Source organism: Antechinus flavipes, chromosome 2 (assembly GCF_016432865.1).
Source record: "Antechinus flavipes isolate AdamAnt ecotype Samford, QLD, Australia chromosome 2, AdamAnt_v2, whole genome shotgun sequence".
Lineage (NCBI taxonomy): Eukaryota > Metazoa > Chordata > Mammalia > Dasyuromorphia > Dasyuridae > Antechinus > Antechinus flavipes.
The window spans coordinates 539,526,175-539,670,353 of NC_067399.1; the positions used below are offsets into that span (position 1 = coordinate 539,526,175).

Sequence of the window (144,179 nt, forward strand, 5' to 3'; positions counted from 1 at the left end):
CAGTAAGCAATGACCTAGTTTGGGATTTCTACTAGGATTGTTGATAACACAATATGGTGTCAAAAAATTCATAAGAAGCACCAAAAGAAGTTTTTAGGAGACCAACTATAACTGATACATGAACTTAATAAACTTTTAAAGATGGTTTGTCAAGATAGCTAGGTAGCACAGTGGATAGAGCATTGATCTGGAGTCTGGAAGCCTTGAGTTCAAATCCAACCTCACAGCTTACTAGCTGTGTGATCCTGAGCAAGTCACTTAACCCTGACTTCTCCTTCCCCACAAAAAAGAGAGTTTGTTAACATCTGTTCAGGAAAGCAGTCAGCACAAAGATGTAGCATATCTGTCTCAAGAATACAATACAAATTTATTGGGTAGGGGAAGTATATATGGTGATGAGGAAAAAGTTGTGAAAGTGAAGGGGGGAAAGCAGAAGAGAGAAGAAAGCAAATAACATCAATGAAACATTTAAAATCTATGCTAAGGAGAACAGAGGAAATTATATAGCAGGGCACAGTCAGTGCAAGACAATGTAGGTGTTATCATATTGAATGGAAAGTATATATGAATAAGCTATATGAAATGGATTTAAGGTTTCATGTCCAGTTCCCACTTTCTGACTCTTATGTAAATTGAATTGTTCATATCTATACATGATTTCTGACATAATTTTTAAAAATTGCAAAGTAGAAACAGCCGTGGATTTTAGACATTCAAAAAGAGGTTCAATCATTTTTTTTTTGATAAGGTTACTGGACTTGAAGATCATGATAATATATGGCCCCTGAATACCTGAATTTCAGTAAAGCATTTGACAGTCTTTATTGCTAAATTTTCAGAGATGAAGAAAGGAATTGTTTTCCCTTTTTTGGTCCTTATATCCTAAGCACCAGCACAGAGCCTGTAACAGAGCCACTGCTTAACAAATCCTAGGTTGATTGATAACTGATAGTAGAGCCAGCTTTATTTGGAACTGGTTAATGACAAGGCTAAAAGAGTAGTCATTGTTCAGTCCTTTCTAGTTATGTCTGACTTTTCAGGACCCTATTCAGGATTTTCTTGGCAAAGATATCAAAATGGTTTGCCATTTCCTTCTCTAGATCATTTTACTGATGAAGAACTGAGGCAAACAGAGTTAAGTAACTTGCCCAGGTTTGGTCTTGCCCTATTAAGTGACTGTCTGTCACTGGTTGTGACTCCAGGCCTGGCATTCTACCCACTATGTCATCTACCTCTCCAAAGAGTAGTCATTGATGTGTAAAGATCAACTTTGAAGGATATCTTTAGTGGAGAGTCCCAGGGATCTATTCGTGGGCTCATTCTATTTAATATTTTTATCAATGAATTAGAGGAAAGCATAAAATGTGTAAATGTCATAAAACTAAGAGGAATAGCCAACACATTAAATAACAATCAAGATTCAAAAAGATCTTGATATCCTAGATATTACAGAGCAAACTATGGCTCATGAGACAAATCCAGTTCGCTGCCTATTTTTGTACAATTAGTAAGCTAAGAATGATTTTGAGGTTTTAAAATAAAGTTTTGTTGTATGCAACATTGCATGTTTGCAATGCAATGCAAAATGCAAAATGCAAAAATGCAAAAAAAACATTCATGGATCATAATTTGCTTATGCCTAGCCCTAGAATAATAGCTACAGTATAATTAACAATGAAATTTAATGGTGATAAATGTAAAGTGCCACAATTGGATTCAAAAAATCAAGTATATAGGGGATATATGGTGAAGAGCTCTTATGAAACATAACTGAAGATTTTTAGCAAGCTACAAGTTTAACGTAAATCAAATCTATGACATTTCAGTAAAAAAAAAAAAAAAAAGACAATGCAATCTTAGCTTATAGTAGGGGGAAAATAGGCTGGAACAAAGGATGTGATTGCAATCTTCCCTTGTCAGTCCACATCTAGAGTCCAAGCACACAAAAGAATTCGTTTCCAGTCACCTCACTTCAGGAGGACTACTGACAAACTAGTGCCCAGAAGAGAATAGTCAGGATGATGGACTGCCAGAGGTTCAGCTAGAGATATTTAATCTGAATAGACTTATGGGAAAAATGATAGCTGTCATGCAAAAATGAGGTTAGATATCCTCTTTTGACCACAAAGGGCAGAGTTAGAAACGATTGGAAGTTGGAAAGAAGTAGATTTTGGGTTGATATACGGGAAAATCGTCCTAATAATTAGTATTGTCTCTAAGTGGAATATATTGTTTCGGAAGAGGGTTAGTTCATCACCACCTCCACTCGTAGAAGTCTTCACTCAAAATCTAAATGTTGACTTATCAGCTAAATGTTCCAGTTCAGAATTGAAAAACCTTTGAGCACCCTCCTAATTCTGAAATCTATGACTTTTGTGATCAAGACAGTAACAACTCAATCTCTGGAGCTGGAAGGGACAACAGATATCAAGCATTTCAATGCTTCATTTTACAAATAATGAAATTGAACAAAAAAGGACTACAGCCTGTATAACTTCAGTGGAGAAATTGGAAAAATGCACAGCCTTTCCCCATACCGTTATCTCTTTGCTGATTTTTGATACTTAAGTTTCGTTGAAAAGGGAAAACATTTTACCCAGGAGGAACCTATCATCATCTAAGAATGAGTGCTTAGGACAAAATCAATTTCCTAAGTCAAGAAAACAGATACCCAAATTGATGTCACGGTACTTTTTTCACATATACATATACAACACACAGTACATAGACATACATATACCTCATATATGCATGTGTATCTACATGTTTTTTTTTTACTTTGTTTTTTGTGTATCTACAGTTTAAAAAAAAAAAGGCTAACATTTATATAGTGCCTACTATGTTCCAGGCACTATGCTAAGCACTTTATAATTATTATCTCATTTAACTCTCATCATAACTCTGGGAGATAGTTATTATCATCATCCATCTTTTTTTGCAGATGAGGAATATTTAGTGTTCCAGATTCCAGGCAGCATTCTATACACTGAATCATAATATATACTCACACATATGTACATAGTTGTAATATACATATATATGTATAAATTTATATGTGCTCCATCTCTCTGTATTTGCTTCTCTTCTTGTCTTCCCCTACCATTTATCAATTATTTCTTTCCTTCCTCAATAAATTGTGAGTTTGGATTTCCAAGGATTGTTTTTGTTCACCACCTAGAATCCAGTGGATTCTAGAACATTACAATAATAAAACATTAAAAACTGGAGGAGAAAGTAGGAAATTTGAGTGGGCAGGATAAACATCTAGAGCATACTAGAGAAACAAAAATCTAGATTCACTCTTTCAACTCTTAAGACTTTTGAAGTCATCTGTGTTAATCGTCCAATTGTCACAGGAATTTGCATGTTATTTGATAACCAGACTGCTTTACCAGGGAAAGAGCTTGGAGCTATGATTTTATTTGGTACCAAGAACTCCCAGGTGAGGAAACTCCCAATGCAGGTCAACACCTTTAACTTATAGTATTGAGCCTTTGCTTTAATACTTGCAGTAATGATTAACTGAAGAAAAAAATGGTAAACCACTTCAGTATCTGTTCCAAGAAAACATCAAATGGAGTCATCAGATAATGACTGAAAAATGACTGAACCAAAAAAATGACATGATCACTATGCAATGCAGCCATTGCTGAAAAGCTCTAATTTATATATATATATATAAATCTTCCCTTCTTTGAGCTATGATCTGCCTTTTAAAATTCCAAACAAAACCACAGGACAGTCATTTTTCAGTTGTAATTAATACTTTGTGACTCCATTTGGAGTTTTCTTGGCAAAGGCACTGGGATAGGCTGCTGTGACTTACCTAGGATCACACAGCTAGTTGGACAGTGGGAATAAATTTGAACTCAGAAAGATAAATCTTCCTAACTCCAGGTCCGGCGCTGTATCCATCATCCAACTTAGCTGCCCCAAAAGATGCTGTGGTCTTCCAATTTAAGCTGCAAATCCCAAACCAAGTGCTTCCCCTTCTTGCCAGCAACTTTACATCGGCCTTCCTTGGAAGCAAAATACAAGACTGAATACCAGGCATGTGGACAAAAAGCTACTCAGAGGAAGTTGCGGTGACTTCCCCAAAGCAAGTAAAGGTGTGACTATTGCCTAAGGCCTCCCCTCATTTAGCTAAAACTCTGGTTGACTAAACAAGAAGCAGACATGATGAATGCATTCATGCTGATCTCAATTGGCTTTCTCTAAGGCACAGTCCATAAGAACAGACTGTAGGGTGGCAATAAATACTCCAGGATGTAGCTGAATCCTGTTCCTTCCTTTGCCTTTGCAGGAAATGGAAGCAATGACTGGCAGATTGGACAAGATCACTGCTATAATCTTTCCCACATCCCAGGTTTTAAAGCATTTTATTTGATGTTTGACATCTACAATCTTAGTATCAGTGTAAATTAGCAAATTTATATGTGCTTCATCATTCAGCTAAATTGGTGATCTAGGCTTTGACACTTGCCAGTTATTCTTTACAGGTTATATTTTCTACTATTTGGGAAAATAAAAGAAATTAAGATGTAGAGAATAGATCCAGAGAGAGTACCTGGAACCAGAATACTCAAAATGCCCATAGCAGCTTTTCATTCCTATGACCAACTCATATCACTCCACATTCCGATCTTGCTTTGCATCCTAAAAGTCCTGAGAGGTAAAGAGGCAAGGAAGGCACGACTCAGTTATCCATTCACTTCATGGTGAGGGAAGATTCAGGAATGGATTACCCTGGCTCCCAGATTAGCATTTATCTTTCTGCTGATGACAATGTTGCCTGATGGGAAAATATAGGACAACTGATTCCAGTCAAAACTATTCTTAGATTTGATCCACAGAAGTTTACTATCTTGTTTTGGGGGGTCCCTAAGCCATCCCTATTATATCCTTTCTAATAAAGAGAAGCTCACATACTCTGATACCCAAGAAATTACAATGGATGAAAAGTAGCTTCAGTCTGATCTGAGAGTCAGTCTGTGTCTTTTTGCTGTAGATGTCAAGAATAAGTCCCAGAGAAACCAGGTGTTTCCACAACTATCTACAGATTAAGCGAATGTTATTTATCAGTTCATTCTGTATTCGATAGATGGTTAGCTCTCTGAGGACAAATACCATGTTTTTTTCTCCATCCCATACCCTTAATGAGGAGGAAACTCAAGAATCTCCTTTGTTCTAGTCTGACTTTAAGTGTTATTATTCTCCTCAGAGGAGGAGGATTAGTGGATAGAGTGTTAGATCTGAAGTCAATAAATCCTGAGTTCAAATCTAACTTCAGACACTAGCTGTGTACTTGGGTAAAGTAACTGAATTCCTGTCTGCCTCATCACTTTTCTCAACTGCAAAATGGGAATAATAATAGCAGAGCTGTTTTAAAGATCAAATGAGAAAATTTTAAATTGCTCTGTAAACTTAATGTGCATATAAATAAGTGTATATCATCATTATTAATTTTTATCCCCCTATTTAAAAAATGAATGGAAGCTTCCAAATTCATGTTTTCACTGAATTGATCAGAATCCTATTGATATTGTAAAATTTAGAGTTGATAGGGACCCTTCAAAATTATCTAATGCAAATTTCTCATTTAACAATAGAGGAAAAAAGATCCAGAAAAATTATATGACTTGTTAAGAATGGATTTTATATCCACGGGTTCTCATCCTTTAAGTTCAGTCCCATTACCTCTCAACTTTTGTCCTTCCTTCTTAAGAAAAAAAAAGACAGAAAATTTATAATGCGAATACTTTATTATCAATGAGTGACTGGTATTAGCTTTTTGTCTGGGTATTAATAATATTTCAAAAACCATACACCAAACCCAGGTTTTTTACCTAGTTCTGCTGTATCATTTTTTAAAAAAATCTGTATTGAAAGAATTATATATAAGCCAAAGTGCGTTTTCATTTCTTTGTCCATATACACATTGCACCATACATAAATAATTACATTGTAAAATGACTCCATCATTACAAGTATAATATATATTTCCATATAATATATAAAACTTTATATTAAATCTAGGTAGATGATATTTGGGGTAGTCTGTGGGATTTTTGTCTTTTTTTCTCTGTCTCCCTCCCAGGGGCTCTTCCTGGACTTAGCTTTTCCTGCTGGAGGCCAGTTGTTATCTGTTGTTGCTGAGTAAAATCTCAAGCCAACAAGGGCAAGAGGTGATGAACTGTCTGGAGTAGCAGGGGCCCCAGCCCTTGGCAAAGCTGATCCGCACGCTGTTAGGATCGTAGGGACCGTCAGCGTAATCCAGTTCTGTGGCGTGCTGCTGCAGGAGGCAAGACTTCTCGAAGTCAAACACTTTGATGGAGTACCCCGGCATCACCTTGCGCACAATCAGGGTCCGACAGCTGGGAATGTCCAGTGTTGGGGAGTTGACAAAGATGGGGTGCTCGCCCCGGTTGTACGCCCACACGCCGTCGGGCTCCTTGCTGAGGAAGATGCCATAGCCAATCTTGTTGCGGGTCCTCCTGACTGTCTCGCTCCGGTGCTCCAGGTTGAGCTGTCCCAGGCAGAAGCCATTTCCTTGAGGTAGGTCATAGAAGATGCTGACGGACTGTTCATACACCGTATAGAGGCGGCCCACTCGGGTCCGATGCTCCCAGTAAGCGACATTACACCAATGGCTCTGCTTCATGGTATCAGGAGACATGCTGGCATCTGCGAGGAGAAAAGTAAGTAACGTCACTCACGGACCGGGAAATCAACCCGACCAGTTTTTTTTTTTTTTCTCTTAGCTGAGGCAATAGGGGTTAAGAGAGCTGCCCAGGGTCCCACAGCCAGGAAGTGTTAAGTGTCTGAGACCAGATTTGAACACGGTCGTCCTCCTGACTTCAGGGCTGGGGCTCTATCCACTGCGCCACCCGGCTGCCCCCCAACTGGTCCTTTTTTAGTGTATGCACCTTATAGGGCCTCCTGACCACCTACATATATGCCCCAGGGACATAAGGAAACATAAGACAACATCTGCTCCGTGGCTCAGCTGAGGACAAGAGTGCCAGGATGGTGAGAGTTGGTTCTTGGTTACAAGGACTATTGTTCCAAGGTCAATTTAGAGAGTTTTTTTCCTCACAGTTTCTGTGATCCTTCTGAAGGACAGATATTAAAGGTAGTAAGAAGGTTCATAGAGCATGGTTCTAGGATCTGCTACTGACATGGATACTAGACCCTTTCTTAGGAAAACCAGCAATGAAGGAGTCCTCATCTGCTTTCCAAAAGGCTAGTAAGGACTAGTCTACCCAAGGTTTGTATTATCACATCCTCTCTCTGGGTCTCAGTTTCCTCATTGGAAAAATGAAGGTGTTGGACTAAACAATCTCTAAGGTCCCTTCCAATTTAAAGAATTTGTTCCGTGTACCTATTACCTAATGAATGATACCAATTTAATGATGATCAACTTTCAAAAAGGCAATTATCGCCCTTCCCAACCTGACTCTAAGATACAATTTAAGGTGTTCTCTCTGTTTCTGTTCCCTTTCCTCCATCCATGATGGACCTCTTTCTATCCATTATGCTACATACACATCCTCTCAATATTTTATATCTACTTTGCATTTACTAAAAATGCTGAAGATGCCATATTCCTCCCTTCCCCCTTTAGAATAACTCCTTGAAGATAGGAAGCATTTAACTGTTGCCTTAATACACCTCCTCCTTATGTATTGTTGCATAAATGCTTGATAAAAAATGTTCATTGAACCGAATTGAAATAAACTGACTTAGAGAAAGTTCCGAACTCAGGTTAACTAACTGAGGCATTCTTTGATTCTAACAATTGGGGAGAGCTACTCATCCTATCTAAGTCCTAGGAAAAGTGAAGGATTATTTAATACCCATTCCAAAACGTATGATGCCCTTCTTCATCACAGTCATGAGAACTCAGGTTTATTAATAGTGGGTAGTCCTATACCTTTGAATAGGGCAGAAGCTTAAGCAAAAGGACTCTCTAGGAGACGTGAGTCAATTTCAAAAATACAGTGTATCTAAACATTGTATGTATTGAAATGTAACTTTAACACTGAACTGGAAAAAGATATTGTTAAAATAAATGTATGAAACTCTAAATGTGCCACAATTTTTTTTAATGACCTAGGAGGCTTAATTAAACAAATTCTCTTCTTTCCTGCACATTCAGTGCGGGTCTTTGAACATAATATTAACTCCTTAATAAATATAACCTGTCCAACTCTTTTACAGGGCACTGTGCATGAATACAAGACAAGCCAAGGCACACTTGTGTTAAGGAGTTTCACTCTAGGTGGTGAGAATAAACAAGAAATAACATAATGTAAGACAGTATAATGTTTATTTTTGTGATATGAATATTAGAATAGTTTCAGAGAAGAAACATCAATTAGCTTAGCATGACATGTCCATGGAAGGCATCATCATGAATGAAATGAGAATCGATATAAGGCATTATTTTTTTAAGTGATAGAAGAAGCAGAAAAGGCATTTTTATGTAAAAGAAAAGTTTATCAGCTAGTAAAGGATTTAAAACATTGCCTCTGTCAGAGTAGAACATTTTGATGTCAGAAAGAAATAAGAAAAGAACTTTGGTTTCATAAAAACCTTAAATATATATATATATATGAAAGAAACAGGGTTTTCAAATGGAATTTGAGCAGGTTTGGATAGAAAAAGAATTATGATAACGATATACATTTTGATTAGTAGATGAATATATATGTACACACATATGTGTCTGTATACACATATACATTATACACACAAAGACTTAAATCATTTTGGTAATGCTATAGGGAGATGCCTCACTTCTGTGTGAATAGTTTGATGGTTTAAAGGAATAAAGATAGACCTTTTATTTGTTAAAAACTGGGAAAACGTGAGTATGAAAAATAGTTTCAGTGATACAAACCAGAATATTTAGAGGACCAAACAATTTCACAGAATCATAAGCATTCATCTTGTCTATATATAATTATTTCACAACTTAAGAGTGTAAAACTTTTGAAAATGAGATATTACATAATTAACAGCTAAGGTATAGTTTTTAAAAGTTTTTTTTTTGTTTTACTGGAAAAATTTAACAGGTTTTTGTTTTTTTTGTTTGTTTGTTTTGTTATCATTTAGATAAAAGGTAAGCCACTGAATGCCAGGAGACTGATTTATGCTAATGAAAAATATGCAAGATAGAAGGCTGAGAAATTAAGAGGTTGGAGATTGAAAAACCTAGCCAGAGAAGTGGATTTGACAGGTGGTGAAAAGCTACTGCCTGACGAGACCAGAAGCAGGAAGTTAGTTGAGAGAAGGATTTGACTAGATGACTACTGACTGGTTGGAAAAACTCCATCTTTCTGGACAAAAGCTTCAGTTCCAGATACTGTTACTTAGTATCTATAGGAGCTTAGGTTTCTGAAGTCTCTCAGATATATCTGTAGTCTATTTTCTGCTACACACACACACACACACACACACACACACACACACACACAATGGGAAAAGAGAGAAAATCCATTTTCATTACTGCTATACTGCTATACAGGAAAAGTTTCAAGGATGTAAATGGATGTTTCAGAATCTTGATAAATAAAGAGTGGGCTAAATTTGTTTGTCTTGTTTTGGCCAATCTGAACTATTTTGCTATAATCTGACTGGACAAGACCACATCCTGATAAGTGAATAGCTGGTGACAGCTAAGCTATATTGGCCAGAGACAGCCTACTTACCAGATGCCTTTTGTAGTTTTCTGGCTTCAAGGGAACTGTTATCCAAATTAAGAGTTGAACACTTTCTAAAGGTTCTTTTAAGAAAGATTGTAAATTGAAGAGAGTTTGTAAATGCTGATGAGAATAAGGGAGGAGAGAAGAGGAAAAGGAAGGGAAAGGAAGAGAAAGGAAATTTGTTTAGTTGGAAAACAGTGAAGACCACAAAACAAGCAGGAAGCAGAGGAAACAGCTTTGTATGACTATGTTCCTAAATGTATGTATGACATCAAAACCTAAAGTCCAGAGCTGTGAGTTAAGCTAAGAACGTATCTGTTCCTTCCTCAGTTAAACTCTGCCCCACAGCAACTGAGTACACTGGTAAGAGAATGGTCCAGGTTTATAGGTAGTTTGTGATTATTGATTCACTTTACCTATGACTCTTTTTTTCTTGGTTATATTTGCAATTTGAAAGTATCATTATTGTGAACTGCTGGTTTGTATGTACATAGAAACACATCAGAAGGGGCTCAAAAGCTAAAGTTATGAGTTTGTATGAGAGTGTATGTGAGGGTGCATCCCTCCTCAACGGAATTTAGCCCTAGATCCCTAAAGAGAATTTGAGGGTGACAGCACAGTATTTTTGGGGACCTTGGACCAGCTGGTATATGAGCAGCTTAACCCAGAGAATGAACAGGTGTCCACATACATATGTGAAGAATTTGGTGGCACAGTGGATATAGACATCTTTTTCCTGGTGTTACACATGCCTTAAAATTTGACATTAGAAGCTCTGAGGAAGACAACCCCAATATAATGTAAGGCATGAGAGCAGGAGCATAGGATGATGAAAAGCATCCCTCAGAACTGCCATTCAAATGATACCCCAAATCTGTGGAGAGAACTTTGCTTTAGGTTCCCTTTGAAACCAGGTCATGGCTCAAACAAGGGCATGTGCTATAGAGTTTGCTACTTTTTTTTTTTTTTTGGCCCAAACAGTCAAAACCATTATTTTATGTGGAATGAGTGCTCCAGGTGGAGAGAACCTGGCACAGCAGCTGGGAGTAGGGACAGAGAATTTGGTGTGGCCAACAACAGAAATGAAGAAATTTCATGGGTGCTGCAAAATAAAAATCCACTTCTTAAATCATTCTGTTCCTTTGGTCCATATGCTGTCCACCAGCTTTCAAGTCCATGCCTGGATAGGGATTGATTACATTTCTATTGTCAACTCTAATCATTCTTTGAATAATAGTGAATAAGCTTAAGTTCAAACAGTCTTTATTGCCTGTCATAAATGATACACGTGAAATTCAAACACATTCAAGTTTAAATTTCAGGAACAGCAGGGACCTAGGCTCAGTCAATATTTTCATATACTGACCTCTTCTAAGCAAAGATTGGGTCTTAAACTAACAAAATCAATATCCTTCACAAAAGAAATACAAACGGGGCCTTCGTTAATGAAACTGCTAACTGTCCTTCCCTAGGTTGAAAACAGAAAGTTAGGGCAAGTGCAGAATGCCAAAGACTAATCTCCTTGCTGGCTGACCTCGATGGGCTCTCAAACCCTAGCCAGCATCAAAAAGACTGCTTTATTTGTGCACATTGTTATACAAAAGAGGATTATACCGGCAGAAGCCTTGACTGCTAAGTTACATTTTAACATGGATCCCTCACCTTTCAAGCCTGAAATCAAGATGGAAAGAGATTTCTGCTCCATTTTGGCTAATGAGAGAATACTCTACTCAGACAGTATGGATTGCAAATCCTTTCTCCAAATATGTAAAGGAATTCTAGGGGGTACCAAGCCAACATTTAAACCTCCCAAAGTGGTCTGGAATATGTGAGAACAGGAAGTAATCACTCCCTATTCCTTCCTCTTTCTGCCCTCCCATCCCCACAGCCATGAGGCCTTCCTGCCAAGGGACCTGGTCTTCCATCACACAGCCTGGTTTTCTGCTCCCTAATTCTAAATACATATCATTCCTCTTTGGGGGAGGAAGAAGAGAGAAAGAAATAAGCATTTATGTGGCACCCACTGGATTCCAGGTACTTATTAAACACTTTTATAAATATTATCTCATTTGAATCTCATGATAATCTTGGAAGGTATGTGCTAGTATTATTCCCATTTTACAGATGAGGAACTTGAGGCAAGCAGAAATTAAGTGAATTGCCCAGAGTCAAATAGTAAGGGATTTGGACTCCCGATGTTCTAGAGCTCCAGGCCAAGGACAGACCACTAGCTATCTCTTTGTGAGAGATGCTCAAGCTGAGGGTGATCTTCTGTATCTCTTCACACATAGTACAATTATTTGTTGACAAAACCAGAATTCAGCTTCCACAAGTGCCCATGATTAAATGAACAACCAAAAATTTAACAGGGAAAAGGCTCCCAATGACTTCATTCATGACCTAAGAAGGGGGGGGCTGTTCCTCTTTTCTCCTCGGCAGGCCCCTCCTCCACACAAAATGCGCCTGACATTCTTGTTCTGGCCAGGCGTCCGGGGGTTACAAAGACTCCGCAAGGGAGCTTGGCATCTGAGCAAAGCTTGTGCTCGGCCTGGCATGAAGGTCCCTGACAACAGATCACCAGACTCTGTCCTGTTGACCTCCATGCCTTCATGCCATCAAGTCTGATTAACTCACCCACCGGGTGATGCTATTATTTTGCTTCAGAGACTCTATTGCCGGATTTAAACCTCCGGCTGACAGCTCCAAGGCTTTTCTTTCTGAAATGGCGCTGGAGGGGAAAAAGCCCACCCACTCCCCCTTCTTCTTTTCCTCCTCCTCCATTATGGAAGGACCGAATTGAGTTACACTGTGGGAGTGTTTAAAAAGAGCTTGTACAGTTGCAGCTCCTGTTAAAAGTTTGGGTAATTAGACTATGAGAATACTATGCCAAGAGCAAATGTGTGGGTGGCTGGGGAACACCCCAACCTCAAGCCCCAGACTATGGAAGACCAAGTAGCTATTGTTTCCGGTCAGGACCAACCACATGGTACCCACACTAGAAGCCTTACCACTGGGAAACTGTTCCTCATCTCTTCAGAGTAATCTACTGGGGGCTGGGGGCACTGGGAAAGGACATCTCAGTGATCAACACAGTCAAGGATCGTGCCATACCAAAACACCTATGGCTCGGTCTCTAGTTCAATAAGCAAGTATTGTGGTAAAAGCTTGGAGATACACGCAAAAATACAAAACTAGAGGACAAGAAAGCAGTTTCTCCATAATCAGGCAGGAGCTTAGAAATCCAGATGGAAAAGGAGGAGATGCAATAAAGGAAATCAATATAAAATAATTTCTCCCTCAGGAAAAAAAATGCTTTGTAGAGATGATTTAGTCTTGCAGGTATGTGTATTCCCATTTTACAGATGAGTAAACTAACACATATAAAAGTTAAACAGAGTAGACCATGGTCATACAGAGCTGGCAGTAGTAAACATAAGGGTCAGATTAGTGGGACAGACGGTGAAAGCTGGTCAGAAGGTCAAGAGTCCTTTAGCTCTAAAGGGTATATGTGGGAAAGAAGACTTTATGGATCACAGATTCACAGTTCTGGAGCCGAAAGAGACCTAAGAAGCCATTTAATCCAATCCTCTCATTTTACAGATGAGTAACTGTGGTTCAGAAAAGATCACATGATTGATGTCACAGGTAAGATTTGAATCCAGCTCTGGTCATTCAACACTAGAACCCAGATTTCCTGACTTCCCACTCAGCACCCTGGTATGGAGAAAAGGGTCTAAATGTGGGTCAAAGGATGTAGCTCAATGAGATAACCATTCCAGATCAAATCAACTTAAAAAGCATTTATTAAGCACTTACTATATGCCTAACTATGTGCTAAGTGCTGGAATAAAGACAAGGAAAAAAAGCAAGGTAGTCCCTACTTTCAAGAAGCTTACAGTCTAATGGAAGAAGACAACACATAAGGTAGAACTTATCCCACCTTTTACAGAGGAGGAAGGTATAGGGAGGCTGCTCGTGGTCTTCATGACTCCAAGGTCACTGAGGCTATAACCTTAGCCCCATGGTTCTGAATTCATAATAGTGTTTTATCCATCTGTCCCCAGGGGCAGTGAGGTGATACAGTGAATAAAGCAGAGAGCGTCATGTCATGTCTCATGTCACGCAAGTCATGAGGACTCAGTTTCATAAGGTCAAATCTCTGAGACTATCTGTATGACCCTGAGCCAAATCACTGCAGCCTGTTTGCCTCGGTTCCCTCAGAAATAACAAGCCACTCAGTATTCGTGCCAAGAAAACCCCCAAATGGGGTCACAAAGAGTTGGATGAGACTGAACAAGAAGATGAAAAATGGGGATTGTGAAATGGTGTGGAAGATTTGTGGGGACTGTCTCATTTCCAGTTCAGCATGGCTTCCTTTGCTGGAAGCTGAGCCTAAAGTCTGGATGTTTATCGGAGGCACAAAGAGAGTATGGCTAGCTGGTTGTGCCCCTCCGGCCTGAAGCCCTACCCAGTAGGCAGTATTGATTGCTTCAGGAGAAGAGGCCTTGGGGGGGATCACCCCTGTGATACAAGGGCCCAGCAATGAAACACTGGATTTTTCAGGCATCATAACCTTCAAACTTCCTAGATAGGCCCAAAGAATGACTTAACCAAGATCACCTAGTTCAACAGCATTGGCAAGTCTGGGACCCATGAAGCCTGTGCTTTGTGTCTGCAGAAAGGCAAGTGAGTAGATGCTGAGAAAGGGCTGACTGCCAAAGATCTTTGTCCCTAAGTGGCTCCCCAGTTGCCCTTCTTGTGGGACTAGCCATCTCCCACAGCCATCAACCTAATTAAGAACTAGCTACTTAACAGCAAATAAATCCTGCCGAGTCAGACCTGAGTGAGCAACATCAAAGGTGACCAAAATCCGACCGAAAACTCCCAGTCACCAACCACTGACCACAGCCTGGCCCTGTTTCCTTATCTAATTCTGAGTCCTGGCTCCAGTCTTCCAGGGTCCTAAGAGACCCGCCATCGTTCCAGTCCCTGAGATTTGCAGTGTTGGAAATCATTCCCACCACCCCATATTCAAGTAATTGCCAAAACTTAAGGATTCTAACCCCAAATATCTCTAGAAGCACTTGGCTGTTCTAGTTCAGGCTCTAGTCACCTCTCACTTGGACTTGTATATACAAGGCTTTCTCCTAGGTCCATGGAGTTTCCCTCCTTCAGGCTTATTCCTTTCCTAACTCATTATCCTTATAGCAGCCAAGATGATATACACAGAATAGAGCTGATTATGTCTCTCCCTTGCTCTAGAGCTCTGATGGCTCACTAGGGCCTCCAGGATCAAGAGCCCTCGAAACTGCCTCCAATCTACCTTTCCAGGCTTATTATACATGATTCCTCCTCACAGACTCTATGTCCCAGACAACATGACCTGTCTACCTGCTATTCTTTGGACTGGATAATCCTCCTCCTTTCTGGTGTCTCTCTTGTGCTGGCTGTCTTGCGTGCCTAAAAATGTCTTCCTCGCCTTCATTTCTTAGAATCCTGCTTTGCATTTGGAAGTTTATGACTCTCGGCAAATGACTTCCTACTTCTTAGTTTCCTCATCTGGACAATGGGGGGGGGGAGGGGAGAGGAGGGGGAGAAGGAGAGATGAGATAGATGGCTTCTGAGGCTCCGCTGAGCTCTAAATGGACGGTCCTAGGAGCGACCTTTGTTTGTCTCAGACTCCGGACTGCAATCAGAACCATATGACTAAGGAAATCTACAAAGAGACCCTGGAGATGATTGAATTTGCCCCTTTCCATTTACAGCTCAAGAACCTGAAGCCCAAATCAGCCAAAGTCGCACAGCAAGCAAGCAAGAGAGCACTAAACTCCTGACTCTTAATCTAGGATTTTGTTAACGCACCACTCCTGTTTGGTGGTGGCTGAGACGATAATGAAGGCCCTCGTTCCAGGTTAGAATTCAAGGAATTCTACAGAGCTGGTGATTTTAAACTTCAAGGAGAGAAGGGAAGGAAAGTCGTTCCTGCTCTTAGCAGGCAGCCCCTCCTTCCAAAGGGCCTTTCAGTGCCCGGGACCCAGAAGAGGAATGAAGTCTCATTCCTTCCAGGAGAGGGCAGTCGGGCAAAAGCACCAGGACCCCCTCTTTCCCTTACCAAGCAACCATTCTGGCATGGCTGGGGATGAAGGGGAAAGAAACAGCCCAAACAATAGCACTGTGCGCCCGGGAACAATCCGGTCTCTAATTGTTGGAATTCTTTCCTCTGGGTGCTCTTGGTCTTTTGAAAATGATCAGAAAAATGGTAGAGAATGTATAATTTTGTGGGAGACCAGATAACAAAAAGGCAGCTAACTTGTGAGGAGGAAAGGTGAGAGAGAAAAAGATAAATAGGCTTCCTGAGTCAGCAACTTTCTGTTTAAAAAAAACAAGAAAGGAAGAAAGAAAGAAAGAAAAGAACAGAATCCCCTTCTTCTCCCACAGCCCCCAATGAGTTCCCCCTCCCTAAGCGTTAAAAGAGGCTTTGGAGAGGGGTTAGTGCTAAGCATTTCTTAGCCTTTTTTTCTCCTCTTTAGCCAAACTGCTCTGGCTTTAATGCATCCCCTGGTATGAACCACAAGTCTGCTCCAATTAAAAGTCTCCTCCAGTCCAGCATTCAGAGGAAGCGGCATTATAATTTTTCCTTGTCTCTGGGTGTCCAGTTGGACTCACTTTCTGTTCCACATTAGAGACATCTTCTCCTCTGACTTGCAAACCCAGATGCCGAGGAGACAGGAATGGGTTAAGTTTTGATTCACCTGTAGAGCCTGGCTGCTCATGAGGAAGCCATTCCAGTTCCAGGAGACCCATGGAGACCCACCCGAGCTTTCTGCTTATGAACAATGGCCATGGGAAATGGATCTGGTCCTTTTCAAGGGTACAGGGTTAGGATGGGTGAGTATATCTATTCCCCTTTGCAACAGAGGTTAATATAAAGGAGAAAAATCACAAAATCATACTACGTTAGATTTAGAAGTTGTCTCAGGGTCACCAGCCCTTCATTTCCCAGTGGAAGAATCTGGGGCCCCAAGATAATGAGTGTCTTGTCCGAGGACACATGGTCTGTTAGTGGCTGAGCAAAGAGTTGACCTCCGGGGCCTACTTTCCAGCTCACGCCTGTCAGGAGGCCACGTTCTAGGCTTTCCCCATCCTATATAAAGCTCTGTTTAATACCCAAAGGAGCCTGTCCCTTGTGCTTACAGATTCGAGTTCCAGGAGATTTCGGCAAGTTTTTCATCTGAAGCCTGGTAGTAATTATGAGGTCCTGCATCAGTTTAACCCAACATCCCTATAAAAGCCCTTTTTGCCCATTAGATAAGTAGTTTTTGTTATCATTCTTTAAAGAGGGGGGGAAAAAAAAAACAAGGAAAGGAATTACCATTTAACCCTATATTATCTTTATACATAATCTAGAAAATCAGCTTTAGATCTTGCAGCAAGAAAAATTCAGGTCCGGTGATGGGACGCCAAGCCTGGGCTGCTCTCCCCACCTCCGCCCCCTTTTTAAAGGGGGAAGGGAAGCCAGTTCTTTATTCTCCCTTGCTCATTAAGCTCAGTAAAACCAAAGGAATGCAGGGGTGGGGTGGGGGGTGGAGAGAAGGCCCGAGAAATGTGTATGGACACAAGTTAGGAACTCTCCAGAATTCTTTCCCTCCAGAGCTTGGAACAACCCTGACAAGGGTTTCCCCCTGTTCTCCCCCGCCCCACTTCCCCCTTTTCACCACCCCCTCCCCTTCTCCCCAGCACCTTTGGCTCAGGGAGGAAGATCAGATTCCAAGCGGAAGTTCCTAATCAGTCATTATATCACAGATGGGGCCACCAGATTAGCTGACTTCAAGAGGGTGAACTCAATTCCATTTCTGCCATGGGTCTCAGGAGTCCATAGGTTGGAACCCGCCTCTGCCTCTCTATGAAAACAATTCATGCTGTAGGTGAGAGTGCCCCCTTTTTTCAAGTACATCCAGAAAGAAATAGGGGTTCAGGCATTGTACATAAAGAAAAGAGAGGCAAAGAGCCAAACTGGGATGATTCCAAAGACTTGTGCTGGAGAAGATCTATGTGATCATCTATCCCACTCATTAACAAAAGAGGAAATTGATAGGTCAGAGGTGAAATCACTTAACCAAGGTCACAGTATTAATCAATTGCGAAGCCAGGATTAAAACTCTGATTCTAATTCCCAGTTTAGAGCTTTTTCTAATACTAGTAGTGCCAACGGTTTAACATCCAGAACAGCCTTTCATATTGTCTATTAATTTTACTTGATTAAAACATCCTCATCCTACTCCAACCAATCCTTCACACAGTTGCCAAAAATCATTTTCCAAATGTACAAATCTAACCATGTCATTCCCTAAATTCAAAGAGCTACTTATTAAATTATATCATTTATACAAAGTGCATTGTGACTACACAATGTGTAGTTACAGATTCACTCTTATCACCAATAGTACAAAAATGCAAACTCCTTAATCAACTCAAATCAACATTTAAGCTATATTTCACTCTCCTCCTCTCTTCAGGTTTTGTACCTGTCAGACTAAATTATTTAGCAGTTCCATAACCTTGTCAGTTTTTCAGTTCCCCTCTCTGATGGCTGGAGGTCATCCTTCTAGAAGTAGCTTAAGTGAATTCTCCCCATAATACCTCCCTGATCCCCCTTCTGCTCCACTCCCTTTACCCCAAAAATTTCCCCTTAGCGATATACTCCATCATATTCTATATCAGCATTGCACTTATCTGTGTAACCAAATGCTCCTTAATAAGAGCTAGAATGTATATAGTACTTTACTGGTTTGCAAAGTGCTTTACAAATATTCACTTAACCTAGGAAGATTTATTATCCCCGTTTTACAGATGAGGAAACAGAGGCAGACTAGGGTTAAGTACTTGCCTACAATCATACAACTGGAAAGTGTCCTGAAGCAAGATTATAACTCTTCCCTGACTCCAAGTTTAATCAATTTTTATCCAAGATAATGCTTATTATTATTATTATTATTATTATATTATTATTATTATTATTATTATTTTTGGCTAGCCCATCCAGCACCTAGCAAACTCCTTATACATAGAATAAATGCACTGGATAAAACATTTAAATATTTAAAATAAAGATAGACCAGGTGGAGGCTGGACAAACTATAGAGATTTATTGGAGGTTCTCAAAGTATAGGTCTCAGTTGTCTGGAAGCAAATTCTGGATTTAAATGTTACTTTAGCTACTTTTTTAAAAAAAAAATAGTAGCTATGTTGCTTTATGAAAGTTAACTTTTTCTGTGATTCAGTTTCCTCATCCTTGACCCCAGATCTGAGATTCTTAACCTTTTTTGTGTCATTTAGCAATCTGGTGAAGTTTAGGAACTTGACTTATTGGAATAATGTCTATATTTAATTGAAGGAAATTTCACTTGGAAGGTTAAATTTCGTTTAAAGGTTAGTGAAAATAAATATCTATCCAAGTTCACAGACTCTGAAATTTCTGGATCATAAATCTTAGTTTAAGAACTGCTTATACATAATCTCATGTTTAAGTACAAAAAGACACAAAGGATACATGTATTTAAATATGTAGCCACATATGGAGGCAAGTTTTTTGTTTGTTTTGAGGGAGGGGGGATGGCAGGACCAAGAGAAGGGAACTAGAGGGAGGGATGAGAAACTGAGTAAAAAATGTAGTCCAGTCTGTGGTCCAAAAGGAAATCAAGGCAGGCAGCTTTTTAAAGAGCGATGCGGGGCCCTCTGGAAAAGTTCTCGATAGAGTACGCAGGAAGGAGCCTTGCTTGCTTCTCAGAACACAGCCCCACTTTTCCCAATCTCCCAGCCAATCAAAGTAACTGCCTGAAACGTAGGTGGGTTCGGTTTCCATTCTTTTATCTCCCAGCGTATTCAAACAAATCCTGAAAAGATGAACTCATCTTGCAAGCCTGACATAAAACAAGCGCTCTCTCCAGCCTCTAATACAGAGGGCCTGCTCAGTGTCTCATCCAAAGCCAAGTATTAGTTTCGCCCGGAGCTATTAGGCTCTACCACTCAGTAGACAGCGGGGGTGATCCTGCAGAAAGCAAGCCTGTCTACACATTGGGACTCAAGATCCTCGCCCTTCTCCTCCTGCCCCAAACGCAGGAACTTCCCAGGCTCGGTCGGTTACATTTCACTAGCAGGGGATGAGGTTTCTTTCTCCCACGGAGCCAGGGCCGTACCATTTTCCCTTGCAGAAAGAAGGTCGTTCTCCTCCCCCAGACCTCAGCCCCCCGTGGTACGGGCCACCTTTTTAACAACTCTCTCTCCACAGGCAGCTACAACTTATGACAGCCACATTTAGCCTGGCGTCAGAGCTATCTCCTCCATCAAAGCCAACTTTATCGATCAGCCTCTACACCAGAAACTCTGGCTCGTGTTTACTTGTGGCTCGCTCCTTGCAAGTCCCCATTTCCTCTGTTTTCAGAACTGCCTCTCGGCAGGCACATCCAAAAGGAAACTCAAACAATTTTAAGATTAAAAAACGAGATAGGAAGCAAGACAGAGAATTCAAACCAGATCCTGGAAAGAAATCAGTGCCGTGGAGTGTGGGCGATATTGATATGAGGGCTGGGGCGGAGGTGAGGAGTGAAAGGAGGTGATCAAACCCAGGCCATTTGAGGAAGATTCAAGTAATGCTAAGTAGCTTATAAAACCTGCCCCCATTTTAGAGAGGGAACCCGTTAATAAAAACAAAAGTCTTTGAACTTTGCTCCTATTTGACATTATGTTTTATAACTGAGTCAAACTCCTAAATTTTATACTCCCATCCCCAAAGGTTTAAAAATAATATTTCTACAAAATAATACCTGTCATGGTAGTAACTAGCATTGCTTTACAAGGAGGGAAACTAAAATCTGTCTAAGTTTCCAAACACATTATAAGTGACACTTGGTCAATTTCCAAGAGTTGAAGATGCTTTCTCTCTTTCCCTCCCTCTCTCTCTTGTGTCTCTTTCTTTCTTCCCCCTTTCCTATCTCCCCACCCCCACTCTCACACACGACTACCATCTTTTCATTCATTCAAACATTCATTGAGAACGGACTGTATGTGAAATGGTAGCCTTACCGAAGACACAAAATTTCGTATGGGTCACTTTCCTTATGAGAGGTTAAAAGCCCAGGAAAAGAAAGACATATTATAATACATACAACATTACATGAAAAGCGCATTAAGTGCAAAAGGAAACATTCACAGAAGACAGATTTTTTTTTTTAATGGGAAAGATGATTTCTTTTTAAAGCAAAGCCCTTGACACTCTCCACCACTAATCCTCACAGTTCTTACTTATAAAATAGTCAGATGCTAACCTCAGAGTGTCAGTGAGCACCAGTATACTTTTAAAATTATTTTACATAGTTTGCATGCTCATCATTATAAATATCCATTTTTAAAGCTCTGACTTCCTAGGTAAATCCAAACTACCAGTCATTCCACCCCAACACTACTCACTACACAGTGATTTAAAACAGTCCCTTTTTTAGGACTCTGATAAAAGCCATTTTTGCCTGTGTGTATGTTTTTTTTTTTTTTCCTTTTGAGGTGCAGAGATACTGATTTGTGGCAGATGGCAGTATCTTGCAAAGAAAACACTTAACTCAGACAGACTCTGGGCATATGAAAAACTCCAGACTCCCAGGGCCAAGATAATTCATGGCACTTCAGTCAAGTTTTTACCAGGAGGCAGCTTGGTTTAATGGAAAGAATGCCGGACCTGGAGTCAATGAGCCTGGGATCAAATCCCTAGCGTGACTTGAGGCCTATCCATTCGACTCTCCTGATATCAGCATCTACGTCTGTAAAATGGGGATAGTAATACAGTTATCTTGAGGAAAGCAATTATATCTTTGTTTGGTTTTTTTTTTTTTTTCCAGAGCAGCTTAGAGAACTCTCAGTGAAGAAACTCCACTACCTCCAAGAAGGGCACTTGATTAGTTTTAAGAGTACCCTGGAGATGACCCAGAAGTTAAATGACTTGCCCAGGATCACACAGCTAGTAAATGTCTGAGGACAAATCTGAACTTAAGAAGATAAGGCTTCCCAATTCTAGGTACTGCAGCATCTGGCTAGGTAAAGCAGGGGGCAGTGTTAAAGTTGAAATTAGTGAGACTTGAATTCAAATCTTGCCTCAGATGTTTACTATCTATGTGACCCTAGACTAACACACCTCAGCTTTCTCATCCATAAAATAAGAAATAATAATAAAATAAGAATGCCTGGACTCTTGTGAGGATCAAATGAAGTAACATGTAACGCGCTTTGCAAACTTTAAGGCACTATAATAAATGCTAGATATTTTTACTCCCATGGCTGTTGAGAAGATCAGCTAACAGAATATGGACAGCAATCAGTAAAGTATCCAGCGCATAGCAGACTATAATAATTAATAAATGCTTATTCCCTTCTCCCATCATTAACCATATAGATGTGCCTTGCTTTACAATAAGTAGTAGTCACACATTCAGGGAAATATTTTTATATAAAGAGTTTTACAAAGGGGGGGAGGGGGAGAGATTATGTAAGGGATTTAATCAATGAATAATCCTTCTCTCATTTGATTAATCTTGGGCAGTTAGGGGGTGCCATAGTGCACAAAGCACTGGGCCTGCATTCAGGAAGACTAGTCTGCCTTAGTTCAAAGATGGCTGTGTGATCCTGGGCACAAATCACTTGGCCCTGCTTGCCTCAGTTTCCTCATCTGGAAAATGAGCAGAAGAAGGAACTGGCAAACCACTCCAGTATCTTTGCCAAGAAAACTCCAAAATAGAGTCATGAAAAGTTGTACATGACAGGACAACAACAATATGAATAATCAGTCTCTCTTAGTATAAATCTGACATTTCTAAACACTGAGTTTTCTGCCTATACAGATATAATAGTAACAATTCTGAAACAAACACTTATAACTTATTATAATAAGTACAGAGCTAATATTTACTGGAGAGATCAGTGTAATCCAAGATTTAAAGCTAATATTTGCTGGGGGGAGATCACTGTAATGTAAAATTAAACCCTTCCCTACAAAAACACTGCAAATTATAATAAAAATGGATAGTATCTCACCCAGATGTTATAAACACAGGTAGGCTGTTTCATGACTTTCCTGTGAGATATACATTCCATGGCACTTTAACCTCAGTGACCATTTCAGTTAGCTATTCTGATTGGAGGGAGAGGTGGTAAAGGAAAGATGGAAAAGGATTAAATCAATAGGGCTCCTGAATTAGGCAGGCCATGCACTCTGTCTCTGGCTAAGACCCTAACAAACTTTTGGAAATGCACCAATGACCCTGGATGACACACCTCAACCCTATTTAAGAGATTCTGGCTCCTGGGGTGGAAGGAAGCCTGGTTTGGTTCCCAGTCTATTCGCTCACATGTCAGGAAAAGGTCTCTAAGAAACTCTCATCTAGACCAAGCATCAGAAGAATCACATGAAACACAAAGGAACCCAGCACTGAGTTTAATAGTTATATGCATATTAAAAGAACTACTTAGTAAACGACTAATTAGCCCACACAGAGCCACACACACATGATGGATCTTTATCCATGAATGTTGGTTAATGTCCACAGCACAGGAAGAAGAGTTTGATTTGTCAATTAGGTTTCTAGTTAGATTGTCTTTCCAAGGCTAATTATTTAAGGAAGGAGACTTAGCCTCATCAACCCAGAAGAAAATCAATTTGCTGAAACCATTCTCAATCTCTTACAAATTCTGGAAAACAAAGGAACCAAACCTCATCATGGTCCAATATTACAAGAACCTTGATTATAGCCATAGGTCCCATCCCTTACATAGGACCAATGAGAGAATGTCAACTAGTTGTGCTACATCCTTGCACCCTATATCTCAATCACAGAACATTTAGTAAGCTCCTACTATGTGCTGGGTATCCTGCCAGGCAGAGTAAACACAATAATAGTTGCTTAAAATTACTCTGAGAGAAGCTAGGCTACAGAGCCTAGCAAATTACACCCGTATAAAAGGTTTTTTGTTTTTATTTTTGCTGGAGAATGTATTTGCTGCATTCAATTAATAGATTCATCAAGCAACTGCCATCCTGTTCTGTTTTACCTTGTATGGCCTCAGCCCAGAGCTTAAAGGACTCATCTTAGCATATTCTACTTCTGCAAGGATGCTGCTCTCTGAGTGCTGGAGGAGCGGGTGCGGGGGACAAGCAGGGGAAGGGACTCAAGGTGAGGATCAATGTAAATGTTTAAAGCCTAGGCTTCATTCAGAGAGTTAGAAAACTCCTTTCTCACTGCTCCCAAGGGTGTGACTAACTTGCAGCTCCTCCACTAAGACTGGCGCCTGAGATTCCCTGCCCCTCCATAGCCCTGCCAGCACAAATCAGCTGGGGACTAAAGCTCTTGCCCTCCGAAAGTCAGTATGTCCGCATTCCTTGAGCATATGCCCAAGACAGAATACACCGAGGATCCAGGATAATTCAAGCTAATAAATCATTTCCATTGTGAATTTCCCTTTTAGCCCCAGCAAAGTCAAACTTTTCCTTCCCCTCACTGTTAACCATTCTTTGTTCACTTTATCTCTGGACTGCTTCAGGTGGCATGGAGCCAGCTCTCAATTATTAATTAATCTGGGAGGCGCAGGTTGCATTCCTGGCCACCCTAACCACTTCCTACTTGGGCTGGGAACTTCTTCTGCCAAGTCTTTTTAGTTACATCAAGCATGTTACAATATCTCGGCTCTATCTTGTGGCCACAAAGGACATTTAAAATAAAATGTTAAAAACAACAACAAAAAATCCAAATACCTCAAAGATCCCCACTGCCTCCAGTGTCACAATAAAGACTAGATACATGAAAGCAAAGTTAATTAATGCAGCACCCACTTTGTATATTGGAGAGAGGAGAAAGAAATTGGCATGTGTAAGTGTAACTAATGAGGGTCAGGAAGTCCTTGGGATGTCTTTAGATGTCTCTGGCTGGTGACTTGAGGAAGGTACTTGCCTATTTTTTTTTTTTTTAAAGAATACTTACTACAAATAAGGGAGCCCAAGAAATTTAATTAGAGACTCTGGGGAAGGGTTGTAAGGTAAAAGCACAGTTTCCAGGTCAAAACTAAGAAAGACTATTTGTAAAACTGCCTTTGGAACAGAAGGAATGAGTTGTATCCTGTGGATACTTCAGCACTAGGCTGAACATTCATCTGGAGTCATACACAAATCCTCAATAGGTAATAATAACTAAATCTACTCAGGTGTGTGTGTGAGAGAGTGAGAAGAAAACCAAGATTTAGGCTGAGCATCTCAAAAAAAGAAAAAAAGCATGTTGAGCAAACCAATAAGCTGCTGATGGGCTGAGCTAAGAGCTTTTTTGCATCTTAGAGTATATGTATATACATGTATATGATAGTATTGTTATATGTCAGCTAATTATCTGGGGGCAGGGGAGAAGGGAAGATATAACTGTGATGAACAAACTTATTAAATTTGTCCCTAGTTTAAAAAAGGGTTTCTGACTCTTCAACTCTGAAAGTGAATTCACTGAATCTAGCTCCCTGGTGTGAAATGAAAAGAAGTGGGAAATTCAATCACACTTGTGAAATCAGAGTACACGTTTACTTATTAAGGATTACAATCAAGGCAAAAACCTTGACTTAATTAGAAGTCTAACTAAAAACATAATTCTTGAATTTTTTATGTGTTAACCCCTCTCCAATTTTATAATAGCATACTAAAAGCAACACAACTTAACCCCCCCCACCCCGCCCCGGCTCATGTTGATATTAGATTAATCATCTCCATCTCAACCAATAAGCCCACCTATAGGCTCACATACAACAGCTGGGGGAGGGGAGGTGGTGAGTGGTAGGGCTGAAGGAGAAGAGAGTTGATGAACACATTAAAGTAGTCACCCAGATCAATGAAAAGCAACTTAAGTGCCCAACCAAAGGAGGCAGTGTATATATGGTCCTATTACTCTAATATGCCATCCAAATGACTTTTCATCTGCCTTAAAGCAGAAGAGTTTCTTCTTCAGGGCATTTAGCCAGGTGCAAGTTGAGGCTGCCAATTCTGATGTTTCCTTAGGAAAAAAAAAAAAAAAACTCCAAAAAACAAGTAGATGCTCTGTACCCACGTGTGAAATTACCTTACGCATCAACCACAAGAGGTGAGCTGACCTGACTGGGTTGAATACTGTTTCTGACAGTTACAAATCAGCCGAATTCCATGCTGTCTTTTCTAACAGAGGCTGTGCACTCTCAATACTGGGGAAGCTCGTGTATATACTGTTGTTCAGTTGTGCATCTGACCCCGAGCAAAGATCTGGAGAGGTTTGCCATCTCCTTCTTCAGCTTGTTTTCTGGATGAGGAAACTAAGGCAAAGTGAAGTGACACGACTAATATGCGTCTGAAGCCAAATCTGAACTCGGGAAGGCTTGTCTTTCTGACTTCAGGGGTTGGCACTCCATCTATAGGGCCACCCAGCTGCCTCATGCTACGAATATGTCCGGAGGGCAAGGTGAGTGAGTCGAAGATAGGGTGCTAAATTTTGTGGGTTATGGGTGGACCAGGTGCAAAAAGGTGTGTCATGAAGAGACTTAGAAACTGGTCCTCTCTACCTTAAAATATAAAGGTGGTTTAAGGAGGGATTTTGATGCTAGGATGCAAAAAAATTAGATTGCACAAGATCCCAGAGTTAGGCAGGAGGTCCAACATTTCAGAAATAGTGCTAAAAAGGCTCTAGGTGAACAATCCTAACAAGCTAGGAAAACAGTTTCAGTGGAAGAAGTTCCAGTTAGGGTATGGAAAGGGAGAGTTCAAGGTCCAGTTAAAGAAACACTGAAAAGGCAAAAAGTGACAGACATGGAGCAGGGAAACTCGGGGACACATCCCAGTTCTAACTACTGACCCTAAGCATACACTGCACCTCATTTTTCTCTTCTGTAAAATGGTTGCTGTTTGTCCTTCGTTCTCGAAAGAGGGCCATGGCATGAGGGAGGTGACCTATGACATGCAAGTGAATTGGATTTAAGTGAAGGAGGGCTGGGCAAAGTCACCTGCCTCACTTTCTCCAGATGTCTCATCTGGGTTCGGTGGCCAGACACAGATCAGAAAGACTGGAGATGGTCCTGGATGCAGGGGAGAGACCTTGGCCTTCTTAAGCTAAGGACTTCAACAGGTCTCACTTTGACTGAGGCTGCATCCATGTAAAATGGGAATAAATATTTGCCTACCCCACTCTGCAGAGCTGCAGTAAGAAAGTGGACATGAGATCCATGCCCTAGGCCATTCTCTTAAGACTTAGAGCAGCACAGCATCAGTATGGGCAGTTTCCTTAATAAAAGCTCTATATCTGCCTTCTCAGCCCACTCCCCCAAAGCTGCTTGTTTGGGGGTGGGGAAGAGGGCTCCATCAGTACCACGGTGCTAATGAGGCTTCCTATAATGATGATTAGTCTATGCTTTGTCACCTCAGATATGGGCTTCCAAGGGACTCCTAGAATGGGCCAGAGTTTTCAGGATCATATTGTTCCGAACTTAGCCTCCAAACCCCTCTTTCCAGAGCTAGAAGGATTTTTATTATCTCTGTCCACCTTTGTCATCCTGGTTTTGAAAGACCAGTCATCAGGGCCTCTGAGGTCCATATGCCAGCAGAGAGGTCCTGCCCCAACAGAGGCCTGGGTCTAGTTCTAGTTCTTTCTTCCCCTTGGATAGTTGGACATTTTCTGGATGAGAGAGATACTGACAATACCCAATGGGTGATGGAAATTGCCCTGGAGGCAGATTCAAGACGCTGAATAAGGACCCCTATTCCTTTTGCTTTGAACTGTTTTTCTTCAGATGGCTTATCTTTTTTTCCCACATGGAGGCCTTCCCTGGAATGAGGAGAAAGAGCAGGGGGAGAAATTCTCTCCTTGCCCCAGAATTGCTTTCATCCCCTTCTTTAAGTAATCGATTGTTATGGCCTCAGCCTCTGAAATTAAATACCAAATTGGGAAGCAAAAAAAGAAAGTGGGGGGAGGAAATGGGGGAAGTTTAAAACTACAAAAAAGTGAGGGAGAAAACCATAAATGTCCTCACAAAGGAATAGGACTGCCTGGGGCAGTTTCCCTAAACTGAGGAAGTGTTGGAATGAAATGCTTTTTTAGATTCCCCCCCTATCTTAGAATCTTCTAAGATCTTCTATCGGGTACCTCCAAAAGCCAAGTAATTCATTTCTTCATTTCTAGGTGATGTGTTCAGTCATGTATGATGCTACATAATCCCATTTGGGGTTTTCTTGGCAGAGATACTGGAGTCTCTCTCCTACTCCAGCTTGCTTTATAGATGAGGAAACTGAGGTAAGCAGGATGAAGTGACTTGCCCAAGGTCACACAGATAATAAGTATCTGGGAACGATTTGCAGTCAGGAAGAATCAGTTATCACAAGAAAGTGAAATATAATAAAGAGGAAGAATCAGTTGTCACAAAGTTGTATAAAAACACTGAATTGAGCTGGAGGGTGGGGTGGGTGGGGGGCGGAGAGGATGAAAGAGATCATCTATTCCATGTGCTAAGAAAGGATGAGTATGAGGGATACAGAGATGCATGGGAACTATTTATACAAAATGTAAGCAATTCCACGAAAATAGTATAACACTGTCAAGGGGCAGAACAAACCAACTGTTAACTGAATTCTGTGAAATTATAATGACCATGCTTGGCCCAAGAGAGATACTCAAAGGCATCCCTCCCCCAATTCTTAGCAGAAGTGGGGGACTATGGGTGTGAAACAATACATGTTATCAGGCTTTTTTGGTGTTGGTTTAGTTTTGCTAAATTGCCCCCCCCCCTTTTTTTTTTTTAACAAGAGATGGCTCTTTGGTAAGGAGGTAGGAGGAAGAATTCACTGGAAAATGTAAATTACATAAGAACAAAAGATAGCAATAGAAATATAGTTTTAAAAATAAGTCAAAATGAATTTTTTTTGTCTAGAAGTTTCACTATGAGGGGATTTTAAATGGGGCTTTGGGGGTATATTATTAAATTTTGCAACAAAATGTCCCATTTCCCTTTTTGTATGCTTACAAATTTAGGCGGATTGGGGCCCGAGTGTGTAGTGGGGCTTTTCTTGAATGAATATCAGAGTAGCTTTCTGCTTCTCCTAAGTCCTGACAAAGAGCACTGACCCTCCCAAGCCCTCCTGTTGCTGTCTCTCAGGCAAAGGATGTGCGTTGTAAAATGGGGCAAAGTTTCCTATTTTGAAGATAACATTGTAAGACACAGGAAGTCCGAGAGTTGAGAGGCTGTGTTTCCAGAAGGCCCCTGCACACCCATTTGTAATAACTTCCATTGTACAAACTCTCTAAAGGTTCCTATGTAAAAATGGAGAGGGGGAAACAAAAGGGGGGGGGGGACTTCTGTTCAGGGGGAGTGGCTCACTTAGCAAAGGGGCTTGGTATGTTAGTGCAGCAGAGAGCAGTGGAGACAGAAAGCCTGAGATGCAGTCCCTGCTCTGCATGTGATTTGTTCCTAGGCAAGCCCTTTCCTCCACTGGTGCAATGTCTACCACATGATAAATCTTCAGTAAACAATTGTTGCTAGAATGAATGAAAAGGGATGCACCTAATGATGTCTGAGATCCTCTCAGCTCAGAAACATGCATTCCATGACTAGCAATGATAAATCTGATTTTCTAATGGAGAAGATGGTAAACTGGAGCATTTTCCTTCTTCCCCTCATCCAGAGTTTTCTAGCACACCCAAAGTATATGCAAGAGAGGCCAAGAGTCTTTAAGGTGTAACAGGCAGTGTTAGCTCTTAAGTCTTGATCAACGTTTAGTCAAGAAAAAGGCAGAAGGGCTAGAGCTTTGAGAGACTTCAGGCCCGGTGCCAGAAGGCCTTGGTCTGCGGGGTGCACCCATAGGCAGAACTGTGGGCACGTGTCATCAGGACCAGAGGATTTAAAGCTGGAATGCCCGCAGACAGAAGCAGTGGGGCCTGATGGACAGAGAGTCAGGAAGGTCTGGGGGCTCATTTCCTTCTTCTGACACACACAAGACACGGGCTGCATAATCCAGGCAGGAGGGGTCACTCACAGCTACGCGGAGCCCACGATGCTCCTGAGGGCTACTTGAACCAGATGAAAATGTGATTGGGAAATATTTAATAAGATGAATAAAAACATAATAAAACACAGCCAATACCATTGAGTTTGACCACACAGCTCTATACAAACCTCTAAGATTAAATTGCTGAGATGGAGCTGACTTGCTTTAGTAGAAGGTCCATTACAGCAATTAAGAATAGTACTTTTTCAGTTGTCACCCCATTTGGGGTTTTCTTGACAGAGGTATTACAACTAGAGCTGTAATACATTCCCCTCATTTTACAGATGGGGAAACTGAGACAGAGTTAAGTGACTTGCCCAGGATTACACAGTCAGTGAGTGTCTGAAGCCACATTTGAACTCAGGTCTTTCTGGCTCGGAAGCCCACCTACTGCACCACCTAGCTGCCCCTAGCAATGAAATTATTGGTCTAGTTATTCCTGTCTCTATTTCTGGATAAGTCACTTTCTCTTCCAGTGTCCTCATTCTTCCCACTGATATTGTGCCTAGGACACAATAATTCAATAAACATTTAATTGATAGAATAAAAAGGGAGGTACACCAAAGGAAAAGGGGATTCATTTCTGTACTATTCCAATTTCTATGTATAGACTATAGAAACTTATGCCTTATCTTCTAATAAAGCCTTTTTTCCTCCAAAGATTGGGGAGGGGAAGGGTAACCTCTTCTCAGGCCTTTGTAGCTCCTAACAAGGTATGTGATTGGAGATAGACTATGTGTCCATCCTCTGAAAGGGATTAAGTTCTGTCACACCGATGAAATCAGTGATCATTCAAAATACCAAAGAAACCAAACTATTTCTTCTATAATGTTCTTCCCTTTCCTCAATGTTCTCTTCCAGTTCCACTGCAAAACCAAGGTTAAGTCTCACTGCATTCCCTCCAACACCAATCTCTTCTCTCAACTCCCACAGCAAAAACTGTTTTCTGTCACAAAATTTAGGTTTCATTTTATATAGTTCTGGATTCATTTTACAAATGAGGACACTGAGGCACCAAGAGTGTATGCCCAAGGTCATAGTGGTAATAGGCTGTGGTGGGTGTTCCTGATCCCAAGTACAGATAAGTTACCTACTATACCATCCTTGAGTGCCAGAGTTCTGTCTTTGTAAACTCAATAAAACAGCAACTGCACTAAGCTCGAAGAAAGTGCTCAGGAAGGCTTCACTGTTTACTTTGAGCGGCTTCTATCTATACAAAATAAGATAATATTTGTGAGGTGCTTGATGCTGACATGCAGTGGAGGCTTAATAAAAGATCGTTCCTTTTCTCCTTCCTTTCTCTTGTCTTTCTGTAACCCTACAGTTAAGGAGACCTGGGTTCTTGGAGTGTCTTTTCTTTACCATTTCCAACTATTTAACTTGGAGCCATGTTTTTTCACTCTAGGGACCTCAGATCTATGGAATAGGGACCAGAATTCCTCACTTGTCTAAAAGGAATCAGCTGGATCTGATAGCTTTAGGATTCTATGGTATGTGTGCATGTGCGTGTGTGAGAGAGAACTCATCATCTCGAAACCCTTCATGTAATACATTGACTTTATTCACTGCAAGGGAATGTATGTTACATGGCTTTTCCTACTCTGCCCAAACTCAACACCTCCCCTCCCCCTGTTTTAATTTGTTTCTTTTTCATCCCAGAACTGCCTGCCATCTACCTCTAAATGGATTCAAAAAGAAGACACTGATTAAAACAGATCTGTACCTTCAATAATCAAAATTCTACTGGCATTTTTCATACAAATGTACCTCATTTTGCACTGTGCACATGTAATAATCATCATCATGATGATGAGTGATAATGATACTAACTAACATATATATAGCACTCACTATGTACCAGACACCGTGCTAAGGGCTTTACAAATATTGCCTTATTTGATCCTCACAACAACCTTTGAGAGGTAGGTGCTATTATCCCCATTTTAAAGATGAAAAAAACTGGTGAGCTTTTAGTGATTTGCCAAAAGTCACACTCATCTATGGATATATGGATGGATGAAGAGATTTAGAAATTGGTCCTCTCTACCTTAAATATAAAAGTAGGATAGGAGGGATTTTGATCCTGAGATGCGAAAAAATAGACTACATGCGATCCCAGAGTTAGGCAGTAGATCCAACTAGTCAGAAATAATGCTAAAAAGGCTGCAGGTAACATACTTAACATATAAAGGACTGCTTGCCATCTTGGAGGGGGGGGAGGGGGGTGGAGGGAGGGAGGGGAAAAAAACGAAACATAAGCGAGTGCAAGAGATAATGTTGTAAAAAATTACCCTGGCATGGATTCTGTCAATACAAAGTTATTATTAAATAAAATAAAATTTAAATTAAAAAAAATAAAAATAAAAACACTAAAAAAAAAAAAAAAAAGGCTGCAGGTGAACAATCTGGGGAGAAGCTCCAGTTTGGGTATAGAAAGGGTATATACACACATTCATTGAAACAGGGTGTTCCAGAATTTTTACAGAAGTTTAAGTTATTAAGCTTCTATTTTCCTACATATGTAACTTTTTATTTCTAAACTATAATTTTATATACACAAATACACACACACATACACACATACACACACACCACACACAAACATGCACACCGACTACCTCTAGATTCAAATGATTTCAAATTCCACTTTGGCATTCAAGACCCTTCCTAAGCTAAGGCCCACCTACCTTTCAGGCCTTATTAGGCAGAGTTAAGTCTCTGGGGTCCAGCCCAGCTGACCTTCCCATTCCCAGGACAACTATCTCTCCACACTTCTCATATAGGCTGATCACCCCAGCTAATCAACATTTTATTAAAACACCAACTGACATATATCAAAATCAGGTTTGCTTTAAGCAAGGGCCCACCTACCTACATCCTCTAAGACTAATCAGCAGCAACCTCCCATTGCCTTTCCCCAATCCAAAGCCCTAACACGCAAGCAAAACAGCTCTTCCAGGTAACTAAGCATTTCTAATTCGATCCAACTGGCTGCCCACCCCCAGCCCTTCCTCAGGCCTACAACTTCTCTTTTAAAAAAGCCTACTCCCCAATGCCCAGACTGAGCTCTGCAGCCCTGCCAAGCCTCCCTTCATCTGCACTCCGAGAACATTCCTACAATGAGGGTGGGTGTGTATACAGAATGCAAGGCTGAGGCTGGTCATTAGGAAACCTCTGGCCAAGCGTTCGACCGAAGGGACTCTCTCACTAGGAAAGGCCTCTTTCTGGCTCAAACTCTCTTCTCTCCCTCCCTCCTCCAGGAAGAATTTCCTATACCCTCAGGAGCAGGACCCGGCTCCTCAGCAGAAGAAATGTCCCCTTAAGAGTAGGGTGCTGCGGCTCCTGCATATTTGTTCCTTCACTTCCTTCCCCTCGAAATGGTAGAAGTATCAGCCGAGCAATATATAAAATCCCAGATTTGTAACCAGAAGGGACCACCACCACCCCTGCTTTTTTATTCTTCTTTAAACCATCGAGGAAGCTGGAGCTCTGACACTTGAACCCAGGGACTCAAGGGCCCGGGGGAATGGGTATTCCCTTATAATCTAGGCTGAGGCTCAGGAGGCTGTGAATTGGACTGCAGGGCTCCCCCTAGATAGACATAGCATCTATTTAAGGTACAAAGTTCTCTGGCCTGAGAGTGGCTACTGTAAGTTTCCTCCAAAATGGAGGAGGGCCAAGAAAGCTATCAGAAACACACTAAGAATTGGGGTGGAGAACCCAAAATCTAAATTTCCACCGTCTTCATATTCCCGTGTCTTGCTGCAAACATTACACTCCCACAGGGACGTAAGCAGAAGACCCTGGATCTACTCTTTCCGAAGCATTCCGGCCATGTCCCTGCCACTATGAAGCAAGCTGAGCACATCATTTTGTCTCTGATGGACCTCAGCTTATCTTCTTTAAGGGAAATCAGACTAGATGTGGGATAAAGTCCCTTCCAGTGCCAATGTCCTGAGCCTCTAGCAGTGTCTAAGCCTTTGGTGAGTCTCAATTCTAAAATTTTTTGTTATTTCTTTTTTAAAGGAGAGGGGGAAGGGAAAAGAGCTGAGAACAAATATTTCCAGGGGATGGGAGTAAACAATGCTGTTGGCATGACTGAGCCGCCAGTTACTGAACGAGAATCCGGAGACTGTTAAAAATAGGAGAAGAAAAAGCACAGTCCACATATTTTGCAAAGCTAAGTTAAATCAACATCTGCAAAAAATATCCCCATTAAACGGAATAGCAGGATTTCATTAAGTAAATTGCAAGTTGGCAAAAATTCTGAAAGAAAGGGAAAAAAAGCCACAGGCTGGCCTGTAATTTAAACCTTATTTTAACTGTGACAGCCTGACTGCAAAGGACTGCAATTCCAAGCTAAAGGAAAAAAAAAAATCTAAAAAACTGCCTCTCCACACTCCCAGCTACCCCCACCCCAAACTTCGGAAGACCCACAATATTTTCAGTAATTACAATGTTACCTAGAGTTTTCCCATGGACATAACAACGCACCAAAAAAATAAAAGGAGAGGAAAAAGTGAACATTCAGACAAAGTCACCATTGTCACCTCTAATTAGGCTTTTACCAAAATGGCTTAAAGCATAGAACTCTGGGAATATTTTCCTTCCTCCTGGAGGCCCCACTACTTTACCCAACCGCGGGTTCCCCTGGCCCTCTGCCCAAAGGGAAGGGCCCAGGGTCTGGCTTCATTGAGGCAGAGAGATTACACCTGACTTGCTATATAATCAATGAAGATTCTTTCTGGCTTTAGGGCATCCCTTATCTAAGTCCTTTTCACCTTTCATCTGAAGAACCAGAGGAAGCTCTGTGCTAGCATCTTTGTTCCCATTTTATAGATGAAAAAAGCTCACCATTTTTTTCAGAGAGAAGGGACCTCTTTGAACTCCAGATGTGCCCAAAATGCCCCTACCAAAAAACAAGGGACTTGAAGGAGACCTTGTAGATCATCTTAATTATCTCTCTCTCTCCCCATCCCTCCCCATACCAGCCAAACTGGCCTTTTTTTTTTTTTTAAACTATTCTCCACATATAATACCCCATCTCTAATCTCCATACCTTTGCACTACTCATTGCAGTGTCTGGAATGCAGTTCTTATTCATCAGTAAGACTCGAGGTCTCTGTGAAACCTATAATGATTCTACCAGTTCCTAATTTAATGCTCTCTTCTCTCCTTGGGGAATTTACCCTAAATTTACTGTGCATCTATTTTGTCTATGCTATTTAAAAGCATGTAGTTTCCCAATATAAGCATCCTGAGGACAGGAGCTGTTTCTGTTGTCATTAGGCCCCTAGCAACAAAGCCATGTCTGAAACCCAGTAGTAGCTTAATAAAAGCTTATTGACTGGTTGATAAAGAAACCAAGGGCCAGAAAGCTTTTCTCAAGAGAACAGCTCCATCATCAACACACAACTCTGTTATCTTCTAAATTTATAGCCAAATTCTAGCAAACGTCTATAAGCAAATAAAAGGGCCACAAGTCATTGGAAAATAGTGGAAAGCTGATTTCAGTATCCTTGGGTTATATTTCTTAGATTGGCCAAGATGCAGTGAAAGATCAAGGAAGTTAATGCACAGCCATGGAAGATGCTCATACCCTTCTACCCTGCTCCACACATTTCATGAACAAACAAGGAGCTTCAACATAAGCAGTGACCCTCAGAGAGCTTCTGTGCCCTCAGCACACCCCAAAAGACCCCTGGGGAAGGTCCTTTGACAGCTAACATAGCACCAGAATCCAGTACACAAACAGCTCTTCCGTTTTCTACCAGCGAGCAGATGAGCCACTCCCCTTTCGTAGTGCCCCTATACACCAGGACCCCCACACTAATACATTCTACATCGTGGAGAGATTCAAAAGCAAGCTGTGAAGCTATTTATGGGGGCAGGACTTGCACAATCTACAAAGACTTGGGAGCCTTCACAAAGAACCTTCCCAAAATCCACAATATATGACCCTGTCAGCTTTGCGGCTGTGGAGATGATAGCTAGAAGCTCAAAAAGATAATCCATGTAAAAGTTCTTTAGAAATGTCAGCTATTGTTATTGAGGGTGTGAGAGTAATATCATCATCACCAAGGAAAACTTCCTGGAGGAGGTGAGCTGAATAACAGCTGGACAAAAATAAATGGTTCCAAAATTGAATTCCTTTGTGCTATAAAGGGTCTTTCTGTAGCAGGAGAGGAATAATAAACTTTGGGGTCAGAAAAACTAACAAGGTCATGTTAGTGAACTGAAAAGAAATAAAGAGCTCTAAGAAATGGCAAACGATTCAGAGGAACTTAGGAGAAGACTCATATGGACCAATATCAGATGAAATAAATAGAACCAGGAGAACAATTTATATAATTACTATAACAATACTATAAAAGAAAGAAATTGTGAACGACCTAAGAGTTCTGATCAATGAAAAGATCACAATTATGACTCCAGAAGATTGATCTTGTCTCCTGCTTCTTGGCAGAGAAGAAACAGACTGCAAAGATGCAGAATGAGAAATACATTTTTAAGACATGGCTAATTACCCATGCCTAAAAATGTATGGATCTTTTTCTTAATTATGCTTATCTGTAACAGGGGAGGAGCTTTAAAATATTTTAAATATGTACATACACATATATTTTATTCTCCTCAATTAAATATTAAAACAAAAGTTTTGAATTCCAAATTCTAACCCTTCCTTCCTCTGTCTTCCCTCCCTGAGATGATAAGCAACTAGATATAGTTGTACATGTGTGATCATTTAAAACATTTTCATATTAGTCATTTTGTACACGAAGATTCAAATAAAAGAAAAAGAATGAAAAAAGTGAAAAAATAGCATGTTTCAGTCTTCAAACAATATCAGTTCTTTCTCTGGAGGCATAGTAGTCCTTTGGGATTTTCTTAAATAATTGCACTGCTGAGAATAGCGAAGTTATTCTTCAATGAATACTGCTATTACTGTGTACAATGTTCCCCTGGTTCTGTTCATTTCACTTTGCATCATTTCATGTAAGTCTTTCCAGGTTTTTTTGAAATCATCCTTCTTGTAATTTCACAATAGTATTCCACTACAATTCTACACCATAGCTTCTTTAGCCATTCCCCAAGTGATAGGCATTCTTTGATTTCCAATTCTTAGCCCCACAAAAAGAGCTGGTATAAATATTTTTGTACAAATAGGTCTTCCCCTCCGTTTTTATGCCTTTGAGATATAGACCTAGCACTGATATTGCTGGATCAAAGTATATACACGGTTTTATAGCCCTTTGAGCACAGGTCCAAACTGCTTTCTAAAATGGTTGGATGAGTTCATAACTCTATCTACAATGCATTAGTGTGTCACAATTTTCCCACATATCCTCCAACATTTAGCAATTTCTTTTTCTGTTATATTACCCAATCTGATAAGTACATTAGAGTTGTTTTAATTTGCGTTAAGCTAATCAAGAGTACTTTAGAGAATTTTTTCATATGATTATAGCTAGCCTTGATTTCTTTGTCTGAAAATTGCCTGTTCAGATCATCTGATCATTTATCAATTAAAGAATTACTTGTATTTTCATAAATTAGACTCAATTCTCTATATATTTAAGAAAGAAGGTCATTATGAGAGATACATGTTACAAAAAGTTACCCAGTTTTCTACTTTCCTTATGATTTTGTTTGTGCAAAAACTTTTAATTTTATATAATCAAAATTAATTATTTTACATTTTGTAATGCTCTTTATCTCTTGTTTGCTAATACATTCTTCTGTTATCCATAGATCTGAGAGATAAGCTATTCTATGATCTCCTAATTTCTCTATGGTATCATACTTTCTTTATGTATAAGTCACGTACCCATTTTGGCCTTTTTTTGGTATACTGTGTGAGATGTTTTCCCAGCAGTTTTTGTGAAATAATGAGTTGTTATTTCAAAAGTTTGGTATTTGAATTTATCGTAACCATATTACTAAGGTAATTTACTACAATATAATTTGTACCAAATCTATTCCAATGATCCACCACCATTCTATGTCTTAGCCAGTACCAGATTGTTTGATAATTACTGCTTTATAAGTTTATGATCTGGTATGGTGTGAGAAACTCTTAGAAATATTTTGTTGGGGGACTGTTAGGGGAGAGATCAAAGAAAAGGAAGTAGAATAGCAATGAAACATTTAAAAATATAATAGTAGGAAGATTAGAAGGAGACAGAGAAATAGACAAATAAGAGAATGCTAGAACTATTGCGTCAAATTTTTTTAAGCTATACATACATTCAATTTCATATATCATACTCTTTTTTGGTCCTCATATAAGGAAACATTTGGATTTACTGATGTTTGTCAGCTTCATCTCTGTCTGTTGCTTTCTCTCAAAGAAAGCAAGACAAAAATTATCATCAAATGGGGGAAGGGAGGATCATGTCGGAATTTAGCCTCCTTACTACTTGGTTATTAAAAGGCCTTTCAAGTTAGATGGGGTGAGAGAACAAAGGAATCACTTTATATGCCAAACAGGGTGAAAAAAAAGTATTCCTTCTTTTTAAACAATGTCATGAATCCTAAGAGCAGACAATCTTGCCTATGAGGGAAAGGACTGAACCCCAATTAGACATTTTAAAGGTCTTATTTTGAGGAAAACTTCTTGGTCTGCCACCACCAATATCGCAATACCCTCCACAAATAAAAGCTCTTCAATTAAAAGGGAGTCTTGTTTGTGGAAGAGACTATGAGTTAGGAACTGCATCCTGTGTCACTTAACCTCAAACATAGCTGGGTTAAGGATGTTACGGACTGCCCTCAGTTTAGAACAGGGAGTCTCAGTCAAATAATTAATTTCTAGAATTGCTACCCCTGGGACCAAGGGAAGGTAAGTCATTTGTCCCAAATTATATGGTATCGGTGGCAATATATTTGAATCTAGATCTTCTGACTTCCCGAGTGAGTACTTCTCTAGATCATGAAATGCCTTATTTGTTGATTCAAAAACTAGTTATTAAATGCCTACTATACACAGGGTCCCAAAAGTCTTAGTGCAGTTCTTAGCTATTAAAGCTTATAATTGGATTCAGATTTTTTAGAATATATCCTATATCATATTCACATATTTAGTTAAGCAATAGAAAGCTATATGGCATAGTGGACAGAGTACTGGAATCTGGAGGAGCTGAGTTCAAATCCAGCTTAGATATTTAGTAGTTGTGATCCTGTTTAATTTAATTTAATTCTGTTTGCCTCATTTTCTTCAATTGTAAAATGAAGATCCTGGAAAAGGAAATACAAACTACTAGAACCTTTGCCAAGAAAACCCCAAATGCAGTCATGAAGAGTTACCAGCACAAAAGCTAGGCAATAAAGGTAAGAAAAACAATTTGGAAAAGATTACAGGGGCAACTAGGTGGTGCAGTGGGTAGAGCACCAGCCCTGAACTCAGTAAGACTTAAGTTCAAATCTAGCCTCAGACACTTACACTTCCTGGCTGTGTGATTCTAGGCAAGTCATTTAACCCCAAATGCCTTGGGGGGGGGGGGGAAGGATTACCCCTTTTATAGGTTTAAGAGAAATTATAAGTCATGCAATGTAATATAAAATAACTATACTACTATAATGCAAAAATAGAACACAATTTTAAAAAGGTACAAGATTCTACCAACATTCAGAGGAGCAAGAGATCATTTCCAATTGGGCAGTGGGAATTGTGAGGAGGGAGATTAGAGGAAGTTTCACAGAAAGTGAAAAGATTCCCCAATGTGGAATTAGCAAGAAGATAGCCAAGTTCTGGACGTGTCGTTCAGTTTGGATGGAGGTTGGTGGATATGGAGAGGAAAAACGTGAGAAAAGAAAACAGATTGTGAAGCCCTTAGATATCACATTAGGAAATTCTGATTTTATTTCCTAAGCAATCAGGTACCAATAAAAGTGTTTTTTTTTTTTTTTTTTTTTTTTTTTGCAAAGAGAAGCAATACAATCCAGTGTGTGTGTGAAGAAAGAATGAATCTAGCTGTACTAAAAAGGATGGTTTGAAAGGAGACAGGCTGAGTTAGTTAAGAGGTTATTGCAATGTGCAAATTAAAATTATTCTGAGATTCCACCTGACACCCATCAGATTGGTAGCTTTGACCCCCCCCCAAAAAAAAAAAAGAAAGAAAGAAATGGCAAATCCAAGAAGGGCTGAGGAAGGAAAAACGGCATCTTGACAAACTCTCGATGGAGCTGTGAATTGGTACAGTCATTCAGGCAACAATCTGGAACTCAGTCCCCAAAAGTTGAGTATTGGGAATACTCGGTGACCAAGGATACCACTACCAAGATTTCTACCCAAAAATGAAAAGGTCCTTTATTTAAAAAGATGTATTAGCTCTTTTTGATTAGTTTCTTTCTCCCAAATGTAATTGCAATACCATATCATCTAAGACTGAGATCACAGACAAGTCAAATAACAACTCTTTTTGTAATGGCAAAGAACTGTCCAATCTTCATGTTCTTCACACCTCCCTTCCCTCCACATGCTTTACAATCCAGTGGTAATGCTCTCCCTGCTGCTCCTCATCCCAGAGAGTCCATCTCCTGACTTGAGAATTTCAATCTGCCTTCATCTTCCATGCCCAGAACTTTCTCTCCTCATCCCTATCTCCTAATTCTTTTGGCTCACAGGAAATCCTACCTTCTAGAGGAAGCCTTCCCCAATCATGCTTTGTGCCCTTCTGCCACTGATTATTTCCAATTTATCCTGTAAACAACTTATGTATATAAAATTGCTTGCCTGCTATCTCCCCCATTAATCTATAAGATCTTTCAGAAAAGGGATTGTTCCTTTGCTTTTCTATCTCCTGCTCCTTGGCACAATCTCTGGCACATAATAGATGCTTAATAAATACTTTGGATGTAAAAAAATTGTACACCAAGAGGGGGTCCATCAATTGGGCTTCAAAGGTTGAACAAATCAATGATATATCAATATAATACAATATTAGTGTGCTATAAGGAATGTTGAAAGAGACACTTTAGGAAAACTTGGGAAAAACTGTATAAACTGATGGAGAATAAACAGAACCAGGAAAAGCAATTTAGATTAATTTAAACACTTTTGTAAAAGTGAGCCATTTTAAAAAACAATCTATAAAAGTAATAATGATCAACCATGACTCCAAAGGACCAAATCCTTTCGAGAAGTTATTTCCTTTCTCCATGCCTCAGTATCCTAAGCCTTAAAACAAGACAGCTCTACTAATGGTTTGCTTATTGGTCCCTTCTTAGGGACCAACATCTACATTCCTTAACACCTTGGACAGCCTCAGCACACTCAAAAGAACGCAAACAAGGGAAACAATAAGAATTAACTTATAAAGCCTTTTGATACTAATGAACGTTTTCTGTACAGGTCAAGGAAATTGGAAATAATGTCCTATATTCCTCGTTTGGCACCTGCGTACCTATTTCTCTTGTCATTTTTTACTTGTGATTTATTTTTATTATTCTTCCATTGTCTTCTTATTTTGTGTTTTAACTTTTCCCCAGATCTCAAGAGTTGGAAGTAACCTGAGAGAGCACCTGGTGGAAATCTTCCATTGTACAGAAATGTGAAATGATTTGCTCGAAGTAAAGAGACTGCAGAAGAGCTAATGGGTTGTTCTTCATTCACCTTACTAAATTTTAACTACAAGTTTCTTGAGGACAAGACTAAGTTTCTCTCTACATCAATCACCATGTCTTAGACAAGGAAGGACAGGGTCTTGGCATTTGTTGAGAAAATGGTTTTTAAGAATAGGCTAAAGAGTAAAATGAGTGTTAGGGTGTGTGTGTGTGTGTGTGTGTGTGTGTGTGTGTGTGTGTGCATACACACTTCCCACGTGTAAATATTGACTTCGACGGACAGAACCTGCCTAAACTTCCAAAATGTACTACAGACACATGGTTTTTTCTCTCTTTGCTTTAGAAGCCAAACCAATTTGTCAGCAGGCACTCGCCAGAGTTTGGGAATCCCTGTGACTTTTTTCAACTCTGTGCAGGCACAAATAGAAACACACCAAAGCAGGCGCAATTCCAGTTTACTTAAGGAATTTGCTCCATCTAGGCTAGGTCCCCAAGTGGTGGGCGAAAAGCCCATTCTAATTTCTTAAAGGGCAATTACAGAATTAGCAGGCTCTTCTAGAATTCTTTTCGTTCGATTCCAATTCCTTATTTTTTAAAGAGAAGACCCATTCTTGCTCAAAGGCACATAGCTAACACTAAGTCCCAGAGGGAAAAAATGCTTAGAGCTCTTCCCTATGAGTCCTCAATGGAAAAGCCCAGCAACAGAGAGAATCAGGACACAAGATGCTCATATGAGCCAAGTTATTGTAGAGGGCAAATGTCCTCACCCACTGTGTGAGCAGAGATTTTCCTGGATATAAGGATCTCCTCACCCAGAAGTCTTTCCTCTTACAAACTAATCAATCAGCTTCCCCCATGAACTTCCTAACCCACCATCTGTACTGTGCTCCCCCTGACACAGTCTTTTTTTTGTGATCCAGAATTGCCAGGTCCAAACTGGGAAACTTGGTCTGGGGGTGGGGGCGGGGAAGGAAACATCCAGCCCCTAAAGGATAGCTTTGTATTTTGAATGATGAAGTGAAGAGAAAGAAGGGAAAGACTCAGGTGGCAGTTCAAAAGCTAATGTTTTAAAGATGAAAGCATACAATTCAATTAAATGTTTAAATAATGTTTTCTCATACTAAATCATTTGAACGTTTTTGCATTCCTCAAATTTCTAGGGGCAATGTTCATTTTTATTTATTGTTGTAACCCAATGCCCGAAGCAGTGTAAATGGTGCTATCCGAGGGAAACTTGTTTTGCAAAGGGGAAAGCTGTCCCAGGTCTCTTAAAAGGTTCATTATGCAATGGTAACTCAGCTCTATTAATAATCCAATTCTCTATAAGTCCCGTTTTATTTTCCATTCAGCATTATATTTTCCAAATTTCTGTAAACAGCTCTTCCACTCAAACTCTTTTGATATTTTATCCTTTCCCTTCTTTTTGTTTTCATGACTACTCTTCTCCCAGGGACTACTTCTTTTTAAAAAGGAAAGAAAGAAATCATCAAGCATACACATTTTTTCAATTAGGTCATGCTTTGTGCCAAAATGTATGGATCCCACTAATAGCCATAAGTAATCTGAAGGTCTTTGCCCTAAATATTTTGATTATTTTACAAATCCCTCAAGGAATGTGTTCTGGAAAGATGATTTACTGAGTACAAGCTGGAATTGCTCTTTGAAGGACTATGGATTCATTCTCTTATGGTCCTTCTTCATGGCTTACAATGTTTGGGAATGTTGATGATTTCTAAATTTGCTATTAAAAAAAAACAATTTTAAAGTAAAGAAAAAGGACTGCAAATGGGCCTGTCTGGCTAGAATGATCTAGAATGGCGGGTATTCATTTTGGGATGACCCATTGGTTTGAAGATCTGTAAGACTGAAAGTTGGAGGGGATGTTGGTGATTGATCAACTAAGTCTATCCTATGGGTATAAAAACATGAAGAGATCAAAAGAATTATTCATGATATATATTGATACCTGGACCCCAAGAACTTGGGTTCAAAAGCTGTCTTTGATCTATCTACCCCCTCGGGGAAGTAACTTAAACTTTCTAAGACTTCAATTAAATGAGATAATGCTGTCCAATCATCATCACCTCAAAGGTCCCTCTAATATTTTAAGACCCAAAATTCAAATTTACTGAGTCAAAATTTCAGTGACATGTCCTCCAAAAAGAATATACATAATACACAGGCATATAGATTTAGATCGAGAAGGAACCTTAGAAGACATTGAGCCTAACCTGCTCATGTTACAGATGAAGAAACTGAGGTATGGAAAGGCTAAGGAATTTGTTCAGTTACACACTCAGTTCTTCCCGACTATTAAGTCCAACACACAACAGACTTTCACATCCAACACTGTGTCACCTACTTTCCCACAATGAGTTTAAATGGTTAAAGGTACAAAAGAACTGGGGCAATTAGGTGGCACAGTGGATAGAAGCCTGGGTCTGGAGTCAGGAAGACTCATCTTCATGAGTTCAAATCCAACATCACACAACTGTATGATCCTGAGCAAGTCACTTCACCCCAGTTGCCTCAATTTTATTATTTGTAAAATGAGCTGGAGAAGGATATGGCAAACCACTCCACATGAGATCACAAAGAAGTGGATAAGACTAAAAAAACAACAAAAGAATCAATCTTTTTACAATCCATGCTATACCTTTACTCACACTATCCTGGATACCTAGAATGATCTCCATTTGCAAAGGTCCTCCATTAAACAATCTTTGATTATCTCCAGGTTGAAATTTTTCCTTTATTTGATCCCATGGTATGTATAAAAGCACTATATTATTTTAATTTGCAGCCACTTTAATCTCTGTATATTTTACAGACCCCTACCCCAATTAGTCTGCAACTTCACTAAAGATAAGGAGTGTCTTATTTATTTTGGTATTTTCCAAAAGTAAGTATCTAGGAACATAAAATAGCATATAATAGTCGATACTGCAAAAATGGTTGTTGGATCTTCCATTCTCCATGGTAACTGTTTTAGCATGTTAACTAGAAACTAATTTTTAAACTAGATAGAATCCACAAACAATGACCAATCCAAAAATCAGCATTGAATCTAATGTTAACTGGAAACACAGAACAATTTTTCAGAGGAGGAAGCCTTTAGTCTCAAGAGAGTCAGATCTGGGGAATTCTGATTCCCTCTCTTCAAAGTTAAGTGAAGCTCCGATGCCAACCAATGAACAGTACATGACAATTGGTCTCTAGCAACGGCAAGCATGGTACTCTGATCATATGGTTCTAGGAGTAGGTCCCTTTTTTCCCTTCACAAGGGCATTTAAGTACTTACAGAGGCAAAATTGGATCTTGGGCAACTAGATATTGCAGTGGATAAACCACCAGCCCTGTAATCAGGAAGACCTGAATTCAAATCTTATCTGAGTCACTTACTAGGAGTGTGACTCTGGACAGATCACTTACTCCTGCTCCTCACCCCCAAAAGGAATTTGAGTTCAGGTGCCCTACCTTCAAATTTAATACTGTTTTCCCTGAATTGTAAACAGACAGGGAGAAAGCAAAGCTTTCATTGTTGATGTTCATGAGCTAGCCTGAAACAATATATATGTCTCTTTAGCAATCAGGGTATTGAAACCTAGGGGGCCCTCCTCTGAAGAATGTTTTTAAATGCATAACTTAAAATACATAGGATTACAAATGAAAACAATTATACTAAAATGCAGTTATCAAAATGTTTTAAAAAAACACCAACACAACAAACTCCTGTTCCCCAGGTTAAATAATCCCAATGTCGAGTACTGAACTGGGAGTTAGGAATATCTAAGTTCAAATACTGGCTTATTATATTTGCTGTAGTTAAGGGATCCTGAGAAAATCATTTAACTTTTCTAAGTCTCAGTTTATTCATTTGTGATATGGGGACAATAATATGTGTACATACCTTAACCTAATATAGTAGTTGTGAGGCCGAGGTAAGATTTTATATACAAAAGAACTTTACAACCTTGAAAGTCATAGACTAGTGATCACTCTTATCATTATTATACACTGTATTGCAGAACTTTAAACTTTATTTTATATATTTTTCCCAATAATAGCTTTTTTTTACTTCTCAAAATATATGCAAAGATATTTTTCAACATTCACCTTTGCAAAACCTTGTATTCCAGATTTTTCTCCCTCCCTCCCCCATCTACCTCCTCCTCTAGACAGCAAGTAATCCAATATAGATTAAACATATGCAATTCTTCTAAACATATTTCCACATTTATCATGCTGCACAAAAAAAAATCAAATCAAAAAAAAAATGAGAAAGAAAAAAACAAGCAAGCAAACAGCAACAACAAAAGGTGAAAACACTATTTTATGATCAACACTCAGGCTCCAGAGTCCTCTTTCTGGATGCAGACGGCTCTATCATAAGTCTATTGAAATTGGCCTGAATCACCTTATTGTTGAAAAGAGCAACGTCCATCAGAATTAATTGTCACATAATTTTTTGTTGTCATGTACAATGATCTCCTGGTCCTGCTCATTTCACTCAGCATAATTTCATCATCTCTCCGAAATCATCCTCCTGATCACTTCTTATAGAACAATAATATTCTAAAACATTCATACCACAATTTATTCAACCATTCTCCAATTGATGGGCATCAACTCAGTTTCCAGTTTTTTGCCATTACAAAGAGGGCTGCCACAAACATTTTTGCACATATGGGTTTTTTTTTCCCTTTTTTATAATCTCTCTGAAATATAGGTCCAACAGAGACACTGCTGGACCACAGGGTATTTGCGGTTTGACAGCCCTCCGAGCGTAGTTCCAAATCGCTCTCCAGAACAGTTGGAGCAAGAACTTTAAATTTTAAAAGATTGTCTAGTCCAACCCCGATATTTTACAGAAACTGAGGCCTGGAAAAGAAGCCGCACAGTGAGTGAACTGGAGTGGCAGAATTTGAACTCTGATGTTCAGGCTCTGGAGCCCGTGTGCCCCCCACTCCTGTGGGCCACTTTCTCCTGGGCATCTGATCCTTTATGTTTGTGAATGTATTTGCCCTCATATTACATCGGTCTGGGGGGCCCGATGTGCCACCATATTGAGCTGTATGAGTTCTTGGGTAAAGAGCACATCCAAGAGGGAGACAGGGAGACAGAGAAAGAGACTGTGATTAAGTGGGAGTTCAAGGTCACTGACAGCTGCATCCTTGCGAGTCACAACCTTCTGAGTCAGTTTCTTTCCCTCGGGGTGTGTCAAGGTGAAGGCCACACGATCTTTGAGCCATGGATCACTGAATCCTGACAATGAGAAAGTCTTCTCGGTTTGTGGTCTGCCAGGCGGGCTTACCTTGTCCAAATGCTGGGCTCCAAGGCATGTTCAAATGGGGCAGCATTACCTGGACACACATACTCACACTCGTACTCTCACACACACACACACACACACACACACACACACATTCTCTCACATTCTCACACACACACATTCTCACACACACACACACACACACACACACATATTCTCACACACACTCACATTCACACACACACACATTCTCTCACATTCTCTCACACACACACACACACACACACACGCGCGCGCTCTCTGGGACAGTGCTGATAGGGAAAAGCCAGGCCGGGATTAAAAGTGGCCTGGTTAACCTCAACCACATTCGGGCGGGGGCAACGATTACCCACCACTGCAAGGTCACTGTACCTGTGTGGTACGGTGGGGGGCGGATCAGGAGGAGCCTCCTCCCGACTCCAGAGCTCTCCAGGGAGAAAGGTGAGCCAGAAATCTGCCAGAGTTTCCCAAAGGGAAGCTGTAGGGCTGCCCGGGTCCATTAGCTCCAGCCACCAGGGGGCCCCAAAATGGAACTCCTCCAACACCCATCAAAGAATTAAGAATCAAAATTGGTTCATTCATAGTCAGAATCAGTGAACGATCGGAATCGCAGGGAAACAGAAAACACCTACTTAATAAAAGACAAATAAAAGCTCTGCCTACTCCTCATAACTTAGCATCTTCATCTGACACTTAGAATCAGCACCATTTAATTTACTGGACAACTACAGACACAAGGACAACCTGTGCTGGGATGGGAATGGATCAGTTGGTCTAGAAAATTTCTGAATAAGCAAATACTTTCTTCCAATGCGTGAGGGCACCTTCTGTGAACTTAACTGCCTGGAGACTCATACTAAGGTGACTTGCCTCACATCAAAAGATAAAAGGATATGAAACCGTTTCTTGCTACTTTAAAGGCAGTTCTTTATGTTGGTTCTCAATGTGCAAAAATAATATCATCTAGCACTTTTAGTTTGCAAAGCACTTTGCATGTTATTACATCATTTGATTTTTGCAACAACTGGAGGCAGATGCTTCATTATTCCCATTTTATAGAAGACTGAGGCTGACAGGTAAAATGACTTCCCTAGGGTCACACAGCTAGTTAAATGTCTGAGACTGGATCTGAACTCAAGTGTTCCCAACTCCAAATCCACTTAACTGCCACTAGTAGATAGAACTTTGTTTAAAAAACAAAAAACAAAAACCAGCTTATTCTCATAAACTGCATAAACATGCCGATTATTTGAATGTTCTTTGTTTGCTTAGACGAATCCTTTTTTCACAATGAGTGCAAAGGTAAACCTCAGTCCAGCTTCTGTCTGAATTACCACAAAATCCAAATTAGTGGAGCCCAAATTAACAAGCTTTGGCTGTACTTGCTATCCTTAGGATTAGTGGATAAGGATTTCCCAACTGGTAATCACATCATTTTAAATTCGTTAGCGAAACCTCACTTCATTAACTCTGTTAGCTACCCACAAATTGGATCATTCTCTTGACTGGCTCCATGTAGTATTTTAATTATCATGTCAACCATGTCGATAGCTTTATGCAGTTAAAAAAAAAAAATCCTGCACCCTCCTAGATACAACCACAAACAGGTGTGCCTCAATCTGGAATGAAAAAATGAGACATACAAAAATATGACCCTACAAAACAGATGTAAGGGAGTGTTTATTCATTTTGCAAAAGGGCTCACCTCACTTTATAAAAGGAATTGACCTGGGATGGCATTTACCCCAAACATATGAATTGTTTTAAATATATGAATTGCCTGCCCATTATCATGAACCCCTTCTTCCCCCTCCTCCCCCAATTAAAAAGCCGAGAGGAACTGGGGCCTCCATCTGCAGGCTGTGTCAACAGAGCAAACAATGGATTGAGGTCAGGTGTCCTTGAGGATATGGAACAAATAACTGGGTTCACATGGCAGACCTTTAACTTTCAAGAATCCCACATGTCCTATCCAGGAGGCATTTAAAGGAAAAGGCCAGAGTCCAACAGTCTTAATTGGTCACGTGGGCATTTGAAGGTCTCTGGTTTTGTCCTGTCCCAAAAAGCTACAGGTTCCAAGACATTTATGAATTCCAAAAGCCCCGGGGCCACCAAGCCTCCCCATCCACACCCCACATTTATTTAAAAAAAAAAAAAAGACAAATCTATAAAGAGCACTTTTAGAAACATTCAGAGATGACATTGGGCTGGGCTGACTACCCCCTCCCAGCTTGAGCCCCTCCCGGGCTGATTCATGACTTTACTGGTGGATGGACATACTCTTATCTGTGCCAGCCACTGTGGCAACATAACCCTCACCCAAGCAGGTTTGTTTGTTTTCCACCCCCTTCCTGGCCAGGAAAAGGGCTGAGGAGAGAGAATGAGAGAAGAAGAAAAAGGAGAGGGAAGGAGAGAAGGGAAGAAAAAGGATGGAGAGGGAAAGAGGAAGGAGACAGGAAGACAGAAGAGATAGAGAAAAAGAAAGAAAGCAATAGAGAAAGGGAGGGAGGGAGACAGGAAGAGACAGAAAGAGAAAGAAGGGACCCACTTGTGGATTTGGGAGGAGGACTTTCCCAAAAGCTTTTGGAGTCAGTTGGGACCATGTGATCTAGTCAAAGCTAAACCTTAGAAATCATACAATCTGGCCCAAGATGTCAATTCCTGCAGGTCACCAGCTCTGGGGACTTTGCTGTGGCACTGGAAGCTTGGTTATGGCGATGCCCGAATGTTTCCTCCCCTCTCTCTCTCTCTCAGATCACTGGCATATGGATTTGCTACTGCTTAGTTTATATTTAGGGGCATAGCAGGCTTGTAGAGATGAACTTTTGGGGGTAGGGGATGGGAAGCAGAAGCCCAGAATAAGTTACCTGCCCTAAAAACAATAACCCACTTTCACAGATGTGCTTCCTAGAAAAGCAGCCTGTGTGCAGTAAGGAAGGGAGAGAAAAACTGAAGCAGGAATCAGGAGATCTGAGGGTTTGTCTCAGTTTCTGCTTCAGTCAAATGGGAACCACAATGTCCGCCCAGTGTGAGGATCAGAGAGTTAAAGGATGCAGAAGTGCATTGGCAAGGGTACAAAGTACCACAGAAATATAGGGGAGCCTTATCTCTGGGGCTTAGTCAGAGGGTAGATCTGGAGAAATAAAAAAAAGAGACGGAAACTCTCTCCCCTTTTATTGCTCCAGCTCAGAAAGGGTGGGGACTGTGGAGGGGCTGCTCCCAGGCAGTTTCTCCTGCTGAAGAGTACCCAGCCCTCCCTCGTGGAAGAGAGATGGGGGCCCGCCTTAGCTGGAACTAGCAAAGCTGGGATTTTAAAAAGCAGGATGTTTGGCTGGGGCCTCTCTTCTCTCAAATAAACAATCCACAACCTTATTCAAAACAGAGAGGCACCACTGGGGAAGTACTAGAGTCACTTTATTTCCATATCCCGAGCCCTGATTTATTCTCCTCCCTGGGGGAGTGCCACCGGGCTACAAAGTACCCTGGAAACTGAACCTGGGCCAAGGCATCCCAACACCAGTGTAGGAGAGGCAGGCCGGAGGCAAGGTCCACACGGGGACCGACCGCCTCCTGCCCACTGCCCAGCCACTGTGTGAGAGGGAAGCCTTAGCAAAGGAAGCGTTTCTCTTTGGGCACCCACCGAAGCATTAAAAAGGCCCAGCCTCCCATAGGTGTCAGGGTGTCCTGGGCAGTCTAAGGCCTCTCATCTGAGCCCGTTATAAGCGTTTTAACTCATCAGAGCTGACCATGAGGGAACCTGCAATGTCAGAGGTGGAAGGGCCTTCATTTGGCCTATGGGGGCTTTGGACTTAGCTCAGGGCCTGGCACAGAGCAGGCACTTAATACACGCTTACTGATGGCTGACTAAGTAGAGCCCAGATGAGATTGTAAGGCATGGGGTGTGTTGGAAGGAACATAGAACTAGGACTAGAGAGAACTTGGGTTTGGATCCCAGCATTCATTAGCTGTGTGTGTATTGGACTATATAATGGTGGGTTTCAGAGTCCTGTTTCTTTGTCTATGAAATGGGGAAAATAATTCTCAGAGGTTTTTGAGTGTCTTAAAACTTGTTTTTAAGTGTGAGCTTTTGGAGGAAGGAAGCTTTTAAGTATTTTCAAATAAGCCAAGCCCAGAGAAGAGAATTTCTCCTTTCTGATCCTCAAAGCTGGAACACCTCTGGGAGAACCTTGCCTAGCCCATTCATCTGACAGATGAAGGAAATGAGGCTCAGGGAGAAGTGACCTGTCCAATGTCACACAAACAGTAAATCACTGGGCTAGAATTTGAATCCAAGCACTGGGGACTAGACATTCAGAGTTCCTCAGTGTTGGCCCAGTGCCCCAGTGATTAACATGCTACTTGGTATATTGTAAGTGCTTAACAAGTGTTTATTGAGCGAGTGATTTTCTTCTAAAGATGAACAAGTAATATCTTAAGAAAAAATATGTAAGAAAAGCAGATGCCAGGTCATTGAATATTTCTCTGTGCTACCCCAAGAAATGGAATTTCCTAATAATATCAACATACCTGTTGTCCTTCTAGTCCAATCTTTAAAAAAAAAAAAAAAAAAAACTTAAAACAAAAAGAATATTCTTCCCCTTCATTCTAGGGATTCTGGATTAATGCTTTGTGTCAGAAAAAACAATAGAGAAATTTCTTAAGAAGTCTTCTCTCCTCAAAGTTATCATAACCTTACTCTACCTCTCTTAAGCAGTTATGCGCTTTATGCCTGTTAGGCAGCACAATGTAGCAGCTTCCTGATCAGACAGACTAGGTTCAAATACTTCCTTTAAAACATTCTGGCTCTTTGAACAGATGAATCCCTGAATCTCTTGGCTTAGTACCCCCAGGCAACTCTCTAAGGCCTTCACTCTGCAGCCCCTCCAAGAGTGGGCCCTCACTGCTGCCAGGCAACCCCACTATACTTCTCTTTCCAATTCACTACCTCTCTCTTCAGTCACTCTTCCAAATTTCTCATGGTTCCCTCCTCCCCCATCCTCTCAGCTGAAAACCTTGACTCATATTTGTACAGAAAAATAAAAACACCACCATAGCTCATTCTGTATGAGCTCCTTCTTCTTCCTCCTCTTCTTCCACTCGGATACTTTCTGCCCATCTTTTCCTTCACCGTCTCACATGAAGTGGCCTTATTCCTTGTCAAGGCTAAGCCCTCTGCTTGTTCAACTGATCCGACGGCATCCAGTCTCTCTGGATGCCCTTTAAGGGCATCCCACCTCTGTCTCCTGACTTATTTCTGACTGTCTAGAAACAAATCTATGTCTCCCCATCGTCAAAATATCTCCGTGTGCTCCTTCCATCCCCACTGTCATCCTATGTTTCTTCCACCCTTTGTAGCACAGATGCCTCTGCTTTCTCTCCTCACACTCTTTTTAACCCTCTAAAATCTGGCTTCCCCTCTTATCATCCCAGGGAAACCGCTCTCTCTAGCGTTACTAAGGAGCTCGGTTGCCAAATCCAAGGACCTTTCCTCCATCCTCATTCTCTTTGCCCTCTCTGCAGTCTTGAACACTGTTGCTCCCCACCTTCTCTTGTGCTCTCTTCTCTCTAGTTCTCCTCCCAGTCTCTCCCGTTCTCCTCCTGCCTGCCTGACTCCTTTGCTGCATCCTCACGCACATCACACCCTCTAACCATGGGTGTCCCTTGAGGCTCCGTCCTGAGTGCTCCTCTCTTCTGCTTCTTCACTTCACTTGCGGCAGCTCCCATGATTCACCTGCCATCTCTAAACTGGCGATTCTCAAGTCCACCAACCCTGCCCCAATCCTTCATCTCCAACTGCCTTTCAGACATCTTAAACCGGATGTCCAGCAGACATCTTAAAATCAACATGTTCAAAATAGAACCATTATCTCTTCTCCAAACTCTCACAAACGCACACCCTCTCCTGCCAACTCCGGGCACACAAACTAGGAGTCATTCTGGATTCTTCGCTGTCTCCCAGCCACTATCACCAATCTTTCACCTTTTCGATATATCTCCCACATGCTCCTTCTCTCCTCTGACACTGGCACCTTTCTGGTGGCTCAGCTCTCACATCTGGACTTGCAATAGCTACCCAGTGGGTCCCCACCTGCCTCAAATTTCTCACTGCTCCCATCTATTCTCCATTCAGCACACGAAGTGTATTTCCTAAAGCACAGGCCCTACAATATCATCCCCTTATCGAACAAACCCCAGTGGCTTCCTATGACCTCCAGGAACAAATACATAATTCTCTGTTTGGAATTCACAATCTAGTCCCCTCCCACCTTTCCAGTCTTCTTATGCCATACAAGTACCCTTTGATCCAGTGACTGGCCTCCTGGATGTTCCAAGAACAAGACACTCATCTCTCAGTTCTGGGCATTCTCTCCGAAGGTCGACCATGCTTGGAATGCTCCCTCTCCAACCACTCTGCCCACTGACCTTTCAGGTTTCCTTAAAGTCTCAACTAAAATCCCACCTGTCACAGGAAGCTTCTTCTAATCCCTCCTCATTCTAGTGACTGCCCTATATTATTTCTTATTTATCCTCTTATAATGTATAGATTCGGTTGCCATCTCTCTCCCATCAGATTGTAAGCTCTGGAAGGGCAGGGACCGCCTTTTGAATCTTTTGCATCTCCAGTGCTTTGCTTAACACAGTAAGCACTTAATAAACATTTACCGATTGACCAAAGCAACTACTAGTGGGTGGTTCACACAGTGAGAGCCCAAGAAATACTACTGCTTAGCAAACACTTACTAAAAGCCTTTCCTTGGTTTCCTGGAGCCTACAAAAAGTTATCTCTCAGAACAGTGATTTGCGAACTCTTTCTGGGCTTTATTCCATGTGCCCCTGGGAACCTAAACACAGGTGTGGTATTGGAGCCAAGCCTGTACACTTGGAGAGGGGGCATGATGTAGCAGAAGGAAAGACTACTACTGGCTTGGGAATCCAGGCAGAAATGGAGGTAAATCCTGCCTTTGATGCCTATCATTTGGGTGACTAAAATCAAGGCAATTCACCTTAACTCCCCAAATTTTCTAATCTGTAAAATGAGGCTAGTGTGAGGATCACATTAGAAAATAATGTACATAAAGCACTTTATAAACTTAACAGTGGTATAAGAACACCGATGATTATAAAATCAGGATTTTTCCAGGACTTCTATCCTAACCCCAAGAACACAAGCTCACATGATTAGAAGGAATATTATCCTACAATATTCTTTATTCCAGAACCAAGAATCAGTTTAGAAAAAGTAAACCCACAAATCCTTCAATTACCAAGTATAATATATATACCAAGAATACCAAGTATAATATAATAAATACCAAATATATATATATATATATATAATATATATATGGCACTGAATTAGGTCCTATGGGGGGTTAAATCATGAAATCAAGACATTTTCAAACAGAAATGTTTTTAGGAAATACATCATCCAACTTTCTCATCACATAAATATGAGAAATAAGGTAGAGAATTTTAGGTAATTTGTGTGCCTGAAAAAGACAAGTCAATTAAATACTAACTCATGATATCCAGGAATCTATAATCTATTTAGGGAAGCAAGACCATAATATGTTATAATGTTTAAATCACTCATGTGGTCCTTATCATAGGGGAATTCATAGGAGTGAGAGACCACTATTGTTACCATAATAAGGAGGGTAGGCAGTTGGTCTATGGAGGTAGGAAGGCCCTAACTGTGGCCAATAGCCTCATTCCTCCATTAGGCCAGCAGACAAAAACAGGGACAGAAGAATTCTAAATTGGCATACTAATCACTATAGTTACAGAGCTAATTATCCTTGAGAGAGAGAGAGAGAGATCATGAATGTGTACAGCCAAATGGGAACTTCTCTCAATGGAGAATTGCAGCTCTGGTGGTCTGGTGTCCCTAGGGACTTTTCCTCTATAACTCAGGGATTCCTCTTGTTTTGCTTGTCCCTGAGTAAGGCTTGAGTGTTATTACACTGTGCTATGAGTGGCCTGAAGTCTTAATCAATCTAAATGAATGAAGTCTTAATCAGATAAAACCAAAGGGTCTGTCAATGACAGATCAGCCACACCTGGGTCCTCAATAACAAATGCTTGGGTATTGGCTACTTTCTTGGGCATTTATGTGTCAGGGATTGAAGTTCCCTAAGAATGTCCAGTTAGAATGATCAGAGAAGGTTTGGCTGTAAAGGATCTCGAAAGGCAGAGATATCCCAGAAAGAGGGAAAAGAAATATTTTCATTCTAAGTCAATCAAAGGCAACAGGAAGACACGTTTAAGAAACATTAATAGGAAAAGGACATAAAGATTCTGATGTGTGTGAGGAGGTTCCATATTTCAAACCACTGAAAGTTTAGGGAAGGAAATCCCAATCCCTTAGAAGGGATGCACTGGAAAATCAACCATGTTCTACGGCCCAACTAGTTGTAGAGTCATAAAATTTATAAATGAATAAGATCCTAGGAGAACATTTTACCTTATTATAAGATCTAATTTTTCCCTATTACAAGAAAGAGAAAAAGAGAGAAGAGGGGATAAAGCAGGAGGCTGAGAGACAGAGCGACAGAGAGTGCTTAGTGTCATACTGTGTTTTCCATTTCTATAGGGCTGAAAGCAACATATGTTTACATGGCCTCATCCTAGAGCCAAGAAACCAAAAAAAAGAAAAAAGGGAGAAATCCCACATGCCCAATGTGGAAATACAGTGCATTTCCAAAGCAAAAGACCTAGGAGCAAAGCATTTTAAAGGCTCTGCACGCTGAAAGGGAGCCAGACAGCACGGAGAAACAAGTAATGAACACACACTGGCATTCTCCGATGCCAAGTCCAACCTTGCCAGGCCCCTACAACACAGCCCGCATCTGCCTTCAAGGGAAAAATTCATTTTCAGAGCCAGCTGTTTCTGATTGTATATTTTTTCACAGCTGGCTTAACTAATTTTCGGGGGAGGGGGAGGGGAAGGGAGCACTAGCTTTAAAACCCCCTTCTTTCTGCCCGAAGCCCCCCGCAGTAGAAGAGTGCTGAAGGCCCGAAAGCCCTGAGGACTAAAAGCTCGATGGCCCATGCGAAGGCACCTCCGTGGATCTCTCCCACTTGGGAGTGGGCCGAGAGGATGTAAGATCCATCACCTGCCTGACAATGACCTTGACAGCATTTTGGAAGGGGGAGATAGAGACAAGCATAAAACAAGGAGAGGAAGGAAGAGGATTCCAAAGTTTGTTGCCTCTACCAATCAAAGTGGCGCACAGATTTAATGGAATGAAGACTAAGGAAATAACAGCCCAAAAGCCAAGTCTCCAGACAAAATTCAATGAAAAGGGCCAAGGTGGATCAGACAACTGGCTCATCCAGCTCCATTATCTAGCTTCTTGCCTGGTGATTCAGAACAGGAAAAACGACCCAGTGTGCCTGATATATTGGGCAACATTGCCGTCTCCCCCTCCAAAAATCCTCCTTTGTGACCAGTCCCTTTGGACGGCCACCATCTTTCCCCATGTAGTCAAAACTGGTCTTGTTAGAAAACTAAGACTGACTCATCTAATCTTCTCATAATCTGACTGATTAATGGGGGGAACAAGTCAACCAAAGGGGCACTGTGCTCATTGATCAATTATAAACATTTATTAAGCACCATCTGTATACCAGAAACCATCCTAAACCCTAGGGCCACAAAGATAGCACTGAAATTAGTTCCTCCCTCAGAGAGCTCCCATTCTACTCAAGGCATCATCATATCCATTAAGTATATAATCCATCAGGAATTTACCACTGAACTAGAGGAGACAAAGCTTACATGGCAGGGAGGATTTGTTGGGAACCCCTTGAGTGCCCTATAACTCAGAAAAAAGAAGATTAATGTATTCTGTGGTAGGAGGGAAGTGAGCCTCAAACTGGTCTGAACCAGATCAGTCTTCACATTCTACAGGAATTTCCCGACTTCCTTTAGACCAAGGGCAAGACACTATTTGAGAACAAGAGAGGCAGTGGCTTCTGGGAAAATGAATGCCCCAGAGTCTTCCACTTTGGACACTTACTGCCTTTTTGTAACTTCTATTATTTCTTTCCACGAGGGATCTTGCAGAGCAGGGAGAAGCAGGAAGCCAGACCCAGGAAGGCTCTGCTGAAATATCAATCCACATCCAACTGTAGCAACGTCCCAAAGTCTCTGCAATGTGATCCAGATGGATTCTAGATCAACCCAAGTTACAACCCAGCGCATCTTGTTCTGGTACCGATTGGGGGTTTAAGAGTGACTTCTTTTGTTTGTGGCTGCCTACTCCTGGAGATGAGACTCTGGACCCATCATTTGTCTAAGGAAGGATAAAGACCCAAGAAACAAGGAAATTGAAAGTGGGAAAAGCGGAGATTATAAATGTAATTGGGCTTCTCTGGAAGAGGGGAGAATACACCGGCCCGTCCCCAGGAAAGTTCCATGTAGAGGGGAGTAGAGGAGCTGGGACTAATGTAGCCGGGGACAGGTGGGGTTTCATTAGGTGGAGAAGAGAGCACAGGGCAATCAAGACAGGAATAATGTCATGAGGATCCAAAGAGATCCAGGGAACAGAGAGGGTCCACCAGTCTGGCTTCTAAGTTTGGCTAACAAGGATCTTCCAATAATTCAAAGCCAAACTGCGTAATTGCCATTTTGCTTAGACCACTTGTATCCCGATTATAGGGATAGGTGAGTTTGGTCCCCAACTACAAGGCTATATGGTAAGCCAATGGTGTCAAACTCAAATAGAAGGGGGAAAGACAGAGGATTAAACCATCACTAACAGTCCTTGCAGGCCCTTATTGACTTAGAAAACCACATATTAATAATTATTCAAAATATATGAAAGTTACTCTCAACGAGCAGAAAAATCTCAATAAGCACTGGTATGGCCTCAAAGTGGAATGGGTCGGCCTGTGGAGGCAGTTAAATCTCTGTCAGTGGAAGGCTTCAAACAGAGGCTAGATGGACACTTGTCAGAAATGTTCTGGAAAAAGTCCCTTCCTGCTCTAAGTCACTCTCTGCCCTCCTAAGATGTAGGTTTTGGGGATGGTTTTTAGTGAAGGAAAGCAGAAATTTTGGAAATTAACTCTTTCAGATGCACAGCAAAGCAAGACCATTTTTAAAAGCTATGGGCTGAGTTTAATATATCGTTAAAATGAAAAGTAAACAGAGTCTGCGATAGAAATCTGAAGTTTTATGTAGATTTTTCTAATCTATGAAGTATATAGGAAAGCCTGGTTTGTTTAGGGTTTGTTGAGTTAGGATTTAAAAAATTAACTCTTAATCCATAAAAGATGGTATTGCATACCTGCTGTAATGGGGTGAGGAAGAACAGGGATATGCTTTTAGATTAGGAGGAGGCAAGGAGGCAGCTTGAGAGTAAGTATGAAAACTTCAGATGGAACCAAATAAAAACACCAAACCTAAAAATAAAGCCAGGCCTTAGCCAAGGGAATCCACCCCAGTAGAGAAAAACAAAACAAAACCCCAGGACTACTCCATTCGAAGAATCTGCTCCCCTTGTCAACGAAGGCAGCCCCACATGGCGGAGGCTTAAGGGGCAACACGCATGGACAATATATGAAAAATTCCAAGTGTCAGGGGGCCTTTGAAGCCAAGCCCTTCCTTCAAAGAAGGGACATGTCAGTGGCCCAGGACGACTCAGCACAAACCAATTCAGCATGGTGAGGGCACAGCTAATTTATGAACCAGAGTTCTTTACTGGGAAAAATTCAGAAGGCCCGGCCTCTTCTCGCACAGCTGAATTTAATTCTTGAAGCTTCAGATTTGTAGCATGGGGATGAGCCCAAGAATTCAGAAGATTTGACTGTTCACAATAATTACCTAACCTAAGTTGGGTGAGGATGGGAGAGAGCCAGAGTGAGGAGAAAAGAAATCCCTTTCTGCTACACACACACACACACACACACACACACACACACACACACACACACACACACACTAATGGCCTTCTAAAAGAGACTCAGCAGTTCACACTTCTATAAAAGTGTCCCTTTCATGAAACCTTCAGAGGGCCTGAAAATAACTAACTTTCAGGGAAGAGAATGCTAATAGTTCTCACAAAGGAATTCTCATGTCATTAGGGAGTGGAAGTTTCCATGCATTCAGGTTGCCAAGGTGTGTAATTCACTTAGAAAAGGCCATCAGAGAATCGCAAAGCCTTCGGGGGGATGAACATGAGTAGATTGGGAGACTGAGCAAAGTCTTGCAGGGATAGGAGTGAGACTTTGTGGGCTCTCAGCTTTTTCATCAGCAAAATGAGGAAAGAGGATTCGGTCCCAGAAGATCCTTTCCAAAGCCTACATTTTATGTAGTGTGAGCTATTCAGGGGACTCACAGGAGCACAGGCTTTAGCTCTGAATGGGGACCTCAGACGGCGTGAAACCCAACTTTTCATCTTACAGATGAGGAAACGGAGTCACAGAGTTAAGCGACTCACCCTGCATTATACAGTATTTGAGGCTAAATGTGAACTAATATTTCCTATATCATGCAGCCTTTCAACCCATTGGATGAATTAGTGGAAAAGAAAGGTGACTATGATGATGAAGCATCAAAGTTTGAGTTGAGGGAAGATTCAGCTGATCGGTCTCTGAATCAATCACCATTACATGCATTAATAGCAGAAAAGACACACTCTTCTCCACTCTTCACAATACTGGTTGAGATATCCCTGGGAAATATTAGGAGAAAGAATATTTATAACCGAGGTAAGACCCTACCTAGAACACTAGATACAGTCTGAGAGAAATTCAACGGAAGACTCTCATGTGGATGTCTGAACTTTGGGCTTGATGTTCTACCATGTTTAACAATTATTGAGTGAGCGTTCAGTTTATATACATTTCTACACCAGATTTTTGTATATTTTGGGAGTAGGGGTAGGGAAAGGGAGGTATGAAAGAAAAAAATGCATGATTCCTAATCTGAAGAAGTTCACAATTTTCCTAGGGAAGAGTATTTGTAAGAAATGTATTCTAACAAGAAAACCAGCCAACTTTTACTAAGACGGTGAGTTCCCCAGAAGCTGGGGTTCAGCTGAATCCTATTTTCTCACAAGCTTCATTTCAGATTGATATTAAATTGGCGAGGCTCTGAAAGCTTTGCCTATTCAAATCTCATCTACTCTATCCTCAATTTACTACAATTACTAAACAACTCAATTGTTGTTTTCCAGTTGTGTCCAACTCTCCATTGACTTTTCTGGGCAACGTGGTTTGTCATTTCCTTCTCCAGCTCATTTTATAGAAAAGGAAACTGAGACAAACAGGCTTAAGTGACTTGCCTGGGGTCACCCAGCTAGTAAATGTGTGAGACTGGATTTGAACTCAGGAAAATGAGTCTAATTAACTTTAGGCACAGGACTCCTCCCACTACAGTACTTATGCTTCTCTAAAATTAAAAAAAAAAAAAAAACATTTTAGACCTCAAAAATCATCTTTTGGGTTTACCAAATGTGCATGTGAATAGTTATCCAGACCTACAGCTGAATGGATACACAGCGGAAGTGAGATTGGGGTCACCAGGTTTATCCAAGGGAAGTTGGCTGATCACTTAAGTGTTTAAAGAGGGCAGAGGAATGGAGATCCTGACCTCACCATAAGAAAGAAGAGTGACTTCTATAGAAAGAAGGGTGGAGCCCATGGTCAACATATAGAAGAATAAGGCTATTTGCAGTCTTTCCCACCTAATTTGGGCCTGTGAAATTGCATCAGTCCTCACACTGGCTAGCAGGAAAGGGTATAAACAACTATCCCTTGCTTTATTTATTTGTTTGTTTGTGGCAGAGGCAGAAGGGGTAAATTAAGTTCCAAAGAAGAAAAAGAATAGGAGGGGAAGGAAAGAAGTCAATGAGGGCCCTCACTAATCTCTCCACTCAGCACCAGAGAAACCCAAGAGCTGGTAGAGTTAGCTTTTTTTTTTTAATTGTTATTTTTAAAATACGAATTATTTCCAGCCGGAAGGCAGGAGGATGCAAGCCATTGGACCCGGCCTGCCCGGCACCCAGCCAGTCTCGTAAATGTCTGGCAGCTGGCAGGCAAGTCAGCCCATTGCTATTGAAATGAGCTCGTTACCACTAATTTCACTGGCTTCCCAACTGATTTATAAAGTGTTTTCCAGCATCTCTAAAGATGCTTCCTATATCACCACAAAATCCCAGCTAGAGTCACAGGAGTCAAAAGTGAAGCAAAACTTTAATGACAGCCTCAGTTTCCCCAACAGAAGGAAGGAAAAGAAGGGGGAAAAGAATATTCTCTTTATTTCAAATCAACCAATATGTGCAAAACAATTAACCTTGTGGGGAAAAGAGATGAAGATGAGATCATTTCTGCCTTCAGTGTTAATGATCTCCTAAAGGAATAAGACATTCACACATGAAAACAGACAAAGCAAGATAGCATTTACAGAGTCTCAGAGATATAATGGACTTCAAAAATCATCTAGCCCCCCCACCCAAACTCTACCTAAATCAGGAATCCATACAAAAATATTCTTAGCATGTGTTCACCCAGCTTCTGTTTCATGACTATGTATGGGGAACTCACTACCTACAAAAGCAAATCATTGCACGTTGGTACTAGTCTAATTATTATCTCTCCCTGGGATAGTTCAACAGCCTCCCTACCTCAAAGCCTGCTCGATTTCAATCCCTTCTCCATAAAGAATTGACAAAATGGTTTTCCTCAAGGATAGTTCTCACTATTTGCTCCTGTCGTTCAGTGGTTTTTCAGTCACATCTGACTCTTTATGACCTTGGGGTTTTTTCTTGGCAAAAATGCTGAAATGGTTTGCTATTTCCATCTCCAGTGCATTTTACAAAGGAGGAAATTGAGGCAAACAGCATCAAATGACTTTTTCAGGGTCATATAGCTAATATAAACTTCTAAGGCCATATCTGATCTCATGCAGATGAGTCTTCAAGCCAATGTTCTATCCACTGCACCAAATTTTGACTGACTCCTTCCAATACTTTAACTGTTCTCTCTCCTAGAATCCCTAGCTCCTTCCATATTAAGCTCAAAGACTACTTTTTATTTACAGGATCACCATCTTTCTCCTCCTCTAAGCTGCTATTGTCTCAACTCCCAAATCACCTTGTATCTATTTCATATATGCCTAATTGAACATTTGTTGTCTCCCCTGATAGTAAGCATCTCAAGGGCAGGATCATTTCACTTATTGTCTTTGTAACCTCATCATCTAGCAAAGTGCCTGAAAGGCTTTTCATAAATGCTTGTTGATTAGTTTGTGAGTTTTTCTTCATATTTAACCAAAATTTCACATATTAATCAACAATTATTTTGATGATCTACAATATGTAAGGGATTGTGTTGGCTACTGGAGAGAGTAGTCTATGTTAAGGTTCTAAAACTTTATAGTCTTAGGATACCCCTATACTCTTAAAATTGTAGAACCCTCCCCTCAATAGCTTTTGTTTATATGGGTGGATAGAACATAGATAGATAGATAGACAGACAGACAGACAGACAGACAGATAGATAGTAGATAATTTACTATATTTTAATTACATTATTATTATGTAAATATTATCTCACAGATGACCTGAAAGGATTTCAGGGAGTCCCTTGGAGTCCCTCCACATTTTAAGAACCATTCAACTAGATAATTTCTAAGATTCTTTCCAGATCTAATTCTTATGGTTCCCAACTGTTTCAAGTCTCTTGCTGCACAGTACTAGCTGACAGACAAATCTTCCTAAATAATTTATTACTTTCATCATATCATTCCCCGGTTCCCAGAGCTTCAAGGGTTATTCCTTCCCACACCAAATTTAAAGTTTTTTTGTTTGTCTTCACCATAACAAAGGTCCACCTCATCTTACCTCCCAACCAACTCCCAACTTACCTCCCAACACTCCAGTGCCATTAGCCTGGCCTCCTAAGAACTCCCAGGAATACTTAATCATCTACAACCTCTTTTTTTCCAGTCAGAATCATGGTGGTTATAGAAGAAAATAAGCTACCATCTGTTTTATACCAAAAGCAAAAGGTCTTTACAATACTGAAGGCAAATGTCTAAAGAAGTTGGCTATAAAAAGGCTTTCTTAAGATCTAGAGAAAGGTTATCTGTGAAAAAGCCTACCATAAGGAATATAAGCAGATGTTCATAAGTGAAATTTGACAGACTGGAAAACCATGGAAATCTGGCAACCGGTATGTACCTGCTTAATTCAAATTAGCATTTGTAATAGAAATCGGAGGTAGCAATGGCATTAGCCCAAAATCTGTAAAAATATCATAGTTCCTTTGTCTTCACAGAATGATCAACACACTTGTGTTAACCTTAACAAGACTTCAATTAATATGTGGAAGATTGGGAACTTATACATTGCATGGGGTTCCAAACCTAAAGTCTGTGACTTTCTTGATTTACAAATACAGTTATGGCAAGAACAAGAAACAGATAATTTTGCTGAAACAGATAATGTGCTTAATGCAAAAATCTATTGATAAATATGGAATTACCCACAAAGAAGACTTAATCCATGAGATCTATACTGCTGACAAGCACTTAAAAGTTGCCATTACCTTTCTGTGGCCCTCATGAGGTGGAATAGGAAAAAAAATTACAGTTTGTACAATGCATGGAGATGTTGGTGAAACATATTAATCAACAATTATTTTCACTAATTTAATAGGAGAATGGACCAAAGTTCACTATAATGATGAATTTTCTAATGCCTGTGATTAAAAACTAATAATCATTTATCCCACATAAATCAAGTGATTCCAAATCATTCCAGATTTTTCCTAGTTTAATCCATGTCGTGTTTAACCCATGTAATATAATGTTTTCCTTTCTAGTTCTGAAGTAATAATTCTATATACTTGAGAGCATCTCTATTTCTAGAATCAAAGGACTTAGTTCTCAATCTACCAGATCACTAGATCTTGAATTTAAAACAAAGATTTCAATGAATGAAAACAGGTACATACCAGTTGCCAGATTTCCATGGTTTTCTAGTCTGTCAAATTTCATTTATGAACATCTGCTTATATTCTTTATGGTAGGCTTTTTCATAGGTAACCTTCTCTAGATCTTAAGAAAGCCTTTTTAATGTCACTTTCTTTAGACATTAAGCCTTCAGTATTGCAAAGACCTTTTGCTTTTGGTACAAAACAAAGGGTAGCTTATTTTCTTCTATAACCACTATGATTCTGGCTGGAAATAAAAGAGGTTGTAGATGATTAAATCCGAGAGGTTACCTAATTTAATTCCCATTTTTTAGTTGAGACATTAGAGACTCAGGAAGCATTAAGAGTTAAAGGATGTGCAAGGTCCTGTACATGGGCAGTGACAGAGCTTACCCTGGTTCCCTGATTCCAAACTCCATCCTTTTTGTTGCCTGAGGAATTAAAATCCAAGAGTGTTGTAGAGGACTGAACCAGCCCAGGTTTGTCATCTGGGGGAATTGCCATACAATTCAAATGGCAGCAATGATGCTTTAAAAAATCAGCAGACACCAAGCCAAGTGAGAACTAGCTCAGTCACAGGGATATTTCCAACTCTCTACCGCTCCTTTTTACTATTCCTTGACTTTAAGAGGCTACATGGGCACAAAAGAATAATGTTTTTGTTCTGAGAAGGTGAATCACAGAATTACTGAAAGCTAAAGTAAAGGTAAAAGGAGATTTAGATTATCTAGGACCTAAATCTGAAGGCTAGGAAGAACTTCAATGGATATCTAGTCCCAAAACATACCTGAAAAAGCATACTCATTATAACATTCTCTACAGGAAGGTCAAGTTTCTGGTTAAAGACCTTCAATGAGGCAGAACCCATTCCCTCTGACACAGTCCAATTCCCACATTTCATTGATGACGAAATAGATGTTCAAAGATGGAAAGGGAATGTCCATGTCAATGAATTCACATAAGTTTGAGTATGAAATGTTACACAACAATGCTGACTTAAGGGATGACATTTGAAAAGTAAAGGAAATCCCCAGTGTGAGGCTTTTCAGATGGGGTATACCATATCCTTTCCACCTAATTATCACTTTTTTTTTTTTTTTTTTTTTGAGGAGAGCTGGGAAGCAGGAGGTGGTGAGACTCAAGTGGCAGGAGAATTTGAGAATGCCAGAGAGGAGAAGGGTAATAAGGACCTGGTGTGCCACAAAGATGTTTTAAGGACCTACTATGTGCAACACATGGCTAAGTTCTAAGGCAAAGGCAGGTATACTAGGACAAACAAAACATAATCCCTACTGTTTGGGGCAGTTTGTGGGAAACAAAAGGTAGGACATTTGAATGGAAATCACAGAAGAGAAGGAGGATGTGGGCTGAACTGGGAAAAGGATGACTCAAAAAAAAAAGAGACGTGGACAATCCACAGATGAGTTGGTCCAGGCTGTTTTGCATTACAATGGGGTAAACCAGAAAAAAACCTGCCAGCTCAGTGGGTAAGGCACACAATCTGTTCAGAATGTCTGTTTCTTTTCCTCAAGGACTTTTTCCCCCTTTGTTTTTTAAGAGCAATCTCAAATCTTCTTTAAAAACCTACTATTATTACCTCCCTTCCTTTACTCCATCCCCAACCACATACTGTGATTTACAGGGGGAAAAAAATCCCAGTGTTTCCTGACTTTAATTAATGAGAACAATAATAATAAATACCTTCCCTGAATATTGAAAAGGAAAGCTATTTCCAGAAGAAAAGTCTGACTTTCAAATCTGGCCCCAGCATACTCATCTATTCCCCTCTCTGCTTCCTCCCCACCTCCTCCTTTACCCTCCCTCCCCCTTCCATCACCACCAAACTCCACCATGCAGCCCAAAACCGATTTCAACTGGAACCCAAATTAGGGATGTTTTTGCTAACTTCCTTGTTTGTGCCGGAGCAGAGTTCTGGGAAACGGGACTGTAAGTTAACCGCTAGATGCAATTTGGCTTTGAGGTCCCTAGGTTTGCCATAGTGGCTGTTTTCCATCTACACCATCCCGGAGCTGGCACACAGCTACTTCCTGACTTGTTTCGTGTGTGTGTGTGTGTGTGTGTGTGTGTGTGTGTGTGTGTGTGTGTGTGTGTGTGTGTATTTTTTCCTCAAATCATCACAATAATGTTTATCTTTAGGCTAGATGGGCCTGGTCTCCGAGAAACACCCATCAGGTACTAGTTGTGAGTAGGTACGGAAAGAGAGCAAAAAGAAAGATTATATGAGAGAGAGAAAGAGAGAGAGAAAGAGAGAGAGAGAGAGAGAGAGAGAGAGAGAGAGAGAGAGAGAGAGAGAAGGAGGGAAGGAGGGAGAGAGGAAGAGAGAGAGACACACACACATAGAGAGAGACAGAGAAAGACAGAGAGACAGAGGGGTGGGGTGGGGGGATGTAGAGATGTGGGAGAAGGGATTGACCCCATAAGCAGATCTTTTATTTTCATTGTTTCCTACAAGTGGAAGGGACCTGTAAGGAAGCCTGTGTGAGGCATGCTGGGAGCACAAAGTGAACCTTTTTGCCAACATCAGAGATGCTGGGGAATTGCATGTGGCCTTTGGGTGATTTTTTTGAGAGCTGAAATAATCCCTAATTTCTTCCATTCAGAGAACTTTGGAGATCACCCAAACATTTGATTTGTAGCAAGAAGGGGTATGGAGTGCATCTAGTCCGGCTCTCTCATTTTACAGGTTAAGAGTCCGAAAGACTTATCCAAGGTCACACACCTCATTCTTAGCAGGGTTTTGGTAAGAGAGAACCTCTGAATCTCTTTCTCAGTCCAGTTTCCTTTTCATTCAGCTGTGTTTTTTCTGCTTTGGCCCTGGCTTCTGTATCACTGGGATGCCAGGACCCACTTTCCAGCGGAAGCGACCAAAGACAGAAGCTGTGACCCAAACCTGCACCTTCTGGCCCTGGGTCCAGTCTGGTTTGGGCCCTCATCTCTGTTTCCTTCTGCGAGGGGAGGACACTGAATGCCAGGGGTTAAGCACCCCCGGCGGAGGGGCTGGCGAGCTGAGGCTAAGCCGGCGGGCCCCGGGCCGTCTGCCCTGGCTCTTGCCCAGTCCTGGATGGTGGCAGCGATCTGGTGGCCAGCGTACGAGGGTTGCCCTTGTGTTTCATTGTGTTCGAAGAGAGCCCTGGTATATACTCCCACTTCCTCCCCAGATGCCCCCCAGGGACCTCCCAATGTCTGTGCAGAGGGGAGGCTCAGAGAGCCCAGCTCCCACCCCCCAGGCCGCCAGGTCTTGGAATTCAATCCCCGCTTTGCCTGGCCCCTGGGCAGCCTGGCAAGGGAGCCATGATGCCCATTCCCCGAGACTGCTCCGACCATGGAAGCTCTCTAAAACAGCAAACAAGGATCTTCCCCTGGAAAAGGAATTCTCCCTAGCTGACTGTGACCAGCGTGCTTGGGGTTTCCCCTCATCCTCTCTCATCCCCTCCTCCCTCCCAGAACTCACACTCCCAGATCCCTCTAGGACTGGCAGAAAGGGAGGTCTGCTTCCATGTTGAGGAACACAAACCAAAAACACGTGGGAGAAGCCAGCAGAACAGGAAGCCGACGGATTGTGTTGTTTTTTTCATGCCCAAAGCCCCATTTCAAATCAAAGGGCCTTGAAAACTCAGCACTCGGTACTTTGGGAAGCACTCAGCCAAAAAATATTTTTTTATGTGTTTGTATGTCCATATACACACACATGTACATATGTTTGTGTGTCTGCATACAAACATGTTATATATACTCCGTATGAATATACATACTGTGTGTATATATGTATATATACATACATACAATTTTATATTTACATAACAAGTCAGATGGAGACAGTGCTTCTATGGGGATGCAAGATAAATCCAACCTTCAAAGATCTGTAGGAGGGAAGGAGAGAGGAAAGGAAGGAAGAAGGCAAAGGGAGAGAAGGAAGAGAAAAAAGGAAAGAAAGGAAGGAGTGGAGGAAGGAAAGAGAAGGAGGGAAAGAGGGAAGAAAGAAGGGAGAGAAGAAGAGAGGAAGGGAAAAAGGGAGGAAGGAAGGAAGGAAATGCTAAGTACCTTCTATGTGCCAGACAGTCCTAAGAGAGCTTTACTAACATCTCTTTTGATGTTCACAATTCTGAAAGGTATAAATATTTTACAGACGAAGGAAATTAGGCAATCAAAGAGTAAGTGACTTGCATTTAAGTCATGCAGCTAGCGATTGTCCAAAGTCAAATTTAAACTCAGATCTTCCTGACTCTAGGACTGGCGCTCTATCTCCTGGACCACCCAGCCAGCTGGCTCTACTACATGAATGAATTGCACTAATACTTCATCTTAGCCATCATCCTACCATGTAGCATCTTCACTGTATAACCAAGGACAAAACACTGTGGTACAGGAGAGATGTTGATGGATGTGAAATCAGAGAACCAAGATTCAGTCCCCAGCTCTGCTACTTACATTCCATCCTCGAGCCATACAACAATACATGATCTCTTAGGGGCTGTGCAGCTCTCAGGATGTCTGCTTCTATGCGAAATAACCTCTAGATTCATAGAAATCTACATTTGGAGGGGACTTGAGAGATTTTCTGGTCTATCCACTGAGGTTAGAGATGAGGAAAGAAGTCTAGAAGTTAAGGGACTTGCTCAATATTTCCTAAAACGCCTAGCTAGATAGGATGTTTAGTTACCATTAAAAAAGTCATGATGTGATGCAGTGAAACAATGTTGGAATCATTCTAATCAGGATCAGGACAGAGAGATCGCAACTACTTCCTACTTTTTCTTTTTCTCTCTCATGAAACCAGACATCAAACTCAAGAACCAATTTCAACATTGGTTAACTAGAATTACAATTTCATCTCAAGGTAATCTCTCCCCATCTAAGTTCTATTCCCCTTACTGTTAGTTCAGGGCTCTTTTCATTCCCCCCACAAAACCAAGTAGCAGGTGAAGTCCCTGGTAAATAGTCAACAAATATTTGGTAACTGATTGAGGAAGTGGGAAATAGGATGGTTCTGCCCAAAGAGCAAAACAACTACTTGTATATGAAGGAGCAAGATCTAAACTGGATATGGCTGGTTATTGATGCTCATAAATCTTAGAAAGGAAATGCTATCAATCAATCCTTCATCAGGTATTTACTAAGCAGTTGCTTTCATATGCCAAGGCTTTTGATGCTGATGAGGGAATATAGATGCTGAAATAATAAATAAAACAAATAGGAGACCCTCAAGGATGTTATACACATCAAGGTCTCTATTAGTGCAAATAATGAATCCCCCTGACATAGTCACATTATTTGAATCAGCACTGCATATTCCCATTGGGCTAGAATCAATTACGATATTTTGTATAATTATAACTTCAAGGAGGGCAAATTCAAATACAAGCAACCACTTCAGGGATTCACTGTTCACATTAATCAAGACCTAGCTGTACAGTTGAGCTGGTGACAAAATATTAACACATATGAAAAAGTAATCAACAACCTATCTGTATTTTTTAAAATTTCCTAACATTACATGCAATGAGTACATATATACATATACACATACACACATGCCAAACAATCAGAAAAAAACTTGAACTATGGAGTATGGAATAGTGGTGCATTATTAGGAAATGATAAATAAGAAATTCAGAGAGCCATGGAAAGACTTGGATGAAATGATGCAGAGTAAAGAATCAAAAAAAAAAAAAAATGACTACAACAACATAGAATCAAGACCAGTCTAAGAGGAAACAAAATTCAAGACAAATATGACCCTCTGAGTAAAACACTATCAAAGATAAAGCATACAGCCTTTCCAACAACAAGAAATAATAAAATCAAGCAAAAAAAATTTAAAAGGGACCAGTATTATTAACTATTTTCAGGGAAAAGATAATGATGAAAAGATAATGGAGGGGATATGGGAAAAGTGGAGAGCAGTTTGGAACTATGCTCAAAAAGTTATCACCCTGTGCATACCCTTTGATCCAGCAGTGTTTCTACTTATATCCCAAAGAGATCTTAAAGAAAGGAAAATGATCTGTATGTGCAAGAATGTTTGTGGCAGCCCTCTTTGTAGTGGCCAGAAACTGGAAACTGAGTGGATGCCCATCACTTGGAGAATGACTGAATAAATTGTGGTATATAAATATTATGGAATATTATTGTTCTGTAAGAAATGACCAACAGGATGATTTCAGAAATGCCTGGAGAGACTTACATGAACTGATGCTGAGTGAAACGAGCAGGACCAGATCATTATATACTTCAACACTGATACTATATGATGATCAATACTGATGGACCTGGCCATCTTCAGCAATGAGATGAACCAAATCAGTTCTAATTGTTCAATGATGAGGAGAGCCATCTACACCCAGAGAGAGGACAGTGGGAACTGAGCAAGGTTTACAGCATAGCATTTTCACACTTTTTGTTGTTTGCTTCATTTTATTTTGCTTCTCTTTTTTTTTCTTGTGTAGCACAATAATTGTATAAGTATGAATGCCTATATTGGATTTAACATATATTTCTACCATGTTTAACATATATTGGACTACTTGCCATTTAGGGGAGGGCGTGAGGGAAGGGGGAAAAATTGGAACACAGGGTTTTTGCAAGGGCTGATGTTGAAGAATTGTCCATGCATGTTTTGAAAAATAAAAAGCTTTAATTTAAAAAACACAAAAACTATTTTCAGGAGACACACTTTGCATACAGGAATCCATCTAGATATTTGTTAAAAAGTGTCTGTGATATCAAAACAAAGTGTAATTATGTTTTTTTTAAAGATAAGTAACAACATAGGGTATTTTGTGTCCTAGGTGCCAATCTGGAATAAACAATAACTGTTGTAGGTGTTCAGGGAAAACAGTTAGCCAGATGACACAGGAGATAAAAAGTGGACTTGAAAATAAGAAAGCCTGTGTTCCATTTCTGACCCAGACACTTATTGGCTCTCTGACTCTCAATAAATCACTCATTATCTCCATTCCTTAGTTTCTAATTGGTAAACTGAGGAGGCTGGACCCTCTGGCCTCCAAGGACTCTTCCAGCTAGGTAGCAAAGTGAAAAGAATGTTGATTCTGTAGACAGGAAGACTCTCTGGGAGTTCCAAACCATCCTCAGACATTTACTGGCTGTATGACTCTGGACAAGCCATTTTTTCCCGTTTGCCTCAGTTTACTCATCTATAAAATGACTTAGAGAAAGAAATGGCTCTGGAGTGGTTAGTCCAGCATCTTTGTCAAGAAAACCATATAGGATCACAAAGAGTTGGAAATGAGTAAACTAAGGGGCCGGACCATAAGTCCATGATCCTATTGGAGTAAAGATGTTCAGAGACAAGCATCTAGAGATTAACTAGATCTAGATATTTAGGATGGGCACTGAAGCATGATGGATAATTTGCTTCAAAGATAAAAACACTTGGGTTCAAATGTTTTTTCTGAAACACAGCATACTGTTACCTATGTGACCATGAGCGAGCGAGTTAACCTTCTCAGTGCTCAGCACCTCTCTAAGACTGTAAACTGCAGAGAAGACATAGACCTTTGATTGAGAGCATTTGTTTCTGAAATAATAGGCCTAAATCTAATCAAGGTAATCAAAAATTCTGCTTGTCATCAATATGTCGCCACTAATTCTGCTTTCTTCTCCCCAATCTTCCAGTTCACCCCCGGGTTGCTTATTAATTTAAGAAAAAGTACATCTTGGTGATTTCTGTTCAAGGAGAAGGTAAGGAGAGGTAAAGAAAGGCAAGGCCATACAAGGGCCACGTGAATACGACAACTACATGCATATGCTCTACACATCTGGATAGATGGGCAAAAACAAATAGGCTCCTTTTCTTCCTCTCTCTTTTAAAAAGAAAAAGGGGGGATTAAAAAAAACAAATTTAAATTTGTTTGAAGAATGTTTTCTTAATAAAACATTTTTTCCACCCCTCCTTCTTCCTTCTTCCCTCCATCCCTGCCTCCCTCCCCACATTTACTCTTGTGCAATAGACCAGAGTAAAATGCTGAGTTAGCTCTGGGCATCCTGCAAAGGAGCTGCCTTTGATGAATACCAAAGCCTTCAGACTTCAATCCCGCTGGTGTGCACGACACCTTTAATAAGTTATTTCCGTGGAAAACCTTAGTAACTCAGTTATGAATCAAGCCTATAAACACCTCTCAGTCATCAAAGCACCCAAAAAAAGAAAGAAAATCTATTACTGTAACTCAGAATACTAACATCTCTCAACAGGTTCCCCCAAACAACCCAGATTCTGGCTGCAGAAACATTCGAGCTTTTCAAAGGCCCGGTGTCAGCTCTGTCCGGTGCTTAGAAAACCCACTGAAAAAATTAATTGCCCCAGAGACTGTATGCAGACTTAAAGAGATGAGGAACATAGGCTGTCCTGTGTCTTCCCTGGTAGGATGCTGAAGAGGTCCAAGTAAACCCCAGCCACCTTTACTACCTGTGAAGTCCAATCCTGTGGCTCCCAGCTGACAAGCATGTAACATTTTGGCTCCCGAGATGAGCCCAGTTTTTGGAAAAGCACCACTCCTTTTCCAATGTGTGTTTTCCTCTCACTCGTCTCTTTTGTTCAGAGCATACGGCCTGGCGCCTTAGAGAAGAAAGGAGAACCAAAAGTATACCCTGCCACTGTGGGCCAGAACCCGACTTTCCCTGAGAGATGGAATGGAAACTAACTAAATCAACACAGGAAATATTTAGAAGTCGAGGAGTGGGTGTGGTGGATGGGAAGAGGCAGTGGATGGGGAATCTGGAGGACTTGGATTCTAATCCCAACTCCACTAATTACTACCTATATTCCTCAAAGGAAATTAAGCCTCAGTTTCCTCCATTTTAAATTAAGAGAGTCGGGAGTCATCGTCTCCAACCTCCCTTCCAGCCCTGGAGCTTACAATCCTATGATTCTGACAAATACAGCTCTGCTTTAAGTTAATATCAATCCAATAATCAACTCACAAATGCCATAGTGTTCTGAATACTCTTTAACGAAATCTGGTTTGTCCAAGTCCTTAATAAAAGAATGACAAAAATAACAAAGATGAGGAAGAGAATAAGGATGACAATGTATAAAAACATCTTTATCTGAACAGAGAGATATAAAAAGTTAAATGAATTCCATAATAAATACAATAAATATGTTTTAATTTAGTGCTTTTTTGTGATGTTTTTTCATTATAAATTTACATATATATATATATATATATTTTTTTTTTTTTTTCTTTTCAAAAACATCTCATTCGGGGTTTACCCTATATTTGGACCAATAGACTTAAGTTTGTTCAAGCTGCTGAGAAATAACATATGTAGCCCCTGCCCCTGTCCAGGAAGGTAAAGGATTACAGCCAAACAGAAGAGAGAAGACATCTAAAAGTTATATCAATATTACAGCACAATTGATAACAGAATCCAAAACCACAAGATTTTGTAAGGGTCAATATTGAAAAATTATTCATGCATGTTTTGAAAATAAAAAAGCTTTAATTAAAAAAAAGATAATAGAATCCAACTAGAAATTGATCAGACACCTAATATGTGTAAGGAAAGATATCAGTGCAAAAAGTTGGGGTTTTTTGTTCCTGTCCTCAAAGAACTTCTATTTTGCTAAAAATTGAGTATTTATCTTGATAATATAAACCAAAGGCTGGTGTAGTTTGGAGAAGAGACTCCACACAAAGGGGCAAAGTACACAAAGGGGCGCCCACTATTTTAGATGAAAATATCTGGCTACTCTCAGACTCCAACTGAAGTTCAAGGGCCTTCCTCACTTGATTCTTAGACACCAAGAAACAAGACTCACTGATGGGAAGGTGAGCCCCTGGAGCTGAATCCCACAGAAAGTACAACTTCCCTTGCAATCCTGCAATATAAAAGTCTGCTTCCTACTGAACTTCTAAGTCTGGTGTTCAAAGTCCTCCACAATCTCTTCCAAACCTGCCTCTGTAGTAGTAGTAATAATAATAATGATGATGATGATGATAATGATAGCTAGCATTTATGTAGTGATAATTTAAAGTAAGTATTTATTAAGTTCTTCTAAGAGTCAGGCACTGCGCTAAGCACTTTACAAACATCTGATTTGATCCTCACAACAACCATGGGAAGCAGGTGTAATTATTACCCCTTTTACAGATAAGAGAACTGAAGCAGAGAAAGATTAAGATCCAGGTTTCACAGCAAGCTAATAAACAGTTAAAGGCCAAATTTGAACTCAGGTTCTCCTGACTTCAAGTTCAACAATATCCACTACACCACCAAACTGTATCCCACATAATGATGTCCTTCAAGAATTCAGAATTATTGATCAGTGCAGAGTATGTGGTGACATGGTGGGAACTGCGCCAACACGGCATGCAAAATTGCCAAAATGTCTCATCCAGCAAACAGCTATCAAAAAGACACAATCTTAGGGGCTAGAATTATATGTCAGAAATGCCTTAGCTTTCACAAACTAACAGATGACAACATCTCACACTGCAAATATAGACCTTAAAATATCCCTGAAAACTTCCCAAATGAAGCTGTATTAAAGCCACAGCATCATCACAGTCTCAAAACATTGGCCACAATTACCTAGAGACAACACTGATCCAAAAAAATTCAGAAAAACTTTATAAAATAAATGTCACCATACCAAATGCTCCTAAATCTCCAAGCTACGTGAATGAAAAACTTTTGAAATGCAGACACCTTTCAGAAGAAGTCAAAATTACATGAGAAGAAGATGGGATATATATACATATATTATCCTTATTATTTGCTGGCTCAAAGACGCTCAAAGAGCCTACAACAGATGAGCTTATATTCCCTTCTTCTTATTTAATTATTATGATTATACCATATTTGAAAAGCCATAGAACATTCAATATAAAAGCATTAAATATATATTATATATTATATATAATATATATCACATACAATATATATAACATAATAATATATATAATAAATATAAAAGAATAGGCTAGCAATTGTACCAAGACCATTTCTTTGTGAATATAAATTTCTTTGTGAAAATAAAGTTGAGACCAGGATAAAAAAGTGTCATTTATATATCATTTATCATTCGATCCTCACGGGGGAATTTGCTATCATTATTCCCGTTTAACAGATGAGGAAACTGAGACTCACAAAGTTCAATGGCTTGTCCAAGTTTGTATAAAGCTCATGACAGAGATGACATTTGAGCCTAGGTCTTTTTGTCTTCAAGTCTAGTACTCTATCCATTACATTCAATCTGCTAATAATGACTGCTTGCTTAATTAATTATGAATTAATTAATCAACAGACCAGCTTAGCATTTCACCCATCCAAAATAGGATTTATCCTACCATTCCATGCTCAATACAAGGCTCCTAGGTATTAAGCCAGGCAGAAAATAGTTAAAAAGATATTAGGTACAAATTGTAAGGAGGGTAGCATGAATGATTAAAAGGGTAGCAATAAGAGTTTGGAGACTTGTAGAAAGAAAATTATGGAAATATCCGGGTGCCTGGAAAAGAGAGGAAAACCAATTTTATTTGGGAGAAATTGGTTGGACCTGACATACTCTACTAGATGTGAATGCCTATGTTTAGGGCTTACTAAGCAGCAGAGATGCCCCAATCTCGCCCTACACACCTGCAAATCCTGGCTTTGAATGAGCCAGATTAAGATCAGGCCTTTGGAAACACCCAAGGGCTCTGGAAGTCTTCCCCAACTGCAGCAGTCAATCTGCCTGGCAGGCAGGTGGGTGGGTAGGCAGGCAGCAGGTGAATGGGTGGGTAAGCAGACAGACAGACTGACTGACACTGAGCAGCAAGGGGAAGTGAACGAGGTAAGACAGTAAGACAAGGCATTCTACTTCTCCTGTCCTTTCTCTTTCTTACAGACCCATAAAATAGGAGCAGAGTCACAGGTGGCTCTATCCATTCCTCCTGGCCTTCTCCTCCACCTCCCAGATGGAAGAGAAGACTCTTCCAAGATCTGTCAGTCAATCTACTAGTGTTTATTAAAGGCCTACTATGTGCCAGACACTGTGCTAAGCTCTGGGGGGATCTAAGAAAGACAAAAGGAAATCCCTGTTCTTTAGGAATTTATAGTCCTAGTGGGAGTTAACATGAAATGACCATGCACAAACTACACACTGGATAATTTGGAGAAAAGTGTATGGTAGATGATTCCGGGCAAAAGCCAATTTTAGGAAAGACATTCGTGGGTTGTTCCCCTTAATTGTTTTAAACTAGAATCATCATACATATGCAGCTGGTGTACTCCAGAATGCAAATTAGGAAAAATTAGCAAAATAAATAAAAATAGACAATATTAATAATTAATTATGTTAATATTAATAACAATTAATATTAATATAGATAATATTAATAGGTGGTTTTCTAAGTCAATAAATATGTAGCCCTTGAGTATCCTGATGCATGATTTAATGGGCCCTGTTTCTATCTGAGTTTGACACTATTTAAAACATCTGATAGGCCTTCCTTCTCTCATTTCTTTCTGGGAGTTTGAAGGCAATTATGCAGGTGACATGAGCTTGTGTTATACACCTCAGGGGTATGTAGATTTTAAAGTCAGAAGGAATCTCAGCTATCACTCTGAGCTCATTTTACAGATGAGCAAACTGAGGCCCAGATAATTGAAGTGGTTTTCTTGAGTGTATATTAACAGAGATAACACCTAAATTCACATTTTATGATCCCAAATGTTGTGCTTGAGCTTTTGAAAAAACTGAATAGGTACGTTTAGTAGCCAACTGTCTAAGAATCCAACATTTTAATATCCACTATCTCCTGTCTCTTTACTTTAGAAAGTATTTTCCTTCAATAACCCAAGAGAGCTAACTGATATCACTCATCAATGTTTAGAAGCAAGAAAAATAGAAAACAAAGAAGAAAGGGGAAGAATATAGGAGGAAACCTATTTCATAACAGAGCCCTGGGACTTCTTGGTATGAGGAAGATCTGGATTTTAATCCTGCCTTGGACATTTACAAGCTTGATCTCTCTATCTTCAGTTTCCTTATCTATAAAACAAATACTTATGCCATCTGTAGTATTTGCCTCTCCGGTGTGTTCTGAGGCACAAATAAAATAACATGATTAGTTGTACCAAAAGTCTTAGCGCAGCAAAGGCTTTCTGCAAGTGTGAAAGCGCCAGGCCGATGAGGGCGATCATTCCTAAGACTCTGCATTTGGGGTCCCCCTAACGCACCCCAATGCACGCATTCCTCCACGCATCCCCCACCACAGGCCCTTTTTTCTCCTCTGAATATTAACCACAGCTGCCTCTGCTCCAAGCACCCTGAATGTGTAACAACCAAGATCTCTCAGCTGCCGCTTCCTGCACCAAGGGGGCAAGAAGTATCTGTACCAAGGGGGCAAGAAGTGTCTGTGCCAAGGGGGCAAGAAGTATCTGTCTGCACCAAGGGGGTAAGAAGTATCTGTCTGCACCAAGGGGGCAAAAAGTATCTGTCTGCACCAAGGGGGCAAGAAGTATCTGTCTGCACCAAGGGGGTAAGAAGTATCTGTCTGCACCAAGGGGGCAAAAAGTATCTGTCTGCGCCAAGGGGGCAAGAAGTGTCTGTCTGCGCCAAGGGGGCAAGAAGTATCTGTCTGCGCCAAGGGGGCAAGAAGTATCTGTCTGCGCCAAGGGGGCAAGAAGTATCTGTCTGCGCCAAGGGGGCAAGAAGTATCTGTCTGCGCCAAGGGGGCAAGAAGTATCTGTCTGCGCCAAGGGGGCAAGAAGTGTCTGCACCAAGGGGGCAAGAAGTATCTGTCTGCACCAAGGGGGCAAGAAGTATCTGTCTGCACCAAGGGGGCAAGAAATGTCTGCTCCAAGGGGGCAAGAAGTGTCTGCGCCAAGGGGGAAAGAAGTGTCTGCACCAAGGGGGCAAGAAATGTCTGCGCCAAGGGGGCAAGAAGTATCTGCGCCAAGGGGGCAAGAAGTGTCTGCACCAAGGGGGCAAGAAATGTCTGCGCCAAGGGGGCAAGAAGTGTCTGTGCCAAGGGGGCAAGAAGTGTCTGCGCCAAGGGGGCAAGAAGTGTCTGCGCCAAGGGGGCAAGAAGTGTGACTGCTATTAAACACTGACAGTGATCGGTAAGCAGTCTGACTTGGCGCGGCCCACATCATCTGCTGGCCGGGTCTACAGGAGGCCTGGGCCTTCCTACAACTCCGGCCCTGCCCCGGGGTTCAACGTCTACCCCAGCATGTCAGCCCCCGAGATCCCGAGCAGGAGAGATGTGGAAGCTCTGGCTCCAGCACCTGCGCCTTTCTCCACATTAAGCACTCCAGGGCCCAGTGTCTCCCCAGGCTCTTCAGCGTGACCCCCTCGCCCTGAGGTTGGCGCTGACCCATCCCCCAGAACATCCTGAGAGATTAAAATTAGTTAGAGTCCCATCGCGCAGCTTCTCTAACTCGCCTTTTAAAGATTAATTAGTTGTTTGAGCAGTGATTCACCTTGTAGTCTGGGAGGGTGGCTTTGATGTCTGCTCCAGACACGGTTACTTTGTTTTTATTAACACAGAGACTTTTAAGATGGGCCGAGGGGGGCCTGGCCGCTGCTGCCCGGCATTCTCTGGCCCCGTGGTTTTGCTCCGTCTGGCTCACCAGGTCTAATTTAAAGCTTTACTGGAGTGCTGTGGGTCTCTGGGGCAGGGGAGGCTGGGGGAACATCCCACGAATATCGAGAATTATTTTCAAAAAGTAAACTGGAAAATAGATGTGTGCTCGCTTCCCTTTGGCAGGCGAAGGCTATAGAGGGAAAATGTTTAATATAAAAACATCTGACAAAGTACCTTCAGGATGTATTTTCTGCATCAAGGAAGTAGCTCTTGGCAACAGACTCTCGAACTTGACAAGAAAACTTTCTAGCGAAGCCCTGATTGTTATAGACTGCTCTGAGCAAAGCATGCCAGAAAATCTGAAGTCAGAATGGGAGAGAAGGAAAGGAGCAAGGCAAGTCCGCAGGGACAGATGGTTATGATTAGCCTGGATGCAACCAACTGCATCTTCTGAAATTTCGGGCATCCTAACAAACAAACACACACCGCCGTCCTTGATAACTCATGCAGCAAGCTGGTGAGGAGTGATGGGGATCCAGACAGGTAAGTCGCTAGTTCTCTCTCCCAACACGGAATGAAGTAAATGCCAGCAGAAATAGGGGCAGGCAGCTCTCTGCAATTAGGATAGGAAGCTCCAATTTTACACTGGGAAGGAGCTCTTCAGCTTTATCACTGCAGCCTTCACTTTTCAAAGGGGCAGGGACACCCATCTACTAGTTTCCATCCCTTCCTTTCCCCTGCAAATATTTGTGTCTGTCTCTGGTGAGTTAATGGTGCGCCATAAACCATATTCTCAATATTGTGTGCTTTATCCCATGGGTGAAGGGATGGAGACAGGGAGACAGAAAGAGACAGAGAGGAGACAGAGACACACAGAGACACACAGAGAGAAGCAGGCAGAGAAACACAAACACAGCCACAGACAGAGATGAAAAGGGGAGACAGAAGAGACAGAAAGACACACACAGACAGACAGAGAGGAGAGACAGAGGAACACTGTGACACACAGAGAGGAGCAGGCAGAGAAACACAAACATATACAGAGACAGAGGTGAAAAGGGGAGAAACAGAGAGAGAAGAGATACAGAGATAGAGAGAAAGACACAGACAGACAGACAGACAGAGAGGAGAGACAGAGAAACAGACAGAGAAACACTGTGACACACAGAGAGGAGCAGGCAGAGAAGCACAAACACATACAGAGACAGAGACGAAAAGGGGAGAAACAGAGAGAGAAGAGACACAGAGATAGAGAGAAAGACACAGACAGACAGACAGACAGAGAGGAGAGACAGAGGAACACTGTGACACACAGAGAGGAGCAGGCAGAGAAACACAAACATATACAGAGACAGAGGCGAAAAGGGGAGAAACAAGAGAGAGAAGAGACACAGAGATAGAGAGAAAGACACAGACAGACAGACAGACAGACAGACAGAGAGGAGAGACAGAGGAACACTGTGACACACAGAGAGGAGCAGGCAGAGAAACACAAACACATACAGAGACAGAGACGAAAAGGGGAGAAACAGAGAGAGAAGAGACACAGAGATAGAGAGAAAGACACAGACAGACAGACAGACAGACAGAGAGGAGAGACAGAGAAACACTGTGACACACAGAGAGAAACAGAGAAACACAAACACATACAGAGACAGAGACGAAAAGGGGAGAAACAGAGAGAGAGACAGAGAGAAAGACACAGAGACAGAGAGAAAGACACAGACAGACAGACAGACAGACAGAGAGGAGAGACAGAGAGAAACACTGTGACACACAGAGAGAAACAGAGAAACACAAACACATACAGAGATAGAGACGAAAAGGGGAGAGACAGAGAAAAGACACAGAGACAGAGAGAAAGACACAGACAGACAGAGAGAAGAGACAGAAAAGCAGAAACAGAGACAAAAATACAGAGACATACAGAGAGAAGCAGACACAGAAACAACACAGAGACACAGAGATAGGAGAAACAGACATAGAAGAGAGACAGAGACAGAGAGATCGAGACAAAAAGGAGAAGAGAAATAGAGAGCAGACAGAGAGACAGAGACAGAGAGAAATGGAGAAAGATTTGGAGAGATGGAAGGAATCAGGAATGACTCCAGAAGCCATTCCTTTGGAAAATGATCTTCTCTCCAGTATCTGAGCTGGAAACCTGAGAGTCAAGTTTATACCTGAATTTTTTAAAAAGGGTCTGGTTCTTACTAGACCCTTTCAGAAACGAGAAAGTGAGTCCCACTGCATCCTCTCAAGAGGCAACCACTTATGACATCTTCCCATCCTGTTCCAGACTCAGTCACCTTTCTGAAATCAAAGGGCTAAACAGCAGGATCAGCACCACCATCACAACAACTAACATTCTCTTTGGCTACCTGCTAGGCAATTATTATGTTATTCATTTGTCAAGAGATCAAATAATGTTTATTTCTCTCTCATATTCTGGGCCTTAGTGAAAACTGGAAGAAGACTTAAACCAAATGATCTTGGAAGTCCTTTCCAAATCTAAGAGTCTATGAACCTATTTAAATCTGCAAAGACTTGGCATAAAATCGAAAATCATTAGACCTAAAAGGGACCCTGGAATTTATACAGTCCAGTTAAAGAAACCAGGAGGCATAGAAAGATGGCAATTTGTAAAGTGAGCAAACTCAAAGGGTAATCAGGTGCAGCAGGATGGACGATGTCCTTGACAAGGCTATAATGCAGAACCCAATCAGGAATCAGGAACAAAGAAATGTCTCATAAAAACATGGGGGCTGATCACCTAGAGAGAGATAACCAGTGGATAGTAGACATCCCATGTGTTTCATTGAGTATCCTCAGAATATCAAGAGAAATTAAGGAAGGGTACTAGCACACCGGTGGATTCCTTCTGGTGAACTCTTGGGAGGACATGGACAAGTCTCTTACATTCACAGGATCCTTGGAAGAGGATATGTTATGATATGTTATGAACACAGGGAACATTCATATGGATTCTATTTCAAGAATCATATCTATAGATGTAAATTATCTCTAAGCTTCATTCTTTTTAGCTATATTTCTTACATCCATCCCTAACTTTCCCTCTGTCTCTTTCTAGAACTGTGGGAGCCTCTCTCACCTGCACAGGGCTTACCACTGCACCAACTAAGAAATGTTAAATATCGCATACTTGAGAATCCCCAAGGCCTAACATTGTGTCTTACAAATAATGGACACTACACACCTGTCAGACTGGCCAAGATGACAGGAAAAGACAAGAACATATGTTGGAGGGGATGTGGGAAAACAGGGACACTAATACATTATTGGTGAACTGTGAACAGATCCAACCATTCTGGAGAGTGATTTGGAACTATGCTCAAAAAGTTATCCAACTGTGCATACCCTTTGATCCAGCAGTGTTACTACTGGGCTTATACCCCAAAGAGATACTAAAGAAGGGAAAGGGACCTGTATGTGCCAAAATGTTTGTGGCAGCCCTGTTTGTAGTGGCTAGAAACTGGAAATTGAATGGATGCCCATCAATTGGAGAATGGCTGAATAAATTGTGGTATATGAATGTTATGGAATATTATTGTTCTGTAAGAAATGACCAGCAGGATGATTTCAAAAAAGCCTGGACAGACTTACATGAACTGATGCTGAGTGAAATGAGCAAAACCAGGAGATTATTATCCACAGTAACAACAAGATTATGCAATGATCAGGTCTGATGGATGTGGTTCTTTCCAACAATTAGATGCACAATGATTTTGTGATGAAGAGAGCCAGAGAGAGGACTGTGGGGACTAAATGTGGATCAAAGGACAACATTCTCATTCTTTTTGTTGTTGTCTGCTTGCATTTTATTTTCTTACTCATTTTTTATCTGATTTTTCTTGTGCCACAAGAGAATTATATAAATATGCTCATACATATTGGATTTGACATATATTTTAACATATATTGTATTGCTTGCCATAGGGAGGGAGGAGGAGAAAATCTGAAACACAAGGCTATGCAAGGATCAATATTGTCAAATTGTCTATGCATATGTTCTGAAAATAAAGAAACTTTATAAAAAAAACAAATAATGGGTACTTAATAAATGCTTTTTTGAATGGGGAGCCAAAAAAGGAACAGCCAAGTATGTGATCTCTATCCATTTCTCTCTCCCTTTGCCCCACACCCTTTCATTTCCAAAGATATCTATCTCCGATATGGAATTTCCAGTAGTCTGGATTAAGAAATATGTAAGAAGCAGGAATAAGAATGCAAGCCATGTTTCAAGTGACACAATGCTCCTTATAGACCACAAGACCCCCCCAACAGACAACCTCCCTCATTCAGCCTAAGTCTGCCTACCCTTCAGACTGAAAGAGCACTGGGCTTAAAATCCAGAGAACTGAGCGCTAACACTGGCTCTATCACCAAGGAAACAGCCATAAGCAAGTTTTAGCTCTTATCTATAAATGGGAGAGAAAGGGGGCTTTAGACTAAATGACCTCTAAGGACCTTTCCAGCACTGACATTCTAGACCTAAGATGCAAAGCTATGACATTCAGCCCTGCCCTCCCATGTACCCAGGTGACTTTCAAAAAGGCTACTTTATCACATTTTAGGCTTATGTGTCCGCAGTTCAGGCCCCCATGTTTCAAACACTCTCAGCCCTGGCAAAGCTAAACACTCAAGTCTCAGCCAAGAAAAGCAACCCACAGACCCAAAGAAGGCAGATGACAGACAAATGCAAAACCGAATAAAAGGAAAACCCTGCCCTAACATACGTCTTTCAGGAATGTGAGATTCACTATTTTGAAGGCACTAGGAAGGAGAGGAGGGAGGAGGAGGGACAAAAGAGGTTTTTTCAAATCTCGAGTTGCTTCATATTATTGGTTAGGTCAGGGATTAAGACTACCAAGGGACTAAGGTCAGACTGTCTGCTGTTGGCAACATCGGGGACTCCTGCCTTGGGGTTACTCTCAGGAAAGGCTCATCTGAACACAGAAACTAAGGGAAGAAATTACTTGACTAAGGCATTCATTGACTAAGGCAACTAATAATAACAACCGTAATAATAATCATTACAATAATAGCATTTATGCTTTGAGGTTTACAAAGTGCTTTACACAACAACAACATTGGGAGGTAGGTACTATTATTATCCTCATTTTCCAGATAAAGCCACTGAAAAGCACAGAGAGGTTATATAACTTGTCAGGGGTCATACAGCTCCTGTCTAAAGCAGGATCTGAACTCAAGTCTTTTTGTCTCTAAGTCTTCTGATCCAACTTAAAGTCACCATCTTTTCATTCCTCAACACTGCTTTGTCAACTTCTATAAGCTTAGACAGAAACCCAAGAGAAAAGGAGTCCCCTGGAACTGTGGAAGCTTCCTGGATGAGGAAATACGACAGTTAAGGTACTGGCCAGAGAATCTTGGAGGCCATCTAATCCAACTCCCTCAGATTAGAGATGAGAAAGCTGAGGTGCAAAAAAAGATTAAGCAATTTGCCTCAAAGGGCCCAGGCAATAAATGGAAGAAGTAGAACTGGAAATCAGGTGTCCTGTCCCTAAGTCTAGCCCTATTTCCATTATCCCACAAAGGAGGCAGCAAGAACTGTCTCATCATTAGAACCAAGTATTTCAAATAAGAGATCATGCTTGAATGAATAAACACCAACAAAACAGTCCTATCAATAGAAAGACAAGTACAGCTTTTAATAATTTTCCCCCTGTGCTTCATACCTTGCCTTCTCAGAAACAGGGGAGTGCTTCCTCTGAGCCCTCCCCTGATTGCAGAGACCCCTCTCCAATTACAAAGGCTGGCAGCCTAGGGCATGCACGCCCTCACAGGGCATGAAGGCTGTCAGACAATCGTTAATCCTTCCTCCATATTGCTGTGACTCTCGCCCACCCTCTGCCCCCCAAGGTAAGTTGAAGATGCTCATCCCTGGCACATTCAAGAGAACAGAGCCACCACATCTGAAGTATTCACCTCCACAAAGGAGCTTCAACAAATGGAAAAGTTCCAAAAGGGAATGAGATGAATGGTGAAGCAGCAAGTTGAATTCCCATTACACATCATGAGAGGTATTTGAACAAAAGCTGGCTGATCTCAGGTAAGGAACACCAAAGAGCAGATTCACCCATTGGGAAGTGAACCTAAAGTCATCTTTTCATTCCTCAACACTGCTTTGTCAACTTCCTATAAGCTTGGAAGCTATAGGAACTTAATATATAAGTTTGGAATATATGAGTTTGGAATCTAGAATCCTGGAATAATAAAATCACAGATTCGATGAATTCTGAATGGATAGACTGCATTGCTCAGCTAACTTAAACCAAACCCAAACCATGAATCATCAGCATCAGTTCAATCATCAATCAGTTCAAAATACAAGGAGTAAATTAGCAATCTCCTAGCCAAGTTTTTTTCATTCCTATATTAATATAGGACATTTCTGAGTGTCATAAAGTCTTTATATTTTAGTAAATAAATGAGTGAAACACTGATTTTAAATGTACAACTTATTTTCTACTTCATTACCGAGGTCAGTCATTATTTCTCTCCTGAGACCCTTCATTTGAAGGCTGTTGAACTCTGCTCTAACCAGTGACTGAGAATCTACATTCTGGATCGTTAAGGAAAAATTTTTCAAAGGGCAAACCCCATCACCCACCCCTGTCTCTAGCACATTGTGTTTTCTAGAAAAACCCTGCGTTTGGGGAAATCAGAGAAGGAAAGAATGTCTGGGGGCTGTTTGGATGGCCCCATTACACCCTTAATTCAAAATGTCTTTTTCTAGGCCCATGAAATCTGAATGAATAAGGTTCTACTTTGTTGGATACTGGCTCTGTGAAAAATCTAATGAAACCCTGGACAAAGAAGGCCAACCGAAAACAAAGCCACCAATAGCATGAAGTCCCATTTCCATCCATTTGCAGCATCTGCTAGCTGGTTCATTAGAAGCCTTTCCCCCAGTGAGCCCAGCAAAGTCTGCATTCCAAGATCATGGAGATAACCTTTGCCTCTCCCTCTCCCCTCACCAACCCCCCACCCCCATCTCTTCGTTCCTGGCCTTTCTAACTTCCTAGCTACAGAAACACCAACTAAACTAGCAATGTGTGAAGAATGGATCTCTTTGTTAGCCAGGAATTGCAATTTTGTGGTTTTAAGAAGGGAAAGTTTTTTTTTCCTCCTTGATCAAAGCAAAAGTAAAAAATAGCAGAAGCTGCTTCAAGATCCAAAATTCGTCTTATTTTTGGAACAGGAGACAATTTCTCACATACACAGGAGGAGAGGAGACAGTGAAGCCCACATTTTATGTCCTATACCTATCACACTATCAGGAGAGATTAGGCCCCAGATCAAAAGTGGAAATAGGAAAGCCGGCATAGGCCCCATCAAAGAATTCTAACTTGGCCCAGGAACTCAGGGTCCACCCCTTATCTGAGGTAACTCCTGTGGGAACTCCGCCTAGATCTTTAACTCTGAATATTAGAGAAATATTTAAAGGACTCAGCTCTATTTCTGAAAGAGGTTGCAAGAAGGAGAAAAAGCTTTTTTCAGTCTACATTTAATCACCTATTGTCACTCTATACTCCAAGCTCAAATTTCTCTTTCTGTCTCGGTCTACCTCCATTGGGGTGTGTGTGTGTGTGTGTGTGTGTGTGTGTGTGTGTGTGTGTGTGTGTGTAGATAGATAGACAAGATAGACAAGCAATTTTTTAAAAATCAGTTTCTCCTAAGGAAACTCAACCAAAAGATCTCCTTTCATCAGGCCACTATGAGGAGCCAAACAGACTCCCCTGGCCAGAGAAAACTGTCTTTCTCAATCTGATCCTCCCCCACTCCTCCATCAATGGATACACACCCACCCCCTCCTTAAATAAGAATTAACAAGCATCAATAAAGTTGTGCAGACCTCAGGGAAACTGTTGAGCCACCTTGCCCTACCAATTTTATTGCCATTTGCCAACTGATCCTAGCTCAGTCTATAATCAACTTGGCTCCTATCACTGCCCTCCCTCCCTTTGGCAGATAGGGACAACCAGAGTACCCCACCAGAAGAGCAGCACTCCCCTTCATAAGAAAAATGGATTCAGGGAGTCTCTTAAGGTTCTAATTATCATCCCTAAATCTAATAACCCAGATAGTTTACTGACCAAGTATGCTTAAGTATACATAGTCTGGAGGTGCCCCTGCAGGTAGTGAACATCAGGAAGACTCTTGCCCCCTCCCCAACACCTCTATAATTATCCATTTCTCCTTCTCTCCCACCTATCCCACCCCGGGATCTGCAACTGTGTTCTACTCCAAAGCACTCTGCAACTCCTAACAAGGGTGTGAAGAGCAGAAGCTCTCCCAACTCTGTGAGGAACCACCTGAACTGCTAAATAGGACAAAATCTGTCACCCTGCAGATTTAGTGAAGGGAGGGTGGGGATGGAGGGATCAAGCTTTATTCACAGCTTCTATGTGCTGAGCACTTTACAAATATCCTCTCATTTGATCTCCACAACAAGCATCTTGGGAGTTAGGTACTGCTTTTATGCTCATTTTATAGTTGAGGAAACTGAGGTACCAAGGTTGAATATGTGAGAGCAGATTTTCATGATGACAGCAGTAATTGGCACTTTCTTTCCCCAGCCTAAGAATGCTGATATCACACCTTTGATATTAGCTCTTAAACCTCGGCTATCACTTCAGTTTCTTGGGCTTCAGGTTCCTCATTTGTAAAATTTCAGGAGGGGACACAACAGCCTTTAAGACTTGTTCTAACTCCAAATTTATAATCATATGAACTATGCCTGTATGATCTTGTTTGTGACAAAAGTTTTGTTTTTCTTTTCTTTTTCTGTTGGGAGAGGGGGAAGGAAGGAGTGAAGTAAGGAAAGAAAATGAATGTTTGTTAAATTTTAAAAGATGCATAACAAAAAAATATTTTTAAAAGTATAAAATACTGCCAATATAGGATAACCCAAGGGCTATTTAAAAAAAATCTGGGTAAGAATGAGGACCAAGGAAGTGGCCCAGACAAATAGGGTACCTCGCAAAGAGTCTTATACACAGAATAGGGATTCACTGTTTTACTTGCAGGAAAAAAGATAGAATGCTCTGGGAAAACAGTGAAGGAATGGTTGGGATTTATATAAGCTTTAAAAGATAAGTAGGCTTTGGAAATACTTGTTTAGAAATGGAATGAACTGCTTTGCATATAAGTGATAGTATCAAAATAGCTCTAATCATTAGAAAATGAAAATCTGACTTCTTGTAATTTCTATCTAGATGATCCTTTGGAACTAGATTTGTTCTGAGTAATCCTGCTATACTGGTTTTCTATATGAATAATCCCAACTCTTTCCCTTTCTCCTTAAAGCCCCAATTGCATTCTCATTCCCCATTAAATGATAGAGGTGATCCGATACAACATATCTATAAAACTTATTCTGTAAAACTTATAAACAGAATCACTCAATTTCTCCTTTTCCTCTTCTTTTCCAGAAGCATTCCCCATTCCTTGCTAAGGCCCAAATCTTAGCTCTGCCACTCATTCCCCAAATCACATTTTCTTTCCTTCTTCCTCCCTCTCTCTCTCCTCACATCTGTCTGTAATCATAAGGTGATCACCCCCAATACTTAAAAAATTCTCTTAACCTTTTAATCTATTTTACTATTGTCCCATATCTTTCCTCCCCTTCATTCACAAACTCCTTAAAAGAACTCTTAATCCTGTAACCTCTACTTCTTTAGCACCCACTTGCCATCTGCTCTCTCAAAGGTCATAGAACATCTTCTAATTGACTAATTCAATGCCCTTTAAAAAAAAAAAAAAAAAGAACCTCATCCTGCTGGGCCTTTCCGAAGCATCTGACATCACTATCCACCCACTACTTCTGGATACTCTTCCCTCCTGTGGCTTCTAACACACATACTCTCCTAGTTCCTTCCTTCCCTTCTCAACCTGTGACTTCTCAACTTTTCCCTAATCCCTTCAAGTTCCTCAAGCCCTTCCCAACATTCTGATCTTGTTCCTCTTCTCTTTCCCTTCATCAATTCCCCATGGCTTCAACTCCTAATGATGATAGTTGACTCCTAAATTGATAACTTAAAGACAGAAATCTGTCCCCCAAGCTGTAGACCCAGAATGGTACATTCTCAGCTCTGCTACTTATCACCTGCATGTTTAGTCTCTTTAGGCTTCGGTTTCCTCATCTGTACAATGAAAAGCTTGGATTAAGAGACATCTCAGGTGCTTTTCTAGAATTAAATCTATGCTTCCCACAGGCACCTCAAATTCAACTTTAGTATCTTCCTCCAAGAACTTGTCTTCGACTTGTAATTTCACTAATTGTGTTCTCTCAGGGACACTACTGTTCATCCCGTGTTTGCAGCCATGGAATTATTTTTGATTCTTTTCTCTCCTCTCACACCAATCTGTTACCAAGTTTTATTAATCATTCTTTCATAAAAGGAATCTGTAAACAATTTATCAAGTAAATATGATCTAACTCTCCATTCAACCAGCACACTGTCTTTTACATTCTGCTCCTTCTATTCCTACTGCTATCCTTAGAATGAGTCTGTATCACTTGCCTGGAATCTTCTGAAAGTGTCATAAGTCATCCCATCTCCAATTTACCCTTCATACTGATTACTACCATCTTCCTAGATATTGAAAGACAATCTAACATTTATTGAACTTCTACTGAACAAGGCATTATGTAAGGAATACAAAGGCCAAAAAAGAAAAATTCCTCTCTTCTCAAGTTTACATTACTAAAAGGAAGGTAAAGTTTACATTACTAAGCGGAAAAATATATAAGCATATGCGAAGTAATACAAAACAATGCCAAAAGGAAGAAAATATTAACAAGTTGTGTATGACTAGGCAGTAAGATCAGTAAAAGATTTCATATAGAAAGTAACTACTGAACTGATGCTATCTGCATATAGAGAAAGAACTGATAAATAGAATTATGCATAGAATGATTTTGCAATTCTATACATAATTATTTATATATCATTCTATACATAATTATTTATCAAGATAATGATTTTCCGAGAGATTCTGAAAAGGGACTGGGGAAAGGCAGGAATACAGATTGATAAACTGAGAAGGGAAGGGCAGGGCCAACTGAAGGATTTTGTGTTTTTCTTTTTTCTTTTTTTTAAGAATTGGGGAATTAGGGTACATTTACTGGTAATGGGGTTGGAATTAGCAGGCAACGGAGGCTGAAGATTAGAAAAAGAGAAAGAATAACTGAGGGGACACATTTAGATGGTTGGGATGGGACATCAAAAGCATAGAGTTGGCTCCAGGTAAGTAGAAGGGCTACTTTTTCATTAGAGATTAGAGCAAAAGAAGAGAGAATAGAGGAAATTTTAAGTTAAGATTTTAACACAGGGTATTTTAAGGTCTGGCCAAAAGGAGGAGAAACTTGCAATAGACCGAATTTTCTCCATCATCTAGAGTGTCCTCTGATGGTAGGTATCAAAAAGGTGATGCTTTAAGGAGAGAGATTTGTAGTCCCTGCTGTAGAGAATGTGACAGAGTCCAACAAGGAAGAATAAAAGGAGAACTCAATTGAGATCAGATAACATAAGTCTGTAGTTAACCTAGTCATTGGTATTTTACCACACTTGAGGAAAAAAATAATTGGCTTGCAGGGACATCTCAGAGTAAGTAAGCCTTGACTAGCAAAGAAGTAAAGAAGCTAGGAATTCAGAGTAGTTAATGATGTTCAGTTCAACTAATCAACAGCAGAGTCAAGACTATGAAGGTAAGGTTGGTAGCCCAAGCAGGGGAGATCAAGGAAGAAGATTGAGGGTGCTGGAACTGGGATGTCACAGCAAATATGAAGAAGCAAAGCAAATGAAGTATGTTATTGAGTTTGGGAAGTTATGACCCAAGAAATGAATTATAAGTCTTGGGGAAATCTAATCACGTCATTTCAAAGACTCAAAACTCTTCAACAGCTCCCACACATCTATCAAGTAAAATTCAAATTTAGTATTCAAGGTCTTCCACAATCTGGCACTACTCTATTTTTTAACCTTTTCTCTGAACCTACAATTCCACTCCCTTTGAGTGGAAATGGGATTTGCAAGGTCAAGGGCAAAATGATTTTTGTAATAATACTGAGATGGTTTTATTTCTAATAATAGGCAAAACTGAAACTTTAAAAAGCTCTTCAGAGTATCCTCAATAATTAATAAGGTAAAAGAGTCCCAAGATCCAGATATAGGTACTAAATGAGTCCTCACTGACTTGAACTATATGACAATGATGACAATGATTACCAACTTACAAATAAGGATCCCTCAAATATTTAATACTGTGCCTAATTAAGAGCCCACTATGTACCTAGTTACTATGCCAAGTGAAAGAGGTACAAATGTAAAGACCTGAACATGTATTACCCTCAAGAAGCTTACTTTCTAATACAGAAAACCACTAGTGAATTGAAGAATAAATTAAATAAACTAAAGAATAAATATAAAGTGAATAAGCACAAAGTAGTTATATGGAAGTAAGTCTGGGTATGAGTGCATATAGCCACACAAAATCAAAATGGAATGTGTTTTTAGTCCTTGATTTCTTTTCTTTTCTTTTTTTTATTATTGCTTTTTATTTACGAGATATATGTATGGGTAATTTTTCATCATTGACAATTGCAAAACTTTCTGTTCCAAATTTTTCCCTCTTTCCCCCCACTCCCTCCCCCAGAGGACAGTTAGACCAATACATGTTAAATATGTTAAAGTATATGTTAAATACAATATATGTATACATGTCCATGCAGTTGTTTTGCTGCACAAGAAGAATCAGTCCTTGATTTTTTTCTCCTAAATTCCCATAATAAAGAAAAGTGTTCATTTCCACCATAAATCTGTGTAAAGTATGTCCGATGTCTACTGTCATTAAATAATATTAAAGGCCCTGGGCAAACGAGATGAACTGGGGCCTGGAGAGAGAAGCCTTACATAATGATGAAACTTGTCAATCAGTCCAAGAGATTCAGAAGAGGAACTTAGCAACCTCTGACATATTCCCTCCCATACTAATGACCTTTATACTTCCAGAACAGTGATACATGACAGCAAGGTACAATGGGACTCTCCCCCATTTTTATTAAAAATGTCTCTCCCACCTCTAAATTCCATTAATTAAATAGTATTTTTAGCTAATAAGCCCCTCTTTTCAATGTCATATCTCTACCTACCTCTCCAGTCTTACCTCAAACCATTCCTCTGGCATTCCAACCAAATTCTGCTCTATTCAACACCATTTCCTTGGCCCAGAAAGTCCCCCTACTCTTCAATTCCTAATTCACGTTTCTTGTCCTCCACAAAACATTTTCTGGCCATCTCCAAAAAGTGATTTTTCCTTTCTATGAATTTTGTCAAAACTTATTCATTCGACACTTTCCCTTCAGTATTCTCGTTTAACTTTTTATGGGCCAATTTGAGCTCTTTTGTTAGAGACTAAGTTCCTTTAAGAATTTATTTATTAGGACTTTAAGAGTTGAATAAATATCTTTCTCTAATCCCTATAAACCGATCAATCATTCACACCTTAGAATGAATTACTCTACTCAAATGACAGCAGGATTTTCCACGCAAATAAATTAAGAAATGAAAATTTGGGGGAGAGAAGGACAATTTTGGAGCAAAGGTCTTTCTGGGATAGGGGGGTAAATAAACTGGAAGCATCCCAGACCATTAGCAAAGGGGGGACTCCATGGTTTAAGGACAGATATGAGTGACTAAGAGAAGCACAGAGGTAAAAGAAAGGGACAGAGAGAGAATCAAGAAGAGACCAGAGACGAACTCTCTGATCGCTCTGTGATTTTTCTGAGGACTCAGGAGAGGCACCCCCACGCTGGGGATCTCGCTAGCCTTCGCCTACAGGATGTCAGTGCTGCTTGCCTTTGACCTGTGGATGTGTCTAAATACTCCCTCAATCCCAAAATGGGCCTTAGCCACACCAACAGGAAAGCTGAGCTCAGACACTGGAGCCTGGCTAAAAATAGCCAGCTCTGTAACTCGTGCCCAAGCCAACGCTGGTGGAGACTACCCTCAGTCAGAAGCCGTGTGCGGCGGGAAGGCCCATCCCCAGGGCACCAAGGGAGCCCCGGGCTGATAACCGGACCCGGGGGCTGAGCCCCGAGTCACCGGCCAGGGAAGGCAGAGGACGGGCGAGGGAAGTGGCCAAAGCAGAATTCCCGAGCGGTAGCCGGCGTCCCAGGGAGACAGCAGCTCACCCCCCGTCACTCAGAGCCGGGACACAGTGCCAGGAGGACCTACTCTAGGATTAAAGTGCCAGCTCCATCAAGGAAACCCGCAAGTACTGGTGGCAAGTGGGCAGAGCTCTGGGCCTGAATCAGGCAGACCTGAGTTTAACAAGTTTGCCTCAGTTTTTCAACTATCAAATGGGGACAATAATAGCACTCACCTCCCAGAGGTGTTGTAGAATCAAAGGGTATTGTTTTTAAAGTACCTGGCACAGTGTCTGGCACACAATAGGTTCCATATAAATGCTAGCCGTTTATTACTATTATTTCCTTTATGGATCCAGAAACTCAGGACCATTTTTGAAACAGGGAAAAGGCAACATGTATTAGACAGTTCTGTTCATACATCTGTCACCTACAATTAGCTAAAGGCTTTTCCAAGAAGATGATGAGACCCAAGTGTCTGGCAACTAACCCACTCCTGGAGAGTAAGTGACATGACAAACACAAAGACAAACCCTCCCAAGGTGGACGCTCCTGGTCCTCCGAGGCTGCCTGCTATCCTAGAGGACCTGCTTCTCCAAGAGTACTGGTCCAGCTTCAGCTCAACCACTCATGGGGACAATGACAACCGGCCCAAACACGCTGTCAGAAGTAGGAGGCCATATATTCAGGACCATTTAACAAGGTTACTTTCTCTGGGCCTCAGATGCAAATGAGGAGACTGGAGAAAATGACCTTTAAGGTCCCTTTCAGTCTAGAATTAAGATCCTATAACCTATGCCCTTATAACAATCCAGAGACTATCTTAGATTATTGTGTATCTGTGTGTGTATATGTGTGTGAGAGAGACAGACAGACAGACACATGGGTTAGCACAGAATCCTTAAAACAAAATTAAGTGCCATTTCATGCATCTTAGGATGAATTGGGCAGAAATAAATATTCATAAATAAGAACCTTAATGAAACCAAAAGTGCCTTTCACCAGTCTTGCTGAAATTTAAAAAAAAAAAAAAAAAAAAAAAAAGGATGGGTTGCCTATTTCTCTTTTTGTAATTGTCCTGCCTATTTTGTAGACAGAAGAGCTAATGAGCAAGAGAATGCTCTAAAATGCTGAGTCTACAAAATTTAACAAAAATTGATTTTTTTTGCATAATTTTTTGGGGAGAAAGAGTATCTGGTCTTTAACAAAGAAAAGGATGATGATGAGAGGAAAACAGAGAATCAATGAACAGAAGGAAATGGGGATTTCTTCCAAGCAAGCTACAGAGCATAGAAGCTAGCATAAGATGAACATCTTCTGTTGGCAGTTCTCTACTTGGACTTACTATTCCAAGCCTTCAAACCTATCAGCAGATTGATTACCACAGAAAACAAAATCTCCAATGCAAGTCATTTTCCCAACTCTACATTTCTTTGCCTTATGCCTCATGTAGGCTTTAGCATGAGAATCCTACTCCCACAATTCAGCATTTTACCTCAAGCCTTAACTTCTTGAAAAAGAAATTTTAATGAAACCTTCAAATACCACTATGATGGAAGACAATGGGATTCACATAGCCAACTTGCCATTTTCAGGGTTTCTCCCTTATGCTTTCAGTTATTTTATGTTCCTCATGCTAGCACTCATTTCTCAATCCTCAAATTATAATATTGTAGTCTTGTACACTTGTAATGCCCTCAATAGGGCCTGAGTCAGGCCCATTCCTTCTGGCTTTTTGAGACCCATCTGATGCACATGAAACTCCCAATATTGAGAGAGGTCATTGGGTAATACAAGAAAAGTCTGTGTTCTTTTCTCTTATTCTAAGACAAAAGATAAAAGGAATTAATAGCTAAAATGAAGAAATGAATGTGAATGTATAGTAAGGATTGTAGTATACTATACATACATACATTAATATGATTTATGTACTCATGACTACATTCACATATAGGTGAATTACTATTACTACAGTTGAAATTACTAGAGACCAATATATGCAACAACCTTAAGTCTCCTTCATGGAAAGAAAGTTGATGTTCCTCTCCCTTCCACACCCTACCCCATATTTGGGGAGGGAAGGAGATAGAAGCTACCAGCTAAAAGATTTTGAGGGTTTTTTTCTCTTTTCATTATGAGTTCTCCTCATCCCTAGAACCTACAACAATTAAGAATTGGCTGTATTTAATTTCAAAGTTTGGCAATTTTCCCACTTGGGAGGGTTGGGAATATTGAGGGAAGAAAAGTGAGAAGAAAAAATTTTAAACTATCCAACCACCTGTCCCCTCATCTACATTTTAAGATGACAATAATAATTAATGATGAAAATTTCCAACCTGAGAATTCACCAGGAGTGATGTTTGGGGAATTGGTGGTCTCTGCTTCAGTGTAAGACAACGTGGAATCAGATAAATCTGCAAGACGAAAAGAAGGGAAAAAAATCAGTGGCATATTTTCTCTCCTAAGCACTCACATTCTCTTCTCTGTTTCCTTGTGTCTCTCTCTCCTCCTTCCTTTCTCTGTCTGTCTGTCCTCCAAAAAGGCAGGGTATCCCAAGTAACTTCCTGACACTTCGGCCCAATCCCACGATGGAGCCAGACAAAGCCAGCCTGCCCCCTAACTATTCAGGAAAATGCTGACGTTCTATTTCACTGCCCTACAAGCTGAAAAAAGTTTCAATTGCTTTGACCACAGAAATAAATGAAGTTCAGGGGATCGAACAAGTAGAAACTTGGTGCTTACTTGAGTAAGGTTAAATTAAGCCCCTAAACAATTCATAGTTGCTATACTTAATTACAACCATTAAAATTCTTGAAGCTGTTTCTTCTTGTTTCCTTCCTTCCTTCCTTCCTCCCCGCTGAGGCTGAGGAAACTTTGTTTTAACAAGTTAACAGTCATCCTTACTCTGTCCTGCTTACACCCCTCTAATTAAGCGTTCAAATGTTTGCTCCCAGATTAACTTTTCTTCCCTTTTTTTTTCAATCAAACCGACCCACAGAGCAGATTTCAACCTCAGCCCTGTTGTTTTAACAAGTTCATAGGCTGTTCATTCTTTTTTCCTCCTATCTGCATCATAATTAGGCTTGGAAGGGAAATTCTTTGAGTGTCTGCTTCTTGGACAGTCTCTGTTTACTTAACAAATAGATTCATTTCAGGGTAAGCTCACTTGGAAAATTTTCCTGGATCACGATAGCCTTTACTACCAACAGGGATGTTGTCCCCCCTTACCCAGTGAAGGTTACCAGAGCCTGTCGGAAAGTCTTATCTGCAAGGATTTCCTTCAGAAATACTATTGGCATAACTACTGCCTTTTGCAATCAGTCAAGGGTACCTTAGATCCCCAGATGGCAAACCTTGCCCTCCTCAAAAAGACATTATTATGGTTTTAGGCCACAATGCCTAATCTTGCAACAGAGTAGCCTAATAGGTATGAGTTAGTTGGAATTCCTTTGGTGTTCTTTGCATTTTTTCCTTTTACCAAATGTCCTGGGGGTGGGAGTGGAAAAGGGATGAACAAGATGAAATATTAACCAATTTGTCCTCCCCCAGCCCCATTGGCCAGATGCTGACTATGTTTAGTTATATGTTTTAGCTCGTTGTCTGCATATGATTACAGTGGCCCAGAAATAAACTGACTCCCTTTGGTTTATAAAAAATAAAAATAATGTGGTTTAAAAAGAAAAAAAACCTTTTAAGATGTTTACCAAAGGACTAAAAATTTTCTAGCTGTTTAAAAACATCTTGACTTAGAAGGGATAGAAAATTAAAACTCGAGTACACATAAGGAAGATCCTAAAAAAGACTGTCATAAGAGTCAGAGATGAAAGAGCTAAGATCTTAGATCATGAGGCTGTTGTCTCATTTTATAGATAGGGAAACTGAGAGCAAGATAAATGAAGTCACTTGCTTAGGGTCATGCTGCTTATAAAGAAGCAGAGATAGAGTATGAATCTTGATACTCCAAAAATATTGGCTCAACAAGCTGTGGCCTTTGGAGCATATGGGACCCCACTGTAGACTGAAGCATAATTATGGTCATAGATACAGAGCAGGAAGGACCACACATCATCCAGCTCAAGCCTGTCATTTTGCAGATGATAAAGTGAAACCCAAGGAGGGTGACTTTTCCAAGGTCACACAAGAGGTAAAGGAGAAGAACCAGGATTTGAACCCAGGTTCTACATTCCTAAATCCAATATCTTTTTCCTACACAGTGATTCTTTAAAAAAAAAAAAAAAAAAAAAAAAAGAGGTTTTATCAAAGAGGCCTCCCAAGGCAACTGGTAAGTGCAGTGGATAGAATACAAATCCTACTTCAGATGCTTGTATTTGCTGTGTGATCCTGGGCAAGTCACTTAAACCCAGCTGAAAAGGGAGAAAGCAAGAAAGAGAGAAAACTCAAGAACGAGAGTGAGAGCAAGAGAGAAACAAAGAAAAGAGCAAAAAAGACAAAGACATAGAGAAAGCAGTAAATAGAGGAAGACAGGGAGAGAGATGACAGAGAGACAGAGGAGGGAAGAGGAGGAGAGAGAGAAAAAAACCAGAAAGATAAAGAGAAGAGAGACTAAAACTGAGAAAGAACAAGACAGACAGACAGAAACCGATATATACACATACTTAGAGAGAGAGAAATAAGACAGACAGAAAGACAGAAACAGATATATATAGATAGATATAGAAAGAGAAAGGGAAGAAAGACAGAGAGATAGAAAGAGAGGCAGACAGAGAGACAAAGAAAGAGAAGACAGACAGAGGAGGGAAGGAGAGAGAGAGAGAGAGAGGAGAGAATGAAAGAAAGAACAAGAGCAAGAGAGACAGATGGGGGGGAGAAAGACAGAGACAGAGACAGATATATACAGAGAGAGAAAAGAGAGAAAGAGAGAGAAGAGAGACAGAGACAGAGGGAGAAACACAGAGACAGAGAGAAAGAGAGACAGAGAGGGTGAAAAAAACAAAGAGAAAGGAGAAAATGGAGTGAAAGAGAGAGTAGAGAGAAAAAGCAAAAGCAAGAGGGAGACAGAGAGACAGAAACAGAAAAAGAAAGAGAGAAAAGACAGAGAAAGAACATCACCCTCTTCAGTTATTTTCTTTTCAAAAAGCTGCATCTCAGAGGCTACTACCACTATATTAGAATGGGATTTTCTTATTTACTTATTTCTGAGTATACAATGTGATTATACTAGTGATCAATAATGATGGCAGTTTGTCATTTTTCAGAGGCATCCATTACCCATTTCAGAGGCATGAACTCCATTACTCAATTGCCCTTATTACTATGGACAAATACATAGCAGTCCTAGGACCCTTTCTCATAGGCCATCTTCAATGGCCATCCAACAAGACTGCGGGATACACCCCAAGACTTTGAATTACATATACTTGGTGAGGGCCGGAGTTCTCAGCATGGCATCCTTTAAGAGGACCACATTTTCTTGTGTGTCATTTGTTTTTTTAAACAGAGTAAATCATAGGACCTAGAACTGAAAAGGACTTTAGAAATTATCTGGACCAACTCCCACAGTTTACAAGTAAGAAAACTAAAGTTCAGAGATCAATTCACTTGCTAATAAATCAGTAGAAGTAGGTTGTAAGCTAAGACAAGGGCTTTCTGACCCCAAGTTCAGTACTCACTTTATTATACCAGTCTTGTACTGTCCTGTTTATCATTGGAATCACTCTATTACGTTAGAAAATAATTATTTTAAGCATGGGATGAGAGGAAGAGAAAGGGCAGGGAGTCAAGAAAACTCAGCCCTAGGCTTGCTCGAGAGGGGAAACGTCCATATTTGCCCATTCCTTCTATAAGGCCTGAATCAGGCCATATTCTTCTGGCTTTGGGGTTCTATTTGGTGAGACCCTTTACCACAGAGGGTGAATACCAGGAAATATAAGATTCTATATTCCTCCTTCTACTTCTAAGGTGTCAGATTGAACAACAATCTTAGGCAAATCACTTTCCTAGTCTGGGCTCAATCTCTTCTGTCAAATTAGGAAACTGGGTAGTTTCTAAGCACACTGCAATAATCGTATGCAAAATTGTCTTTTGAGAAAAAGCTCTATTCTTAAATTCACTTTAGTACACTTAAAATGTTCTTTCCACTAATCTATGTTTTGGAAAATTCAAACTTTGTCACATACTACTCAAACAGGAGAGGGAAGAAGTCTTTTAAAAAAAGTGTAATTTTCAAGTGCTTATTAGAATGTCATTAGTACTCTGCTTTAAAAAAAAAAAATTGCATCTGATTTGATAAGTTCTGGTCTCTTGCTGAAAGCCCACAAAGCTACTCTGTTGATATTCAGGAAAATGAATCAGCCACTAGGGTACCAATATATCAATCCTTATACCCATAGTTCCTTTGATTCTGTCCCAGAATCTGCTGGATTGCTAATTAATAAGATTCTCACTGTTTATTAAATGAGACCAAATCCACAATGCCTCATTTCATGAACCTACTGAACCCTCAAAATTTTAACTTGCTGGGCCAGTTATGCCTCATACTAGGTCTTTTATAAAGTATTTATTCTTTTTATGATAAATATGTGTATAGCACTATCTAGCAATGTGTAAGGCTACTTATGCATGCTTTCATATAGTCTAAGCCAGTCATTTTATTTACCAATCAGCATTCTTTTCCAGATGTTCCAAAGCTGTTTCCGCTCAGGTGAAATTCTTGGCATAAATCAAAGGGAATAAACAACCTCTTTTGACAAAGATTTAATGCCCTACATATTTAGTATAAATATGAACTCAGGAGCAGAAGTACAAGTACACAAGATGGGAAGAAAAGGCAGAAGTAAACCCAGCCCCACATGGATGGATAGGTTGAAATACATTCATCCATGACAGTGCAATGTTTAAAGGTCACCAAAGGTTAATGATGAGCAAAGGAATTCTAGGCTGAGGGAAATATCCCACTTCAGAGGTTATAAGGTAGTAAGATACTTCAGTTATTTTATTTTCCCCTCTGGGACTTCTTCAAAAGTACAAAAACCAGCAGCCTGGCATTACTCCATTCTTTGGGGGGGGAGGTGAGCTATTTACTAATAGTTAAAAAACATGGGAATCATAGAAGGGGGATAGAAATATAAAGAAAGATTAAGATTCCAACAAACACCTAACAGCATGGAGATTCAACTGACAGCTTCAGATTTAAATATTAATTATAAAAATCTGTATCACTGTCAATCTGCTTCCCTACAACAGCTATATTAGTTGTTGTTTAGTCATTTCAGTCATGCCCAACTCTTTAAGACCTTGCAAACTTCTGCCTATGAGGTTTTCTCAGCAAAGACATTGTAGTAGTTTGCCATTTCCTTCTCCAGTGGCTCATCATTTCTTGACAAGGCATTGATCCATAAGAAACTTGAGATTAAATGACTTGCCCAAGCTCACACAGATAGGAAGCTTCTGAGGATGAATTTGAAATCAGATTTTCCTGACCCAAAACCTAGCACTCTATCCACTGTGCTACCTAGCTGCCCCAGAATAGCTATATAGGTCCCTAAAAATAGACAACATGGTACATAACATTCCATTTCCAATAAGCTTCTGAGCATCACTGTCTTAGTAATATATTCTGGATATATTCTGGATATCCAGGGGCAGCTTTGAGGTATGTCCACACTAGGTTAGGGACAGCAGATGGGCAAGATGAGGAAGTTTTCACAAGTTTAAAGCGTGGGAATTTCAGCAAGATCACAATGTTGGTGGCTTGGCAAATATGGGCGATGAAATAGGGATAGAATAAAACAAATATGACTGAACTCCTTAAAATCAGAGTATCAAAGAAGCAGATGGGTTACACTGAATTAGTTCAGACACCTGGGTTCTATTCCTGGCCCTCCCTTAAACTCACTCTTTGTGAGTTGGTTGCTTGGAGAAATATTTGCCCCATCCCTCCAGGTCAAAGGTAGATGGAACCTTTATCCAAAGGTGGATTCTCTAATGAGAATCCTGAAACAAATTCTTTCCAGAGAAAGCAGACTTACTTACCCAGGGGCTTTCGATCATCATGGGGAGGAGACAGCCGAGAATAAGGGGGTGGTGGAGATTCTGGAAAACAAGACAGATCACTATTAGGGCTGGGCATAATGGAAGTGCAACCTCTTGGATTTCATATTTCTCTGACTTTAGGTAGGAAATACACAAATAGTCCAGCGGAATAGGATGTTGCAGACTAGTTTGTAGTTTTGCCATAATAGTCAGACCCATATCTAAGTCAGCCATTTACTCTGAGACACCAGGAAGTCCTTATTGCGCTTTGCTGTCTATACCATCAAAGCGAATTTTTTTTTTTTTTTTTTTTTTTTTTTTTAGCAAAGCTTATAATTACAAGAGATACAATAGAACAGTAAAGTCAACTGATTGAATACGGTTGAGTGAAGTATTTAAAAAAAAAAAAAAAACTTTATCCTTACTGGCTTGTTCCTTTAGCACGGGAAAGTGGCAAAAGTCCAAGACCAAAACTAAATAGACCCTAGTTCTAATTCTTCCATTAATAAGAAGTGTGACTTCATACAAGTGAAATCCCTCTACTATTTCTCCATTGGCGGGCAGGGAAGGAGAAGGAAGAGAAGTAGCTCTACAATGCTCTAAAAAAAAAAAATCTGTATCTCTTTATTTTCTATGGGATTTTTGTTTGTTTGTTTCCATTCATTTGCTTAAAATACTCCCCTTTAAAAACATATACTTTTCCTTCAGAAGAATTCCTTGGGCTCTTGTTTTAAGGGAAGTAACAATTTGCTAAAGTAAGTAACAATTTGCATGAATGAAATGACCCTTCATTTGGGGTAAATGAAACTAAATGCCATCAACTCCCTAACTCAAACAAAACCTCAGTGGTAATAACCCAGTAATAACTATTATTAGCCAGAGTATCAGTAATGACCCAAGGGGTAATAAGTATTTTTCATAATTATAATAGGCACAATTAGTAGTAGTAGTAGTAGTAGCAGTTGTTTTGCTCCCTGCATTAAATTAAGTTTCCCCTCTTTATAACCTTGACTCTGAAAGTCAAAGGAGTTTTCTCAAGTGGGGGATCCAGGATTCTCTACCTGTTTCAAGAAAGAATGGAAAAAAGATGGTATATGGTATACAGAAAATCATCTAGTCTAGTGCCTGCTTTGAGTCAGAAAGAAATCAAAACGCACAAAGATGAAGTGATTTGTCAAGCTATCAGGAGAAATTAAGTAGGAGATCAATATTTTTCTGACTCCAAATCAAGTTTAGACTATCCCACTGCTTGCCCCTCTCAGGTAGTACACCAAGAAAGGACCTGTTGAGCCCCCTCCTGGGTAAGTATCATGATTCATTCATTCATTTCTCAATAAATATTTATTGAGTGCCTATTATAAATAAGCAAGGTGATGCTGACAGACTTAAGAGAAGTGGAAGAAAGGAGAAGGGAAGATACAAAATGGCTAAGAGCTGGTGTTTCTACCCACAAAAACTTGCAATCCAGAAGTTTGTATGTCTAACAACAAAGCCCTATAGTATTCCACATAGAAGAGGCGCTCAACAAATGTTTGTGGTTGATGCTAACAAATGGCTGGGGTTGTTTGTCAACAAGGATAAAGAGGAAAAAGACCTAAAAATGTTATCCAAGCAGACCATTGAGTTTTAAAGTCAGGCAAAAAACTAAAAGAGAGATCTTAAATGAAACCCTTAAGAAAAAAGGCTGGACAAGTGCTTAATCTACAAGTTTAGGCACCAGTCCAGAAGATCTTTTTTCAACATGTCCAAGTTCTTCTGGCTATTCCAAAGATGCACTCTCTAAATACAGATTGCTGGGAAACATAGAGAAGATTGGTGATAGATGAGGATTGATAAATTACCTGTAGGTAAAAGTAGCAGTACTTAGATACATAGGAAATAACAAATAGAATGGGGCAGAGGCACTCCAGTCAGGTCCTATAATTTCAGAATGTGTTCATGTTTTGGATCATTAAAAAAAAATCTACTCATTGAATTAAAGTCATTCTATTTCATGACAGAAAAAGGAGGATATGAACCTTCCTCTAGATGCCTATGGCACAGAATGGAAATAGAAAACTTGGCAATAATGGGTGTGGCCTGTAGTTACTCTTCAGCTTCTTTTTAAAATCACACTTTCCTCCAAGTCCCAAGGCCAAACATCCCTTCAAAGGCTTGTCTAACTCCCAGGAGAACTGAACACCCGGGGCCAAAATGGGAGCCATCAAAGTCCCCCTAGGCTGGAGTTAAATCATCAGTACTCTGACCACACAAGTTCCTTAGAGCAGAGCTTGGCCTATGATATTAAAACCCAGCTAAATGCATGCCAGATAGTGTTTCTGATGTGGTAGTGAAGAGAGAGAGGAGGAGAGGGACAGAGAGAGAGAGAAAAGTTGTGTAACTTGAAGTGTAAATGGGTAACTGAGGCCCTTGCAATAAAACTCTGTCCCACATCTAAATTACCAAGATGGTGCTCAATGAACCATTTAATAAGTGGAGAGGTGGGGTAACCAGTAAGTTCTCTTAGGGGCACATAAAAAAGCAGGGAGTGGAACAGATTGCATTGCAGTGACCTAGACAAAGGCTTAGACTAATAAAGCCTAGAAGGGCCATTAGATCAATTCCAAAGCACACATTTTCAAGATCAGAAAAATGGAAGTCTAGAAAAATCAATGTTACTCAGCTTGGTGATCAATCATTAAGCACCTACTATGTGCCATGAATTGGAAAGTAGAGTCTGTACAAGTTTGTTTGTTTGTTTGTTTTTTAAAGCAAGACAATTAGTGCCAGGGCCAAGAACCTACATCCCCTGATTCCCAGTGAGGATAAAAAAGACCCAGACATTCTTTCAGTCTTGTCAAGTCAGAATTATTTTTCCTTAACTAAACAAGAAAGAGAGAGATCTGACCTGAGAGGTGTGTGCTATCACTGGATGATAATTTTCACATCCTCTGCAGGGGTCACCAACAACAGAATTTTGTCAAACCACACTGGCAAGTATTGGATACCTGATTTTCCATTATGACATTCAGATGGCTAAAGAGTGACGCAAGTTAAAGGAGTAAGGTTGGGCACTGGGTGGGTGAGGCAGAGAGACTCTGAATTACATTTCTAAAAAAGTTTGTTGCAGCTATTGCTGTGGGCTCATTTTATAGGAGAATAAAAATGCACAAGCTTTTAACCTTAAGGGGGAACTCCCAGAGTCCTCGGGGCCTCTCTAAATGCAAGCAGCAGTGTAATTAGGCAATCCTCCTACATACTCAGACAGCTATCCATCTGCATAAAATCTAGGAATCTCTTCCAGCTTCAGGGCTCTACAGTAAAAAGCCAGAGCTACAGTCAGCTCGAAGGAAAGCATTCATCACAGATGTGACTTTTGTTAGCTCCCGGTGGAATTTTCGCCTTTCAGGATCTGGACCTCAAGTAAGCCAGGAGATAGTTAAAACTCCTTCAACTTACTGGTGTGGTCTGTATTTTCGGGACTCTCGGTCTTATTCTGCCTTTCCACCTCTGCATCTTTCACAGGAAATGATCCATGCCCCTAGCCCGGGGCTTTTCCACTCCCACCCCCTTGTGGGGCCAGTTTTCAGCCCTCCAGCTAGTGTACCTTCCCCCACTATCCCAGAGAAGCCAGTGCCTCAGCAACAAAGGAAGACAAGTTGGAAAAGAGACACTGCAGCTTTAAGAAAGGCAGGAGTTTAATTGCCTAGATTCCCCCGTCAGTCAGATAAACAGCTAGTCCGGCTGGCGCCAGCAATATGCAAACTGCATATTATCACCACTTCTTCACCTAAATAGCAGAGGGGACCTCCTTAGGAAAGGGGGAAAGGGGGAAAAAAGGGCTTTTTAAGCACAACTTGAAATTGATCTCATTTCAAAGGGATAATGCCAGGCCAAATAAAAGAAAAAAAAACTTTTTAGTCTGTTTTAATTCCTATATTCTTTGCCTGGGAAACCTGTGTTTTTCTAGGCTGTCTTCTAAAGTCATTTAAAAGTTCTCTCTCTGTCTCTTTCTCTCTCTCCAGCGTAATTTAGATAATAGTCATTTACTGAATATAATTACAGAAAAAAAAAAAAGTGGTGAAGCAAAGAGCCCGAGATTTATTCCAAAGTTAATGGATACTTTCAGTAGAAAGGAGTTTTAAACACAGGTTAGAACCGTGATTAAAGTATTCCTTCAAATTTCCGTCCACATAGGCACCAAGCAGAGAGCAAGCATTTCCCTGGGGACTGGGAAACAAAGACAGATCTAGAGGGATCCCATCCCTAGGTATGAAGAGACTAGCAATTCCGGGAGGGGAGTAGGGGTGGCAAACTTCGATTGCTTTTGTTGTGATTCAGTTGTGTCCAGTTCTTTATGTCCCCACTTTGGGGTTTTCTTAGTAAAGACACTGGAGTGGTAAAGACACAGATGAGGAAACTGAGGTAAACAGGGTTAAGTGACATACCTAGGGTCATACAACTAGTAGGTATCTGAGGGCACATCTGAACTCAGGTCTTCCTGATTCCAGGCCCACTATTGCTACCCAAACGTAAAATGTTCAAAGAGAATGTATCAGAAATACAGGCAAGTACAATAGTGTTGCCTTCATGCTCATTGTGCTTATGTGTATGCAAGCATGTGCATGTTTACAGCTATCAGTGTGTTCTAGGCTTTAAGATGTTGACCTATATGTTTCACTGTGATAAATGTATCTCTGTTATCTACGGTTTAGCAGTTATTTATATGTGACTTTGTTTCCTTGCTCTTGTATCAAATGTGCATATTAATCTATGTTCTTGAGAGTGTGAATATATATGCATCTTACACTATGATGGTACCTGACTATTTGGGTTATTCCCCTCCCCAATTATTCATGCAAATGTATCTTTGTAGTATCTATGTGACCCTAGCCATGCATTCCACTCTGGATGGATTGTTCTTTGAAATTGTATTTGTGCCTGTTGCATGTTCCTGCCATGTCACAATGTGTACACTTTCATGTATTAATATCTATTTGTATCTTCATGTTTAGAGGAAGCATATCCCATGGGGTATGATTTTCTGATTACCCATACCCTTCTATCTTCTCTTATCATTGTCCAACATGGGCAGAGGTCTCCCCCTACATTATTGTTTCATGTTCCTCTCCTCCTAGTGACATAGAATATGGAGGGATTCTGAGCACCAGCTATGGGCTTTCTAAAGTTCTGAGATGGAATAGGAGATGGGAAATGGGGGGGGGGGGGGGGGAGAGGAAGGGGGAGATCATCCACCTCTGACCCTCTGGCCCCCAAACCATCAGTTAGGACAAGGAAGTTAAACAGACCCAAGTCCTCAGCCATAAATTTCCATTCCTGTGTCACTAGGGGAGAGTTAACTCTGGGTTATCTATCCACCTATCCATCCTTCTGGGCTTTACTTTTGTAAGCCATAAAGCACTAAATAAATGTGAATCTTCATTATCACTAGCTATCTTGAAGGCTATGGGGTCCAGAACCACTACGTTGATTTAGGGGTGGCAGGGTTGGCGAGTACTGCAGTAGTCTGTAACAGCACCTCCTACAGGCAAACAAGAGCCAATGCCCAGAAAATCAATTTCTAAAACTCCCTCCTTCCTCCATCCTTTTCCCATCTTGCCCCACTGAAAAATACCATCAAAATCAAACTATCCAAGATCTGGCCATTTTTAGAAGAAGGGGAACTAGTATCCACTATTACAATCATATCCCAAATCAACTGGACTTTGTCTCTCAACATCAGAAACATATCTATGAGCAGTGAGGGTGGCCTAGTCAAAGGTTTAAAAAAAAAAAAAAAAACACCCTGAATTCAAATTCAACCTTAGACATTGATATGACTCCAGATGGAGTTTCCTCATCTATAAGATGAAAACAAAAATAATACCGATATCTCCTAGGGTTGTTATAGGGATCAAAAGCCACAAGAAAAGTGCTTTGCAAATCTTAAAGTTCTATATAAATGTTAGCTGCTGCTATTATCTTTTATATTATTATTATTATGCCCCAAATACTCTAACCACTGTTTCTTTAATAGATTATAAGCTTCATTTGGGAAACCTCCTCCTTGGAGGTCTTATCGCCTCCCAGAAATCTTTCCAGACTACCCCAATCCTACTTCTAAATTTCTATATTATCATCCTGAAAGTCTGTATTGTCCACTTTGCGCTTATATTGTCTTGCTTTATTAAAATCCAACTTCACTTATTTCCTCTCTCCCCAACTCTTCACTGTAAGGTCCTTGAGAATAGGAAATTTGGCATATACTTTTCTATATCCCTCAAAGAATAGTGCCTTACACATAGGAGGTACTAAATGAATAGTGGTTTTTACTATTGTTATTATTATTATTACTTGATATAAAGGAAGAGGAAAAAGTCTTGCCAAGGAGTACCCCGGAATGGGGGCATGAGTCAGCCCTAGATGGGGCAAATTCAGAGATTTCCTGTGCCCAAGTAACTGGAAAAAGAGAGCAGGCTCCTAGAAGTCCAGGTTAGGACTAAGAAGCTGCATGGCTCTGATCAAGCCCCTTCTCTTTTCTAGATCTCAGGGGGTGTTTTTAAATGTTTAAAAAAAAAAAAAGAGTGGCTTAGACTAGATGGCCTCCAAGGCTCCTATTGGCTCAAAAGTTCTGTGCTTCTCCTGGAAAATTGTCAGGGACAGGACATTAGCCATGGAGCCAAAGATGGGATCACCTCCTTCAAAGACTTGGAGGGGAAGCAACCAAGAATCAAAGGGTATGGATATAGGGGAAACCACACTTCCAGGGGAAGTTGTTGGTTCAAAGTGGACCAGAGGCATAGGAATCTGACAGTCAACAAAGAAACAACAAAGTGAGTGTTTCGGAGAATCCAGAGGAGTGAAGTACAGTGAAGAACTGTATCAAGAGACAATAAGATAAGCAGCATTTAAAGCAGAATGTTCAAAGCCACTCTCCAGCTCTTATCCACATTCCTTCCTCACCCTTTCTTACCCAAAAGGATCAATCCCTGCACAGGGCTAAGTTTGAGCTAACCACTTCTCCCATACTACCCCATCAATGAGATATATGAAGGTGCTACAGAAACAACCTTCCTCTTCCCTGAATTCACTGATCTTCCCCAAATACAGAAATGCAATATGCATCCTCAAATATAAAATTTAAAAAGCCAAAGCCCTCCCCCAAAAGAATGAAGCTGAATCAGATCCCTGGATTAGGAGACAAGAAACCTGGATTGTGGTTTTGGAGGTATAACTAGGTATGAGACTCTTAATCAAATCAGTTAAGTTCTTGGTTCTCCAATTTTCTCATTGGGTAATATGAAATGATTAAACTAAATTTATCTTATTCATTGATTTTGAGAAAAGACCTTTAAAGGCGGGGATGCAATGATGGGAGGGTTTCCATTTTTAGTGAACTGAAGACCATGAAAAGGTTTGCCCAATGAAGGGGGAAAAAACTCTTAAAAAGTTTTGTTAATTGACTTAATCAATGAAGGGCAATATGGATAGTAGAAGGGAGGGGAATGATAAGAACATAATAAGGCTGGCTTTCTTTAATATTTCCTACCAAAGTATTGGTCCCTTAATTCAGGTGTAGGCCAGTATGATTTAATTACTAGTAGACAGAGGGGGAGAAAAGGAAAAGACAAGCATAAGTTACTATAGCCAATGATGGAAAACAGAGAAAAAGCTAGGGTTAAACCATCCCATCCTTTCCACAAAGTCTGCTTGAAGGAGATAAAGAAAAGGAATGGGGACAGAGAGGAGTAACTGAGGGAGGGAGAAGAGAAGAGAGGAAGCTCAAAGTTTAACAACAAAAACTTAACTCTCCATCTCTGAAGTACATCCAGGTTCTTTACAAATTTTGAAAGTAAGGATATTGGGCCAAGGTGAGTTATCACTCAGTATAAACAAACATCCTGGGACACTTCTTTAATGTCTTTTTTTAAAAAAATGAAAGGAAGAATGTAACAGAATACAAATGAATATGTAAGAGTATTGGATGCACAGGAGCACGGAGGGGATGCACACACGGAGTATGGCACCGACTAAGTCTAAATCTGTAGGCACAGAAAATACACTGATTCAGTGCCATTCTCATGTATGTGAAGAGAGATAGCGATGAATACATAGACAAATTGAGATCCATATTAACATCACTCTGAGCAGTGGAAAAAGCAATGAATTTGCCATAAAACCAACGTTAAGAGTCCTCTCTTCAAAGTTTATTTTAATGCTGTATGATCTCACTGAGCAAATGATGTCCCTCGGCCTCAGTGTTCTTATCTGTAAAATGGGAATTATCCTCCCTCAAAGTAGGCGTGAGGAAAGCAGAATTGGGTTACATAAAAGTAAACTATTATTACTCGGGCTGATTCTCCAGTTTGGTCATTCATTATAAACTTCTCCCCCTCTTAGTCTATTTTTCCACTGCCTATTTCCACATTCACATTCACATTCATCATTGCTGTCATCAAGATGAGGGTAGAGGAGAGAAGATTACGATGACAAACAATCCCCTTTCCTAAAGTAGGTCCATATTTGCCCAATAAAAAATTCTCCTGGTAGTGAGGCTGAATACCTGGCCCAAAATGAGTTAAAAGTGCATTTCGATTGATCTTACTTTCTTAACGCCAAAAAAATCAAGAATAGTCTGCAAATACACCTCCTTCTCAATCCAATCTCAGGTATGCTGAGCACAGGTATGCTTACGGCGCATACTCATCCACACAGAGTAACCCACTTAGATGCGAACATCAATGAAAGCCCAACTGTGTTAAAAGGATTTTTTTTTTCATGGACCCTGTTGTTAACTAAATACACACCTGGTCAGTTAAGGGAGAGGAAAGGTTTGCCCACGAGTTTTTCCAGGCCTTCTCCCAACAAACCGGCTAAGTCCTAGTTTCTTTAGCACCTTCTCATACCGGTCCCCAACCTCATTCCTAAAAGGATGACTCTAGGACGTCCTCGCCCACTTCTCCAATCCCCAATTCCTCTCACCTGGCCCGCAGAGCCTGCTGAAGTGGTAAGGGTTGCAACACACTGTAGGGCTGTCGACGGCGTTGAAGCTATGGCAACCACAGAGGGGCTTGAGCTCCACGGCGTGCTGCAGGTCAGGCCAGCGGAAGAGTCTGCCCAGGAGTAGCTGGGGCGGGGCGGGCTGGCCGCCCAGCCTGAGGTCTGTGCGCGGCACCAGGACGCAGCCGCCAGGCACCCCACCGCGGGACTCCACTGCCTCCAGCAGCGTGTCCAAAGCGCGTTCCTTCAGCCGCTTCAGCAGCGAATAGGTGACCGTCTTGAGTTCCTGCTCTAACAGCAGCAGCCGGGAACGGGCTTCCCGGGTCCTCCCGCCGCCAGCCCCTAGTTCCAGAGACGCCCCGGCCAGAGGGTCGCCGGCGTCTCTGGGCGCACCAACCACGTCCCTTTCGGAGAAGAGGCAGCAGGTCACGGTCTCGCAATCGCTTTCCGGCAGCCAGCCAGGGCCTCCCGGGTCAGCCACCTCCAACGAGGAGCCCCCGGCCCCAGTGCCGGCCCCAGGCTCCGACATGGGCCTCAGGGGGCCCCCTGCGCGCCGGCGCCTCCCTGCGCCCTGGGCGCCTCGCTGCCCTGCTGCCTCCCGGGGCCGCCGCGAGGTTACCGGGCGGATTTCGGAGCGGCTGCAGCCTCCCCTTTCTCCTCCCCTCGGGGCCGGCTCTGCGCGGCTCCCGGAGCTCCCATCCTCGTCTCCTCCGCCGCCGCCGCCTCCTTCCTCCAGGTCGGGGACCACACGACTTCTCCAAAGTCGCCGCAACAGCCCCGAGCGTTTGGACCTGAACATACGATATCCTTTGGCGCCAGGGGTGGGGGGGAGGAGGAGGTCTCCAGTTACTGGGGGTCCGTACCCTCAGCGCGGCGGTGATTGTACGGGTCGCAGTCCCACATGAAGGTCCGCCGTGCTGAGCCGTGCAAACTCTGCACAGCCTGTCGCCGATAGATCGCAACAGAGCTGCAACATGAGGGAACTCTCCGGGGGTGGGGTGACTAGGGGATGGGTGGGGAGGGGGTGAGTGGGTAGGAAAACTTTGAGAGAAAGCAACAGCAAGTGGTCAAGGAGGTGGGGTAGGGGGTGCTACATTGACCCCGGCTGTAAAGTCACTCCCGCAGTTAAGCTACGGCCCCCGAGGTTAAAGGGGGCTGCAGGAAATGCCCGGTGAAAAATACCCTGCATCGACCACCAATTCTTTAAAAGTTGTATGAAGGGTCGAAAATCAAAAAATTCACACACACACACATATACACACACACACAAATACAAACACAACACGAAATATTTAAACTCTTTAAAAAGCAAAATGCTTTTTTAAGCAAAAGATTTGCTAGATCCAAAAGGCAGAAAGAGGGAAAATCACTCGCTTTCCCCCCCCCCCGCCCTCAGGAAAAAAGAAATGTAGAAAAGTTAAAAGACAAATAACGCACACAAACAAAACCCCAAACCCTGGATTTTTATGCTGAAAAAGGCCAACTCCGTATCAGGTCCCAGACTTTGGATGCACTTGGAGGAGTTTCCTTTTAACGCTGGTTTCAACACATGAGTGGAAATTGTAAATATCCCAAAGAGCCGCTGGAAATCCTTAATTAAAAATGCAATCCACTGAGGCAGAGGTCGCTGCCCGCTCCGCGCTCCACACAGACGCTGCAGGAGCAGCAACCCAAAAAAAAAAGTGACTCCACTTCGCCCCGTGGTCCCTCTGAGGTCTGGTTAAACAGCGCTCGGCGTTTCTTCCTTTTCGCTTTTCTCTGTCTCTCCCCCTTTCTCTCTCTCTCTCTTTTTTGTTCTTCTCAAACACACACTCAGGGCCCCCGGAGGAGAGCCGCGGAGTCATTGGCTGCCTCCCATCATATGCCAGTCTAGACACTTTGGCGGCTCTCTGCTGCGCCGCCGATTGTTGCGCAAACAAGGTTTCAAGTTTCTTAACTCTTAAAGGAGAACACGTCCCATTGCATAGACCGAGGCACAGAGGGGTTGGCTCCCGGGGCGGGCCCTCGTCCTCGCCCCTACCCTCCCCGCACTACCCCCACTCCACCCCCTAACCAACGGCCTGACAGCGCTGGCGGTGCACGCACCGGCGCACACTTGCACAGGCACAGATGGGTGCATACACTTTGGCAATAGGCACAATTACACAAACAGTTGTTACACATGTAAACACACTAAATCACTTGCTGAAGAAGCACACACAAACACACCCCAAATTGCCCCGATTCCGAATCTTCAATTCTAAGGAGATTCTAGAAACTGAAGATGAGAATCAAGTCCCGGATCGCTCCACAAGCCACAAACCCCCCCACGCCTGATCGCGGATAGATTTGAAAAGCGAGACTTTCTGTATGGAGATACCAGTCCCAAATCTCCAAATTAACCGACAAGTGTCTGTGGGAGAAGAGGAGCCGGAGTTGAGGGTGTGGTGGGACTCAGGTGGGACAGTATGGAAAGCCCCAGGAATTCAGGGCTGCTGGGGAGTGGGCGTGGGAGGATGCCGAAACTTAAAGAGGGGCAAAAACTACTCATTTTGGGGGCTAAACCCCAGAGGATCGAGCCCCGTGTCCTCCCTCTGTGGGGTGGACGATTGAAAAGTAAACCTTCTTCCCACTCCCATCCCCAGCGACCACTGCACCCGTGTTCCTAACGAAGTTAAAGTTGGGAGACCTAAACAATCTTTCCTTCCCTGCTCCAACAGCCTGACTTTCTCCTCTCGCATCCCCAGGACATCCCGGGGTCTAGACCACCTCTACTCCCTATGAGCTTGCTGAATGCCTCTGATCTTTATTAAAAGAATACTCAGCTCCCCGCCCCCCAACACACACCCGGAAAATTGAGGGAGACGAGGATGGATTTGGGGTCGGCTCCCTAGGCTTCTCTTTTGCCATTTGATTTTCCGTTTTTACTCGTCCCTTGGCCCCCACCGCCCTAAGAAAAGAGTTAGATTCTTTTGGGGATACGAGAAGGCAGTGAAGACGTCCGCATTAGAGTTAGCGTCCCCAGGGTTATTGGGAAGGTAACCCGTCGGACCGGCGCGGGAAGGGTTAAGTCCGCTCCTGCCCCTGGAGCCGGCGCGGCGGGGGCACCTCCCCGGGCGCATTCACTCGTCCTAGGGTGGCAAAAGTTCAAGCTTGTAAAGTCGGGATTGGTCCGGGGCGGAGAAAAAAAGGCCTGGTCCCCCCTCCCCCCCTCCCCTTTGCTCTGATTGGCCAGGCTGCCAAATGAGGGCCGCCTCTCTCCCCCTTCACATCCTCCCCTAGGCTTTCCGGGTAGGAACCGGGCGCGACTCTGAATGAAAGAAATTCCGCTACTCTCATTGGCCCGGGGCTGAGCGCCATTCACGGCCTGAGGGGGGCGGGAGGGGGGAGGTGCGGAGTGTTGTAGCCCATTAGTGCGTGTTTTTCGGTGTGTGCACGTGTGGTTTGTTGTACTGTGTAGATCTGTCCATCCTTAGGCCCCGGTTGGGCTCTTGGTGCGGGGGGAGTGTAACGTAGAGGAGGGATAAATCACTTGACCTCTGCTCCTTTTTAAGGCAAGATAAGAAAACCTCTGGCTTTGGGGCTTCAACCCCACTTCATCTTTCTTGGGCAGCCTCATCTTGTTGGAAAGACCCCATCCGTGTTTTTGGATTAGGTATATCTGTGTCCAGGGACTGGGGAGGGCCAGGGATTTGAGCAAAGGGATGTATTGTGTACATATGCAAAATACCGTTAATCATCATTTGATTAATGTGCTCAGTTGTGTTTCTTAACTGATTACTTATGATATGTACGTATGTTTGTGTAACTAAATGTTTATTGTATAATATATATGTGGCACTAAAACATTCTGGAGAAGTGGAAGAGGTATGCTTGAGCATTACATCATAGACCTTGATATATTGCTGGAGATATAGGGATCCCAAGGTTGCATCCATTCTGATGGCCCAGAATTGAATTGAATTCATTCATGGTTTAATTCCTGTTCATCCCTTATGATTCATGAATTATCTATATTTTGATAAATTGTAAAGCAGAAGGAAACCATGTCTCCAAATACAAAGTAAAAATTTGTCTGAATAGGGAGGAAGCAAGAATATCTTTATTATTCAAGTAATTCACAGAAAATTTGTAAGAAAGTAACCTAACTTAACAAACAAACATTAAACTATTACTATGTATCAGGTACTGTTTAGCTTTGTCCAATGAGATTGTGGAGTCGAAGTATGGAACCTGGAGTTGGTATTCAGCAAGCAAAGTTTGCATGGTCTTCTAGGAAGAATTTTAAAATTTAAATAATTAAAATAATCACAGACTGCATTAATAAAAATATCTAGTATTCAGATTAAGGAAGGTAAATGTCCTATTATATCTTTCCTTGGTCAATGATCACATCTAGGTCACTGTGGTCAGTCATTCAGTCTGTCAGTAAACATTTAAGTGCCTACTATATATTAAGTACTGGAAATATAAAAGCAACCTTCATTCCTTGCTTTCAAGGAGCTCATAGTCTAATGGCTGTTCTGAAAAGCACTTTAAGAAAGATATTGGGGGTATACCTGCCCTAGAACATTGATCCTAGAGTCAAGAGGACCTCAGATATTTGACACTAACTATGTGACCCTGGGCAAGTGATTTAACTTGGGGGGGAGAGAGAGACAGAGACAGACAGACAGACAGAGAAAGAGAAAGGGAGAGAGACTGACATATTAGAGCATGTATAGAGAAAAATAACCAGTATTGTAAGAGAATTAGGTATAGTATATGAGAAATTGTTTAAAAAAAAAAAAAACCTGGAGGAAAGAGACTTGAGAGGAGAGCTGATTGTTGTCTTCAAATCTGTGAATAAGGTAGGCTTCCCTTGCTGCAGAAGGCCCAATTAGAACCAGGTCATGTAGTAAGTAGAGAACTGGTCTTGGACAAAAAGACCCCTTGTGAACTATGACCATAATTATGCACTTAAACCCCTTCAATCTCTGTGTTCTAAGCATTATAGACTAGCTACCATCTGTCTAGTTAGAATTTTTAAATAGTGTTTCCTACACCTATGAAATCACAAGTTTTCTCGCCCAGTCTATCTAAAAACTAATAGAATGGGTTGCAGTAAGGTAATGAACAAGTTCTTCGTCACAAAAAAAACTCATTCAAGATAAATGGGGTTCTTCACCTGGTCAGTAATGTCAGAAGGGATCCTTCATCACATGTGAAAGAGGGAGACTTTGTAAAGTCCAGTTGTTGAAATGCTGGGTTTCAAGGCCAAAGGACTTGGGTTCATATCCCAGCTCTACCACTTAGTATCTCTGTGATTTGGGGCAAATCACTTCCTTTCTCTGGGCCTCAGTTTCCTCATCTGCAAAATTAGAGGCCTGACTTCTAAGATCCCTTCCAGCTCTAAATATATAAGCTAAGAAAGCAAGAGGAAATTGGATGATTCCCTAGATCTATAGGCAATTTGGAGAGTCTGCAAGGAGTATTATGGCCACTAGAGGGTGTCTAGAGCAATCCACCAGGAGAGTTCAGTAACTTTAAGTTTTCTGATAAGCAGGATACAATATTCAGTCTTTTCCCAGTGCATTTCTTTGAGGAGGGGGAAGGAAGAGGAGAAGGTGGGCACTTAGGAAAAATTGATTGGGATATACCTTGATGGATAGCCTAACTCAGGAATTTCTAAAGTGAATTTCTAGGAAAAAACTATATGTCACATAAATATACATATGTACATACACACACACACACATACACACACACACGTGTTGTTATTGTTGTTTTCAGTAGCACCAGAGACTTCCAGAGGGAAATAGGCATTAAGTAGGAGCGGGTGACAAGGAGAAGGATATTGGTGAGCCACTGTTGGGACTGTGGAAAAGAAACAAAGACTAGATTCAATATCCTAGATGCATTCCTTTTCTGACTTAGTCCAATTCCTTCCTAACTCAACATCCCAGATCACTTTAACTATTGGAAAGCTGAGATGACAGTGTTTCCAGAAACTTATTCAATGAGTTTTCATTCCCTTGGTTCTGTACAGAAGAAACATAAAAAGTGAGTGCTGATCTCAAGCAGCTTACAGTTACTGAAGCAAAAATAATCAAAGTTGATATTTTTATAAGTTTCCAGCTGAACAAAGAGTTTTATTTATGTACCTCACTTACTTGGAAAAGAAAGAGTTATTTGGGGTTGTTGTTATTATTGTTGTTGTTTACTAGACCTGTAATTTTATCAGGCCACTGTTGAAAGCATTAAATCAGCAATTATCCTAACTTATCATCTTAAATAGTTAGTTGCCAGGGGCTCGGAGAGCTTAAGTGACTGTACTGATAGCATATGAGACAGAACATGAATACAACATATTCCAGACTTTAAGTCTGGCCTCTGTCTCCTACACCACATTGCCTTGAGGTAAATGCTCAGGAATATAGATGAGAAAGAAAGGCTGAATCTCTCTGGACAATGACAAATTACCTGAACTTATTTCAACAATAATAAACTCCTTCCTGATCCATCACTCTCTTACCATCCCAGTGATTCTGAACCTTTCTCATGCCATTGTTTAAACCTTTTTTTGGTCCCACACTATTTCTTTATTCCCATCCACCTATTTCTCCCCAACTTCCCACTCCAAAGCTAACTACCCCTTCTACTGTGCTCTCTGGAATATCTGCTCCATTGATAACAAATTAGCTTCCTATATAAAAATTTTTTGTTACTTTCTTCCATCTTCTTGAACTAGGAAATGATTTTCTCCCACTGGCACAGGACTCTTTCCAATATTCATTGCACTTTCCCTCAAATTTTCTAACTCACTGGTCTTAGAGAGTTGAAATATTCCTTGCTCTACATTGTCACTCCCAGGTTCTCCATCTACTATCATAGTTTAGTAACTTCTCTTCCAGTAGTTCAATCAATCCATATTTATCATCCAATTAAGATTCTAGTGCCTATTGTCTCCTAACCTGCAGGATATTCTCCTTCCTTCCTCAATTACTTCAATGCCTAGCTAGCTCATAGTTTTTCTTTCCTTCCTGACTCTTGTCTCCACACTCTGGATGTTCCCCCAAATACCCTAACCTCATGGTTTCTTAACTTTCTCATTTCTCATGGCCTACTTCTCCATTCCCCCTTAGCTCCATACAAAGATATTCATAAACTTGATCATACCATCACCAAAAACATGCTACTTTTGTGTGAACTCTGAAAGTCCTTTGTGTAGTCACCATCTGGAGAACAGTGTCAAAGGCCACAGAGTCTTTGGGTGCGTGTCCTGTCTCATATGCCACCGGCCATGTAAACATGGAAAACTCCTTTAAGCCTTCCGTGTCCCAAACAAAATTCTGACTTGTCATCACACCTCTCCCTCTGCCTTGGAACCCCAAAACTTGTTCTCCATCCTCAAGTCCCTTCACCCTTTGGTTCTTTCTCAGACCATGATCATTGCACTTACACTTTTCTTCCTTCCTCCTCAACTCCTTGATAAAACAATCAGCTCAACTTTCCAGTATTCTCTCCAGAGCCTTGTTTTTCCAATCCCCTCTTTTTTCTTAATTTCCCTATTTCTCTGGAGGATGTCTCCTTCCTCTTAGGCACCCAGGCTCAAAACCTAGATGTTATCCTCAACTCACTCCTGTATCCTATCAATTGTCAACTCCTGACCATGCTACCTTCATAACATCTCTTGTCCATTCTCCCTTTTTACTTCTGATACTTTCACTGGTACAGGCCTTCTTCATCTCATACCTGGACTATTGCAATAGCCTGGTTGGTCTCCTTGGTCTCCATCCATCTTCCACTTAGCTGTCAAACTGAGCTTCCTAACACATACCCACTCCCCATCCAATGACTCTCTATTGCTTCCAAAATCAACTATAAAGTCCTCTCTTTGGATTTTAAGCCCTCCCTAACCTTGTCCCTTTCTCTCTTTCCAGTCTTTTACTTTACATTTCACATCTCCCAACTCTGGGCATTTTCACTAACTGTTTTCCCTGCCTGGAGATTTCTTCCTCCTCATCTCTGTTTCCTTGTTTTTCTGACTTTCTTCAAGTATCAGATAAAGTCCAAAATTATTTCATGAAGCCTTTCTTGAGTACTTTTCAGGTTAATGCCTTCCTTCTGAGACTTTCCCCAGTTTAGCCAGTGTGTTTCTTGCATATACATAGTTATTTATGAATGCCCCACATTAGATTTCGAGCTCCTTAAGAGCTGAGACTTTGGCTCTTTTTTGTATCTTTAGCACTTAACACAGTACCAGACATATAGTGTTGTTTGTTGTTCATTAATTTCATGTCCAACTCTTGGAGACCCCATTCAAGTGTTTCCTTGGTAAAGATAGTAGAGTGGTTTGCCATTTCCTCATTTTATAGATGAGGAAACTGATGCAAACAGGGTAAAATGACTTGCCCAGGGTCACACAGTTAATAAATGTCTGAAGCCAGTTTTGAACCCAGGAAAATGAATCTTCCTCACTCTAGCAAGACGGAACATTTACTTGTCCTTAATGACTTTTTTGCCCATGCTCAAAACAAAATGATCTGTGAATTCTCATTGGAAGTACTCTGCAAAGATGTAGATTGCAACCTATCCATGCCTGCTGATCCTGGGTGACAACTTATTCATATCCTGCTACAAGAGGTTCACCCAGGGTGCTGGAAGTCTCTCAGTTTTCTTGGTAGTCATTCCTCACCCATCCTGTGTAAACAGTCTATGCTTTTCCTATGAGAGAAACTATTATACTATTATATTAATAACCAATCATTAAATTGGGATTCAGACTTTTCTCCATCTATTTCCTCATTAAGTCTAGCTCTTATGAAAGTCAGTCTCTGAAGGACATGACTGATTGTTGAGATTGTTGTAGCTGTCAAGGAACAAACTTCAATTTTGAACAGGACCTCACCCAACTAAGAGACATAACTTCTGTTTAGTGTATAAACAGAATCCAGTCTAGGCAAGTCCTTAACTCTAGGAAAAGGAACCCCTGTCTTTGTGCCTCTCCATTAGAATTTAGAGTGACCCAGCTCGTGGAAGAGAAAACCAACCAGAGTGATCTGGATGGAGATGATTCCCCTGTACAGATAGTTGGACATCTCCTGATCAAGCCACATTCTCAGCAGGAGGAGCTAAAGGCTTCTACCCACTTCCTTATTACAGGTCCACTTATAAGAGTTTTCATTTGTCAAGGGCATTCCCTTTTAGAAAAGTATTTAAGAGTCTCCCTTGGGGATCTTTGGTTACCAAGAGAAACTGTCCATGAATTCATTGATTGCTAGCCTAATTAATAAATACCCAGAAACTCTTTCAGGATTTTTATTCATTTCACACATCATATGTTTCTTCAATTACAACTTTTATTTTTGATGGGGTTTTTTCCCCAAAATTCTACAATGATTATATGTTGCAGCCTGGTTACTCCCACTTCGTTTATGGGATGCTCCTTTAATTCTATGATGTTCCATGTTTTCCACCCATGGAACATGCTGGCAAAAGAGAGGTTCAAATTCAAAGAGAAATGGGAGCCACTAATTCTGTATATAAGGATTCCTGCAGGGTTCTATTTTGAATTAGTTTTAAAATGCATTTTTCTACTGTATTTTTATTTATTTTGTGAAATATTTCTCAATTAAATTTAGGGGATGTCCATCAATTGCAAAATAGCTAAACAAGTTGTGATATATGATAATAATGGAATACTCTTATCCTATAAGAAATGACAAGCAGGCTGATCTCTGATAGACTTACATAAAATGATGCAAAGTGAAGTGAGCAAAACCAATAGAACATTGTACACAGTAACAACAACATTGTTAAATGATCAGCTGAGAACGTAACTTTTTTCATTAATACAACAGTACAAGACAATTCCAAAAGACTCATGATGAAAAATGCTATTCATATCCAGAGAAAGAATTGATGGAGTCTGAATGCAGATCAAAGCATACTATTTTTCCCTTTATTTTTTTTTCAGGTTTTTTTTTCTTTTGGTCTATTTCTTCTTTCATGATACTACTAATATGGAAATATGTTTTACATATTTCCTATGTATAACCTATTTATATTTCCTATGTAAATCTGTTTCCTATGTATAACCTATTTATATTTATATTTATATTTATAAATATACATATATTTATATTTCCTACCTATAACCTATATAAACTTGATTACTGTCTTAGGGAGTAGAGAGCTGAAGGAGAGAGAGAGAAAATTTGGAACTCAAAGTGTTAAAATATTGAATGTTTAAAATTGTTTTTATATGTAATTGGAGAAAAATATTTTTTTAAAAAATCGTTTCCAATTTTATTTTCATCTGGTTCCTACTGCACTTGGGAATTTTGTGGGCTGAATGTGACACTTCTGATTTAGACTAATCTTCTTAATTTACAGATAAAGAATATGAAATTCAAAGTAAAATGTTTTGCCCAAACTCAACAGCCCTCAAGAGCAATCTCCAAAACCAGAAATCACACCCTAGAGGATTTAATCTTTTCAATTTTGTAATTCTCATCCCTAACTTGATTAGTGAATACCTATTGTAGCCCACTGAGAAGCCAACTGTATAGGTCAGTTCCAGCCATACTTCACCTTACCCATTCTTGGCCATCTTCTCACCAGCCTTATGCTTACCCTTCTCATATTCTTTCCAGTTCTAGAACCATAATCAAATCAACATTTCTCTAGCTATTGGCAGAGGTGTGGCAATCAACTCTTTTAGGCTCTATTCATCATCTCTGTAAAACTTTCCTAATCAAAATACCTGTCTCAGACCATTTCCCTAAATGTCCCCTCTCAGAATGTAAGAGTCCTTTCAGGACAAGGTCTTCACTTTTGTAAGATCCTAGAAAGGGGACAGAGCACCTAGCCTGGAGGCAAGATGATCAGAATTCAAATCTGGCCTCAGACACGTGACAGCCGTATGACCCTGGGCAAGTCACCTATCCCCATTTGCCTCATTTCCCCTTCTGCAAAATGGGGGTCCTGGAGACGGAAATGGCAAATCACTGCAGAATCTTTGCCAAGAAAACCAGCATTCCCATGTGTAGTTTCTCTTTTCCTAAATTAACAAAACTCTATTTCCTTTCCTTCCCACCCCAATTTGGGGGGGAAAGAAAAGCAAGTTTCTTGTGATAAATATGCATAGTTAAGTAAGGTTGGACAGGATTCAAAAATAATAACAAAAAGAAACTGGGGATTGTTTCATTCTTGGTATTTGTATCCTCAAGTCTGACACAGGCCTGGCCCATTAATTGTTCCAGGTGCTTGGCAGAGGGTATGCACTTATTAAACGCTTTTTCATTCAATCATTATTCGTTTGTTCAATCACACTAGTGACAAGCAGTGACAGTAGAATTCCAACCCAGAACCTCTCACTCTAAAGCCAGTGCTCTTCCTATTACAGCCGCTGTCTGATTTTGTGTCTTCTATACTAGATCATAAGCTCTACCAAGGTAGGGATCCAAGCTTATCCAAAGGCATATCTTCCTCAGGACGTACCTGGCACATTGTTTATTCAGTCATTTTCCAGTCATGTTCAACTCCATTTGACAGATGTAGAAACTAAGGTAAACAGGATAAAGTGATTTGCCCAGAGTCCTACAACTAGTATCTAAGACTAGATTTGAACTCAGGTCCTCCTGACTTCCTCTCTGTCCTCTGTGACATCTAATTGCTTTTCTGCCTTTATTAGCTTCTTAATGATTGGTGAACTGAACTGAATTGAATTGGAATTGGAATTAGTGTTCTTGGGGAATAAAAATACATACATATAATAAGAAACTGCTTCTTTGTCTTTATCCCTTTCTGTTAATAACTTATTTAGTTATTAAATAACTAAACATAACTTATTTCAGAAGGTTATTGTGAAGATTAAATGAAATGCTCTTAAATACTTAGCACGGCACCTGGTTTGTACTAGATACATAATAAATACTTCTTTCCTACCCTTTCCCTCTTTTGCTGTTACCTATTTTGTGACATCTCTTACATGTATCTTGCATGGTTTCATCTGTAAGAGTTATTCCAAGAGCTAAAAAATCTGTGATTCTTGCTTTTTTCTAAGTAATTTTTTGAATAATGGCAAAAGCAATTAAAGTTACATTCAAAGTGAATTAAATCTTTAAAAAAAAATCTCAACATACAATACAGATCTCTCTAGCAATTTACCAGTTCCTCCCTCCCTTGCAGTCTATTTCCTTTATTTCACATAAATCTTCCCATAGCTCTAACTTTTCCTATGTGTATCATAAAATTTTAGACTTGGAAAAGGACCTTCAAGATCCTGTTTCACCTCATTTTACATATGAGAAAGATGAGTCACAGTGGGGTGGAGTGTTTGTCCAAGATCCAAGCTTGGTGTAGTCTGTAGGGCCTCTTAATCTGGGGTCTGTGAAATTAAAAAAACCAACAACACCTAATTATATATAAATGTAATTTATTTCCTTTGTCACCCTACTTATTTTATTTTATGAATTAAAAAAAACCTATTCTGAGAAAGGGTCCAGGTTTTTATTGTTTAGTCCTTTTCAACCATATCCAACTCTTCATGACCCCATTTAGGATTTTCTTGGCAAACATATTGAAGTGATTTGCCATTTCCTTTTCCAGCTCATTTTTCAGAGGAGGAAACTAAGGCAAATTGAGTTAAAGTTACTTTCCCACGGTAACACTACTAGTATCTAAGGCTAGATTTGAATTCAGAAAGTACAGTTTTCCTAATTCCAGGTCTAGCACTTTAGCCCCTGCACCATCCAGCTGCCCCCAATTTTTTTTTTGAAAAAAGGATCATGATACAATAAAGGTTAAGAAGTGCTGACATAGCTAATAAGGCACTGAATTTGTAGTCAGTAAGATTTAGATTCAAATCTCAGCTCACATAGTACCTTTGTAACCCTGAAAGGACCACAACTTACTACTTCATTCACTCAATAAACATTTATTAAGTCCATATTATATCACAAGCACTGCACTAAGCATTGGGGATACAAAGAAAGGCAAAAAACTACATCTGCCTTTGAGGAACTTGTTTTTCTGTAAAAGAAAGAACTTGGACCTGATGGTCCCTAAGAGTTTCTCTAGCTCTAGACCTATTATCCTTTGTTTTGCATGGGAATCCCAATACTTATTTCCTGGATGACAATGAGCAGCTCACTTCTCCTTCTTAGGTTTAAACCAATAGTAAATCATATTACTATATGTAATATACATTTTCTCACCTTCCTGAAGGGCACAGGATCATGCTTGTTATATAAATCTTAAACCTCACAGTGTGTAGCCCAGTGCATTATCCATAGTATATACTCATTGAGTATTTATTGCATGAATGGATGAATGAATTTGATAAGGAGAGACCTTGGGATCACTTAAGAGGCTTTGAAGGTCAGTAGGAAGAGGTTAGATTTGATTTAAGAATCTAATGCTTATGAAATTGTGCCGTTGCCTGGAACTTACTGTCCATTTTGACATTTGATGAAATAAAACCATCAATGTTTATTAACTATTTACTCTGAACCCAGTTCCACAAGGCATCCACAGGATGCAAGAGAATGTCACACATAGATCCTGTCCACACAGATCTTAAAATCTATTAATGTCTTATAATTGTGTTTAATAATAATTATAATTTAGGAGAAACAAAATTTTTCAGCCCTATATCCTTCTAACCCTGGAAGATCCCTCCACTGCAGTAACCTCATCATCTGATTGATGAGTTGATCCTAGAATTTTCATTTTGAGGCTGGAGGAGGACCTGACGCATTTATCCTTCACTTTTATACCCTACTTCTTTGCTATTTTTATATCATAGCTCCTTCCTGGTAACTTCTCCCACTTCCCTTTTATGTGTTATCTACCCCTATCTGAATGTAAGCTACTTGAGGTCAGGTACTATCTTTCTCCTTCTTCCCTCTAACCCCTTGGCTTAGTACAGTGACCTAGCAGAATAAACTCTTTATAAATTGCTTTTTGATTTAACTTGATGAATAGATGCAATAACCTTTATTAAATGCAAGCATTGTACTGAGCATTGAGTGTACAAATTCAAATACAAATACAAGGAATCTGTATTCTATTATAACACACATAACAAGAATTGACCAAGGAAAGTTACTTTGGTTGGAAATTTTCAGGGATGGTAAATATGGCCATTAGAGAATTAAATTGACACAACTCTTTCATGAACAATAGCAGAGTTGATATGATCATAGTTATAAAACTTAGGGAGAAATATGGAGGATTTTTTCCTCTGGCCTGGCAGCTAGGTTGAGGCTATGAAATGACTGGGGAAATGATTTAAATTACCATAATCACAATGTCAGATAAATAGATGATATGGGATTATATTACAAAATTAATAACAAAATATTTAAATAATAGTTTAAAAGTAGGTTTTATCTTAGTCTGTTTTATATAGAATTTTAATGAGGAATTCTTGAATCTGATGATGTTTCTTTCCTTTCCAGCTAAATAAATTTCTATAGCTCATGGACTGGGTCTTACATCAATTTGGATCCTCTGCAAATACTATGCAAGACATAAGTGCTTAATAAAAACTCAAATTTCCCCATAACCTTGTGAAAGGCTCCTCATACTCTAAAACAGAGGTCCTTAATTTGGGACTCATGAACTTAGTTTTTAAAATATGTTGATTAGCTTGTTTCAGTATTATTAGTTTCCTTTGCAACCCAATATATTTTATTTTATGCATGTAAAACAGTATTCTGAGAAGAATCTCAAGAGTCTTTACCAGACTACCAAAGGAGCCTATGACACAAAAGAAAATTAAGAACTCCTGCCCTAGATGAAGTATTATATGTCTTCCATTGTTATTATCACATAGTAGGTGCTCAGTAAAAGGTTGAGACCTTAATTAATGCATCTGATCAGTGTAGGAGGAAAGGGGAGATGGACATCTTGTTGGGGCAATCAGAGCTCATAATGTTCCATTTATTTGGAGAAAATGTATCTCTTATGACCAGCTCAGAGGACATGGCCAGTTTACTGTTGATACTTGATCAGTGTAAAGTAATAATTATATCAGTCATGACCATGGGAAATACTCAGCTTCAGGGTCAGACTGGCACCTTCCAGGCGACTGAGTTTCTCAGGTTTCTTCTGCCCCGGGCTGTATTCCCTGGGTTGAGGAAGGTGAATGTCACCTGGCCTCCTCTACCCAGTGTCTGGTAAAGATAAATAAGGATCACAGTACATGACCCAGACTTCCTTAAAAACCCAATCCAGAGTTTAGTTGCACAACTATACCTTGTTACTAAGAGGATATAGGGAGCTCTAAGGAACTCTCACTCTTCAGCAAATATAATTTATTTCAACAATTATTAGATGTCCACCAGATGCAAGGATCTGCGCTAGAGCTATGAAGAGGGAAGGACATTATTGGACATCTGAGGAGATAGGGCATACCACATCTGGAATTAGTGGACCAGGGGAAACATTTTATCTGTATGTTCCAAGACAGTCCAAGAATGTAGTAGTAGAAACATTCTTCATAGGGTTATATGGTGCCTTTCTTGAACCTAGAAATTCACTTTGCCACTGGATTCAATTACTGCTTCAGGTATTTATTAACAATATGACTCACTTCTGTGCTTTATTTTACTCTGTAAAGTGAGGAGGTTGGATTTGATGGCCTTTATAAAGACTCTTCCAGATTTAAAACTATGATCTTATATTAAGTTTGAACTCATATTAGCCAAATGCCAAAGAAAGATTAAGGGATAATGAAATATTTTGTTCAGATTAAAAAAAAAAAAAAAACTATAGCTCTGGGAGGCAGCAGTGGATAGAGCACCAGCCCTGAAGACAGGAGGACCTGAATTCAAATCTGGCCTCAGACACGTAACACTTCCTGGCTGTGTGACCTTGGGCAAGTCATTTAACCCCAATTGCCTTAGCCAAAAAAAAAAAAAAAAATTACAGCTCTGTTCCTATTCTATAGCTGATCATTTTGCTCCCATCTGAATAATACCCTCATTGTTAGAGGACATAAATAATCAGTAAACTAAGGACACATAGTTGACTTAATATTGTGAAAAGGCAAGGGAAAAGGTTTCAGCTCATGGGAAGTTCTGCCTTCAATCAAATTGTAAAATTTTCACCTGCTTATCCTCCCAACTTTTCTATAAAGGGTGCTAGAGGAGCAGTCTCCTCACCCTGAAATCCAAACCCACTCTCATGGGGAGGAATGACAAATCTGGCACTCTGCCTCAGGATTGGTGAGATGAGAATGGGTTCCCTTCTTCTCTTTAAGAGTCACAATAGTTGTTTGTCTAGCCCCATCCCAGTCCCACCAGATATTGTGGAAATCTTTGGTTTCACAATTAGTCTGAATCATCTCAGGATCTAGTGCTTGCTTCACACAGTTTCATTGCTGACAGATAGAGTCTCAGACCCATCATCTCAAGCCAAACCCTGCCAACATCCCATATCCCGCATAACTAGGGCAAAAATCAATCCTGGGGACCAGCACCCAGATTTCATGACTTCCTCTAGTCCTGTGCCTGTGTCTCCATTGGAACGCTCTTGGGAAAATCCTTAAATTTAAGTGAAAAGTTGAATGTGATCTACAGAAGGATTCCATGTGCCCATCATTTGGGAAATTACTGAATAGACAATGGTAGATGAATAAAATGGAATAAGAAATGATGAATATAATTATATAATATAACTATTGGGAATCCTCCAGAGGATAAAATCATTCCTTGTCTGTTGGGCAGGAGAGAGAGAGAGAGAGAGAGAGAGAGAGAGAGAGAGAGAGATTTCTTCCTCCAACCTCCAACTCTTCCTGGATTATACTATCTTGTAGCAGAGCTACTCACCCAATAGGAGATACCATAACTAGCAAGGTAGCATACCCAGAGAGAGCACAATGAGAAGTAAAGGGACATAGGAACCCTAAAGTATCAAAAGGATGTCACTTTAGCAATATGTATTTTCTAAGTATGTATCTCTTCACTAGTAGGTTCCATGTGTATACCAATTATTCTTGTTTTGTGTATTTGTGGAATAGGGCACTTCAACTCTATTATAGTGGGAGTAGGGGAAAGTATTTTGCAGTTACTGTCTTTACAAAGTCATGCTAGTGAAAATTTTTGCTTTGAGCTAATTATGTCGTTCTGGCTTATTATTGAAGGTTAACCCCTAAGTGGAGATTTGTGAACTAAAATTTTAAGACGGAGTATTTTGAACTAGGAATAATCTTTTCCTAGAGGACTAACCTGTAAGCTTAGGTTTGGAGATAGTCCATAAAGGGGGTACTACTTAAAGAAGAAAATAGAGCAGGAAGGGACACAAATAGAACATATCTTTGCCCTGAAGCCATTGGGGTTAAGTGACTTGCCCAAGGTCACACAGCTAGGAAGTGTTAAATGTCTGAGGCCAGATTTGAACTTAGGTCCTCCTAACTTCAGGGCTGGCGCTCTATCCATTGCACCATCTAGCTGCCCTAGAACAATGCCTTTTCAACTTTTGCACATTTTGTTATTTTTAAAAAATCTGTATGTAACAAAAGTTTAATTTCTTGTGCTATATTTTCCTATTCTTTGTATCCTGAAATGTTCTGTTTATTGATATTTGTTAAGTTTATAATAAAAAAATCTAAAATTTTGCAAAAAGGAATGGCTCTTGGAATACTACTGTGCTATAAGAAATAATGTTCTTATATGATCTGAGAAAAATATGGATAGACTTGAATGAAATAATGAAGAACAAAATGAACAGAACCAAGAAAACACTGTATACAGTAACAACAATATTATTTTAAGAATAACTTTGTAATATTCAAATTAACTACAAAAGATTATGAAGGAAGACATTGTCTGCATCTGGAGAAAGAAATGATAAATAGAATTATGTATAGAATAATTTTACATATATATACCTATTTGTGTCTAATGGTAGCTATCTCTAGGGAAGAAGAGGAGGGAAATTTATGTAACTTTATTATAAATTTAAAAGAAATAGCAAGTTGTACATAATAAATTTGCAATTTTATATGCAATCATATTTTTAAATTATACTATTAGAGAAATATTTATTTTATTCCATACATTAAAAATAAAATAAATTTTTAAAAAATTTTAAGGTATGGCTCTACCTGTTCTCTCTGTGTTCCCCAATGTAACATTATTAGGGCTACTGGTTAAATTGTAATCTGAGAGATCAATATTATGACATGGGCTCAAAGTGTGACCTGAGCGTAGACATTCTTGGGTACCAGTTACATATAAAAATGAGAATAATATAAAATAGAATATAATATGAACAAAAATATCTAAACAAAATGTCCAAGGAACTTTAAGAAAGGAGGGAGAAAAATCATCTGAGGAAAACAAGGGCAGCTTCAAGGAGGAGGTGATATCTGAGCTGGATCTTGTAGGATTAGAATTATTTTGACACTGTAAAGACACGAAAGGATTCCACCTATGGGGGATAGTCTTCTGGTATTGTGAAGTAGGAAAATGAATGCAGGATAAAGTTAGAAGGATGGCTTGGAGATAGTCTATTCTGTAAACTGAATAAAGAAAAATATTGCAAAATAAGACTGGAAAGATAAGTGGGGAACCAGATTATAGATGGCTGAAGATGTCAGGCAAAAAAGTTTGTCCTTGTTTTTTTCCTGGAAAAAAAAATAGGAACCCACTGAATATTTAAAAGCAAAATGTCAGGGTCAGATTTTGGGAGACAGTTTGGAAGAGAAACTGGAAACAGGGAAATTAATGAGGAAACTTGCAATAGTCTGAGAGGCAGAGGTATAACTAATATAAAATCATATAGCACTAAGGCCTTTTTGCTAATTGTGGTTTGAAGTCTTGTAATTTGAAGTCATGTGTAAGTCAGAAGGGAGCCAAGAAGGAAATGAAACATGACTAGCCTTAGACAAACCCCAAAATGGAGACTCTAGAAATAACTCCCCATTGGAAAAAGGAGGCCACCATGGCAGAAGAAGACCCCAGACACTGAGGAAAATTTCAGTTTGAGAAGGTAGCTGAATCATAGCAAAGAGAACCAAAAAGTCAGAAGCAAGGCCTAAAAAAGAATAAAGAATTGCCACTCTAGGTCTGTCCCCAAGTTGAAGATCCATAATGATAGAAGGATATTCCAGAGTTAAAAGAAAACTGAGTCAAGAGATGGAGTAACAGTTTGAGGAACAACAAGAGTACATAAGGATGAGAAAGGAATAAGAAGTATGGAACTGTGAGGTTTTGAATACCAAACAATGGATTTTATATTTGATCCTATAGGTCATAGGAAGGCCCCTGAGTTGATTGGCTAGGATATAGGGTTTGGGTTTACATGTAAGGCTTGTGTTGTAGGAATATTGATTTGACAGCTGAGCAGCCGATGGATTGAAGTGAGGAAACACTAGAGGCAGGAAGATGAGCCAGCAGGTTATTGCAGTAGTCATGGCATGAGGTGAAAAGGGATCTCATCAGGGTGGCAGCGGTGTCAGAGGAGAAAAGGGGACATCTATGGCAGATGTTACAAAGATAAAATCAACAGGACTTGGTAATAAATTGGATATGGGGACAATTGGTGCTGAGAGAGTACCTCTCTCTATCATGGAACCTATTAGTGAAGAGGGACATATTTAGAAAATACATATTGCTAAAGTGTCATCCTTTTGATACTTTAGGGCTCCTATGACATTTTACTTCTCATTGTGCTCTCTCTGGGTATGGTACCCTTGCTAGTTATGGTGAATAGCTCTGCTACAAGAAAGTATAACCAGGGAGAGTTGGAGACTGGAGGAAGAGATCTTCTCTTTGTCTTTCCTGCCCAAAAGACAAGGATTGATTTTATGGAGGATTCTCAATAGTTATATTATATACTTATATTCATCATTTCTTATTCCATTGTATGGAATATGGAGTATAACACCTTTTTTATGAGCCTGGGTAACTGAAGGGATGATGGTACCCTCAACAGTAATAGGAAGGTTTGGTGGGTGAAAATAATGAATTCCATTTGGACATGTTGAATTTAAGATGTCTATGAGACATACAGTTCAAAATGTCCCATTGGACAATTAGAGATGCTAGACTTCAGGTCAGAACCAGACAAATAAATCTGAATCATCTGCATAGAATTATGATTGACTCCATGGGAGCTGATGAGATCACTAAGTAAAATAGTATACAGGGAGAAGAGGAAAGGGCCCAAGACAGAGATATGAGGAACACCCATGTTAGCAGACATGACGTAGGTAAAGCAATGAGAAGACGTGGTCAGACATGTAGAAGAAAAATCAAGAGAGAATAGTGTCATGAAAACTTAAGAGAAGAGAATGAGCTTTGAGGGGAGGAGGAGGAAGAGGCAAATGGACTTACTCATGAAGTCCTCATGATCACACAGTTAAGTAAGTGTCTGAGGCCAGATTTGAACTCAAGTCCTGAGCCAGGTGCTCTATCCATTGTACCACCTAGCTGCCCCTAGAAGAGAATGATTTTAAAGAGAAAAGCATGGATGACAGTGTTGAAGATGACAAGAAGGTCAAGAACAATGAGGATCGAGAAAAAGACCATTAGATTTGACAATTAAGCTCAGTTGTAACTTTGGAGAAGGCAGTTTCAGTTGAATAAGGTCAGAAGCCAGATTGTAAAGAGCTAAGAGTGAGAGAAAAGGAAGTGGAGGCACCTGCTGTGGATTGCCTCGAGTTTATCATAAAAAGAGTAGAGACATCTGATGAAAACTAGAGGGGATAGATAAGTCAAGTGACGATTGTTGGAGGCTATAACACATGGGTGTGTTATAGAGAGTAAAGAAGTCCAGAGGGAAAGATTAAAGATAAATGAGAGAATAGAGATGACAGGGAGGTGATCTGCTGGAGAAGATGGGATGGAATGGGATCAGTTCTGTATGTAGAGGAGTTCTCGGCTAGGAGAAGGGACACCACTTTATGTTTACTGTTGAGATTTCCTTTTCAGTTGTATCTGGAATTTTCTTGGCAGAGATGCTGGAGTGATTTACCATTTCCTTTTCCAGCTCATTCTATAGATGAGGAAATTGAGACAAACAGAATTAAATGATTTGCTCAGGGTCACATAACTAGAGAGTGTCTTGAAATTTGAACTCGTGAAAATGAGTCTTCCTGATTCCTAGCCTAGTATTCTATTCACTGTGCCACCTAGCTGCCCTCTCTTCAGGTTAGATAAAGAAGGAGATGATGGCAGAAGACATCTGAGTGATGTGCAATAAGAAGAAAAGAGAGAACTCTCAGTAAATGATTTCAATTTTTTTGAGAGAAATAAGAGGCAAAGTTCTTAATTGTTAAGAGTAGCGGAACAGGGAAATAATGGGAGGGTTGAGAAAGGATAGAAAGTTTTAGGAAAGTGGCTGTGGTGACTGGGTGTAACGAGTCTATTAGGGAAAAATAAAAAGATTGCCTTATGTTGGTGTCTTATGGATAGAGCTTTTGCCCTGATGTCAAGAAAACCTGGGTTTAAATCTGGCCTCAGATACTGCCTAACTATACGACTCTGGGAAAGTCACTTAGTCTGCCTCAGTTTTCTCATTTGTAAAATGGAGATGATAATAGCTCCTGTTTCCTAGGATTGCTATGAGGATAAAGTGAGATAATAAATGTAAAATCTTTAGCAACAGTGTCTGACACATGAGTAGGAGCCAAGGTAGTAGCTGGTAGGAGTAATCCAAGGCTGCAGGGACAAGAGCCTGGTGGAGAAGAGGACACTATGATTTGAACTGGTTCATCAAGGGGTCAAGATACAAGAAGAAAGGAGAGTGTAGACTTTGTGGAAGTGGTAGCCTGGCAAAGGACTGATACGTAGAAGGATTGGAAATCACACTGAAAACAAGAACAAGGTTTGGAATTGCCAAATCACGGAAGAGGTGGAATGATACCACATTATGATCAAATAAAGGAATTTCAGAGTTCATGAACATGGAAAAGTGGTGAATTTGTGGGTGATGGCAAGATCAATAGTATGACCATCTCTGTGTATAGCAAAGTGGAAAAATGGATTATGTGAAAAGAATACGTTAAAGAACTGAGAAGCTAGAGAGTGGGATGCTTTAAAAGAATGCTATGGATATGTTGAAGTCCCCTAGAATGAGAGTAAGAGTTAGGAAAGAGAGAAAGAAGGACTGTAGTTCAGGCACTGAAATCACTGAGAAAATAAGATGAGTGTTCTGGAAGTCAGGAGATAACAGAATTCTAACTGGAAAATAAATATGGATTGAGTGAATCTCAAAGGAGAGAAAACCTACTATTATTACTGGAATTAAAAACCTAAAAAAGTATTTCTCTATTAGAATTTTTTTAAATCAAGTTTAGGGAGAGATCCCAATTCCCTGAAACTAAAAATTTTAGCAAGTTTGTCTTTTTAAAAGGGACCTAATAAGAGTAGGAAAATCTTTTGATTGATCCAATTAATAATGGTATCACTTTTTTCACTCTTGAACAGATGAAAAGCTGACTAGTCAAATAGGGAACTTGGGTCAGAAAGAATTCCAATTAGCAGGAGAAACTCTGCCCTCTGGATCTACCTCTAAGCAGAAATGCTTGTATATTAATAAATTGTCTCTGACAGACTTTGGCTGAAATTCAGACTTTGGCTAAAATGCAAAGTTTTTTTTTTTCCACACTAGAAATTTTATGTCTAGGATAAGTACCACAAAATGCATGGTGAGGGAAAAGTATGGGGAGTAGCTCATTCCTGCACAGAATTTAATATATCCCTCTCTTAACTAATTATCCTGCTAACTATATGCTAAGAGCTATGATTTCTAGTCTGCTGGAAATTTGCCAGAGAGATCAAAATTTAGCACTCTAAATTTTGTTCTCTGAAAAAAAGTTTCCTATCTTCGCATCATCCAACAGCACTAATGAAAGATAAAAAAGGTTTGAATTAAGGTCAGTGGCATTTGGAATACTAAGAAGATAGATGCAAAAGTTAGTGTGGATGGAGAAACAACAGAATTTAGCAAATGACTAAAACCTGACAAAATCTTCTTAAATACTTTTTAGGTTTTTTAATTCAAATAATAATAATAACCTTATTCTCCTTTGAGGTTTATTCAATCCATATCTACCACTCAATTAAAATTCTGGTAACTGTTTCCTAAAGACTCCTATCCTCTTACTAGGAGATTTCATTCAACATCCAACTGACATCCCCTCAAGGAGAAAAAAGAAAAGGAAAGATTCAGAATGACTCAGTGACTGTAGATATCTTTATATAGATGTGTAGGAGGTGTGTGTTTTGTGTTGCCCATGTAGGTTACATGTATCTACATGAGTTTATCTAAATGTGGGAGGTGTGGAAAAATATCTCTAGAGTCTCCTCGTCCTAACCTTCTCCAAGGGAAACTTTGATTCCTGCCAGGAGGGGAAGTAAGAAATTGTCTCCAAAAGCTGGCCACTTTGATCTCCTCTTGGAAAGGGTACTAGGCTAGAATTATACTTTTCTACTCCCACTAAATATTGTTTGTCTAAGGGAAATGACATGGGTATTCTGATCACTATTCTTTAATGGGGAAGAAATGCCCCAAGCTACATGCATCCAAGATCTGACTCTCCACCAAATTCCAGTTCTATTAAGACCATGAGTAATAAATAGCAAGCAAGTATACAAATTGATCCTAGCTGATAGCAGATAGAAATCAGAGAAGGCATACAGATGAGAATATACCAGACAATATAAGAAGTTACACTGGGAATGAGATAGCTCAGTTTATCCAAAAGAGAGTGAGTCCCAAATCTCATGGAAAGGGAAACTCTCCAAAATTTATAGAATAGTAAGTTGGGGATAGGGATATGATTGAAGTGCCTAGCTTTTTTACATGTTAGTTTTTTCCTCGGAGTTTTTCTATCCCTTCAGAGACTTTTCCCTAAAGAGATATTAATTATAAAGCCTTTTGTTATATTCACATAAATAATATAATGATATAATGGTGAACAGTCTATTGCAGTGGATGGAGTAAGTCCTGGATCCCATCTTGCTTTAAATACTTATGTGTGTGACTCTGGGAAAATCTACTCTAAAAAATACTCCATATATCAATTTCCTCTTCTGTAAAAATTATAGAACCTATCTCCCAGGGTTGTTTCAAGGATAAAATTTGATAACAGCTGTAAAATACTTTGCAATCTGTAAATCTATATAAATATAAATGTTTGTAAAACACTTTGACATCCACTATTTTATTTGATTAATACAAGAAGTCTGTGAAAGAGGTAGTAGCCATATTTTACAGATGATAAAACAGGCTTGAAGAAGTTAATATGGTACCATTAGTAATTGTCTAAGTTGAAATTTAAATCTGAATCATTCAACTCCCATTCTATCTTTCCTCCACATCAGATATCTTGAAATCTTTTTGACTAAGCATCCGTAATAGTAAGAACAGAAACAAACACAAAGAAAGAACCTTATGTATTCATCCCCAATACATGCATATTTATCTATATAATTATCTTCTATATATAACTGTACTAATAGTTATATGTGTTACAAAACTTACACAAAAAATAAAAATGAAAAAGGATGAGCTAAAGATGAAATTATATTTGATCATAGAGTCAATATGGAGATACTGGAATTTACTATGTAGGGAATTCACTTTAGGAAAATTACTTCAGTAAGTTGGTTAGAGAGAAGAGGCTATTGCAATAATCTATTTCAACTATGATTAGAGCCTTAATTGGGGCAGAGGCAGTGCTGGCCATGTGAATAGAGAGAAGAACAGAGATTTGAGTCATGGAGGTAGAAATAACAAGATTTTAGAAATTGATTGGATATATGGAATTAGTAAAAGATGAGTTTCGGATGGCGTGCAGGTTTTAACCCTAAGTCAATAGGGAATGATAGTAATTCCCTTAAGAGAAATAGAGAAGTTCAAAACAGGGAGAAGTTGGAATGGGAGATAAGGAATGTAATTACAACTGATCTGTGCTTGCTTATTTTTTGCTTCTTATTCTATTTCACCATAAAATGTCATGTATACCAGCTATTTCCTTATGAGTGTAAAGCCAATAAGAAATGCCAAGCAGGATGATTTCAGAAAAACCTGAAAAAGACTCACATCAACTTATGCAAAGTGAAGTGAGCAGAATCAACAGAACATTGTACACAGTAACAGCAATCTCATACAATATCATACAATCACAACTGTGAATGACTTAGCTATTCTCAGCCATACAATGATCCAAGACAATACCAAAGGACTAGTGATGAATCATACTATACACCTCCAGAGAAAGAATTAATAAAGCATCCTGCTTTTCTTTTTCTTTCTTTGTTTCTTCCTAATTTCTTTTTTTTGTTTGTTTGGCTTTTCTTCCACAAAATGACTAATATGGAAATGTTTTACATGATTGCTTATGCCTAAGCTGTAACAAATTGCTTACTGTCTCAAGGAGAAAAGAGAGGAAAGATAGATTTTAGAATACAAAACGTTTTTTTAAAAGATTTTAAATTGCTTTAACAAGTAATTGAGGAAAAAATAAAATATCTTTTTAAAAGTGTAGAGCCAACCCTAGAGAGATCTACAGCTAAAACAGAGTGATCCATGGGAAAGAGGAAAAGGAACAAGGAATTTTACCTATTTAATTACTGACGGTACCTGACTCAGTTTAGCTTATAATTATCCTAAAAAGCCCAGACCAGGAGCAATCACAGATAGGGGGATAGAGTGAGGGATTATAAAAGGGTATGGTATTTTATAGAAGATAAGCTATTTACTGTGGAAGGGTGAAGATAGGATGCAACCCATTTTCCCTGCCTTCCAACTAGTTGATCACACAATCCTTGAATTCTATAGTCTTATAACCTCCACTTTCGAAAGCATTGCTCTACACCATACTGTATCTGGCGATGGTAATGCCCTCAACAAAAAGCAGGAAACTTAAAAAGAAGGATAATAAGTTCTGTTTTGGACTTGTTACATTTAAGAGGTTGCACTAATGAGATATATCCAGGAGTACTCTAATATCATCCTGGAGTTAAGGAGAAATTAGAAATGCATATGCAGCTATGGAAAATATCTGTACTGAGTTTTATCTTAAATCCTTTATTCTGATAGTGCAATTGATATCTCCCTACTGAAATACAGAGTTTTCCTCACAAGGTTAGCCACTGGTTTCACATGTAAAACTGCTTGACCTTGAGTATTACTCAATAACACAATAAGAATAATGTAGCTTGAAGATTGATTAAAAATGATTCATAGCTAAATCATACACCTGAGCTATACTTGGGATCTCACCTTTAATGGAAGGCAGGAGAGACAGACAAAGAGTTTAGACAAAAGAGGAATAATTTGGTGAGAATTTTCCATGTAAGAAGATGTTTATAAAGCTACAGTGTCCCTCCAGGGAGCCATGTGAACCAAGATGGTAGCAGGTAAGAGACCATAAAGGATCAATGAGAGACTTCCAGGCCAAGTCAAAAGCTTCAGGGCAACAGTGGAATGTCACTGACAGCGCAACAGAAAATTCCTGGACCAGATATAGATTTCTGTCTTTCATTAGTTCTGTTGTTTATATGGACATTATATGGGCTTTACTGGGAAGAAAGGTCAATATCTTAGCAACTCAGAATTGTTTCTTCGTGTAGTAAGGGAGGGGTAATTATTAAGGTGATGCTGGAAATGCTTTGAGTTTGGAACTGGAATAAAATTAGCTATTCATTAAACAAAGAAGCCAAATCAGGGAAAGAATATTTAAATAGTAAGGTAATTTATAGAGGGACACAAATTCCCTATCTCTGCATTAGCCATGCTACTCTATCAGTCAGAAATCTTAAAGAGGAATTCTTAACTTCTTTTGCACTAGCTTTTGTACTTAAGTCCCCTGGGAGTTCATGTCAATGGTTCTCTATGATTTGAGCCTTACCCTTTTGGGTCAGTTAAGTATAAATTACAGTTTCAAAGTCAATTAAGTCTAAGTGAGAGTTTGAAAACCTCTTCAGGCATAAGTAGCCTTGCCTTCACGAGTAGGACCTTATAATATTATTTCAATGACACTGAGGGAGTAATAGAAGTCTGGAGAATTACATAGGTTCCAGGAGAAAAGTAGGGCTTACAAGGAGGGGATGATTGCTTACTTCCCAAATAATGCTAAATTCTTTCCCTTTGAATGGGTGAGAAACTCTACCAAAGTGGTAGTACTATAAGTCTGGAGCACTATGTATTCTTTCAGAGACCCACAAAGAAATGGCTGCAAGATAGAGAGAAAACTTACTTGATTCCCCTTCCAAGGGTTATCATCCTTATTGCTTTCCCCTCACCCATCCTTATTCAAGTAGAGAAATCGTGTAGATAAAGTATGAGAATCAGGATCAGTAGGTCTGATTCAAATCTAGTCTCAAATATTAGTTTTGTCACCATGAGCAATCACGTTGTTAGCCACAACAAAAATAGAGAAATGTGGAGGGATAACAGATGATGGGTTTAGTGGGGGAAATAATCATTCATAATCTCTCCAAGCTTCAGTTTCCTCACTTATAAAATGAGGGTAGTAATGTCTATTGAGTGTCCCTGAAAGAGCTTTTATAAAAGAGGAAAATACTCAAGATTGTTAAATAATGATGCCATTCAGCTCGAGTATTCCCCAAGTCATTCTTATAGACCTCTAGACTTAAAATAGTACCCTTGAGTTGAGTGTCCTTGACAAGATAAAAGTCCTTAACAGTTGCTAAAAAATTGCTTCCAGTTGTATCCATCTGCATAGATCTGTCATCATCATCATCATCATCACATCATTTATGCTAACGTTTATGGAGTTCTTTGCTGTTTGCAAAGTATTTTACATGGGTTATCTCATTTGGTCCTCATAATAATGCTCAGAGATAGATGCTAGTATCCTCCCCATTTTTGCAGATGAAGAAACTGAGTCTAAAAATGCATCACACACTCTTATGCATTACAAAGGGCCAGCTATATGCTAGTTATTGGGGGTGTAACTACAAAGAAGATAACAGGTTAAAGTGGATGTTTGCCCTTCCACCTCGTGGACCCGTTCCTTGCTTCCTCACGCTGGCTCCTGATTGATCTTCCTTCGAATCCAGGAGGCTTGGTCCTGGAATTCCCCAACTTGTCCAGGAAACCTTCCATCCCGGCACTGCTGCCAGCTCTCATTCCAGAAGCTCCTGGCTTGGCTCAAGGACTTCTTGTTGCTCTACTGCTGCCTCCAGGTGCTGCCAATTCCAGGGCTATGTGGTTCCCTGGAGAGACCCAGAAGAGGTGCTGGCTTTGGGAGCCTCCAGGGAGCCAAGTTCAAGCCTCTGCCTTTTACATTCTTTTCCTTCCCCTTCCTTTTCCCTCCTCTCCTCCCCAGCTCCTCTCCTGAGGCTAGGACAGCTCCCTGGAGGGGCCTCAGAGATATAGGCTTCCCTCCAAGGAACTGAATCAGCAATCTGAGTATTTGTCGGTTCTCTCATTTTAAAGGCCAAGTCCGAGGGCATAACCCAGCCACGATTCAATCGATCAACCTCAGGGAGATGTCAGTGAGCCAAAGAACCCAGAAGCATGAATCTACACTTACTAATAAGATTTTATCAGTGCTAGAATAAAGGTCTCATTACTAATCAACTTGTTAACATGGAAGCCAACCGTGTCAAAAGAATCTCACTGGAGAGGTTGCCTTGCTCTCCAACAGCTCCCGTCTAGGTTACTTCTCCCCCCCCCCCCAGAAGTTTAGTAATCAAGGTGAAGAGAACAATACCAGGATAGAGAAGCAGGATCAAAGGAATGGACCTCGGGATACGGGAGCTTGAAGAATGTGGGGAAGGAGTCAGAGGGAATAATTGAAGAAGGAAATTGGAGTGATGAGTGGAACAAGGTCCGAGAGGGCTTGGAAGAAAGCAAGGCTACCAGTGGGAGTGACCGGCCTTGGCAGCCGTCTGGGTCTCTGAATCGGAAAGAAAAGATTATTGTTGTTCGTCCTTTGCTCTCAAAGAGAACCAATGACATCAGAAGGGTGATGTCTTGACTTGCAAGTGAGTTGGACTTAAGTGAGGAAAACTGTGCAGAATCATCCTCCAGAGTAGTCTGGGTCCAGTGGCAAGACATAGGTCAGAACAACTGGCCAGAAGATCCCTAGGAAGAAAAGAAGGTGGGGAAAGCCATAGGGAGAGGCTGAGTATAGACAACAGGACATAAGGGAGATGATTATGAAGCTGAAGAAGAGAGGGTCTTGATCTTCTCACCAAAGTAGGAAGTGAAATCATCGCTGGAGAGGGGTTGGGATAGGAGTGGACTTGGCAGCTCAAGGATAGAAGTTTGGGAATATTTTTCCTAACACTGAGAATCAACCAGAGCTGAATAATATAATTCAGTACATTAGTAGGGGCATAAATGAGGCTAAATAACATACTTTCCAGTAGAGCCAGTCAGGATGATTTGTGACTGTCTCTAAATAGGCCAGCCTAAAAGAAGGGAAAGCAGCTAGTGGAGGGAAGGGTTTTCAGGGTCAGAGCTAACAGTTGGGCTTTAACAAAAGGAAATGTCATTTAGAAAAAACTGAGAAAGTCCCCTTTCCTAACTAATCAAAAATACCTTTCCCTTCAAAAGGACACAAAGGTGAGTCCTAAATAAAGAAAATAATTGCATTGGCAGAAATTGGTACTTAGCTGGATGACTAAGTATTGAATTTATACTCAGAGAATCTGGGTTAGAACCTAACCTTGTTACCTGAGTAACCTGAGTTCTCTTCAATTTCCTCATTAATAAAGAGGGTAGATGAGGTGACCTTTTAGCATTCTCTCCCTAGTTCTAAATCTGTGCACCTGTGCATTTCACTCTCTGAAATCCTAACACATCTGTCTTTAACCCAAGCATCCCTTTCTACCCAATCCCCTGTTCCCCTTACAAATCACCTCCTTCAACCCCTTGCCTTCCCTTGCTGCTCACACTTCTCACTCTCACACCTTCTATAAAGTACGGGAGTATCTGAGGGGAAAATGACTCAGAGAAAACCATAGATTCCTCCTCTTGCTTTGACAAATAAAGTGGGCCTGGTATAATAATGAAGTGTCTTCATCCTGAGACCCAGAACAATGGTGTCATCGGAGGAACCCCGGCCTGCTCTCCCAGTATGCAGAGGTGGACGAAGTAAAAACCCAGTTTGACTCAGCGACACCCTTAATGTTCTTCCTCTCCTTTGTCTTTTCCCAACAAGACACCATTGTTTTGAGTTCCCACAGAGGACAAGAAAAAACAGAGGGCTCAATTGTCCTTGTCATAATGCGTATATAATTTATAATAATGTTGGTTATTAAAGGATTTTTAGTAATTATCTGACAGTGGTGCACAATTTCACTGCATTTCTGCCTCCCATAATGATCTGAAATTTTCCAAGGCAGCTTTGAACTTGTTCTGAAGGTTCTCAGATATAATAAAGGGCAAATCTATTTTGAGGGAAGGGAAATTCTTCAGGTCATACCAAATGAGGTATTGCCTCCCACTCACCCACAAGCTCAGCCTTCATCAAATATAATGGAATTCTAGAGATGGAGGAAAGGCCTTAAGAAATGCAGATTTTACACAGGAGAAAATCAATGCCCAGAGGAGTTGACAAGCCTCATACAAATAACTGCTGCCAAGGGAATTGCACATTTTTTCAAAGCTCAAGCAGAATCTTTTTGACCTCCCCCAAAATCTACTGTCTAGATCCCTGCTTTGCCTATACAGAAGTTACTATTGGAACATCAATTAGTCATCCTTCAGACTTTCTTTCACCAGATATAAATACCCAAGCTCCTTCATTCTCTTTGTCTAACTTCCTAAGTTTTCCATTCTCTCCATATCTGTTCCCCCTGTCCACTATGTTCACTGGGATACCTAAAGGGAAGAAACAGGCATCCAATTGAACAAATATTTATTAAGCCCTTATTGTACTCCTGGAACCATGCAGACACTTAATAAATTCTTGTTCACTGATTACTGCCTTTAAGGCACTAGAAATAGAAAATCAAAAATATGATACAATCTCTTCCCTCATATAGTCTGTGCTTTAAAAAAAAAATCACAGGGATACTGAGATTTTTTCTGGCTAAATATGTCACTAAAGATATACCACTCAGACTTCACTGCTACTAGATATGCATAATTTTTTTCTGTAGTTTAAGTAATAAATGTTTAATCAAAAAATTTTACATATTAACAGTATACATTTGGCCAAATATCTGCATGTTTGTGGAATTCTTCTTTACATAAAGTAGGAATGTATCAAATATAGACTGTGAAAGTACAAATAACAATTTAGAGTAAATTTTACATTATAAAATTAACTTGTTTACAAAATAGGCTTTAACTTTTTCTGAATCATTAAGTCATTGACTGTGGTGTTTTTAAAATGTCTATCAAGAAAATGCAAATTGAATGATAGTTTTCATGGTCAGGATAGATAGAATAGCACAGAAAAAAAGGTTCTACTGACACACTTACAAATTAGCCATGACCCAGGACAGGCCATATTCTCTAACTTCACAAAGAGCCCTCTGGCCCACAGACTTAACTGCAGCTTTGCAAGACACCTCAGTGTGATGAAGAGAATCTTTGTGGCATTTGAGAAATTACAACTAAAAGAAATTTTGGTATCTAATATCAGTTTAAAACAAATCTGTAAAAATTCTTCAATGGACTATTTCAGGTTTAGATATGCATTATTAAGACAGGATCTGGGGCTAGGTGGGTTGAAAATGCTGACTTTGCTTTCCTAGCCAACCTTTTGTTTGGGCTCATATCTATTTGATGCTAAGCTAGAGAGGATCTTTGGAGAATGTCAAACTGTCTAAAAAGATCTAACCTGGATAATTATCTGAAATTTTAATTCAGATAATTAGTCTGAACTTTAAACTTCAGTGGAGCTATAAAAGTAGAAAAGATCTGTCTGCCTTGCCTTTGTTATTTAGGTATAACTATAACAAGAATAATAACTAACAATCTTAATAGCTTTACTTTATCTAATTTAACTTCATAACAACCCTGTGAGTTAGGTTCTATTATGATCCTCAAGACTGATGGAAATTAAATGACTTATTCTGGGTCACATAACTAGTAAATGTTGGAAGCCGGGTTTTTTGAATTCAGATCTTCTTACACCAAACCCAGCAGTCCATCCACTGTATCAACTAGCTACTTTTCTATTTGTATGAGAGTATATTCTTAGTTAATGAAAGGAGGAAGATAAAGAGAATGTTCTATAACAAATCTTAATGTGCTCTTTTTGCTTTAAATTAGTTACTACAGAAAAAAATAAATATCAATAAAGTCTCATAAATTATCACATTGAGTGGATGTGATATACGTTGAACTTGATATAACAATTCTAGGGATCTTACCTGGGAAATGGAGTGTCACAGCTGTTACACAAGCATGGATTAAATAATGCTGCAGGCCCTTTTAATTCTGGAGCAGTGTTGAAAACCCATAGACATATTTGAGTTTCAGAAATCAGCATTCAAAAGAGAGAGGGGGATTCTCAGGCAGCACTAGCCTTGGAGTTTTCTTTCTAATAACTCCAAGTTCAAGAGTTATAGAACATAGCCTTTTAACAAGAGAAAATGGAATAATGATGGATCATCCAGCATCTTGAAAATAAAAGAGTATCCCAGAATACAATTTTCTGGTAAGAGAAGCAGACAATTTCCAGGTAGCTTCAGCTTTTGGGGAAAGGTGGTGATTCCAGCTGATGATTCTTTATTCAAGGGATACTGAGGCAGCTATTACTCAACCTGATTACTATAATAAAGATGTCTATTGTTTTTTTCAGGGCACATATCCAAGACTTAACAAAGAACCTTCTAAGATTTATCAAAACAAATGACAACTCCTTACTTCTAGTAATTTACATGGCATAAGTTATATTGCCAGAAGGAAGTTAAGTGTGTTGCCCAAGTCTTGGGTGAGGAACTGAAAATCCTGAGCAAAGATTGTGTTTCCTTTACTCTTGACCATTGAAAGCAAAAGAGGTAGGGGGGAAAAACACAGTGAGTTGGGATGTAACAGCTGGATAGGAAGGTGGTGTCTGAGAATGGGATTTGGACTTCTAGACCATGGCTGGGATGACATGAGACTAACTGGCTCCTGGCCAGAGATGGGGTGCACTATCAAAGACTAAGAGGAATGTATTTGCCACGTGCCTTACAAAAGGAATCAAAGAATTTTAAAATTAAAAGGATGGGGAAGGAAGGAAGAAATGGAGAAAAATACCCATGCATATCCCCCAAACTAGATATAGAGAAAAACTACAATAAAGGAAGAAAAATAGTTGTCTAAATACTCAAGAATTCACAGGAGACTAAATCCAAGAAAGGGACCAATAGTAAAAACAAACAAACAAAAATCAGTTGGACTCAAGTTTACACATAAATGTTAGAAATTTAAACAACAAGCCTGAAAAACCAGAGATTTTAACTGAGGAAGGCAAATTTTACCTTATGATTATCACTGAAATATGGTGGGCCTATGACTGGTCCAAGGAAGAGGCCAAATCAACATATGAACCCAGATTCCCTGACCCTAAATCCAGTGCTCTTATTATGCAATCAAAAAAGAAAAACAACATATTCCTTGCTAATATAGTGTCATTCCTGCCCAAACATAACTTTGGATACATATACTTTATTTTTTTTTAATGGGATAAGTAAAGGAGGAGAGGGTAGCACTGCATCTGAAGAATGTATATTCATGTGAGAAAATCCAGGAAGGAGAGGAAGAGAAGAATAACAAAGAATATGTAAGTAGTGGAGGGAACAAGAGAAGTTAATTTATTATTAGAGTGAGTATACAATAGACCACCTATACTAAAAGAAGAACCAGATGAGATTTTGGGGAAAATGGCCCAAGTCTGGCACAGAAGTATGACGTAAGAGTGATAAAGATCCTCAGTTATCTAAATCTCTGTTTCTCTGTCTCTGTGTTTTTATCTCTGTCTCTGTCTCTGTGTCCCTGCCTCTGTCTCTTTCTCTTTGTTTCTCTTTCTCTGCCTCTGCTTGTCTCTGTCTTTGTCTCTCTGTCCCTGTCTCTGTCTCTCTGTCTTTATCTCTAACTCTCTGTCTCTCTCCCTCTTTCCCTGTCTCTTTTTTCTTTATTTCTTTCTCTCTCTCCCAAAAGCAGAGTAATTAATAATTTTTTGACTTGCATTAGTGAGAATTTCATCATTCAAAAGGCAGAGGAACTAAGAGAGAGAAATTCTATTTTGTATCTGAATTTCATTACTAAGAAAGAACTGACTGGTAGAGCTAAAATGATGGGAAGGCTGGGGGGAGGGGGGGAATGACTGCTCCTTGCTAGATTTTATGCTAAAGAAGAAAAGAGAAATCACTCAAAACACAACATGTATCCAAGATCAGGGGAAAGCAGATTTCAAAAAGGTCAGAAGAAGGAGAGGTAAAATGCCATGTCACAGGACAAGTTAACCCAAGAGGGAGGAGAGATGCTTAAGATGAAATTCTGAAGACACAAAGGAAAATAATTCCAATAGGAAGAAAAATATTCTTCGTCTGAGCTTCCTCACTCCTGATACTATTATTATAGCACATGCTGTGCTCGTCTATTCATCCTCTATTTAATAACCCTGCTTTCATCTTCTGTACATTTGTTTTTAAAAATCTGAATTAGGCATGAATTACAATAACCAGAAGATAAAAGCAGAAGATGAATAGGAGAGCATAGAATAACTTATAAAGAAGGTGGCAGGAGTGTTCATAAGCTATTGAGGGAAACTAAGCACAATAAAATGAATTTTTAGTTGTTTGGGGGGGAAAAAGAAGTCTCAAAGAAGACAGAAGACCTGCATTTGGGGCAGGTGGGATAATGATAATGAACAACTGAATAGAAAGAGCTGCTTTTTTTTTTCTTTTTCTACTTTCTATGCCAAGGGGAATAACTTTTGCCAAAAACAAAAAGGGCTAAGCATAGAATT

The 144,179-nt window shown here is 40.2% G+C and overlaps 1 protein-coding gene and 1 pseudogene across 1 annotated transcript; one reads left to right on the top strand and one right to left on the bottom strand.

Annotated features, from left to right (window-relative positions):
- Positions 1-5,743: 5,743 nt before the first annotated feature.
- Positions 5,744-111,235, bottom strand: SMAD6 (SMAD family member 6). Its single transcript, XM_051980805.1, has 4 exons — positions 109,295-111,235; positions 100,334-100,393; positions 94,678-94,755; positions 5,744-6,684 (listed from the first exon to the last, which is right to left on the bottom strand). The coding sequence occupies exons 1-4, from the start codon at positions 110,109-110,111 to the stop codon at positions 6,140-6,142; spliced, it is 1,500 nt and encodes a 499-aa protein (XP_051836765.1). The 5' UTR covers positions 110,112-111,235; the 3' UTR covers positions 5,744-6,139.
- Positions 62,336-64,800, top strand: LOC127551236 (60S ribosomal protein L7-like; annotated as a pseudogene).
- Positions 111,236-144,179: the final 32,944 nt, after the last annotated feature.

What these genes read in the sequence shown, in the direction of transcription:
- SMAD6 (XM_051980805.1), bottom strand. Translation starts at nt 110,111, where the DNA reads ATGTTCAGGTCCAAACGCTCGGGGCTGTTGCGGCGACTTTGGAGAAGT. An exon ending in CAGCAGGCTCTGCGGGCCAG is followed by an intron (nt 100,394 to 109,294) that starts GTGAGAGGAATT and finishes CTTGTTTTCCAG; the next exon opens with AATCTCCACCACCCCCTTAT. An exon ending in TGATGATCGAAAGCCCCTGG is followed by an intron (nt 94,756 to 100,333) that starts GTAAGTAAGTCT and finishes TTCGTCTTGCAG; the next exon opens with ATTTATCTGATTCCACGTTG.